General features: G+C 40.6%; 2 protein-coding genes across 4 annotated transcripts; both read right to left on the bottom strand.

Annotated features, from left to right (window-relative positions):
• Positions 1-8989: 8989 nt before the first annotated feature.
• Positions 8990-9781, bottom strand: LOC134286796 (uncharacterized protein K02A2.6-like). The gene has a single exon (XM_062848470.1). The coding sequence runs from the start codon at positions 9779-9781 to the stop codon at positions 8990-8992; it is 792 nt and encodes a 263-aa protein (XP_062704454.1).
• Positions 9782-14754: 4973 nt separating this feature from the next.
• LOC109422889 (uncharacterized) lies at positions 14755-107866 on the bottom strand. Of its 3 annotated transcripts, none has more exons than XM_062853026.1 (10): positions 107738-107866; positions 107091-107422; positions 51058-51195; positions 41299-41465; positions 33334-33532; positions 30372-30408; positions 29889-30309; positions 29123-29824; positions 15358-15591; positions 14755-15290 (listed from the first exon to the last, which is right to left on the bottom strand). In XM_062853026.1, exons 3-10 carry the CDS (start codon positions 51170-51172, stop codon positions 15156-15158), a joined length of 2010 nt encoding a protein of 669 aa, XP_062709010.1. In that variant the 5' UTR covers positions 51173-51195; positions 107091-107422; positions 107738-107866; the 3' UTR covers positions 14755-15155. The 3 variants fall into 3 exon arrangements, with proteins under 3 accessions (XP_062709010.1, XP_062709012.1, XP_062709011.1); XM_062853028.1 differs by having other exon boundaries at positions 107091-107379; positions 107738-107838; XM_062853027.1 differs by having other exon boundaries at positions 107091-107405; positions 107738-107812.
• Positions 107867-111411: the final 3545 nt, after the last annotated feature.

The raw sequence follows: 111411 nt of genomic DNA, 5'->3' as shown, positions 1-111411 counted from the left end.
TGACCCCGATTACTTGGAAAGATGGTGTTGCCGCGCCCACTGTGCGCTAGATATGATTAAGAAATGGGTGAAGCAACTGGCCATTCCCTCGCAATAAATACACATGCAGATATTTGTAGACAATAGGTATTGGCAAACAATTGCTACATCCATCCAACGATTTCTAGCTCTGTCAATTGGAACAGTGTCCAATTGGTATGGAACTAGAGTAGTTTGCCGATTTGTAGTGCTACTATAGATAAAATAGAATTCATCCAGAATAAAGCCGATAGTTTGTCGGTCTGTTGGAGCCAGTTTGCGAGAGAGTAGTATACAGAAATGTAAGAAATCTAAATTGTATAACATTGATAGTGAATTTATTATGAAATATATTTCAGCTTAAAAGTTGTTCAGTCACACAACTCCTGGACTCAGTCACTTGAACTCTCCTAATACTCCAACAGATGGTTTCTTCGGCAAAATTTGATGAGTTAAGGACAAGGTATTTGGAGTACATTGCTCAAAATTTCTAGAGCACCGTTTTTTAGAACCGTTGAACGGATTTGGATTAAAATGCATCACGCTGTTGACAACCACTGAACAATTAGCGTGATGCATTCTCATACAAATCCGTTCAACGGTTCTAAAAAACGGTGCTCTAGAAATTTTGAGCAATGTACTCCAAATACCTTGTCCTTAAGGATTTGCAGTGGATTTACCATTTGATTTGAGAATTTCTCAAAAAGTATACTACAAGCTGGAACTTTTTTCATTTTGGACATATTGTATTCGAATCAAATGGTAATTAAAGACCAACATATTACTCATATTACTGTTTACTCAACATTACTGTTTATCTCGACGGCGTGATGAGTTATATGCTGAAAAATCAAAATATCTGGCGGTGTGAAGTAATGGATCTCAGCGCGCTAGTCATTGGGACAAAACTAGAAGAATATGGGTGGTACTAAACCGAAGATGGGTGTCGTTGTCATTAACCTTTATGAAGGAATATTCATACTATTGATAGCAATAACTTGGCCCTCCGAGCCATTTATCACAAAACGGATTTTCAATAGTGTTTAAGTTCCCCTTGAAGCAGTGAAGATAATGCAATAACATTATCACTAATTCGGGCAGATTTGGCTGATTATTCTGATTCTAACATGATGTGCATTTTCGTGACGTTACAACGCGAGCAGAACTCTGTTTGAAACTAAACGGGCGTTGTAACGTCACGAAATGTAAAAGTCTATTATCCAAAAACAAATCCGAAATTTATATGTTTTATTTCATTGAATTGAAGAACCAACCAATAAATTTCAATGGTAGAAAAAAAAAATCAGAATATCATAAAAATCCGAGCAGATTTTTAGGATGTTGGTAGCGCGGTAGAGAGGGTCGGATTCTAGCGCGTTGTAACGTCACGCTACAAATGCGCATTTTAAACACGTTTTTCTAATGCAAACTAAATGTTCAATAGGTAAAATATATCAGAAATTTTACAAGGAATCCGAATATGAAAAAATATTTTGAGGTTTACAATCGTTTTCATGAGTTATAGTGGAAAATCTGTCTACGAATGCGTCAAAACGTTGTAACGTCACGGTAGAATGTGTCATATACATTCAGCAGGAAACCAGGTAGAGGTCGCTGACTTCGTGGGCGGTTGTGAACGCATGGGGTGTACGCGATTGGAGAAGGCTTGGCACTGAATCAACTTGCTGTTGACCACCCACCAATTTATCTGTATTTCAAGCATGATTCGAAGAACCATGGCAGATGTGGAATTCCACTTGTCCTCCATCGTACAGATCCTTTCAATAATATTGTCTAAAGGAATATCTTTACCGCATCTTCCTTACATACTCGACTTTTGCTCCACGAATTGCACGAATTTTGCTCACGAAAAAAAGTGAAAATGTATTCATTGTATTGCGGATGCAGAATGGAGTACAGTGAATACATTTCCAATGTAAACATTCATGTTTTGAGCAAGAAAACTGCTTTTGATTTTTCAATGATGACGATTATGTCAATGCCGAATCCTTCAACCTTAAACACGCTTGGTATGAGCATGTGTTCATCTACTCTTGTTAGAGGAGTCGACCGCTCTCTGTAAAATGTTACATCATTTCGTAACTTCTGTAAAATGTTACATCATTTATTGACGCTCCCTAATACCTAGCAGTATAGTTTAAATACCACTATTGTCGCAAGCAGTCTACGTTTTCTCGATTCTATTGCCTGGATCGCTTGCCGTTTTATTCCACGTGGCTACCAAAGTTCAGCTTGTCACAAGCACAGTAGCGAATGCCCTTCCTCGTACGCTGACGTGTTATCTAGCCGGATGTTGTAACCAGCAGAATAGCGTCTACGGTTGACCTACACTTCCAGAAGCCGAACTGGTTACTTAATAGACCATCAGCATTCTCGGTGTACTTCAACAGTCTGTTAGTTGAGGCTGGTCCTTTCGAGTCTCTTCTGTATCGAGCAAGCATATTGGCCTATATGTCGACAGGTCTCCGGGTGGTTTTGGTAATACGTACCTTTGGTAATACGATTCCACTTCCAAACCTCTGGTAAGAATTCATCGTCCAGACATTCCTGCACGTCACTTCTGAATATCCCAGGTAACTCTGCAATAGCTACTTTTAAGGCCGAGTTCGGAACTCCGTCTGGACTTGAGGCCTTAACTACGCTTAAAGATTTCGTAATCTCCTTACTTACCTTACCGGTCAGGCTAAAGCGTGAGTGACCTCTGCTGTACATAGTAGCCGTCTCCATTCTACTCGGTCCATAGCTTTGTGTCTCCAGTTCCACACTCTGCGAAGTCCGCATCTTCCATCTAGCTCGTTGTGCACCACGTCTTATTGTACCGGTCGGATGACTCTCGAGAACCATTTTAGTCGGGTTGCTATCCAACATCCTGACTGATGACGCGACCCACCCACCGTAGCCTCCCGATTTTCGCGGTGTGCACGATGGTTGGTTCTCTCAGCAGCTGATGCAGCTCGTGATTCATTCGCCTTTTCTAAGTCTCGTCTTCCATCTGCTTTCCGCCGTAGTTGGTACGCAACGCAACACCTTCCGTTCGAAAACTCCAAGGGCGCGTTGGTCCTCTGCACGAAGGGTCCATGCTTCGTGCCCACAGAGGACTACCGGCCTAAGGGGCTGTCCATAAACCACGTGGTCATATTTTTTGGGACTTTTCAAACCCCCCTCCCCCCCCCCCCCCCCCTCGCGTGGTCATTTGTCCATACAATTTTTTTTATTTGTCCATACAAAATGGTCTTTGGCCGAACCCCCCCTCATGACCACGTGGTTTATGGACAGCCCCTAATCAGCGTTTTGTAGATAGTTAACTTCGTGTGACGGCGAACTTTGATCGATCGTAGAGTTCTGCAAAGTCCAAAGTAAGCTCGATTTCCTGCCACAATGCGTCTCTGAATTTCTCTGCTGGTGTCGTTGTCGGCGGTCACCAGTGAGCCCAAGTACACGAATTCTTCAAGCGCCTCAATTTCATCACCGTCGATATAAATTCGGGGTGGTGGGCCCGGTGATTCTTCCCTGGAGCCCTTTGCCATCGCGTACTTCGTCTTCGACAAATTAATGAGTAATCCGATTCACCTGGCTTCACTCTTCAGTCGGATGTACGTTTCCGCCATCGTCTCAAATTTACGAGCTATAATATCAATATCATCAGTGAAACCAAGTAGCTGAACGGACTTCTTGAAAATCATTACACTCGTGTTTATCCCCTCTCTCCTAATTACATCCTCTAAAGCTATGTTGAGCAGCAAGCACGATGGACCATCACACAGTGGTGGGCCTCCATACAAAAGTCGGACAAAACCTCAAATGTTAACCGAAATTGCTCAAATTCACAGGTTATGATGATTTTAGTTCCCTTAACCTATTTCTGATATGGAACTTTTCATATATTTTGATTTTACTATATTAGGGTGGTTCAAAATTTTGAAATCTGCTGATTATGGAAAGAATGTAAAAATAATCTATAATAAGCTATCACGATGAGCTTTCTGGAACGTAGATATTGATTAACCTTTTAATTTGGGGGTTCTAAAATCATGTATCGGTATTCAAATAAACTATAATTGTGTATTTGTTGCTGTAAGGGTGGTCCAAAATCTTCAAAACTACATAAATCATTAGAAAAAATCGTTTACTTACGTTTTCTTTCAATGGATCAATTCAGATACACACCAATGTTGGCTGACAAGACGTGGTCTATTTTCAGGGACTGCCCATAGACCACGTGACATTTTAGGGCGGGTACGCGGAAGTGTGTTAATTCAATCGTTATGGGGTCAGATAGGCTAATATAGTGAACTACGTAAAATTTGAACTGCTTTTTATCAATCTCATTTCAACAATTTCATATATGTTCTTCCGGGTTTGGATTGTAAGGTACATCGATCTCTGCTATCACTTGTCGAATCAACTGAAACAAGCCTATCTATAAAGAATTGGCAATTCATATTCGCAATATTGAAGGGAGTTTTTGATAAACGATCATCAGAGATCGGTAATCATATTGATGAACAGTAGAGTTCCAGCAAATATTTTCAAAATCTTTATCACTCTGTGTGCCTTTCAGTAGAAATGTGTTTAACGAAACCGCATGAATAACATACAATAAAACTTCAAGTTTTAAAAAAAACAATATAAGGGGTTTCACTAAAGAGCGTCAAATGTTCGTTTTATAGAATTGCGATTAAAATATTCAAAGATTGCCTAGGTGATCGCGACGTTTACGCAAAAAAATATTTAATATAGCGTTTCACGCCGTTTAGTGAATTCCGTTTTATATTTTATAGATGATTGTTGCTCTGAAATGTAGCGATGTGCGTGTAGAAAAGAAGCCCGTAGATGTCGACGAATTTGTGTCACTATATATTGAAACTTCGATAGAAGTTCGTGAAGAGATTGCTTCCAAGGTTGTTGAGCAATTCTAACGATTAAGATGAATCAAAGAATCGACCAGTTTAAGAAAATCAATGAGCAATGGTTTGTAGTTATTTTCACATATTTTTCACGGTGTTTTTGTCTTTCTTTTATTTTGAAAGTTAAAAGAGTTAGTTGTATCTGGTGAACCAACATGTAGGTTGTGTCTAAGTAAATAAAGGCTTATTCATACTTAGTCATCACTCCTTTCCTCTCCAGCTTACTGTTTTTTACAGGAGCACCCACCTTCTTGTAAATTTCTGTCAAAAAAAAAAATATTAAAAAAAAAATAAAAAAAATTAAAGCTGTGGCCATTACATTATCAGAACCCCCCTCCCCCTATGACCATCTGATTTGGTGAAAGTCTCTTACAAGAATGAAAATTACACTAAATTGTTACTATTCTGAAGTCATGAACTATGTTAAGATAAAATTTAAACTTCAAACATTTCCTCCACAACCATGCGGCTCCATTGTGACCTGATAGAAAAAAAAACAAAAAAATTTTCGCGCTTAGCGCAAAAATGCGCAAACAGTGACCTATATAGCCAAAAACTAGACAAAATTGCACGTCAGATCCGGGATGCGGCGTCGTTTTCTGATGTTTCCTAAACAAGTACTGGATCTCTTCAATACGAAGTTTTTCTCCAAAATTTCATAAAAGTCAATATGTTTGCATATTGTAAAAACATTTTAATTTTGTGATTGAATTCCAAACAATCCCTGAAATATAATGGTTTTTCGTACCCAAAAACACTACAAATATTGTCACATTATTCAAGTCTTCCTAACTTATACAACGATTTCATGAAGGAAGCTCATAAAATAAAGACAATAAATACTAATATTGTAGCACATAAAACTTCAACTTTGAAAAAATCTACAAGACCCTATTTTCGGCCAAATGACTTGAAAATTTGGGGTTTTTTTAGTTGAAGTATCTATAATGGAAGAAAAATATTAGAAAAATAAAATATTGAAGTCGATTTTTGAGGTTTTGTCCGGCTTCCGGCCACTGTGCATCACCTTGCCGAAGTCATCTGCGAGATAAGAAGGGACTCCAGACTGCCCCTGATACTCGAGCTAAGCACATCACTCGATCCATCGTCGCCTTGATCAATGGTATCAGTATATTCGGGAGTCCATATTCGTGCATAATATGCAATAGTTGTTCTCGATCGATTGTATCATACGCCGATTTGAAATCGATGAACAAGCGATGTGTGGGCACGTTTTATTCGCGGCATTTCTGCAACACCTGGCGGATGGCGAACATCTGGCCCGTTGTAGCGCGTTCACCCATGAACCCAGCCTGATATCACCCTACGAACTCTCTTGCAATCGGTGATAGACGGCGGCATAAAATTTGACAGAGTATCAGCGCTCAGTAGTGTGATCGCGCGGTAGTTCCCGCAATCCAACTTGTCGCCCTTTTTGTAGATGGGACACACGATACCTTCCATCCATTCCTCCGGTAATACTTCCTCCTCCCAAATCTTGGTAATGACCCAGTGTAGTGCTTTTGTAATCCCCGTAAGTTCCTTATCGGTAAACCTCCTCTCATCGCCAGCCTCAGTCTCCATCGGTTCTTCGAAAGGAACACCAGCACTCGGATCATGATGCGGAAAGAACCCCTTGAGGTTTCTCTCCAGCATCTCTGAAGACTGCTCAGTAGGAACCATCTTACTACGTCTAGTCTTGGCCATCACGACCGTTTTTGCATCACCCCACGGGTTTGTATTGGCACTCGCACAGAGACCATCATTGCGTGTTTTTTTGCTTTCTCTACAAAAAGTAATGTTGATGATGGACTCCGCTCCCTTTCAGTACCAACATTAGCCAGATCGACATCGACCATTGCCCCTGTGCCTCAATCAGGATTTGATCCGGCTATTTAGTGAAACGACTTCCCCATTCCATTACCCAGACATTGAAGTCACCCGCTATTACCGCCGGTCTACGCCCTAATATCAGCACGGTCGTCATACAATCCATCATCTGCGACGCGTGAATTGCTCCTCATTGACCTTGGCGGCCACGACGCCCTCGCAGGATGTATACATCAACTCCCCCGCGGACTGGGTAGTTTTCCGTTGTCCTTATTTCCGTCTTTTCGTCATGCTGGAGATATCCGTTCCTCACAAGATGCACACAATTTTATCAACACATTTATCCATATTTGAGTAAGATGAACTATCGTTCAGAGTATATACTGAACAATATCCAAGTCCTGAGTATGAGGCGAAGCATTAGGTATCAGGTATCATCAGGTCAGCTCCAGAGGTACGTTCTCCTTCATTCGTAAAATTCGAGGCGATGCATGACGATTCATGGAAAGTTATGGATGAACTGTTCAGATTCTGACCCACTATAAGATAACATAATAGTATAGAATTATAGTATCTTGGAATTGATTTCCCCCTAAATGGCGGCATGCCTTGGGTACCTTTACTTGCATGCAAGTTCACAACTTGAATCTTTTACATTACCTCACGTCTCACGAATCACGATACTTCGCCAACCAATATGTAGACCAGGCCCATGCCCCCCCGGGGGGAGGGGGATGTTGCAGGTTTGGTGGTTAAACCCCCCCCCCCTTATCGATGTTTCATATACTGGGCGGCGGGCGCCCCTCCGTCTATTACCGAAATCAAGAAAAAACCCCTCTCTTGCCGCCTTTTCTGTGCACGTGCCTGATGTAGACCATACTTTTTTTATTTCTTATAATGTTTTGGAAGCAAGGATTCAATATATTTGTGAAATTCCGCCGATCATACCAACTGAATGGCGGGTTGATCAGCGGAAACCGATGGGCTCCGCTGGGAGCAACTCACCTATGCGTGTGGCTTCGACGACGGTCTGCAAGAGAAAGAGGCCGAGTGCTGTGCGGCCACACTGTCGTGCCCGAGGTCGTGCCTATCAACTGTCATGCTTCGGAAGCCGAAATGCTTCCGTGCATGATGTCTGTTAGCATCTCCTCCATAGGGTTACCAACACCTCACATCCTCCTTCTTCTCACCTTTAATGAAATTTGTTTGATTTGTATTCTAAACATTGCTTGTTCACGGAAGTATGTCATAATAAAAATTTGGGCAAATTCATTTGTTTAGCTAGACTTGAAAAACAAAAATTTTGAGCACGATTTGCTTTTCCGTGTTGTTTTTGAACCTCGAATTTGTTTTTCCCCTGGGTCCGCGTGGTTTGTTCTATCCATTTTATTAACAGTGGGCTTTGGCGGTTTGACGTTTATTCTCTCTGACATTCGTAAACAAAAAAAAAAATCAGTGTTCGTCTGTCGGGAAGTTTTGGAGCAACATTTGCGAGAGGTTCTGGTGTATCAATTTATTTCAACGGTGAGTTTCCTGGAATTTGTATTATGAATATGCATTCCTTAGTGAGAGCTATATCACTCAAAGCAGAAAACCATAGCTGAGCTTGCTAATTTTATTGCTCATCAAGACCCACATTAGAGTCTTGTTTGCTATTTTGTTTTTTTGCTCAAATTCTTGCTGTCGAAGAAGTTTCCAATTGGATTATATCCTGTTATTTTGCCTTTGGTCTGTCATTTGATAATCCCGTTAGGTTCGTCCTGACATTCTAATAATTATTTAGTTAGCGGCGTCGGTGGTGTAGTGGTAAGCGTGGTTGCCTCTCACCCCAGTCGGTCTAGGTTCAATCCTAGTCGACGCCGTCGGTATTTCTGAGACAAAAATATCTGATCACGCCTTCCCTCGGATAGGAAGTAAAGCCGTAGGTCCCGGCCCATGTGTTGATGGGTTCGATATGTAGGGTGTCAGGTGTGTGTGGATGTCTCCCTGACCGTCCGTGTTTAGGCTTAGTACCAGAAATAGGCGGACGTTAAACTAGAGCTGATACCGAACGGTGTCGGCTCGCCAGAAACAAGAAGAAGAAGAATAATTATTTAGTGTTTATTTTTTGATGGTGTTTATTTTCAGGTAAGTAATGTGTGATAATAACAGTAATATTGTGGATTTGAAGAGTTTTCTCTGGAATTTTTTAGTGGTAAACTTGGTCGATTGTTTCAGCACTGCTCTTCTACTGACTGCACATAGTTGTTCAAATATGCTGGGGCTTTCTTCTCCCGCGATGAACGTTTTGGGATCGACTCTGTCGGTGGCTCGCGCTGAGGGCTTTCCTGTCTCCATTCATACACCTTCTTGGTCTGAGTGACATGACGCTTCAAAATCTGGCCGTCGCTGTTAATTAGAACGAGGTTCCCATTATCTTCCTCCATGACTGTGTATCGCTGCGGCGTGAATCTGGTGTCTCCCTTGCCGCGGTTCGAGCGCTCAACTATAACAGTGTCACCTGGCTTGATGCAACACATCCGGGCACCTCTTCGAGTATCCTCTCGTTGTTTCCCGCGTTCCTTCGCCTCCTTATCCCTCATATTGAGGGCATCATCATCGAAATCAGCCTTCTTGTGGATTAGTAGTGGCAATCGACGTTTAATTTTCCTTCCCAAGAAAACTTCTTCAGGTGGAACACCTGTTACAGCGTGGGCGGCTGCATTATGTGCATCTACGGTTGCGCGTAGTTCATCCTTGAAGCTCGTATTACCACTGATTGCAGCCGACATCGCTCGATTGATCAGCTTCATGGAATTTTCCACCAGGCCGTTTTGCTGGGGAAACAAAGGTGTTGAGAAGATTGTCTGGATGCTCCTTTGAGTACAGTAGGCTACGTATTCCTCCCCGTTAAAAGGAGGTCCATTGTCGGATCGTATACATTTGGGGAATCCTTCTCGTTCGAAAATTTCTTCAAGGACTTTCTTTGTATGTTCAAAGCTTGTCGTCTTCACAGGACGAGCCATGACGTACCTACAGATAAAATATTTCATAAAGTACGTTTATGTAGCTGAAATTGTAGTGACTATAGTATAATACCTTGAACGGTAATCTACGATTACCAGAATGGAGATTCCGCCGAATCTTGCATAAGGCCCGTTAAAATCAAGAGCAATTGTTTCCCACACAGCCTGTGGTGCAAATACTCTTCTCATTGGTGTTGCTTTCTCAGGGCGACCATTCGTGGCACAAATTTGGCACGACTTCACCCAGTCTTCAGCCGCTGCAGCCATCCCGGGCCACCATACACGCTCTCTCAATATGCTTTTCTGCTTCGCCACCATGGGGTGGCCGTCATGGGCCAACTCAAGAGTCTTTTTCCGAAGTGAGGACGGGATTACAGCGCAGCCGTTTTTTACCAGGATACCGTCTTTTACAGAAAGGTCAATAGCGATCGCCTCATATCTTTTCAATTCGGGTAGCCAGTCATTGCATTCCAACGAGTCGATTACTTTTTGTAACTCTTGATCCCGTGATGTAGCCTCCTTTATTTCAAGCTCGGTCAGAAAACCCGTGCAATTGACTTCCAGGCTAGCTATCTCCCACGGACTGTGGAGGTCGTCGAACGGAGCATCGTTGCCAACATACAATCTCGAAGAAGGGTCTGCGATGTTGTCCCGCCCACGTACAAATTCAACATCATAATCGTAAGGGCTTAATCGAAGAGCCCAACCGTCTGCTCTTGTAAGTACTCGCTTTGAGCTTTCGCGAGTCCGATTAAGGATAAACGTTACGCCTTCTGCGTCTGTTCGGAGGGTAAAGTGTCGCCCCAGAAGGAAGAAAGCGAAATGTTCAACAGCCCAAACTGCACTAAGAGCTTCACGCTGATTTTGGGCATATTTCCGCTCCGTAGCCGATAATGCTTTGGAAGCAAAGCTTATGATTCTTGGTGGTTCGCAGTCGCTTTGCTGTACGAGAACAGCACCCAATGCATTTGGAGATGCATCAGTATATAGTATTGTCTTATCGTGTTCTGAGAAATATCCCAAAGTTGTAGTACAGTTTGTAATTTTCTCCTTTACTTCCTCGAACGCTTTCTTTTGATCACGGCCCCACGACCAAGATTTGGCCGAGGATACTTTCCAAAGTGGACTCGTGATGTCGGCAAAGTTCTTAATGTAGGAACTCAGGTATGATGCAAGTCCCAAAAAGCTGCGGAGCTCTGAGACAGAATTGGGCTCTCTGAACTTACGGATGTCCTTAATTTTCGCCTCGTCTACGTGAAATCCTTTGTCATCTAGTTCGTGTCCCAGGAATTTCAGGTGAGATTTTTCGTATTCGCATTTCGATGTATTCAGCGTAAGGTTATTCTCTCGGAGGATTTGCAATACTTTTGCTGTGGTCTTTCGTAGTGCCTCCAGAGAATCGGCGAAAATAAGGATATCATCTATATAGACGATGACATTTTCCACGTTTTCCAGCAATCGACACATTTCGCGCTGGAAAATTTCGGGCGCGCAGTTCACGCCAAACATCAACCGTGTAAACCGGTACATGCCGCCTTCCGTGAGGAACGTAGTCAAGTCTCGCGATTCCTTGGCAAGCTCAAGATGATAGAAGGCGTTACTTAGATCTAGTTTAGTAAAAAACCTAGATCCGTGTAACTTGATCTTAATCTCGTCGAGGAGAGGAAGCCGGAAGTATTCCCGTTTGATTGCTTTATTTGGTGACCGCATGTTCACAACCAACCGGAAGTCGTTCTTGCCCTTCGGTACTGCCGACATTCCGCTGATCCAAGTTGGCGCACCATGTACTCGCTCTATAATGCCACGAGCCTCCATCTCCTCTAAACGATGTCTAGCACCTTCCCGGTAGGCGGCCGGAACGTTGTAATAGGCGTTTCTTTCGGGAGGGACCTGTTTGTCCACGCTAAATTTAACTTTTACTCCCGGCATTTTTGGGAACACACTGGTGTTACACGAGCTTTCGCAATTGTTAACCGCTGCACCTACTTCCAAGAGCCTCATCTGACTAGCCGTTGATCTTCCTAGCAAAGATCGGCGGCCCTCATCAACTACTAGGAACTCTGCAAAAACCGTTGGTTTCGTCATACCCACTACTTCTACCTGTGCTCTAAAGGCATTGCGGACCAACATAGGCTTATTAACCGCATATGCCCGTAGTTCCTGGCTTCGTGGGAGGTTGATTGGGTCCAAATCAATCAGTTTCTTCCGCATCTGATGCTGCAGCATCGTCCAATCGGAACCGCCGATAATGTTCACATCGGCCCCCGAATCGATCATGAAAGTGATTGGGCTGGATGATCCGATGCGGCAGTCTATTAGAACGTCCTTGATAGAAATCGCGTTAATACCCTGTAATGTGATTACTTTGAATAAGGCGTCTGATTTTTAACATAGGTAAGTGAGGGTAAATCTTTATTCAACTCGAAATTTCAAATAACAATTCATCGTACCTGTTGAGAGTTCTCATCCCCAGTCCAATCAGACGAATCTGTCCGTCTTCTTTTTTCTTCCGGAACGTCCTGAACCTGATTTACCCGTCTTTTACGGCAAGCTGCTGCGAAATGGCCAACTTTACCGCAATTGTTGCACGTCTTGTTAGTGGCAGGACATGAGTTTCCACCGTGGGATAGCCGGTTGCATTTGGAGCACCTTGAACGCTTTCCTTGGCCAAACCTCTCCGATCCATGGAACCGTTTGCCGAGTGCTCGAGGTTGTTCCGCTGGTCTGGAACGAGTTAGACTTTTTTCCTTGTAGTTTCGCTGAGTAACGGCGTGGATGGCGTGCATGTTGTCATGTTGCTTATTTTCCTCCTCATAAGATTCGTCTCTGGTAGCACATTGTACGATGTAGTTTGTTTCGTAGCCGAAAGTACGAGCGGTTTTTGCCAGTTCCCTATTACGCATGCCTTTTAGGAGCTGAGTGCGTACGAACCGCTCCTGGTCGTTCGGACTATACCCACACAGCCGTACCTTCTCCGTTAGCCTGGTATGAAAGGCAACAGCAGATTCGTCTTTCGCTTGTTGCATTCCGGTAAAGGCCTCGTGCTCTGATGATATGTCCGTCATAGATTTCAGGTGCGCGTCCACATTTGCTACGAACGTCGAATAGCAGCTGGAGCCGTCTAGATTTGGCTTCAATTTGGCTGCGCGGACGATCGCTTGAAGTTCAGGGCCCATCGACAGGAACAGAATTTTTGGCATGGTGGATTGGATCTGCCACGCTAGACAGTGATACCGCCATCTCAAAATTCTCCAGGAAACGTTGCCACTCTTCCCACAACTTATTGGCTGGTACGTTTCTTGGGAATGGCGGGATGTGTTCCCAACGGATGTTTGCGCTAGGACGATTAGCAGGGTTGTTGTTTTCGACGTTTACACGCCCTTTTTCGTTTGTCGGGATGTTGATGGGGGCATCGCTTGTCACGGGGGTAGGATTGGTCTCATTTAGAGGACGCTGTGGAGCCTGAGTAAGCCGCGTTATTACACCTTCAAGGTATGCAATTCGCTCATGCAAATTTGCTGGATCTGACTGCGAAACCGGTTGAACATCCGGTTCGATGTCGGACGAATTCCCTTCATCAACTGCAAAGGGGGTTGGTGCTGATGCGAAGGATTCAGAACAAGATTCCACCTCATCCGTCTCGATTACTTCAACAGCACCGAGGTCCGTTGAAAACAGCTCATCGGTGTAGAACGAGTCATCATGCCCTGCACCCGTGAGCATGTTGTTGATAGGAGCTCGCACGTATTTTCCGTGGGTAGACATTTTGAATAACAAGATCTACGAATACATAAAACGAACACTAGGGTTAATCTAACGTCACAGGAAATGCGGATTAATTATGTTTACAACATAACCTCATCTGACAGTGTTAATTTCAGCTCTTGGTTCACAGGTTACATTTTGATCCAGTAGGTGTCCCATCCCACTTTCGTACGTCTCTTTCAGGGTTATTGTCTCGAATTTTCGAACTGAGATAGTTTTTACATAGATTTGGCCTCTAGAATGTGTTATCGAATACCCTAAGTCAATATCGCGAGTAAATGTCCCTTTTCACTCTAATTTCTAACTTTTCGGATCCATTTCCAAAACTCGGTGGCCTAGTCAAAATCAATGAGTAAATGTCCCTTTTTACTCCATTGTCTTTATTCAGATTCATTTCCAATTTCGTTGGAGTGAATGTCCCTTTTCACGCCACCTCAAAGTGCTCTGGTTTTCCATCCAATAACGCCATTTTGTGAAGCATTTTGCTGTCTTCCAGATTTTTCAAAGCATCTCGTTTCAGTTTTTCATTCGTTTTTTTCTTACTGTTAGTGAATGTCCCTTTCCACTACTGTTGAGGCAGAATGCATTTCCCAGAAATGCGGTCGTACCGATCCGCGGGAAAGCTCTTTTTTCACGAGGAAACAAAGCGTCTCTCCATTTTTCCCTTCGAGCTTTTTTTTTTTTTTTGTACAGTTAGTGAATGTCCCTTTTCACTACTGTTGAGGCAAAATGCATTTCCCAGAAATGCGGTCGTACCGATCCGCGGGAAAGCTCATTTTCGACGGGAAAAACTTTTCCAGTTTCGCATTATTTGCTTACCATTGTTTTAATGGCAAACCTGGCAGTATCGCCAATGTGAAATTCCGCCGATCATACCAACTGAATGGCGGGTTGATCAGCGGAAACCGATGGGCTCCGCTGGGAGCAACTCACCTATGCGTGTGGCTTCGACGACGGTCTGCAAGAGAAAGAGGCCGAGTGCTGTGCGGCCACACTGTCGTGCCCGAGGTCGTGCCTATCAACTGTCATGCTTCGGAAGCCGAAATGCTTCCGTGCATGATGTCTGTTAGCATCTCCTCCATAGGGTTACCAACACCTCACAATATTCAATTTACTTGTGACTCTCAAATACATCAATGAATTTTAAATGACATAACATCGAAATCAAAATAAATTGGGACAACACCGCAATGAAATCACAACCGACCGACTTTTTATCACTGTTTATTTGCATATTGTATTAGCGTGTATACGAAAACAACAAAATAATATCGTTAATTGGCACTGTTGCTTTAGGCACTTCAAGCGTTCCGAAATTTTACAAATTGCTTTTGTCTATCCAATATAAAATGAAGTTCTTAAAACGAATGCTATTATCGTTTAGATTTCTTCAGCGGTTTGTTAGGTTTATCCAAAAGAGATTAAAACTGACAATGGCACATTTTTCCGTCGTTGTATTCCAAACACAAAATGTTAACGTTGACTTGTTAATCGGTTTTAAGTAAACAGGGTCAGCTGCTCCAAAGAGGCGCAGGCGATGAGCGGGCACCTTGGGGGCTCTAGTTGCTGCGATACCACGAAAATAAAGCTCGACGCTCAACATTTTACATTACATAATGCTGCAGGGCATGGCACAGCACAGCGGCAGACAAACGGGCACAACGGCTGCTCCGGACTTGGATGTGGTCTTGGATTTGCTCTCCGCTTCGTACATGTACTTTCCGCTTGCCTTGGCGTACTCTCCCTGGGAAATGTACATAGTTTTCAAATTAAGACTAAACCAACGAACGCTGCCGAAATACTGCGCTTACCTGAGCTCGCCACGCGGCAGCTTCGCTTTCCTTCTTGGCAAACATCTCGTGCCCCGGGGGATAGTACACTGGCGGGCCGGCAACGTTCTTCGAGGAAATGGGCACGTTTTTGCTATCAACCGGTTCCTCCACCACGGTTACCTTCGGCGGGGACGCTTCGCGGAGCTTTTTCGGACCGGTGCCGTTTGCGGAGGAGTGAGTGGTGTGCTTTGACATGTACGTAATTTGTCCGTTCTGGAAATAGAAACAAGCAGCAGGTTGAAGTGCATTTGAATGTTGAAGGGTAGTGACTAGTGAGGATTTAGCGGCTAGGATGGAGAACGATTGTGTGGATGAAACGATTGTGTGCATGACGGTCTTGAAAGTCACTATTCATGCATAAAATAATCAATTTATGTTTTATGTTTTAACATAAATAATTAAAATTCAGCACATTGAAATGTCTGAAACAGTCATGGAGCTTTTTTTCGAATGTGAAACAGTTGAAATTAAACGGAAATTATTTTTAGAACATTATCAACAAGAAGCTTGGAAATAAGGCAAGGCCCTTTCATCTCCACGGGTTCGGAGGGGTCATATATTATGATCCGAGCGCTGTTCAAAAACTACATAGACTCAATTTTGGCAATCTCAGACAGTACCCAAGCAACACACATGTTATAATAGAGTTACGACAGCGCAAGTTTTGGTTGTATAGAAGTTTATTTTGCGTAATTCTAACATTGTGTTGAAATAACGTAAAATAAACTTCTATACAACCAAAACTTGCGCTGTCGTATCTTTTATATAACATGTGTGTTACTTGGGTACTCTTTTCGAACAGTACTTGAGCAAAATGAAAAATAAAACTAATTTTAGCATCCAGAAAAAAGTTTGTGGGAGCCCCTAAAATGTGGGGGCCCGGGGCCCTGCCAACCCCCAGCCCCCCCTTAGATCCGACTCTGTTCCCAAGAAATGACTTTCCACAGTTTGCCCAGACATGCTTCCCATACTTTCGAAGGAATGCTTCCAAAATTGTCTAGAGGCATTTTAAAAAGGCTCTTTGACTTCCTAACAAAAGGCTTCAACATTCGGGAAGTTATTGTAATGCATTAGTTTGAACATAAAAATAAATAACTGGTAGATATTATTGAGAGTCCCCTGAAAAGCTTTGGAAGAATTTCTGGAAGAATGTTCAGACGGGTTTGTATTGATATCTTTACATGAGTAAACCTTAGAAGAATTTTTAGAGACGTCCTCAAGGAAATATCAGGTGGGATGTGGGAGAGACTTCTGAAAGAATCCTTTGTACAAACACCAGAGAAATCCTCTGAGCAATTCCTAGAAAAAAAAATCTGAAGGAGTTTTCTTAGGAATAGCAATAGCAATCTAAAAATGGTGTTCTCTATCTTTGGAGCCATTTTTGAAGATTGTTTTCAAATCGTAATGCGAAAATGTTCTGAAGGAATACTGAAAGAGCTTCTGGATAAATTCTTGTAGTGTTTTCTGGAGGAATTATTAATGAAAATTTTAAATGGCATCCTAGAACGAATTTGAGAACAATGGCTAGAGAGTAGAGACGCTTTTCTAGTATCTCGATTCAGCGTTGCCAGACGAAGGTGAGCTCGATGTGGCCTCTCTAGAAGATTGCTGGAGTGCGTGGTCAAAGCAGCCATCAATAATGCAATCGAGAGCACCATCGAGTATGTGTAGCAGGCAGTGAAGAGAATTGTCAGACAAAAGAGGCACAAAACAAGCAACAAAGAAGGTGCGACGATTACTCTTTATCCCTACTGGTAACAGATAATGACATGATCTCGAAAGTTTTTGTTGCAGACAAAACGGAAGCTGAATTTGTTGCGTACTTTTCAACTCGTGAATAATCAATTATTGCTAACCCAAAGTCGAAACTATTTGATGATAGAGCTTCACCAGAGTTGCAGTGTTTACCGATGGGTTTGTTTGTCGCAACAAATACAGGTTGCGACATTGTCATTATTGTTGCGCGATGGTTGAATTTTGATTCACTGGTAGCAGGTCGAATTATTTTTTAATTGTCGTGAGCTTCGGGCTTTATCTATTTACCGATGACTTATAGGTATGACTCCAGTGTAATTTTGTTTTTGAGCTATAGCGATTCAGAGTTGTCCTTTTTTTTATTTCCAACAGCAACTCTAAACACTACTTATGAAATTACTTGACCTCAATGGAAATTAAAACTGTATACAATTTGTGACTGCGTGTTAAATTTCCAGATTTGTTGTATAGTAATCAGCAAACGTTTTCTAATACTGTAGATGCAGGTAGATTGCACGTCATATTCAATATGTATTAGCATGTTTATGCTTGCTTTGCCTTCACTACAATTCAACCAGCAATCATTTATATTTGTATTTGGCCTCATTGTGGCATCTCCTACGCGTCCATTTGGATGAAGTTCTGAATCCTCTCTGGAGCCACCATGATGAATATCTTCAAATTTACTGATCTTTACGGTAGGGTGGGGCTTATTTTGAAAAATCTATAGAGTAAGGTTGAGAATGCAATTTCTGTAAAAAAAAACCAAAGTTACGCCAAATGTCTTTTTAGTTTTGAGTTACAACACTTTCTGTATGTGTGCGTCTTATTCGAACTTTGAGGCACTGGGGCAAAAGTTCAAATCTAGTGTTTGTGAAATTTCGCTAACTGTAGCACACTATTTTGACACTTTGGTAATAGAAAGGAGTTATTTAAGGATGGCGCAAAAAAGTAAGTGAAATTTATGTTATATGTCAAAACTACGATACTTTTTCTAGACCAAATCTGTGATTTTTGAATCTTCTAGGGCGAAATTCGAAGATATTCAAAACGGTGGATTAAAAGAGCATTCAAAATTCATCCAAGTTGACGCGTGGGGAATCTCCCAATGAGGCCAAATATCGAATAGTAGCGAAGGCAAAGCGAGCCAAAATGCATGTGCTCATATTAAATATGTTTACAAATCCATCGTTACTCTAGTCTTACATGTTATAACGTGAGCCATATTTACAATGACAACAATGTTTCTGCCTAAACCTTTAATTTGAGATGCATGGTGTCTTTGAGGGCCCATATAGCCGAGGCGGTAAACGCACGGGTATTCAGCATGACCATGCTGAGGGTGACGGGTTCGATTCCCGGTCGGTCCAGGATCTTTTCGTAAAAGGAAATTTCCTTGACTTCCTTGGGCATAGAGTATCTTCGTGCCTGCCACACGATATACACATGCAAAATGGTCATTGGCAGAGGAAGCTCTCAGTAAAAAACTGTGGAAGTGCTCATTGAACACTAAGCTGAGAAGCAGGCTTTGTCCCAGTGAGGACGTTATGCCAAGAAGAGAGAGAGAGAGAGGTGTCTTTGAGAAAGTTTTTTCTTATTGTTTGACCTTAACCCTCATCTTTGTGAAACTAGGGTAATCCCTCTAGTTTCGCTGATCCAAACATCTGTTTTTCAACAGTTACAAATACGTCAAAATGTACTACAAAGTTGTAGAAGAAATACTGTGGAGCAAGTTTGTCGAAGAAACCATAATTCTACACAGACAAAAATAATGAGATTTACACGTCATGTAAACTTCAATTTAATAATGTAAACTTAGTGTTATGATGGTTTACATGATATATTATGTAAAGTTGTGTTATATGTCGTGTAAACACACAGAGTCATGCTGAATTACGAGCGATTCCAAGCAACAGCATCAAAATTAAGGAAATTTTTTAATTCATGATTTTCTATTGAACTGAAACTTTGCACAGTTTTTAAGTTCCATCTAAATCGTCATTTTCCGATATCAAATTTTTATTTTGAATCACGACTAACTTTTCAAAAGGGTGTATGTGAAAATGGTTCAAAAATATTCAAAAATTATTATTATTAGCTTTATTAGGGAGATTTTCAGCCCGAGGCTGGTTCATCTCCACTATTCAAAAATCTGCACAGCCAAAATGGTTCGTTCGATTGCAATAAATTTTTCAGCAAAGTTAGATAACTAAATGGTGATTCCTAAGAAAATATACACTGTGAAAAAACATCTTTTTTAACATTAAAAAATATCATTTTTGTCACAAAAACTCAAATATCTCAAAACCCTATCTTTTTACCAACGTATTTTTTTTAGGGAAGACGGTCCATTGTATTAGCAATCTACCATAAAAATTTGGTGATGGTAAACTAATAAACAAAAAAGTTATAACATTTCAAACATTTCACAATTTTCACATTTGGTAAATATTTTTTTCTGTGTAAATTATTTCGATCAGAAATCGCAGTTAGATGCAGATTTTATTGTTCAGCAAAGTTAGATAACTAAATGGTGATTCCTAAGAAAAAACTGTGAAAAAAAATCTTTTTTTAACATTAAAAAATATCATTTTTGTCACAAAAACTCAAATATCTCAAAACCCTATCTTCTTACCAATGTAATTTTTTAGGGAAAACGGTCCATTGTATTAGCAATCTACCATAAAAATTTGGTGATGATAAACTAATAAACAAAAAAGTTATGACAATTCAAACATTCCACAATTTTCACATTTAGTAATAATTTTTTTTAGTGTAAATTATTTCGGCCGGAAAGCGCAGTTTGATGCTGATTTTATTGTTAATGGCCTTGCGTGAGTAAAACAATCTGTTTTTATTATGTATTATGTATATTATATGTACAGTACTGTTCCGATTTTATCACGCCCTCCGCGCATTAGTCGTTTATTGATTAATTTGCTGTTACATTTGAGGACAAGTGTTTTCCCTCTTTTTCAAGATGAATGTTGAAAGTGTGTTTTGCAACGTTAAAAATATTGAAATGGGTATAAATGTTGAAGTATATTTCAAAGCATTTTTGAAAAGAGGCGTGATTAAATTGTTTAAACAGATGTCGCTGATGGTACGGTGGCATGACTCTCTGCACTTAGCACTTCTGGCAATTTCTCAGTTGTTGTCGTTTTCGAACTTCCTGTGCCCTGCTTTACCGATGATATACAGATGGCTCGTTTGTCAAAGTCTAGACGGTAGGACGTGCAAATGCGTAAATTTGTATTCAATTTGGGCATAACCAGTCTCTTTCAGTTTATCTATGAGATTTCGTAACTCTTTTGAACATTTTTTTTCACAAGCGGTCTACAAGAGAGCGTTGAGTTGAAGACCTTTGAGAAAGCGACTGTTCATGTTGTTCGTTAGATTATAATAAACAAAATCACTTATTAGTTTTAACTGACTAGTTTGGTGTTGTTTGCTTGGACGAAGAAAAAATTTACTATAAAATTTTTAATATCCATAGCGGTGGTTTTTTTTTGCTTTTTCGTGAGCATTTTCATGGTATGTATACTGTAAGGTGGCCCACACTTATATGAAAAACAAAAATTTCGAAAAATGCCAAGTCTTACCTTCTAAATCAGTTGTTTTGGAGTCCCAGAAGCTACGTTCAAAATTTGAGCAAAATCGGTTGAGCCTAAGGGGGCGCTCAAAACGCTTGAAGTTTGTATGGGAAAACTTGGCCAAATGTATGCAGAAATTTTAAGTTTTCGAATTTTGCCGCCAGGTGGCGCTGTAAGCGTTCAATAATCAAACCCTTTGGTCTTATTGTAGGTGACTATATGCCAAACAACTTTGTCGAAGACCGCAAAGTGATCCAACTTCTGTGAAAAAAGTTATACAATTGGTAAAGTGAGGATAAACTTTATTGTTGTTTTTCCAATACATGTAAAAGAATAATATCAATAATGAAATCTCACTACTTTGCCTCACTTTGCCTAGGGTATAACTTTTTTCACAGGCGTCGGATCACTTTGCGGTCTTCGACAAAGTTGTTTGGCATATAGTCACCTACAATAATACCAAAGGGTTTGATTATTGAACGCTTACAGCGCCACCTAGCGGCAAAATTAGAAAACTTAAAATTTCTACAAACATTTGGCCAAGTTTTCCCATATAAACTTCAAGCGTTTTGAGCGCCCCCTTAGGCTCAACCGATTTTACTCAAATTTTGAACGTAGCTTCTGGGAGTCCAAAACAACTTATTTAGGAGGTAAGACTTAGCATTTTTCGAAATTTTTGTTTTTCATATAAGTGTGGGCCACCCTAGTATACAGACAAACAAACGTAACACTGACGAAATTTTCATTGACCACGCCTTTAACGATCATTTTGAATCTTGGTTGTGGCTTTCATAACCAGAAGAGTGCCCATCGTTTTTCTTTGCGTTTGACGTTTCACACTAGCGCCTTCTGATGACGATATTGCACAACGCAGTGTTTCGTGAAACATTTCCACCAGGTGGTGGTAGTGTGAACTGGGCGATGGATTTTCACGAAAATTGTTCTAGGCGTTTTGTCTGTTTGTCTGTGGTATGTACCTCTCATGCATTTGTTGTTGTTGAAGTTACTCGCATTTTTCCGATCATAAAGTCTGTTCTCTAAGGGCCGATTTCTTCACCTCGGCTTAACCCGTAAGCCAGGCTTACCCATATAGTTAAACCTGGCTTAACGCCTAAGCCAGGGTGAAGAAATCGACCCTAAGAGGTATTTTTTTGCAGATCAACTAGACGTATACGCGTATATATAAAACTTTTATTATGCAGCTTTCGTGTTCAAAATAAGTTTAATTCCATTTTTCTTATGATCAACAGCTTTTCAACACTATCAAGGGATTTTTTCACCAGTCACGTACAATAAAAAGTATGACAATCTCAATATTTTTGATCACAACACTGGATCGCGTGTAAGGTTCAAATAGATACTATAGTAATTATAAATAATCAAACAAAAATATCATGAAAACAACTTGTTTAATTCATGCGGTAGCCTTTACAATAAAATCAGCATCAAAATATAGTTCTCGAAATAATTTACACAGAAAAAAAATTTTTTTTTGTTACTAAATGTAAAAATTGTGAAATGTTTGAAATGTCATAACTTTTTTGTTTATCAGTTTACCATCACCAAAATTTTATGGTAGATAGCTGATATAATAGGCTATTTTCCCTAAAAAATTGACGTTGGTAAAAAGATAGGGTTCTGAGATATTTGAGTTTTTGTGACAAAGATCATATTTTTTTTATACAAAAAAAGAAATTTTTTTCAGTGTATATTTTCTAAGGAATCATCATTTAGTTATCTAACTTTGCTGAAAAATTCATAACAATCGAACAATCCGTTTTTGCTGTACAGCTTTTAGAATATTTTTGAACTATTTTCGCATACACCCTTTTGAAAAGTTAGTCGTGAGTGAATATGAAGGTTTGATATCGAAAAATGGCGATTTAGATGAAATTGAAAAACTGTGCAAAGTTTCAGATATTTTTGAAATGGTCGCTCAGGATCGACTGACATGACTCCGTGGAATTCCTCACATGACATAAAATGGAAGTTTACATGATATTTTATGGCTTTTACATGATATGTCATGTAAATTTCTGTGATATCCCACGCTCCAATCATGTGCATCATATGTCACAGAATTTTACACTCTTTTTTCGATCTGTGTATCTTCTATGATTCTTAACTAATATTTTTTTTAGAATTATGTTAGGGTGATCCCTGAAATTCAGATTACAAACACTTTTAATTCATTCGTTTCTCTTGGAAACTTTGTTCTGAGAACTTTTAAAACTATAAACGACCCATTTTTTTTTCGAAAAAAGCTCAATGTTCTATCCTCATGGTTAAGAAGTTATTAGTTTTTTTTTCTCCAAAAAAATACTTTTTTTATGTCACACCTTAAAAAGGAGCAATCTTTTGATTGCATTGAAAAGATTGCACTCTGTTCTATTCATGGTGAAAAACTGTAAGTATTATTTTTGTTGAAACTTTTTATTGAATTTTGAAAATGTGATATTTTGTAAGGAAAAGCAGTTGTAGCTCCTAAAATCGATGGAATACAAATTTGAAGTCTCTGACAAAATTATGAGTTTTGAGTGCTCTAAAGGTGCTCCAAACAAAGTATTGCGAAAAAATCAACACATAAAATTATTTATCTATATTTATAAAAATGAATTTCTGTCTGTTCGTCTGACCCTTATGGATTCGAAAACTACAGGACCAATCGGTGTGAAATTTTGTATGTGGGTAGTTTTGGGGCCAGGGAAGTTTCTTAGCTTGGTGCGGGACCTCTCCGGATAGAGACGAACCAGCCAAGGGCTGAAAGTCTCTTCAATAAAGACAAATCAATCAATCAACCTCTCCGGTCTCTGGAACGGGGAGCTCCCATACAGATGAATTTGTGTGGGACGTCCCTATGGAGCTGTATATCAAAAACACACTAGGCAGGCAGTACGACGTATGCCAGGACAGCTAATATTGAATAAAAAACGATTTTCACATGAAAAACGAAACAATTTTAGCAAATTCAACTCGTTTTTGTAAAGTAGATCGAAGTGGCATGGCAAATAGTTTAATACCAAGCTTGTGAATCGTTTTGTACCTCAGATGATGAAATCAACTTTGTTGGCGCTAAAGCCTAGGCTTCTGATCCAGGATATAAAGAGGAAATACCTTTTTCCCTTCCCAAGAGAAAAAAGATCAATGGAGGGACATTAACTTTCTTAGTCTGGTTACTCTCAACGTCTATATTTCAAAACTACACTCAGTTGCAAAAAAAAGCCGAGTTGAATTATTCTTCCAAAATCCGTCATGTTCAATCTGCTGCAACTTTGTCAATTATCAATATTTTTGGCTGAAAATTTTACCACTTCATCATCAATATATTGATAATGTATAGACAATATTTCAAATTGATACAAATTATATATTTTGAGTTATAACAACTTATATGAAAAAAACCATTTTTGGACATACTTTTTTTCAAAAATCCGTATTTCAGTGAAAAATTTAAGTAGCTTCATAAAAATTTCACTGCAGCGTCAGTAAATATAGGAAATGTTGTGGTCAAAATTTGAAATGATTTCATCAAGCGGTTTGAGCCACAGAAATCGTCAAAGTTGAAGTACCACTGTGGGTGCCTACAGTTTTCACTCCATATTGACCACGCTGAAACATCGGTGCAGAAAAAAAGCCGAGGTTAATTCGTTCCATTAATGTTTAGATCTAAGTTTTAATAAACAATCCATATTATATGACATATTTTTATAAATTTTCGTGTGGTTTGCTAGTTGTTCATGACATTCTGCACGTAACACATAGTGCGTTACGCGTTACACGTAATGCGTTACAAACATACATATGTTAGTGAATATATACAAGTAGTTTGTATAATTTACAAATTTTAGCAACTGTAAAAAATAATTGTTAGTAAACAAGTTTTGGGGTAGAATTTAGAACTACAAAGTATGATATAGAAAGGCATGTAACATCACTTGTTTGCTTATGTTAAGGTTTAAACAGTAGCCAAAATTTGTAAATTATACAAACTACTTGTATATTCACTAATATACGTATGTTTGTAACGCATTACGTGTAACTCGTAACGCACTATGTGTTACGAGTAGAATGTCATAAACAACTAGCAAACCACACGAAAATTTATAAAAATATGGCATATAAGGGGCCATCCATTTAGTACGTCACGGTCCTAGGGGGGAGGGGGGGGGTTTGTGAAAATGTGACAAGCAATGTATTAGGTATTGGAAAAACCCGTACGCAGGGGGGAGGGGGGGTCGAAAATTCCCAATTTTAGCGTGACGTACTTAATGGATGCTCCCTAATATGGATTGTTTTTTAAAGCTTAGATCTAAATATTAATGGAACGAATTGACTTCGGCTTTTTTTCTGCACCGATGTTTCAACGTGGTCAATATGGAGTGAAAACTGTAGGCACCCACAGTGGTATTTCAACTTTGACGATTTCTGTGGCCCAAACCGCTTGATGAAAACATTTCAAATTTTGACCACAATATATCCTATACTTACTGACGCTGCAGTGAAATTTTTATGAAGCTACTTAAATTTTCCTCTGAAATACGGATTTTTGAAAAAAGGATGTCCAAAAATGTTTTTTTTTAATACAAGTTGTTATAACTCAAAATATATGATTTCTATCAATATGAAATTTTGACCATACATTATCAATATATTGATGATGAAGTGGTAAAATTTTCAGCCAAAAATATTGATAATTGCCAAAGTTGCAGCAGATTGAACGTGGCGCATTTTAGGAGAAAAAATCGCCTCGGCTTTTTTTTGCTACTGAGTATATATATGGAGTGGTTGGAAAGAGACATCCCCGTTCTATGATCTTATTGAATAATGAACTTCTGACTTGATGTCTACATAAATTATTACAATGCTGCACAGTAGGCCTGGCCATTTTAATGCTTGTAATACATTTCCGATATACTGCAAGCATTAATAATGAGAAGCAAAAACGATGGAACTAGTCATTTTCCAGGATTCCTCCCATGAATGGCTGTGTATGTATAAACTAGACTAGACCAGATTAGACTATACTAGACGTGACTACAAGTATGGCATCGTACACAAACTACGTAACGCCTAAAGGGGGAGGAAGTAGTCTAGGGCAGCCTTACGGTCTATACAAAAAAATTAAGGTTTTCATACAAAAAGCGTTTCAAGGTGGAGGGAGGGGGTCTGAAGTGGTCGATTATAACGTTGCATAATTTGTGTACCATGTGTATTAGTTTGGGTCATCGGAACCGTTTTCTCAGATCAAAGCTTTTTTGGTTCCGTTTCGGGTCCTGAGTATCTGTGCAAATTTTGAGCACGATCGGTTGCGTCTACACTTTGCGCATTGCAATTGAAATTTGTATGGGCTTATGTATGGGAAAACATACTTTTTTGCATTTTTGTCATAAGTTGAAAAAGTTTGTCTGATACTTTTTAACCGATAAACTTCAAACGCGATGTGCAAAACGTAGACATAACCAAACGTGGTCAAATTTTGCATACTTATTTGGGTCCTGAAATGGGATCAAAAAAGCTTTGATCTGATGGGATACCATTGAATTTTTCATTTTTCCATATAAACGATGACCCACTCACTCTAATGTGTATACCTGCTGTATAATAGAAGCTAAAAGAGGTAATTCAGTTGTATAGTGCTGGTCGATGTATTAGAATTGACCAAATGTAAGCAGTCAATCATGAAGCTGAACAAAACCATTTAGAGGTTTCAATTCGATTATTCAGAGTCGCGTTCCAAAACTTCTCAAATATAAATCTGGCGATTATAGTACTGTATAAAGCTGATATTTTGGCATTTCCTCAAACCTACTAGTTCATCTCGGGATCTACACTTTATTTCCCTTCCGAGTGTATGTCGAGAGTGTGCTTCTACCCCAGGTATTCGGCGTGAAACTCACGTGCTTTAACCATAACACCAGGTCCACTTAAGGACAATCGTCTTATAATCCCGCTTCAACAATGTATCAAAACTTCAGACGCACAAATCTCAAAAAGCAAGCTTTAAACAATAGTGCATTCCATTATTCTGTTCTTACTCACTTGTAATAAGCTTAAAATAAGAAGTTAGAATACGCTGGTTTTGTTTACGAAGAGATTGTCTGCTCGAAATCGTGAGTACAGGGGATAGACAAAATGATCGGGACAGGCAAAATTTTAACTTTTCAAAAAGTGTTCAACTAGCTGTAACTTCTCGAAAAGTGCATCAAATATTCTCAAATTTTTACTGTAAGTTCATCAACTAGATGTGTATCAGTGGTCCAAAATAAGAAAAGATCGGGCACTCTGGAAAACATTTGACCTAACTTAATATTTTTAACACAGAAGAAAATTACAACGATTAGATTATTTTTCTAATAAAACATCAAATTTTCCAAAATATCAACATCGCTTCAAAATTCAAGATGCAAATTATAGTTTCCTATATTTCCCTCTAATTGACTTATATATAAACGTGTTTTGAAGGAAAGTAACAACATAGCCACCAATAAATTGGAAAAGTAATAGAATGCATATTAAAAATAGACCAATTTACTAAAAAATCGTAAATAAAATAAAATTGCTATAGGGTGGGTGTACCAATTATGGCACTACCTAAGGAAAGCTATTTATACAAAAATAACGAGAAGACCAACGAATGTCATCAATAAGCTAAAAGACAGCTTAGTTTCCTTGCTTTACAAGAAAATATAGAAACAGAGTCAAAACTACATTTAGTATTGATTACAGCGTGTGCCAATGATAGGAACCCTGTACCAGTTATGGATACATTTTTTAACTTCGGTTCCTTTTCGCACTATTTGCATGCATTCCTTATGAGGTTAGCCATAACTGGTACACTATGGCGAAAAAGGGTGCAAGGAAGCCGAAATTTCAAGGAAAATTATTTATTTCTACCATGATTTGAGGAAAATGTGGAGTTTAAATGAGTGCGACTATCTTTTGTAAACGTGGTCTGTTGTTCATAATTTTTTTCTTGTTGATTAACATCGTTAAAGGGTGAAAATCAACTATGGCGAATAATTGGTACTATAACCATAATTGGTACAGTCACCCTAATTTTGTCTCTTGTTGAAAATTTCAAATTACCTAATTCAAATGTTTTCCAGAGTTCATTTTATAAGTCATAAATGGTCAAAATTTCACTTCAATCGGTTTATTGAATCCGAGGATATAACAGCTTAAAGTTGGCTTTCGGATAATTTTACCTTTTTCTAGAATCTTTATAACTTCGTGGAGAATGGCCCGATCTTTTCCTAATTTGAACCACTGATGCACAACTAGTTGATGAACTCATGGTAAAAATTTGAGAATATTTGATGCACTTTTCGAAAAGTTACAGGTAGTTGAACATTTTTTGAAAAGTGAAAATTTTGCTTGTCCCGATCATTTTGTCTATCCCCTGTAGGTGCCAAAATCGGCCATTGTGGCAGCCATTTTGGGATTCCAACAAGTCTGTCCTTAAACCAACTATGGTTAGTTAATACAGGTCGGTCTCGGTTATCCGGAGTCGGGTTTCGGTGCTCACCAAAACGACACCTCGTGAATGGAATGATATAAGAAGCTGAAATTTTGACTGATCACTAATCAAAGTTGGCTTGACAAAATGTCAAAATTTCAGCTTTAGGGAGCATCCATTAAGTACGTCACGCGTCGTACGGGTTTTACCTATACCTAGACCTATACCTAGACCTATACCTAATATTTACATTGCTTGTCACACTTTCACAAACCCCTCCTCCCCCTATGACCGTGACGAACTTAATGGATGGCCCCTTATAGAGAATTCCGTTCCGCTGATATATGTTTGAGAAGCATCAGAACCTGACTCCGGATAATCGAGTCCGACCTGTAATCAGTCAAAATTTCATCTTTGAACTGTATTGTTTTCGCCACATATTTTTTTGGGAAATCTTTAGAACGCGACTCTGGATATTAGGGTATTGGTTCCCTTATTAAGCATGTGGCTCCCATTTTCATCCTACGAAAAACAAAGGATTGAAGCACTGTTTGATTTGTTTCTTATTTTTGTATTTTTTTTTTGTTAGAAGTGAGCACCCATGAAAACAAAAAGAACGTTACCAATCGGTGCCGCAATCGCTTGTTTTCGAATGGGATGAATGTGGGGGCGTGAGATTACTGATGGCACACATACCCTAGATTCCGGCCTATAGTGTTTTAAATGTCAGTTCCAGAATCATTGTGCAGTTGTCTCGTTTAATGCTGTCTTGAAGCTATGCAAACTTGTTGATTACTGATCAAAATGATAGGTAACAATGTACATTGCAATCAAAGTTCAGCATTGGGAGATTGGAAAAAAAATTGGTATGTTTTCCACAATGCCACCTTTTCACAATCAGTCACTGTCATATGGAATAGGAATAACAAGGATAACTCACCTCTCCCAGTGTGGCCATCAGATCTTCCACCCGCTTCGGAGGATTTCCATCGATTTCGTTCTGAGGGATACCGTCGGTCGGGAATGGCTGCAGCAGTGGTTCTCGTTCCTCCGGGGGAGGATAAATGTTCCGGGTGGCGTTGGTGGTGGTCGAACTGTACTTGTACGTCACCGTCGTTGGGTGGTGTGGTTCCCTCGGGTAGCTTCCGCTGCGGTCCGGATAGTCACTGTACGGGACCGGAGATCCGTAGCGGTTGTTGGCTGTATTGGTCCGTTCTTCTCGGTAGATGTAGGTGTTCGGTCCTGGTGGATACGATGGGTGATCTCCACCGGGGGGACCAGCGATAGCTTTGAAGTTGGTTGGATGTGGTCCGGGACCGGTTGGATGTTCAGGATAGTAGTTGGTAGTTGAGTGTTTGGTATCCTTCTTGTAGTAGATCGTTTTGGCGGTGTTAGGAGGCAGCTGATGATCTAGCATTGTTGGTACTGGATACTCCTGGACGTTGTTGGATGTGTTGATGGTTTCATTTTTTACCAAGATGGTTTTGGAGCTTGGGTTGACATGATGGGTTGGCGACAAATCACGTTCAGGATAACCAGCTGGCACTGCTGTGTTCGATGTCTGGTGCAACGATTCGTTTCGGTAAGACAACGTCTGATTCAACTCACTGTCCGGAGGGAGTTCGTATGTGTAGGTGCGTACCTAAAAGCATGGGCAATTCTCAATGGGTTGACACGATGAAAAGTAGAATTTCTCCAATACATACAGTGGTGGTCACCTTCGTGTTTGGCCTTGGCAGAATTCCTTCAGACAAGGGAATATTGGCCAGTGCCTTGGATGCCGGAGCCGTGTCCACGCTGACCGTTTCGTTGTAGTGGACGTTCCGCGGAGCAAGGTCCGAGTTGGGCGAAACTGTTCTCGTTTCGGTGTAATACTGTTCGGATCGGACGGGTGTCACCGTGCGGGAGCGGTTTATGCCTCCGTAGATTCCGCTGCTGTCGGAACTGTAGGAGACGTTCTTCACGGTGGATGAGGCATTCTCGTAGGACGGGCTTCGCTGGCGGGATCGAGATTGGCGGACCTCATAGCTTCCCGGGGAGTCGAAAACAAGCTCCCGAGATACAGGTTGCTTACCACCGGACGATGAGTATGTTGTTGTGGTTTTGATGATTTTTGAGCCTGGCTCACTGGAAGTACATAGTAAAGTGTTAAAAATTACCAATTGAAACAGTGCGCTTTGGGATCTTACTTCAATCCAGAATCAACTCGATGTAGACTTCGTTGGCCTGAAATATACAAGGTTTGGATACAAAACATTCAAGGTATGTATAAACAAAATCATAAGTCAAAATGATATTCACGATAATACGTAATATTCCACTATTAGGTAACGTCCATAAAATCTTCTTTTTCTTGGTGTATCGTCCCCAATAGGTCAAATCCTGCTTCTCAGCTTAGAGTTCTATAAGCATTTTCACAGTTATTAACTGGGAGCTTCATCTGCCAGTGACTCTTTTGCATGTGTGTGTATATCGAAAGGCACAAAGATACTCTATGCCCGAGGAAGTTAAGGAAATTTCGTTTACGAAAGTTTCTAGCTCGACAAGGAAGCGAACCCATCATCATCAATATTGACAAGCCGAATACTTGCGTGTTTACCGCTACGGCCATAAATTAGGTCACCTTAGCTTAGTTGATAGAAGCACGGGTTTTACAATTAAGCAGTCTTGAGTTTGAATCCCATTATTACGTGATTACTTTTCCTCAAATTTATTTCCCAGTTTATCAATTTTTCAGCATAATTTCTAATGACAAGTGCTGCATTATGATAAGAACATTTAAGCGTAATTTGAAAAAAAAAACTTCAATTGTTTGGGTCAACCAACAAATCCAACATCTGTGTTTCGAGATTTGTTGATTTTTTTCGGTGAAAAAAGACTTTCCAAATCGTTTTGGCATAACGTTTCGGCCTACTTCATTCAGCCATCATCAGATCTGTGAACATTTATTGAGTCAAGTTAGTACAATTTTCCTTCTTGGTCTACAATTTGAAATTACCACCCACTTACACAAAACGTTTGTTCTCCACCACTGTGGCCTATCAACTAACCCTAAATCCTATTTCTATGTATATTATTTCGTCAGATTACGTCATGCGGTTCGTCTCGGCTGTGTGCGCTTCGGCAACGTTCGTATTTTGCACACTAGTCCGTTGTACGCTGCGTCTATACCACCACACTCGCGCTGTAGGTTTACAGTGGTGTTATTCCCTAGCAGTTTTATATGGAAGGCCTCCGCGATAGTTCTGCTCTCCTGGTTGTCAATTCTTTCCAGGATCTCGGTTTTTTGGAAGTCGAAATCGTGTCCTTCTTCAATGTGGTGTTGTCCTAGTCCTGTTTTCGCTTCCTTCTTCCTTATGTTATTTCTATGCTCGTTTAGCCGCGTCTCTAACATTCTACCTGTTTGTCCTACGTAAATCTTTCCATCGTCTGATCCGCATGGTACTGCATATACTACATTTTTTGTCTTTTCTTTCGGGATTGGGTCCTTAAGTTTACTAAATATTGTCTGTTTTATTTTGTTACGTGGTTGGTAGGCTAATGTAATGTCGTGTTTGTTTAGGATTTTCGATAGCTTTTCGCTCAGACATGGAATGTAGGGTGTAGAAACATATTTCTTGTCTTGTGTTTGTCTTTCTTCGTGTCTTAAGGTATTATAGTGTCTGTCTGTTCTTTGTTTTAACAATTTGTTAATGAACCAATTTGGGTAGTGGTTTTTTACTAAAATTTGTTTGACTGTCATAACACAAAACAATTATGACAGTCAAACAAATTTTAGTAAAAAACCACTACCCAAATTGGTTCATTAACAAATTGTTAAAACAAAGAACAGACAGACACTATAATACCTTAAGACACGAAGAAAGACAAACACAAGACAAGAAATATGTTTCTACACCCTACATTCCATGTCTGAGCGAAAAGCTATCGAAAATCCTAAACAAACACGACATTACATTAGCCTACCAACCACGTAACAAAATAAAACAGACAATATTCAGTAAACTTAAGGACCCAATCCCGAAAGAAAAGACAAAAAATGTAGTATATGCAGTACCATGCGGATCAGACGATGGAAAGATTTACGTAGGACAAACAGGTAGAATGTTAGAGACGCGGCTAAACGAGCATAGAAATAACATAAGGAAGAAGGAAGCGAAAACAGGACTAGGACAACACCACATTGAAGAAGGACACGATTTCGACTTCCAAAAAACCGAGATCCTGGAAAGAATTGACAACCAGGAGAGCAGAACTATCGCGGAGGCCTTCCATATAAAACTGCTAGGGAATAACACCACTGTAAACCTACAGCGCGAGTGTGGTGGTATAGACGCAGCGTACAACGGACTAGTGTGCAAAATACGAACGTTGCCGAAGCGCACACAGCCGAGACGAACCGCATGACGTAATCTGACGAAATAATATACATAGAAATAGGATTTAGGGTTAGTTGATAGGCCACAGTGGTGGAGAACAAACGTTTTGTGTAAGTGGGTGGTAATTTCAAATTGTAGACCAAGAAGGAAAATTGTACTAACTTGACTCAATAAATGTTCACAGATCTGATGATGGCTGAATGAAGTAGGCCGAAACGTTATGCCAAAACGATTTGGAAAGTCTTTTTTCACCGAAAAAAATCAACAAATCTCGAAACATAAAATTCAACGGTGACGAAAAAACCCCACAAATCCAACATCTATCAAATGGTGTTTTTCTGTCGTCTCACTTAATTTTTTAAGGGTCCCGGCAAATCTTAACTTTTTCCGATGAATCATCCAACCTGTCGCATGTCCAAGAGAGAACACCCGTGTAGGATTAGTATATCTACTTTCTTGCACGATATTCACTGAATGAACTACTACGTGTCGCTGTCTTCGTGAACTGCTCACAGACCGTCTAGCTGAGCACGGCGGTGGCGTGGGACTATATTTAGAACTCGGTTGACATTGTACCACTTTTTCGAATCCATCCCTCCCCGATTTCGCTGATTAATCATCCGTTTGAGTGTTGGCAAAAAAGAGGAAAAACACCATCTCACTGTCACGTCACAGTCGAGTCTGAGTCAATTAAACGGAAAAAAGCGTCGTTGTTTCGAGGAAGATAAATAATTTTTTTTTTCGTAAAAGGGAAATCATCGTTAAAACTTACTTCGATCCAACGAAGAATCTCGCTCCCGTTCCAGATCGTTCAGCAGAGTGTCGAGTTGATTAATGTTGCGCTGGTATACCTCGCTGACGCCCTCCGTGCCTGGCTTGGGGGCCCCTCCGGCAAATGCTCCACCGGCGCCGCCGCCACCTGTGGTGCTACTGCTTTTGTATTCATACTTTGCCGTTTTGTATACCTTGTTCTAATGGGGGCCGATGCAGTGAGCAGGAGCGTGTTGCAATCCAAAAAATTCAATCCCCATTCGTGGGCGTAGGTGCAACGGATCATGAAATGAGAGCAGAACATTATTTGAATGCAGTGTAGTGATGAAGAGCACTACAGTTGTAGCGGACTACTAGGTCGAGATCAAGTGAAATGCAATTCGTGCCGTTTGGCGTTTTTGGTGTGATTCTCAAATATGTATGACGTTGCATTTGTATCGAAATCTGGCCTTGCCTCTCTTTTAGCTACATTCTAATGAAAAAAGGCGGGATATAGGGTGCCCAAGTATATTAAGAGTTTCTCTAGGGTTTTAGTGGGTCGCAGGTCTTCAGGGATGCTTCGTTGTCAGGAGGGGTTTGGACGTTTCAGAGGTTTCCAGGGGCGTATCAAGGTGTTTGAAAGAACCTTAGACGTGTTTCAGGGGGTCACATGGGGCTTACAGGTTCTGCAGGGAATTTTGGGAGCTTGAGGGGATTTGATGGGATTTCAGTAGCATTTTCGAGCATTTTAGTGAGTATCAGAAATGTTTGTGGTGTTTTAAGGGGACTACAGGGGTTTTATGGGGTCTCAGAAGGTTATAGAGGGTTTCATAGAAGTTTCAGGGTGTATTAAGATGCGGCTTTGGAAGCTTCCAGGAATGCTCTTGAAATGCACTCTGAACTCTAAAACTACCTAAAGTGCTCTTAAATCCCCCTTTAGCTTCTACCTTTTATGTTCCACACTTTCAAGAAACCCACTTGGCCTCTTCTCAAACCCACTGGAGCAAAACCAGCGCATTTGGTCCCCCAGTTCCGATATCGTGCACGTTTGTTATGCACTAGCACTACAGGCAGCGTACACCTCTTTGGTACTGGACAGGGGTGGGGTAACAGATGCACTCTCGTTACGCGCATATTAAAATAGGGCGGAATTAAAATAGGGTGAAATTAAAAGGTACAGAACTGATTACACTCATTTGAAGAGGAAACTGAGTTCTCGACAAGAGGTCTTGCTTCTGGGTATTTAAGATGGGACCAAGGAGGTTTCCAGGAAGATCCCAGAAAGCCCAAAAAGGCAATTTCGGAAGGTTTTAGGAGCGTTTGATAGAATTTTAGGGGTATTCCAAGGGGGTGTTATCAGAAAGCCGGCTCCAGAGGCACGATATCCTCCATTTATGACATTTGTGCCACTATCCAAGGGATTTCAGGGGTTTTAATGGGATTATGGAGGTTTCAGAAGTATATCAAGGCATTTCATGAGCGCTGCCAGGGGTTTATATGGTCGTTTCAGCGGGGTCCAGGAACCTTTTAATGGTTTTTCATTGGGCTTCGGTGGCATTTCAAATGGATTACGGGGATTTCAAGGGCGTTTCAATGGGATTATGAACGGCATTTAAAGACATATTGCGGGAAGGTATCGTATGTCCCATCTACAAAAGGGCGACAAGTTGGATTGCGGGAACTACCGCGCGGTCACACTACTGCGAGCTGCCTACAAAGTACTCTCTCAAGTTTTATGCCGCCGTCTATCACCGATTGCAAGAGAGTTCGTGGGTTAACGCGCTCAACGGACCAAATGTTCGCCATCCGCCAGGTGTTGCAGAAATGCCGCGAATACAACGTGCCCACACATCACTTGTTCATCGATTTCAAATCGGCGTATGATACAATCCATATCGAGAACAGCTATGGCAGATTATGCACGAATACGGATTTCCGGATAAACTGAAATGATTGATCAAGGCGACGATGGATCGAGTGATGTGCGTAGTTCGAGTATCAGGGACACTCTCGAGTCCCTTCGAATCTCGCCGAAGGTTACGGCAAGGTGATGGTCTTTCGTACTTGCTGTTCAACATTGCTTTAGAGACGTGGTCACCAAAGTGCGGCCCGCGGGCCGCACGTGATGTCCAGTTCTATATGTTGCCGTAGATTTTCTTGCAATATTTGTTATGGAAACTGTTCTACTCCCGAAATAATCAAGAATAACGTGTTGAATGATTCACAAATCGCTCCAGGTGTTGCAATACGAGCAGTTGAAAAAATGGGCGTGAGGATCACTGCTTTAGAGGGTGTAATTAGGAGAGCGGGGATAAACACGAGTGGAATGATTTTCACGAAGTCCGTTCAGCTGCTTGGTTTCGCTCGTAAATTTGAGACGATGGCGGAAACGTACATCAGACTAAAGAGTGAAGCCAGGCGAATCGGATTAGTCATTAATGTGTCGAAGACAAAGAACATGATGGCAAAGGGCTCCGCAGAACTCTATGATCGAATAAAGTTCGCCGTAACACGAAGCTAACCATCTATAAACGCAGATTAGACCGGTCGACCTCTATGGGCACGAAACATGGACCCTACGTGCAGAGGACCAACGCGCCCTTGGGGTTTTCGAACGGAAGGTGTTGCGCACCATCTACGGCGGAGTGCAGAAGGAAGACGGGACTTGGAGAAGGCGAATGAACCACGAGCTGCATCAGCTGCTAAGAGAACCATACGCGAAAATCGGGAGGCTACGATGGGCGGGTCAGGTCATCAGGATGTCGGATAGCAACCCGACTAAAATGGTTCTCGAGAGTCATCCAACCGGTACAAGAAGACGTGGAGCGCAGCGAGCTAGATGGGTCGACCAAGTGGAGGACGATCTGCGGACCCTTCGCAGAGTGCGGAACTGGAGACAAACAGCCATGGACCGAGTGGAATGGAGGCGGCTACTATGTACAGCAGAGGCCACCCCGGCCTGATCGGTACGGTACGGGACGTCTCAAGAAGCTTCAAGGTTTGTTTTCTTAAGGGATCTCAGGAGTTTTTGGGGCTTTCAGGGGTATTTGAAAGGGATTTTTCAGGAGCGTTTCAATAGTATGAAGCACCCCAGAGACTCCCTCTGATCCCCCGGAAACCGCACGGGACCCCCTTAAACGTCCCTGAGATCTCTGGGTAGTCGCTGAGACACCCTTAACCTTTTGGTGACGGAATTTTCAGCTTTCTGAATGCTTCCTCGCTGGTCTGAAACCTTCGTGAAACCATTTGGTTCCGCTTGAAAAAACCCCTGAGATCTTATTCACTGATTCGTGCCCGATACCCCCTGAGACACCCTGGAAGGCCCCTGAGGTCCCTGAACCGCCCGGAGACTCGCCCGGAGTCCCGCTGGAGCCGCTCTAAAACCACCTGGAACCCGATAAACATTTTTGAGATCCCCTGAAACCTTGAGGTACCTCCTGAGTTTCCCTGAAAAGTTCCTAAACCTCCTGGTAAGCCCCTGAAAACTTCTGAAGCCACTGGAACCGCCCCTGAGCTCCAGGTCCCTTTTAAGACCACCGAAGCACCCCTGAGACATTATTATTATTATTGTTATTATTATTGTCTTTATTAATGAGGTTTTCAACCCTTAGTTGGTTCGCCTTAAAACCCCTGAGACATTCTGGTATACCCTGAAACCCCTGAAACCTGCAAGTACCTCCTGAAACCCCCGTGTACCATATAAGAAACTCCTGCGACCTCCTGGTACGTCCATGAGGCTACTTGAAGTTCTCCAGAGACCCTCTGATTCACCCCTGAGGTCTACAGGTGCTCCTGAGATCAACATTAACCATTCAGAATGCACGCTGTTGTGTTAAGTACAACATCACTTAAAACCCTAGCTAGTCGTAAGCAGTGCGAGCGTGGTGAAAAGAATAATAGAAGTAGTCGATCCTATCATTTTCCAGGATTATTTCAATGAATGGCTGTGTATGTATAGACTAGACTAGATTAGAATAAACATAGAAAGATTTATCCAGTAACAATTTTATACATTAAAAAAAAAATAATGGTTACTATGGCAACGGTGCCGGAGGGGCATTTAAAACGAGAACAAAAGTTTGCAAGGTGGTTTAGGGGCCGTTCATTTTTGTTTTAGGGGTATCCACGTACTTATTACTGAATTGTGTATTTCTTTCTTTTTTTTAAATTAGAACAGCAGTACGAGTTAAGTGTTAATCTCGTTAGAAAAAAAAACCGAATTCAATAATCAGAATTAAGTGCGCAGTGCGTTTGAAAATATGTGTTAGGGTTTTATGGGGTTTGAAGAGGAACCAATCTGATGAGGTAGAGATACACAAAATATGTTGACGATCCATACAAACAATTTTAAGCAAGCAGTGACCATACGATGGAATTGCTGGAAGCATATTTGAAAAAGTTTCAAGGAAGTGGTTCATCAGACACTGAAACTTTTGAATAGTTGGAGATCACCTTAGAATATTCTATATGGTGCGTTACGACGTGAGCTCAACCACATTCAATTTTGACACAACTGCTTTCCTGCTTAAAGTAATCAGGCAATGGAACCTCCATTAAGGCTACGAGTCGGAATGACCTAAATTACACTAAAACCTCTTTTTATGCATGTTATTTTTATGCACTTTTAATTTATGCACCTTTTTTATGTCCTGAATAAAAAGAGGGAAAGCTACTCAGAGCAGTGTTTGGACGAAAAAGTGATCAGTGAACCACTCGGCAGTTTTTCTTCCCTTCTGTTGGTTCTGTTTCAATTACCAAGCGGTGTATGTTCTCTCGTCGAGTCGCATGGTTCACGAAGGAACACAAAGAGGATACTCCGATATAAAGCTGCGGCGATGAGCCTGCATCGCTAAGTGTAACACTTACCGATGATCGCTCATCGTTGGCTTGGGGCAACTGTGAATAATCGTTATTTTCATAAGTATTTAATGCGTTTTCGCTTTAAAAACGTGAAATACTATTTAATTTAACTGTATTCATGACGTTGCAGGTTGTGTAGTCACAATAAAAAAAGAATTATGGCAATAAAATATTCTTACCGAATGCATCGCTTTCATTAGCGTCCTCGAGCATCTTCTCTCTTGATTGCGCTCTCGTATCGAACCGGACAAGAGAATGAACAGCATTTCTGGGAGCGTTCCCGAGCATGTTGGTTCATGAAATGTTACATTCGCGAATGTATCACTTGCTGAGCATGGACCATTCAGTGGTTCGCGATAAAAATCCACACACTGACTCAGAGCCAATATTGTGCATAAGAATATTTCATAATGACTGGAACTATTGCAACGGCGGCCAAGGGGTGTTTATAGAGGAGAGCAAAGGAAAGTTACAGGTTCGTTTTTGGGTGTTTCTGAAGGTCTCATGTGCGTTACATGGGGTCCGAGTGGGTCTTAAGGGGGTTTTGGAGTAATTTCAGGAAGTCTCAGAGTATTTTAGACTGGTTTCAGAAGCGTATTTAGGGGTTTTGGTTTAAGGGGGATTTTTTGAGGCATTTCAGATTGTTTCAGACCATTTTCGGCGTGATTAAGAGGCGTTACGAAAGCGTTACGGATGAGTTTCGGGGGGTTTGGAGCCTCTCAGGTGCGTTACATGGGGTCCAAGGGGGTTTAAGGGGGATTTTGGAGGCATTTCAGAATGTTTCAGACCATTTTCGGCTTAATGAAGAGGCGTTACGAAAGCGTTACGGAGGAGTTTCAGGGGCGTTGGGGCCTCTCAGGTGCGTTACATGGGGTCTGAGGGGGTTTAAGGGAGATTTTGGAGGCATTTCAGAATGTTTCAGACCATTTTCGGCGTAAGAGGCGTTACGAAAGCAGTACGGAGGAGTTTTCGGAGGGTTTAGGGCCTCTCAGGTGCGTTACAAGGGGTCCGAGGGGGTTTAAGGGGGATTTCGGAGGCATTTCAGGACGTTTCAAAGCCTCTTCGGTGGGATTCAGAGGCGTTCCGGAAGCGTTACGGAGGAGTTTTCGTGGGGTTTGGAGCTTCTCAGGTGCGTTACATGGGGTCCAAGGGGGTTTAAGGGGGATTTTGTAGGCATTTCAAGACGTTTCAGAGCATTTTCGGGAGATTCAGGAGCGTTACGAAAGCGTTACGGAGAAGGGGTTTCGAAGCCTCGCAGGTTCGTTACATGGGGTCCCCGGAGAGTTTAAGGGGATTTTTGAGGCATTTTAAGAAGTTTCAGAGCAGACTCTTGCAACGCCCTTTAAAGGCTCCTGAGATCCCTTGAAATGCCCCTAATGCCCCTTGGAACCCCCCTGAAACCCACTTAATACTATTGAAATACCCCAGAATTCCCCGTAATCCCATGAAAACACCAAAAAATCTTGACAGAACATCCTCAGTAGGCTCCTCAAATCCCCCGAAACAACCTCTTAAAACGCCCCTGAAGCCCCTTGGAACCCCCTTTTTGGGCTCTCTGGGAACTTTCTGGAAACCACCTTAGCCCCATCTTAACTGCCCAAGAGCAAGACCTGTTCTCGCGAACCAGATTCTCTAATTAAAGCCCTAGTTAAAGCCTTAACTTAATTTATGCATAAATTTCCCTCTTTTTATGCCTTTTTTAATTTATGCACATTTTTAATTTATGCAGTCCCAGCCATGTGCATAAAAAGAAGTTCTAGTGTATTACCTCATTGGATTTCAAGTTTGCAAAGCAGTTTAAAAAGAACGAATAGCTATAGCCCATAAGAGATTCAAGGATGGTCATGCAGGAGTTCCAGAGGGCTTTCATGAGGCTTCTTAACAATCAGATGAGCCGCACAGTGTTTTCACGGCGAGTTTTACAGGCGTTTCAAGGCGTTTCAGTCAGTTCCTAGAGGTCTCACAGCGTTTCAGGACGTTTCAGAAGGGGATTAGTGGGATAGTGCGCTCCGGATCAGTTTCATACGGCCTTAAGGAGAATTTCAGACCTCTTAGGTTAGCTCCATGAGGATTTTGAGGGATATTTTAAAGAGTGCCAATCCCAAATAACAAGTTGATGGCCAATAAGTCCTCTAGCGGTTTTCAAAACAATAATTAAACCTAATACCTTTTAGTTCGATTATATGATGGTTCTAAAAACCCTTCTAGTCTAGTTGACTGTAAAATGTTACTTGAGAATGTGTTTCAATGCGTGTCAAGGCGTTTCAGAGCGTTTCAGAAGGATTCAGAACAGTTTTAGGGGACTGCACGGGCTCTCGGGTCAGTTTCATGAGGTTTTTTTTAGGGGTTTGCTTTCAAGGTGTTTCAGAAGGTTACAGAGGGGTTTCATGGAGTTTTCACAAACTCTTGGATTAGTTCCATGGGGATTTTGGGAAGGATTTCAGAAGCATGTCAAGGTGGGGTGCCTTTCTGATGAATATCATGAGACTGAGGGGGTTTCAGAGGCGTATCAAAGTATTTCAAGACGTTTTCGGACGTGGCGGAAGGATTTCAAGACGTTCAGACTGATTACGCTTGTAGATCCGATGACTTTTACTCAAGGGGATTCTCAAAGATTCTCGAACAGACATTGAACGTACCATTTGACAGCATTTAGTTGCATGACGCTGTGCTAGCATGAGTGTCATTTAACAGATAAGTTAGGCATTTGATCCGAAGATAGTTGTTAGGGTACTTTAAATAGTCCCAACCCCCGCCCGTCTCTCAGCCCTAAACACCCCTAATTCCACTCTCTGTCTCTTTCCCGAAAACTATTCTTATCCGTAATCTCCACTCTCAGTGGCCTAGGACATTTACGAATTTGTTCGGCTTACTTTATGCCTCTTAACATAACCATCGCAAAGTCTTTCTCAACTTTCCGTATACTAACAAAAATCCTTGAAGAGAAATCGTTGACTGCAGCTACACCCATGTGATACTAAAGCGTGAGAATTTCCCTACCATAAAGCATCATCCGATCAAGTTTGAGAACCACTACCAACGTATAAATTGCATATCCATGTATAGCACACACATCCTTCGTAACAGGTTGTATCTCCCTGTAGCAACCTCCCCCACAGCTACTCACCGATTGGAAGCTGGGACTGACGGAGCGCTCCCGGGCCACGGTAGTGACATTGGCCGGTTGCAGATATTGCACTTCACGGGTTGTGGTCGAGTAGCCCCCGGCGAGGGGCTGTCCCAGTGAGCTGCCGGGGCGGGATACACTGGCCTGCAGGTCTTCCAGGAGGTTATCTGCAAACGGGAACGGGTAAATAATGGTAGAAGCATAAATTGAAACCTGACGTCTCTAACTCTACATAGTGGGAGGGCAAATAAAGCGGCACAAGAGTCGCACCGCCCCCAGTCCATGGGTCTGTATAGTTAGTTACACACCGACCGACCGACCGAACGACCGACACAGACTCTCATACATGCAGATGGGAAAGAAAACATTAGTTCAAGTGGAAGTTTTTCCTACCATGGCAGCATGGCAGGTACCAGAAATGAAGCCATATTTGTTCTACTCGGAAACGAATGAATGGCTATTCCGGCTCGACTGTTGCATCCATTCATTCATTGCCGGGCCGGGTTCTGTTCTGACGGTAACGACGCCAATGAGAATGAAAGGAGCTTGAGCGATGATGAAAGAAGCTGACTGTTTAGGCTTTTGCTGTTTCTGCTATAGGAGAAAACAATTCCTTGCATATTCGCATTTGTGCAGAATGGAATGTTTTTGCTTCACGGTGGGTGAATGAGTAGCTGCTGTTTGCGAGAAATGTGCTATACAATCGATTAGGAAAAGGACTGAGAAAACAACTTCAGTAACATCGAGTTATTTTGAGCTGAACTAATATTATAAAGGCCGTGTCATACTTTTTTTTAAGAAATTAGAAGGAAAACGGTAATTGGTATCTTTGGATGAGAACTCAAAGGAACTTAAATGAGCTTAAAAAGGAAGTTCAAGCCGGACTGATATCAGATTTTAGAATTATCTGTTTTTGGAGATGGTCACCTGTTTCCGGAGTTATTTTTGGAATTGAAATAGGTGATTTTGAATATGATAACAACTAGTATTTCCTCCCAGTATGCTGAGGAATGCTCTTCGAAGGTGGTCGGAGTAACGTCAATTTTAAGATGTTGGGATTCTTCTTGGGGTTCTGGAGAAATTGTTTTCAGCATTCTACGAGAATCCCAGAGAAAATCAATTCTCAGGATTCTGGAGCAGTAGCTCACAAACTCCTGGGAGAATCTCTATCAGACTTTTAGGAGATATTCTTGTAGCTGTAGGAAACAGGGAAACCCATAACAAGATTATTTGAAGATTCCTTTGGGATTTTGATGTAATAATTCCAAGTATTCGAGAGGAAGCTCTTCCAGAACTCAATCCTTCTCAGGTTTCTAGGGGAGTCCCTTTGAAGATTCTGAGGGAATATCTCGTAGTGTAGCGGACCTGGTGTGATAGTTAGAACACTTGACTATCACGCCGAGGACCTGGGATCGAATCCCTCTCCCGAAAAACTCGCAAAATGTGAGTTCTTCCTTCGAAAGGGAAGTAAAGCGCGGGTCCCGAGATGAACTAGCCTAGGGCTAAAAATCTCGTTAATACAGAAAAAAAAAGAATATCTCTTAGGATTATGCGGTAATTTGTCTGTTTTATGTGGGAATACATCCAAAGGATTCCATCCAGGATTTTATGTCTGTTTTATGTGGGAATACATCCAAAGGATTCCATCCAGGATTTTAGAGCAGTTCTGGGAGAATTCCTGTAAGGAATCTGAAGGAATCCCAATCAGCATTCTGCGGATATCTCTTCAAAAATACTGTGAAAATTGCATCTCTCAGAATTTTGTAATAATATATCTCGGTATTCTTGGGCATCCCCTCCCAGAGGGTTCTGAAAGAATCTTTATCATGACTCTGGAGGAATCATTCAGTGGGAGTCCCTCTCAGGATTCTGGAATAATTCCTTTTAGGATTCTGGAACAATCTTTCTCCGGATTCTGGATAAATCCGTCTGAGGATTTTGGGTTTATTAATTTTGGAGAATCCCGAAGGAAAGCTTTTCTCAAAATTTTAAGGCAATATAGGCGATCTAGGATTCTGAGAGAATCCTTCTCCGGATTCTGAGAAAATCCGTCTCAGAGATCTGGAGTTATCCCTCTCAGAGTTCTAGAGAAGTTCAAGGAGAATTCCAAGAAACCTCTTACATAATTGTAGAAGAATTCCTCTCAGGATTCTAGATGAATTTATCTCAAGAATGTGAAAGAACCCCTCTTGTGACCCCTTTCATGATTTTGAGTGTGTCCCTATCAGGGTTCTGGAGAATTCCTTGCAGTACTGCAGGAGAATGCCTCTCATGATTTTGGGGGAATCAATCTCAAGATTCTACGAGAATCTAGCTAAGGGTTCTGGGATAATCCATCTTAGGATTCTGGAACAATTTCTCTCTGGATTCTTGAAGAATCCGTTTGAAGATTCTGGGGATATCCATTTCAGCATTTTGGGTGAATCCCAAGGATAATATTCTCTCTGTGGGAATCTATCACAGGATTCTGGGAGAATCCCTCTCAGGATTCTGGGGAAATCCCTTAGGATTTTGAGAGAATTTCTTCCTGGATTCTGCGAGAATTCGTCTGAAATTCTGGAGTAATCTCTCTCAAGATTCTAAGTGTTGGGGAAACAGTAAAATGATACGCCGAATCTTGTAAGCGACAGCTACAAGCTGAAAGTGGGAATTTATTACTGAATGAAAACACGTCATAGGAGGGCATATCTTTCAATTTCAGTACACATATATCAAATTCATTCAATGCTCCCGAACATAATTCGACTCAACTAACAGTTTTGGGCTACGAATATAGAAATAATTTAGTAATTGTACTTTAGCTGGTATTAAATGCTTACTTCTTGTTTGGTAATGAGTTATTATGATCCCTACGAACCGCGTCGGGTTGAGTAAAAAAGAGGTTAGATCTATCTGGATTTGATGATCTATGCTTAGGACCTACGAATACAACACATAGGTTTAATTTCATAAAAACCACCCGAATTTTAGCTTCGACGGGCACACCTGCAATTAATATTCATTAAGCCCAATTTTTGCACCGATGTACACGTAAAATCAATAGATTAAAGTGAATTTTCTGCTCTTCTAGATACCGCATTAACGTTGCATCACACATCTAGGTACTTTTTCTTCTATCAATACCATGACGTTTCAAGTATCGATCGCCTGTTTCGTCAATGGTTTTTCGCTCTGGCGGGATTGCCAGTTTCGCAACACCAATACAATACACAATACTGGAAAATTCAGTCTTCTCTTTTTTAGGAAAATGTCTCACAGGATTCTGGTGTAATCATTTTCAGTATTCTGTAGTCAGTAGTCTGCGGGAATTCATCTAAGTATTATATTGCAAAACCTCTCAGAACTCGTAGGAATTCAAGGGTTCTGGAGGAATCACTTCTAAGATTCTAGGAAAATTCTGGGAGGTTTGGCTTTATTCTTCACAAGATTCAGGAATACCATCTCTTGATTCCCCTCAGGATTTTGCGGAAACCTTTCTCACTATTCAGAAGCACTTCTCTCGGACTTCTTGGAGAATCATACTTAGCTTTCTAAATAATTGCTTTCAGATTCTAAGAGGGCAATCCCACTCAGGATTGTGGGAAAATTAGGTTCACAGGGTTCTGCGGAAATTAATATCAGGATTCTGGGTGAATACTTCTTAGAATTCATTGTATACAAATGTCAATAGAAATATTCCCGGAAAAAAAAATCCTTGGAAGCATTCTTAAAGGTCTACTCGTAAAAGCCTTAAATATATCTTTGAAGAAACTCTAAATCCATGCAAGAATTGCTGAAGAAAGTCCCTAGATATATTCTTGAAGAATTACCTAGAGGTATTTTAATTATGAATGCCGTGAAAAAGTGCTGGACTTCACCTGAATTAATTCCTGGGTAAATCGCAGGAATATATTCAAAATGGAAAGTTTAGAGGAAATTAGTAAGAAATTTCTAAAAGAGATTCCTGGTGCATTTCTAAAAGAAATGCAGGGAGGAATCCCTTGGTGAAACCTGTAAGAGTCTTCCCTGGATGAATTCCTGGAGAAATTTCTGAAGAATTCGTGGAAGAATTATTGAAAAAATTCATGATGGAATCCCAGAGTGTACTAAAAACATACTAGAGGGATTCCAGAAAAAAATCGCTGGAAAGTCCTTAAAGAAATTGCTGGAGAAATCCCATCACAAATTTCGGAAGACGTTACCCAAGGTTAAGTCCTAAAATAGTCATTGAAGGAAACCCTTGACCCATTATAGAGGGAATTTTTGAAAGTTTTGTGGAACAGTCCCTGAGGACTTTTCCAAAGAAACGCCCTCAAAACATCCATGAAAAAAAAATCCTAGACGAATATCTGGAGAAGTGAAATGAATCTCTGGATATATTTCTGAAAGAATGGAAGGACGAACTTCTGGAGGAATTTTTTTGCAGGAGCTGCAGAGGGTATTATTTAAGGAATTCATGTATGGATTTACGAATGAACTTCTAAAGGAATTCTTGGAGAAAATTGTGAGAGAATTCCTGGATGACTTCTTGGAAAATTGACTGGCTTCTGCAAGCATCTCTCCAAAATTATCTTAAAGTATTCCAATACAAATCTCCGAAGAAAATCCTCTAGAAATCCTTGAAGTAATTTGAAAAAGTCTTCAGGTATTCCTGCAGGCATCCCTGGAGAATTTCTTGGGTGCATCTCTGGAAAAGACGATGAAAAGATTTCTGGAATATCTTATCGAACCCCTAAACAAATTTTTGAAGAGGTCTAGCGAGGAATTTCGAAAGAATCACTAGGGGAATTCCTGGAAGAATTCCCGGAGCAATCCCTGAAGGAATTTCTGGGAGATCCCTGGACGAGTACGTGGAGGAATTTCTGAAGCAATTCATGGAGAATTCTGTGAAATAAAACCTGGTGGAATTCTTGGAGGAATCCTTGGAGGAGTTCTTGGAGGAATCCCTGGGAGAGAATTTTTTTGATGAATTTTTATAGGAATCCTCGGAAGAATGCGTGTGGGAACCCCTGGACAAATTTCTGGGAAAAATCCTGGAAGAATTCCTCCTGAAGAAATCACTTGGGAATTCTTGGAGGAAGTCCTGGAGGAACTCCTGGAGCAATCCCTGGATAAATACCTGTAAGAAATTCCTGGAGGAATATTTGAAGCAATTTATAAGGAAATCTTTGGAGGAATTCCTGAAGGAATTGCTGGAGAAATTCTTAAAAAGGGGGAAATTCTTAAAGGAATGAAGGAATTCCTGTTGAAATCGCTGGAGAAAGCCCTGAAGGAGTCTCTAAAGGAATTCGTAGAGAAATTCCTGATAGAATTCATGGAGAAATTCGGAGAATACCTGAATGAATGCCTGGAGGAATTCTTGGAGGAGGTTCTAAAAAAAATCCTGACGGACTCCCTGGAGGAATCCCAGCAGAAATCCTTGGAGGAATCTCTATAGGAATGCCTGGAAGAATTCCTTGAGGAGCTCTGGGAGAAACTTCTGGAGAAATCCCAAGAGGAATCCCTATAGCATTAACCAGTATAACTCCTAAAGCAATCTCTGAAGGAATGCCTGGAGGAATCCCTGGAGGAATTCCTGGAAGAATCCTTGGAGTGATTCCTGGTACAATTCTTGGAAGAATCCTTGGAGGAATCCCTGGAGCAATTCCTGGAGCAATTTCTTGGAACAATTCTTGGAGGAATCCCTGGAGGGATTTCTGAACGAATGCCTGGAGAAATGCCTGAAGGAATTTGTGAAGAAATATCTAGACAATCTTCTGGAGGAATCGTTGGAGGAATTCCCAGAGGAGTCTCTAGAGCAATTCCTGCAGGAATTCCCGGTGGAATCCTTGGGGGAATCTCTGAAGGAATCCCTGGAGCAATTCCTGGAACAATTCTTAGAGGAACCCCTGGAGGGGTTTTTGAACGAATGCCTGGAGGTATTTCTGAAGAAATGCTTGTAGGAATTCCTGAAAAATCTCTAGAGGAACTTATGGAGGAATCACTTGAGAAGTTCCTGGATAAATGTTTAGAGAAATCCCCGGAGATATCTCTGGAGGAATCCCTGCAGGAATTCCTGGTGGAATCTTTGAAGGAATCCCTGAAGGAATCCCTGGAGGAATCCCTGGAGAAATTTCTGGAGGAATTCTTGAATCGAAGGAACCCCAGGATCGAAGGAACCCGTGGAGGAATTCCTAGAAGAATCCCTGAATAAATTCCTGGAGTAATTCCTTGAGCAATTCCTGGAGAAGTCCCTGGTGGAATCCCAGGACGAAATCCAGGAGGAATTCCTAAAGTAATTGCAATAGGATTTTCTAAAGAAATTTCAAAGGGAAGTTTTTATTAAGAATCCCCAGGATGGTTCCTGGAAGCAATCTTAAAAGGGGAAACTCTTAACAATTCCTGTAGGAATTCCTGAAAGAACTCCAGGAGGAATTCCCAAGAAGGGTTCCTGGAAGAATCCTTGGAGGAATTTTTAAAATAGTTCCTGAAAGAATCCTAGACAAATTTCCCGAGTTCCCCATTCTTGAAGGAATCCTTGGACATAGTCTTGGAGGAATACCTGGAGAGTTTCCTGAAGAAATCTCAGGAGGAAACCCGGAGGCAGGGATGCCATATATTCAGATTTATCTGTATTATACAGATTTTTGAGCAGCCACACATATTTTGTTTTATATGAAATACAGATTTTTGAGCTAGAGGGTATATTTTAATTTTGAATAGAATACAGATTTTTCTCCCAAATTTTGTATAGGATACATATTTTTGAAAATAGTTATACAGATTTTTCAAAAAATCATCTGGCATCTCTAATCGGAATTCCTGAAAGAATTTCTGCAAGAATTCCTGGAAAAAAAACTGAGGGAGTTGATGTCTGCTGTATTTTCTGAACAAATTATTGACTCTTTCAATAATTAGATTAGATTGGAATTAGATTAGATGAACTTTTAAAGCATTTTTTGTAAGAAAAATGATGGCATTTCCAGAGCATTTTGTGAATAAACTATGATAAATTTTTCTGAAATAATTCCTGGAAGAAATTCCTCCTTAAACTCTATGAATAATGGAAAATATGGAGGAAGCCATGAACAAATCTCTGAAGGAATACATGCAGAAATAACTTGAAAAAGCTCTGGTGAAATTCCTTTGGGAATCCCTGGAGAAATTCTCGAAAAATAGCACCGGAACAATCACTAGAGGAACCTCCGAAAGAATGTCTGGGAAATCTCTAGAGGAATTCTTGAAGAAATCTCTGGAGGAAACCATGATTAGGTCTTTGAAGGAAGCTATTCCTGGAATTCTTTGAATCTCCCTTGCGGAAGTATCTTTAACTTTCCGAAAAAAACGTTGGAGGAATTTCTGAAGAATTTCATGAAACAAACCCTGAAACAATCGTAACCCTGCTAGGAATGGGTGACAAAACGTCGAATGCCAAAACATCGAAGTGACAAAACGTCGCAAGTGTGTAAGTGTTCGCAGTTCAGTGTGATTTTTTTTCTGAGATTTTGAAAATCAATGACTCATTTTGCACTCTATGATGCTTCAGACCCGAGTTGAAATCATCAGCTAAGTACAGAATATTGTGTGGATACTTAGAATTTTTGTGCTAATACCTGTGAATACCGGATGAATTGCGGAGAAGGAAGACTATTTTAGCCAAAACCCCCTATTAGGCAGAAATTCGGTTCTGAATGAGGAAGGCATTCCCTCCCACCCCTTACGTCTGAATGGAAAGTACCACCAAACCAGACGACCTTGAAGGAACAATGCATCCAATGATCGCCATCGCCACCCAAAAGGTGCCAGATATCCGGCCGACGATAGCTAGAGATCGCCATGTTGCCATCGTAGCCACGCTGAAGGAAGTTGTGACGTAATGCTGAAAATTTGTAGAAGGTGCCATTGACAGCGTGCTATTCGCAGTGTTGAATTTGAACGCGAACAATTTGCGTTGAACTTCAAATACGACACACTGCGATTAAACATATTTGAACTTTGTTCAGTTCAAAATACCAATGAACAAATAGCAAGAACTACACCGTGTCCAATAATTTCTCATACAAAATACAAATTTAGAAAATATAATTTTATTTCACATGTGTGATTCATATTTTTAAAATGAATGCATGTATTGAAGGGCCACATAATACTTTAAATAATGCATACAGTTTAGAATAAATTTATTTCCCATTAGTTTTTATAAGCTTAGTAGTACACTTCCGTTTTCTGAAATCTGTTGTCTCCGGCACGCAAGAAAAATGTTCGAAAAGTTTTTCATTCTAGGGTAGCTAAATAGAGTCCATAAGGTTAAATTAAGTGTTGTTATCCCAAGTATTGTACCAAATGGATAAACTAAGGATAAAACAATACAATTTTAGTGATGATATATTAAGAAATTTGCATGTATGCTCAACTTGGGCTGATTTTCTTGAAAATGACCGTTATATTAAATATAAACATCATTGAACGTAAATTTTGGACAAAATTTACCACAATAGGGATTCAAGCGTGTTTTAGAAGTGAGAATGGTGTGAATCAACACGATAAGATGCAGCCATGCTTCCTTAACACATCAAATCTCATTAAAACAGGTAAATGGACATTTTTGTTTAATTTACGTTTTATTTGGTACCCACCCTGGTACCTGGTAAACTGAAGTGGTCATTTTTCTGCCATTTTTTCAGCAATTCTAGCAATCTTAGCCTGATTCGATTCAGAAACTCATCCTCTATCGAGAGGGGGAACCGGTTCAGTCACCGTGGATTGCGGAAAATCCGGATTTTGGTGCAAAATGTCCCACTTTATTGTGGCGCATATTTTCACGCAACAACGCATGCATGCAGTTGCGTCACAAAGTCCTAGGGCAGAACCTTGGTCAGGACGCACATGGATGACACATCCAAGCTCAGTTCATTTTTGGCTCGCGTTTAGTTCAAATGCAACACTGGATGCCAGTAGAAGGGGCCCGAAGAAGTAAGGAAAGGATTAACACAGGTAAGAGTACCGATTGAGAACGTGGGAAAGTGTTGCACTTAACGTGACGTGACGTGAGTTGTTTTTTTTATGACTGACAGTGCAAATATTCCCTATCCGCTAAGAAATGGTCAAGAAACATGCCGACCCTGAGATGATGTTTCAGGGAGTCTCAGGAAGGCTCCCCTCTGAACTAGTTGGAAGATACAAGTGAAAGAATGGGTTTCCTTTAAAAGAATAAAGAACGCCCTATTTGCTTATATTACTCGTTTTCGACGTTTTGGCACTCGGCCTTTTGGCATCCGACGTTTTGTCTTTCGTCGTTTTGTCCCTAAACCGATTTTTGTAGGCTTAATCATGGTTGTCAAATTGTGTGCGGAAATCAACACTGGAGACCCGAAATTCCACGATGTCGGCCCAAAATTAAAGATGGCGGCTTTTAATAGTTTTAGGCTCTAAAACCATGCAATACGTGATATAATTAAACCATGCAATACGGGTAGAATGGTATGTATGTACCTACATGTAGTAAGAATCAAGGGAAGTTGCAGATGCAAACAATTTGACCAAGTTGTGAGCTCAATGACTGCTAAACAATATACTGAAACTTTCATATATGTATTTTAGACACGATGCTTCAAGAACCCATGGGTTTAACTTGTAAAAAAATATCATATAAATTTCCAGAATTTTTTTATAAAATGTTTATTAGACAGAAAATTTAAAGCATCTGGTACGCTGTTGTAGTCTTTCTGCATCCTCAGTACCGGCAGTCCACATAGGAGCTCGCTTTAGACTTTTCCCCCACATTCATCCATCAAAACTCACCTAAATTACTGTCGAATTCGGTCGTGTGCGTTCCAGGCGAAAGTGGTCTGGATGGGGTAAGTGTTCGAACCACGTTCGAGTGATATTCCTCTCGCCTCTCCCGGGTGGTCGTCATGATTCAGCTGCGTCGATTGTGTTCTGTAAAATACCAAAAGAAAAAAAAAAACAATATGTCATGTCCGAGATCAAGATGGATTGAAGCGAATTTGAAGCGTTCATCGGTGCCTAGGCGCAAGGTGTATCTTAAGAATTGTTTACACTGGCGGATATCGCTTTCCTGTTCGCCTTTTCTACAGGATGGCCATCATTTTCGCGTTGTTTTTAGAAAACTTTGGATCCCATCAAGATGGTTTGTTCTCTGGCAAATGGGAAGATCCACTTGATGAATGAGAATCGTTTTAAAAGTTGTTTTTATTCTTCTTGAGCGATTTTCAATGAGTGGGCGCAACGAATGAGAAAACAACGCTGCGCTGATTGGATACTGTTGGTTCTGAATGATGTCATGTGATTTACTATTGAAACGGCTCTGAGATGGACCTGATGGGGCAATAACGCCTACCGTATGGTGATGATCCGCGGAAGAAAAGTATCTGGTTGAATTTCATTGAATACATTTGTTTGTAAGCATCTTTTTCGTTGGAGCAATGAGTTGAGATCTGATGATCAATGCAAAATATAGACCAGGAAGAGCATATTGCAAGAAAAAGTTCTAAGAATGCAGTGGTTGATTCTTTTCAATTTTTCTTCATTTCGTCAATACCACACGATATACGGATCCATAAATCTTAAATGAGTCATTCGTCAACAGTTGACGACATCCACTTCCGGATGGGATGCGTCTCTGAGTACAGTTTAATAACCTTACTCAACAGGCAAGGTTATGTGCAATAAAATCCACATCGTCAGACCGTCAAAGATTTGTGCACCAGGAACAAACACGCCGATTGCAGTGGATAATCCCCCGAAGCATGAAGCTCGAAACGTAACCAAAGTTCACAGGTATGCTATATATTCAGCGTCACTTGCAGCGTTGCGGTTGGGGAAAAGTGGGACGAAATGACACATTGATCATTTTATGTTTCTTTAAATAAGAAAAACAGATAAAAAAGATATGAGAAGAAGAGCATCTCTGCTTCATATACCAATTTACTCGTTTATAAAACGTTATACACTTTGAACCAACATATTCTTGGCTGCATCCAACCCCGCAATCCCCACATACAGGGTGTGGCAGGAAAAAATGCGAAAAGTTCAAGGTACTATTACACGCTAAATATGGGATATATATGAATATTTTTTCATGACAGTGTATCAGTCAATGTCTATATTCTAGCACTGAAAAATAAAAATGAACATATTTGATGTTTAACATGTGATAATATAGGCCTAATAAGTGGAGATCAATAAACTGCGCGCCCAATGGTCATGAAACAAAATGACTATAACAGTAACAAAATTAGCTCAAATTCGATGAACAACCAGATCGCACTGGTCCAGAGTCATGTAGTTTCACATACCAGATGAAATAAGTACATATATTTGATGATATTGTAGAGAAAATCAAAAAGTTTGATTTATCAGATGCGAAATTAAGCGACCTGTGTGATTTTCTGCGGTTTGAAAATTCTGGTTGTCTTCATCTTCAGGCGCCGCCCTGTAAAGGTTAGTGACCAAAATGGGAAATTTTTTAATTAACTTTTCAGAAAAATAGCCTATTATAGATCATGGAACGTTGAAACATAGATTGGTTAATGTCAAATGGACGAAAATGAGGTTTAAAGTTGAAAAACACTTTCGCATTTTTTCCTGCCGCATACTGTATCCAGTGTGACTGGACCTGCGTTGTTGCCCAGAAAAGCCGTAAACATCACATACCTACTCGAGTTGACCATGAGAGGACCATACTTGACAGGGCCTCTCCATAAATGGGCGAATCTCCGTTCAATCACTCTTCTCGAGTCATAGTCAAGGTGACGAGACCGAGAGCACCGGAAAAAAAATGGTTGAACAAACGAACTAAAAACTGACGGTGGTGGCGGCTGTTCGGCTTGAGTAATGCTGGAAGCATGAATCACTTAATTGAATCTTCAGTGGTTTAAAATCCGTATTGGATACATTGAGGCGAGTTGTTGGACTTTCCTCAGCCTTGATGAAACAAAGTAATGTTGGATTGTACAGATATTGCGTATCATCGAATTGAACACACTGACACTAAAATTGGTGGTTAAATGGTTTAAAACATTGAATTCTCTTTCACAACAACCGTGGGAAGTATGAATACCTACTACTATGAAATCTTTAATAAAATACTTGAAATACAGGAAATTTGTATTTCGTGAAGTGACCACAATACCTATAGCAACCTTTTTGTTTTATTGCTTGAATACAATTTCGTATACATGAGAATAGCTTTCTAGAATAGTTTCAAATAGTTTCAATACTTTAAAATATTCACAAAATTACGGTTAAAACATAAAATTAGTAATTTTGGTTTTGACATTATACATATTCATAAACTTTTTGTTTTATTAGTTTTATTAGTGGGCTTCGTGGCCGTGCGGTTAGCGGCGGCAGTCGTCTAGGCGTATCGTAAGCCTCGGAGTGTGGGTTCGGTTCCCGCTCCAGTCGGTGGAAACTTTTCGTCAAACGAAAAATTCATCACTGGGCCACTGAGTATTCTGTGTGTTGTCTGTTGTCTAGTGTAAGTAATGTGTTCAGCCTCTGGCTGAAGACGGTGTGAATTGTCTTCTTTATTCAATCACGTGTACATAAGAATAATTTTTCAAAACTATTTTGGAAAGCATGAAGTCTAACAACTTCGAAATTATCACAAAATTTCAAATATTGCATTTTTCATTCGTTGATAGATTTTCGAGCAAATCTTCAAAAAGGAAACATAAATATTCACACGTCAGATTGCATGGCATTTAGCAGCTGAACGAACCATGTATTTTTTTTTATCTGTATTAACGAGATTTTTAGCCTTAGGCTAGTTCATCTCGGGACCCACGCTTTATTTCCCTTCCGAAGGAAGAACTCACATTTTGCGAGTTTGTCGGGAGTGGGATTCGATCCCAGGTCCTCGGCGTGATAGTCAAGTGTTCTAACCATTACACCAGGTCCGCTCCCCAACCATGTATTCATTGCACCAACCGAGAGAGTGCGTTCAATGCTGTTTTTGTTAGCGGTGGCAAAACTCAATCTAGAGGGTTGTGACAATGTTTTGGTGGAACAACATTTTCCGCATGTGAGTTTATTACAGGGTAAAATCCGCAATAATGCTGAAAATATGTATTTCTTTATGAACAGGTTAGGAACTTTTTATGAATTCCTTTGAGTTTTTCCGGTGATTTTCACGTAATTTTTTTTTCAATTTCTTCGATTGTGCATTGGTATTCAGTTTCGACAAAATATTTTAATTCGTATATGTATTCCTGGGAAAATTACATTATTGATTCTTTGGTTTTAAACTTCTTTGGCAATTCCTTGGTGAGTTTCTTCAGTAATGTCTGTGAAATTTGTTCGTTAATTCCTTTGAGAGTTTCCTCGGAAACAAATTTGGAAATTTTTGCAGCAGTTTCTTCGGAACTTCTTCGATAAATACTTTGGAAATTTGTTTTGCAAGTTTGTTTTTGAGAATTTCTGGTAGCTCTATTGAAATTTGTATCGCAGTTTCTTCGGCAACTTTTTTGGAAAAAAAATGTTAATTCATTCGAAGTTTGTCCAGCAATTCCTTTGGAATTCCTCCAGTTATTCCTTCATAAATGTCTATGCTACTTTCTTTGGAAATTTATTTTCTTATCTTGAATTATCTTTTAATTGTCCTAAAAAAGGATATTTTGGCAATTTCTCTAAAAATTTATCCTACCATTTACTTGGAAAGTTCTGAGGCAATCATTTTAGGAACTCCTTCCACATTTACTTCGGAATATGGGAATTCTGCCATTTCTTCACAAATATTTGGAAATTCCCAGTTGGAAATACTTTCCAACCATTTACTAAGTAATTTTAAAATATTGCGTTTTCCAAAAGAATAGCTAAAGGAGTTTGAAAATGGAAATAACGATTCAATTCAATTCAACATAATTCTCGAAATAATCATCGAAGAAATTACCAAAAACTATTTGAGAAATTTCCTACGAAATCTCAAAAAAAAGTTGTTAAAATTGGCTGAGAATTTTCCGAAAGAATTTACAGCTCCTTTGGAAAAAAAATCAAAAAATGCAAAAGGAATTTCATTAAGAATTGCCGAAGCAGTTCTTAAAGTATGCGATAGCATTTACAAAAGAAATTGCCAAACGAGTTTATAACCAAAGAATAGAAAAATACTTCAAGTGAGTTTCCAGAAATTTTCAAAAAAAAACCACATAGAAATTTTCGCAGAAATTCTCAAATGATAGTGAAAGAAATTTTTTGAAGAAACTTTTGAAGTGATTGCCTGCTAAATTTCCAAACTTATTGCTTGAAGATTTTCCAAAGATAATGCCAGGAAGGAACTTACAATACAATTTCCAAACAAATTGTAGGAGAATTTATCAATAAAAAATTAACAAAAATATCTCAAAAAAGCCGGATTTTTTGTTCAAACGAAGTTCAAAAATAATTACAGAGGAAATTGCCAAAGAATTTGCTGAAGGATTTTAAAAAGGAAGTGACGAAGAAGGTCTCCAGATAATAACAAAAGAAATTTCTAAAAGAATTGCCTGTAAAATTTTTGGAGTAAGTTTCCAGAGAACTGTCGAAGATATTACCGCAGGAATATCTGAAAGCATTAAGGTACACCGGGGCAAGTTGAAACGGGCGGGGCAAGATGAAACAGCGGGTTAACATGACGTTTTCTAATGATGATAAACAGTTTGATTTCCATAACGCATAGTTTTTGATTCAAACAATCTTTTAAAAAAGATAAATTATCAAATTGTATTGAAATCTGTTTCAAAACTTCGTGTTTCATCTTGCCCTACCCATTTCAACTTGCCCCGGTGTACCTTTTTGAAAAAAAATCACGTTAAAATTGTTGAAAAAAATCTCTTCGGCATTACAGAACATATTCACAAGAAATCACAGAAGGAATTTAGAATGACATTGAAAAACAAATTCGCGAAAGAAACTAGCGACTTGGTAATGACAAACCATCCTTCAAAATAAATAGCTTTCTCCATGTTTTTAATCACTGTCATACATCAGGCATCTTGTTTATTTTCCATTCTTTGAAAGGAGACTCAAATTACAACTTTTTTCCTTTGTTCTCATTAACATGTATATTAACATCAAGCTATCTACACACTTGTCACCGTTTGAATAAAGCATAATTTTAGAAGTATAACGTCTTTAATTTTTGAACCAAAGGAGAGAAACGTTTCTGAACGTTTCAAAGCGTTTCAGGGGGTTTCACAAGGCTTTCAGGGGTCTTTATAAGATCTCCGGTGAGCTTCACGATACTTTCAGAGACGTTTGAAAGCGTTTCGGGACGTTTGAGTAGTGGTTTAAGGGGCTTCAGAAGCTCTGAAGTGAATTTCATGTGAGTTTCAGAGGCGTTTCAAGGCGTTTCAATGTGTTTCAGAGAGCTTCATGGGGGTTCCAGAGACATTTAAAACCGTTTCAAGGCGTTTGAATGCGTTTCAGAGCGTTTCAGGAGGTTTCAGAGGAGTTCAAGAGTGCTTGAGAGGCTCTTAGGTAAATTTCACGGAGGATCCATGGGAGTTTTAGGGGCGTTCCAAAACATTTCTAAATATTTCAAGGCGTTTCGAATCGTTTCAGGGCGTTTCAGGAGGTTTCATGGGAATTTAAGATAGCTTCAGAGGCTCGCAGGTGAATTTCACGGAGGTTTCATGGGGGTTTGGAGGAGTTTCGAAGCGTTTAAGACATGGTTTAAGAGCATATGTCGCCTCAGCATACGCGCAGAATCTCGAGACCGCGTTGCCAGACGAGGGCGAGCTCGATGAGGCCCCTCTAGTGGACTGCTGGAGTACAGTGAAAGCAGCCATCAATGACGCAGGGATAAAGACGGAGGCCTCTTGACGGACGGACGTGAGGTGATCGAAAGGTGGAAGTAGCACTTCGATCGGCACCTGAACGACTTGGAGAACGTAGGCACGTCCCGAGCAAAGGCGGATAACTAAGTGATATCACTTTGATAATAAACTTTGTTATCGGTGTTATCACTTTGTTATTTTTGTTATGATATTCTCCAATTTATGATAATCAGATGATTACAAATTTAGTTATCAATAATTTTTGTCTATCGCGCTAGCAAAGCAAAGCAAAGCAAAGCAAAGATAACCGTACACATCGTAGTTGCTACTCCGTGATTGACCAGAACAATCGAAGTAGCACAGAGAGCCAATGAATGTGAAAGCTTGGGACTAGCTAACCATTCTCAATGTGCACAATTCGAGAGTTCAGCTATTTAAAGTCAATAACGGCGCTGGCCACGTCCTTACGGTCATCAGGAAAGGGAAGGAATGTTAGTTCAACAACCGTTGCTACTAGAAACCGTGGAATCCACAGCATCCCCACAGTTGTCACGGGAAGGAATGGTGGTTAGTAGGGTAGGGTAAGGTGTGGATCTAGGAGCCACCTCTGTTAGGTGATATGATCCACTAGTTATATGGAAATACACGTCGCGGTCTTCATCACGATTATGATTTATTTGATCACGATGACCACTGATCCCGGATTTCGTGCTCGCGTTTCCATCGCCCTACCGTGGAAACCGACTGATCTACGATTATTGTAGCGCGATTCTGAACCCGGATTTTTCACTCGCACTTCCATCGCCCTACCGAGAAAACCGACTGACCAACGAATATTGTAGCGCGATTCTGAACCCGGATTTTTCACTCGCACTTCCATCGCCCTATCGAGAAAACCGACTGACCAACGAATATTGTAGCGCGATTCTGATCCCGGATTTTTCACTCGCACTTCCATCGCCCTATCGAGAAAACCGACTGACCAACGAATATTGTAGCGCGATTCTGAACCCGGATTTTTCACTAGCACTTCCATCGCCCTATCGAGAAAACCGACCTCAATAATTTTGGTCTATCGCGATAACATAAAAATACTAAATGATAACAAAATATGTAATCAGCTTCCAAACACACATTTCAAAGCTTTCTCAAAACTAAGGGTCTGCTGGACCTCGAATCTAAAAATAGATTCCGCTTTTCATCTTCAATACGACTGCAGTACGAAAGCGTAGCCTTCAACCACTCTCCCTCTCACTGAGTTCCGTTGGTATAGGGGCTATCGGCTGTGCCTGATAATCACTCGATCAGAGTTCGAGACCCACTGGGTGCAATAGTTGAAAACATGGGTTATAATTATAAGAAACTTTTTTCTACTGCTGATCATGTCGGTAAAGTAGATTTTTTACTATTTTGGTCGATAAAATAGCTCGGAATAATAACTAAATGATAACAAAACCTGTTATCAATCAGCTGTATTTTTTCATGTTGATAACTAAATGTAATATTGAATAAAATATCGTATAACACAATTAGTTATCAACTTGAACTCAATGATAACATAACTTCTTATCATTTTGGTATTCGTGGAGTAAATTTGAGTTATCATTTTTGTTATGTTGGCTCTTAATTCAACCTAAATGATAACAAACTCAATTATCAAACGAATGATAACCAGGTAACAGAACTTGTTATCATTTTGTTATCCGCCTTTGCTCGGGACGGGAGCCCACGGCAACGGAGGGAACGACGACGACGCTAGTGCAACGGAGGACGGAAATGAACCAACTCCCACGCAGAGGAAGATAAGGATGTCATTCACCAGCTCAAAACCAACAAAGCAGCTGAACTATAGATAGGACCAGCAAAGTTGGTTACCTGCCTGCATCGGCTGATAGTCAGGATCTGGGAAACCGAACAGCTACCGAAGGAGTGGAAGGGAGGTGTAATCTGGCCCATTCACAAGAAAGTCGACCATTTGGAATGTGAGAACTTCAGGGCGATCACTATTTTGAATGCTGCCTACAAAGTGCTATCCCATATCATCTTCCGTCGTCTGTCACCTAAAACAAATGAGTTCGTGGGAAGTTATCAAGCCGGCTTCATCGACGACCGGTCGACAACGGACCAAATCTTTACCATACGGCAAATCCTCCAGAAAAACCGTAAATACCAGGTCCCAACGCATCACTTGTTCATCGACTTCGAGCGGCATACTACAGTATCGACCGCACAAAGCTATGGAGAATCGTGGACGAAAATGGCTTTGCTGGGAAGCTGACTAGATTGATTAAAGCAAAGATGGACGGTGTGCAAAACTGCGTAAGGGTTTCGGGTGAACTATCCAGTTCATTCGAATCTTGACGGGGACTACGACAAGGTGATGGACTTTCCTGCCTACTATTCAACATCGCTCTGGAAGGTGTGATGCGACGAGCCGGGCTCAACAGCCGGGAAACGATTTTCACAAAATCCGGTCAATTTGTGTGCTTTGCGGACGACATGGACATTATTGCCAGAACATTTGGAACGGTGGCAGAGCTGTACACCCGCCTGTAACGCAAAGCACCAAAGGTCGGACTGCCTCAAAAATAAAGTACATGCTGGTAGGCGGAACCGAACACGACCGGATACGTCTGGGTAGTAATGTTACGATAGACGGGGATACTTTCGAGGTGGTGGAGGAATTCGTCTACCTCGGATCCTTACTGACAGCTGACAACAACGTGAGTCGTGAAATTCTGAGGCGCATCATCAGCGGAAGTCGGGCCTACTACGGGCTCCAGAAGAAACTGCGGTCGAAAAAGATTTACCCACGCACCAAATACACCATGTACAAAACGCTAATAAGACCGGTGGTCTTCTACGGACACGAGCCATGGACCATGCTCGAGGAGGACCTGCAAGCACTCGGAATTTTCGAGGCCCATGTGCTGAGGACGATCTCCGGCGGTGGGCAGGAGAACGGTGCACTTTACGGCGAACCCAGCATCCAGAAGGTGGCCAAAGCAGGAAGGATACGGTAGGCAGGGCACGTTGCAAGAATGCCGGACAAAAACCCTGCAAAGCTTGTGTTTGCAACTGAGCCTGCTGGCAAAAGAAGGCGTGGAGCGCAGAGAGCACGATTTTTCGATCTGCTAAAGTCAGCCTACACGGAGACAAAACTCGTACACGACTTATCTATCACTATAACCCAGGCCTGCCCAACCTTTTACAGTCGCGGGCCACAAGTGACACTCCATACCAGTTGTCGGGCCAGAAATTGAAATTGTTAAAAAAAAAAAATCTGAGCTTTGCTGTTCAAGGTAATGGCTTCAACTCGAAATTATTTATTTCTAAAGATGAGAAATAAACTATTGTTTCAACACTTTTGAGTTTCTAACGGAACATCGATACTTACTAAATATATGAAAATTCTTGCAGAACATTGAAGTTCGTGTCAATATTAAGAAATGCAATGGCATTCATAATGCAGGATTCTACGCTGGATTTTAATAATGTTTCGATGTATTTTGTATCAGAGTTTGCTAAAATCTCACGACAAAAATAGAATCTTTGAGTGCTCGAGAATTTGGATTTGTTATTGTTATTTATTTATTTCTAAAGTAACTCGATGTCCTCGCTGAAATATTTTTTTTTGTTTTTTTTTCTAAAATAGTTCTCAAAAGTTTACAAAACTTTCAAGTTGACATAATCAGATACTTCGTCGCAATCTGTAAATTAAAATTAAGTGTTTAAACATTTATACACTTTAATTAATCGTAATACACTCTAAAATATCGATTTATGTATATTTTTATTTCACTTGAAAAACGAAAATATTTAAAAATACCTATCACTGCTTTGGCCGAATTGTATTACTGTATTGTATTGTATTATTGGTACCGTCCACCTCCGTTGGTTTGAATAGCACTTCATTTAAACCAACGGGGCTTATTTTTTTAATTTGAACTTCTAGCAACCCTGTGGGCATCGAAAAACACACTGGTGGTAACCCTTTTTGCTGTTTTGTTTTGACTCTGCGTTCCGTTTCACCCCGTTCCATCAGCAAAATGACGTTTGAACGATGTGCAGATTAGAGGGGGTCAAATTAAAAAGTGTTCAGATTAGATGAGGTCAAACAAACGGGGGTAGACGGTATTTACCATCATTGGTGCCGCGGGCCACACAAAATGCCCTCGCGGGCCGGATCCGGCCCGCGGGCCGTACGTTGGGCAGCCCTGCTATAACCAAACAAGTCAGTTCACTATTCTGCTAATGTCAACCTAAAAAAAACAACATTGCTCAGGTCGATAATCTGTATGAAACTGGTCCTTGATGAACAAAGCGGCTTCTTGACTGAAGTTTGCTGCAACTACAACGGGTTTGTAATTTCGTGAGCCTGAGCAGGAGCATTCTCTTCTGACAACAAAAAATAACAAACTGACCGCACCGCATCAGGAAGTGCGTGTTTCGCACTTTACTTTAGCTAAAGACACATAAACCGGCAACATGGATACACGACGAGATGCCAGCGAAGATGCCATAAAAGGCCTGCAAATCAACCATAAACGCGCGGGCAAATATAAGATCAGTGTCAAAGCCTCAGCCTGAGTCGAAGAAGATCTTTCAATCACAGCGTAGGCATAAAACAGAAACACACTGCGGCGTTGAAATGATCCGATATTGTTCATTCGGAATTGGCATTTTAGGATCAGCACGACCTGTGGTCGTCGTCGTCGTCATCGGGTCGGAATCATACTCCTCCATCATCATTAAATGCGCCTGTGTGTGGTGCTTCCGCTGTGAATAGCAAATTTCAACATTAGCATTTTCTGCGAAATACACATGTCACGTAGCCTTAAAAATAATAACTTGTTTCCATCGTCAGCCAGCAACGCGTTCAGTCAAAGGCGGGTGGGGAAGAGTAGGTATCATTCAGATCAGTCAGCAGTAGTGGCGGTAGTTCCGAGATCCGCCAACGCGCTTTATGGCCTTTTGCTGTGGCACTGTGGGCCATTCATCCGATGCGTTGTTTGCCTGTTTGGCTGCGGAGTTTACCGTCATCGTCGAAGACTAATCGAGGTGAAGAGCTGTACGGTATGAGGTTAATAAGTTGAATGGTTGTTGTGGGGTTCTGACTGGAAGAATGTGATGCCGACGCCGCCGCCGCAGAGACAAGTTGCCTTTTACGAGATCGGGGGTGGAAGTGAGTTTGGTGATGTCACGGTTGATTATTGGTGGTGACGTCAGTTTGGGAGGATCATTCATTAGCAATGATCTTGGTTGAGAATGAAATGTGCAACGTAACAAATTGAATATTGAGTACCATCTGCATTTTTGATGTCTATATTGGCAATGATCTAGAAGTGCTAATTTTTTTTTTTTTAAATAAATTGTTTGATTTTACAATGGACCACATTTAGTAACAATTCAATGGGATGAAAAAAGTTTGATACGCTTTGGAACTTGTTATAAAAATCTCTAAAATTACTCTTAGAAGCCCCAAGGAACCCCGGTTCACCCTCCCCCCTAACCCTTTTGAAACTCCCATAAAAATTTAAAATGAAAACATAACAAAATGTTCAATTATGGCTACCGAAGTGATCCGTTCAACAATAGCGAGAATTGGTCTACATTAGAATGATATAGCTTAGGAAAGCGTTCAAATTTTGGGTTCCAGATTTGTAATGTTCTACTTTCTATTAGAACATGGAAATTAAGGGAAGTATACCATCACAATAGATGTATCTGTTGGAAATCTCAATAGGAAATACGTCTATTGTTCGGTTTATCTACCGCATGATGAGCCATCCCCTACGGGTGCTTTCAAGTCATCGCATACTGAACTTCAAAAGGCCTTCCGCTAATTGTTGGTAGTGATGCTAATGCTCACCGTATAATCTGGGGCAGCTCAGACATCATTTTGAGAGGATCCAGTTTGATAAAATACTTAAGTAGTACAGATCTTGGATTACTTAACATAGGCAACCGCCCAACCTTCATGTTATCTGCTAGAGAGGAAGTGTTAGACATAACGCTTTTCTCTAGCAGAATTAGTCACGAGCTGATCAATTAGCATGTGTCAGATGAAGAATCTTTATCTGACCATCTACATCTTGTTTGAACATGTGAATGTTAGTTCGCAAACTTTGCGTTTCAGGAACCCCCGGTCAACCAACTGGGAACTTTTTACCGATTTGGTTGCAGCCAAATTTCATGGATACTCACCATTGACACTCTAAGTGATTTAGATGATGCCGTTGATACTACAATGGCCTTCATCATGGAAGCTTTAGAAGAAGCTTGCCCTCTGCGGTCTGTGAAGACCACAAGAGGAACCCCTTGGTGGAACACTGATCTGGCGAAGCTCAGGAAACATTGTAGAAAGAGTTGGAACAGACGACGTTCTGCTGGATCGGAGGCTTTCAGGTCGGCTCGCAAGGCCTACCAGAATGCTCTTTAGTCTGCTGAACGATCCGGCTGGAAAAAACCTTTGTACAAATGCTTCCAGTCTGACTGAAGCCAAATGGTGATTTCACCCTCCTCTGGTTTAAAAGTTTTGGAATGTTTATTCAATACACACTTCCCCGGATGTGTAGATATTACATCTTCGGATGAACCTGATGTCTTTTCTTGTAGTTATGATGCTTTAGCTTTGGCTGGGAGTATCATAACTTTAGAATCGATTGAATGGACACTTAATAGCTAAGCTTCTTTCAAATCACCTGGGGCAGATGGGATTTATCATATTTTGCTTCAGAAGGGATTTGATCATTTCAAACATGTTTTGAAACAAATACTTGTTTGCATTTTTTCTACAGTGTATATTCCTAAATCCTGGCGGGATATTACTGTAAAATTTATTCCCAAAGTGGGTCGTGTGAAGAAGCAAAGAGTTTCAGACCTATCAGTTTGAACACTTTTCTTCTGAAATGCTTGGAACACATTGTCGATTATCACACCCGTGATGTTCATCTGGCCAATGTGCTTCTTCATGTGAACCAATTGCTTACCAATCTGGAAAGTCCACTGTGACTCCTTTACACATGGTTCTTTACGATATCGAAAAGGCATTCGCTCAAAAGCAATCCTGCTTGGGTGTTTTCTTAGATAACGTGCCTCTGGGGCTGTCCATAAACCACATGATCATTTTTTCCTGAATTTTAGAAAACGTACGTTAGAGTCATTCTTGATTCCAAGCTTTCCTGGACACCTCATGTTGAATTCAAAATCAAGAAAGCTTGTATGGCCTTCGGAAAATGCCGGCATACCTTTGGTGCAGCTTGGGGTCTAAAACCGAAGTATATCAAACCGATTTACAGAACTGTGGTTCGACCACTACCCAAGCAGCACACAAGTCACAGAGGAGTGTCGACAACGCAGGTTTTTGGTTGTACAGGAGCTACATTCATGTAATTTCAACTCAAAGGCAGAATAACTTCAAAATGACTCGTGTCCAACCAAAAACCTGCGCTGTCGACACTCCTTTGTGGCTTGTGTGCTGCTTGGGTATTGGCCTATGGATGTCTTGTGTGGTGGCAAAAGGGCGAAGTGAGTCAATCAAAATTAGGCCATCTCCAAAGGACGTGCTTAATGGCGATGTCTGAAGCTTTCTCTTCAACTCCCACGGCAGCACTCGAAGTTCTCTTTGACGTTGCCCCACTACACATTCATCTCAAACAAGAAGCACTTTCTTGCACTTACCGCCTATGGGTTCTCGGTTTACTAGAGGAAACTCCTGTGAACCGCAGTCCAACACACACCTCGTTGTTTCCACTTTTGGTGAATTGGGACAAAATTGTCCTTGCTCCAAGTGATTTTACAATTGCTTGTAATTTCCCATATAGAACATTTTCCACGAAATTCCCTTCCCGGGAAGAGTGGACATCTGGATATCTGGAAAGAAGTATTTCAGACGGCATCGTATGTTACACTGATGGCTCCCTTCTCGAAGGTCGAGCAGGTGCTGGTGTTTATTCTGGTGAGCTAAGGCTATATCAGTCTTAAATACTCACTTGGTAGACACTGCACCGTTTTCCAGGCCGAAATCTTTGCTCTTATGTGCGGAGTGCAATCAGCACTTCAGCAGCACGTAATGGGCAAAGTAATATACTTCTGTTCAGATAGCCAGGCTGCTATTAAAGCACTTGCGTCGGCCAACTCCAGGTCGAAGATAGTTATCGCTTATCGAACTTAAATCGAGGAGCTGAATTCAGCAAACGCTGTTCAACTTGTTTGGGTGCCTGGTCATTCTTCCATCGCTGGAAATGAATGGACTGGTGAGTTAGCTCGCACTGGAGCATCACATGACTTCATTGGCCCTGAGCCAGCTATTCCGATATCGAAGTGTTGGGTAAAGCTTCAGATTCATACCTGGGCTGCTACTCAACACAGACAATACTGGAATAGTTTGGAGTCATGTCGTCCAACCAAATTGTATTGTACTGAGGCATCTCCAAGGGTGGCAAAGTATCTTATAAATCTGTCAAAGCAGAATTGCAGCATTCTGGTCAAAGCGTTGACTGGCCACTGCCGACTCAGCTATCACATGGCGAATATTCAGCAAGCTGATTCATTTGCATGTGATAGTTGTGAATCCGATTATGGAACTTCGTATAATTTGATATGTAACTGTCCAGTTTTTGCGAAACTGCGTTTCCGAGTATTCGGAAAACACTTATTAACCTTTGCTGTACTAACATACTTTTTGGCACATCATTTTTACCTTCAATTTGCTCTAACTTAGTCAAATCTTAACCGATTTTAATTCTCTTGGCTCGGTTGGATCAGGATTTTTCCCTAGTTTTGACGATCCAAGGATGGATTGGATTGGCCAAGTGGTTCCGGAGATATTCCGGATTCCGTTGGGGTAATAGATTATCTTGGACCAGAGAACTCTAGAATTTGTCATCAGCTTGATGGTTTTCGCATTATTTTTAGGCTATTTATCCTACAAAAACTCGGTAAAATGTTTCGACAATATCCGCAAGCATTCATGAACTCTCTGGGAACCACCTGGCCATGTTACAGATTCCACGCCCCCAGGGAAGTGGCCAATTACCGACCTGAGCCAAACCCTAACGTGCGACCTATCAAACTTCATGAATTTTCGGTGCCAGCTCGTTGGTGATCATAACAAAGATGACCCTTTTTTGTGGAACCACTTGGTCATGTTCCGGACTGAAGGCCACGCCCCCGGGGAAGTGGCCAATTACAGACCTGAGCCAAACCCTAACGTGCGACCTATCAAACTTCATGAATTTTCGGTGCCAGCTCGTTGGTAATCATTACAAGGATGACCCTTCTTTGTGCAACCACTTGGCCATGTTCCGGACTGAAGGCCACGCCCTCGGGGAAGTGGCCAATTACAAACCTGAGCCAAACCCTAACGTGCGACCTATCAAACTTCATGAATTTTCAGTGCCAGGTCGTTGGTGACCATTACAAGGATGACTTTTCTTTGTGGATCAATTTGGCCATGTTCCGAACTAGAGGCCATGCCCCCGGGGAAGTGGCCACTTACCGACATGAAACAAACCCTTGCATGCGACCTATCAAAGTTCTTGAATTTTCAGTACCAGCTCTTTGGTGACCATTACAAAGTTGACCTTTTTTGGTGGAACCATTTGGCCATATTTCTGACTAGAGGCCATGCCCCCAGGGAAGTGGCTACTAACCGACCTGAGCCAAACTTCATGAATTTTCAGTGCCAGCTCGTTGGTGATTGTTACAAGGATGACTTTTCTTTTCGGAACCACTTGACCATGTTCCGGACTAGGGGACATGCCTTCAGGGAAGTGGCCATTCACCTACATGACACAAACCCTAGTATGCGACCTAACAAACTTCTAGAAATTTCAGCGCCAGCTTGTCGGTGACTATTACAAGTACAACTTTTCTATGTGAAACCACTTGGCCATGTTCCTGAAGTTTCTTTAGGAATTCTTTTGGATGTTCTTTCAGATATTCCACTGGGGTTCGTTCCCGAAATCCTCTGAAATTTCTTTCAAAAATTTCACTGGAAACCTCTTCAGTAATTCCTTTGGATGCTGCTCCTGGAATTTCTCTGGAGGTTCTTTTAGTAATTCTTCTGGAAGTTCCTTCAAGAATTACTGAAGAACTTCCAGAGGATTTCCTAAAGAGATTTCCAGTGAAATTCCTGAAGGAACTTCCAGAGAAATCTAGAGGAATTCCTAAAGAAATTTCATGGTCAATTCCTGAAGGGGCTTTCAGTGAAATACAAGCAGGAACATCCGAAGAAACTCCCTGAAGAGTTTATGAAGGAATTCTCAGAGGAATACCCGATGAAAACTCCAGAGGAATTCCCGAAGGAAATTCAAGAGGAAATTCAAGAAAAATTCCCGAAGAAATATCCAGATAAATTCCCAAAGATAACTCAAGAGAAATTCTCGTAGGAAATTCCATAGGAGTTCCCGAAGGAAATTCCAGAGGAATTCCTGTAGGAAACTCCAGAGGAATTCCTGTAGGAAATTCCGGAGGAATTCCTGTAGGAAATTCCAGAGGAATTCCCGAAGGAAATTCCAGAGGAATTCCCGAAGGAAATTCCAGAGGAATTCCCGAAGGAAATTCCAGAGGAATTCCCGAAGGACATTCCAGAGGAATTCCCGAAGGACATTCCAGAGGAATTCCCGAAGGACATTCCAGAGGAATTCCCGAAGGACATTCCAGAGGAATTCCCGAAGGACATTCCAGAGGAATTCCCGAAGGACATTCCAGAGGAATTCCCGAAGGACATTCCAGAGGAATTCCCGAAGGACATTCCAGAGGAATTCCCGAAGGACATTCCAGAGGAATTCCCGAAGGACATTCCAGAGGAATTCCCGAAGGACATTCCAGAGGAATTCCCGAAGGACATTCCAGAGGAATTCCCGAAGGACATTCCAGAGGAATTCCCGAAGGACATTCCAGAGGAATTCCCGAAGGACATTCCAGAGGAATTCCCGAAGGACATTCCAGAGGAATTCCCGAAGGACATTCCAGAGGAATTCCCGAAGGACATTCCAGAGGAATTCCCGAAGGACATTCCAGAGGAATTCCCGAAGGACATTCCAGAGGAATTCCCGAAGGACATTCCAGAGGAATTCCCGAAGGACATTCCAGAGGAATTCCCGAAGGACATTCCAGAGGAATTCCCGAAGGACATTCCAGAGGAATTCCCGAAGGACATTCCAGAGGAATTCCCGAAGGACATTCCAGAGGAATTCCCGAAGGACATTCCAGAGGAATTCCCGAAGGACATTCCAGAGGAATTCCCGAAGGACATTCCAGAGGAATTCCCGAAGGACATTCCAGAGGAATTCCCGAAGGACATTCCAGAGGAATTCCCGAAGGACATTCCAGAGGAATTCCCGAAGGACATTCCAGAGGAATTCCCGAAGGACATTCCAGAGGAATTCCCGAAGGACATTCCAGAGGAATTCCCGAAGGACATTCCAGAGGAATTCCCGAAGGACATTCCAGAGGAATTCCCGAAGGACATTCCAGAGGAATTCCCGAAGGACATTCCAGAGGCATTCCCGAAGGACATTCCAGAGGCATTCCCGAAGGACATTCCAGAGGAATTCCCGAAGGACATTCCAGAGGAATTCCCGAAGGACATTCCAGAGGAATTCCCGAAGGACATTCCAGAGGAATTCCCGAAGGACATTCCAGAGGAATTCCCGAAGGACATTCCAGAGGAATTCCCGAAGGACATTCCAGAGGAATTCCCGAAGGACATTCCAGAGGAATTCCCGAAGGACATTCCAGAGGAATTCCCGAAGGACATTCCAGAGGAATTCCCGAAGGACATTCCAGAGGAATTCCCGAAGGACATTCCAGAGGAATTCCCGAAGGACATTCCAGAGGAATTCCCGAAGGACATTCCAGAGGAATTCCCGAAGGACATTCCAGAGGAATTCCCGAAGGACATTCCAGAGGAATTCCCGAAGGACATTCCAGAGGAATTCCCGAAGGACATTCCAGAGGAATTCCCGAAGGACATTCCAGAGGAATTCCCGAAGGACATTCCAGAGGAATTCCCGAAGGACATTCCAGAGGAATTCCCGAAGGACATTCCAGAGGAATTCCCGAAGGACATTCCAGAGGAATTCCCGAAGGACATTCCAGAGGAATTCCCGAAGGACATTCCAGAGGAATTCCCGAAGGACATTCCAGAGGAATTCCCGAAGGACATTCCAGAGGAATTCCCGAAGGACATTCCAGAGGAATTCCCGAAGGACATTCCAGAGGAATTCCCGAAGGACATTCCAGAGGAATTCCCGAAGGACATTCCAGAGGAATTCCCGAAGGACATTCCAGAGGAATTCCCGAAGGACATTCCAGAGGAATTCCCGAAGGACATTCCAGAGGAATTCCCGAAGGACATTCCAGAGGAATTCCCGAAGGACATTCCAGAGGAATTCCCGAAGGACATTCCAGAGGAATTCCCGAAGGACATTCCAGAGGAATTCCCGAAGGACATTCCAGAGGAATTCCCGAAGGACATTCCAGAGGAATTCCCGAAGGACATTCCAGAGGAATTCCCGAAGGACATTCCAGAGGAATTCCCGAAGGACATTCCAGAGGAATTCCCGAAGGACATTCCAGAGGAATTCCCGAAGGACATTCCAGAGGAATTCCCGAAGGACATTCCAGAGGAATTCCCGAAGGACATTCCAGAGGAATTCCCGAAGGACATTCCAGAGGAATTCCCGAAGGACATTCCAGAGGAATTCCCGAAGGAAATTCCAGAGGAATTCCTTACGGACATTCCAGAGGAATTCCTTACGGACATTCCAGAGGAATTCCCTACGGACATTCCAGAGGAATTCCCGAAGGAAATTCCAGAGGAATTCCCGAAGGAAATTCCAGAGGAATTCCCGAAGGAAATTCCAGAGGAATTCCCGAAGGAAATTCCAGAGGAATTCCCGAAGGAAATTCCAGAGGAATTCCCGAAGGAAATTCCAGAGGAATTCCCGAAGGACATTCCAGAGGAATTCCCGAAGGACATTCCAGAGGAATTCCCGAAGGAAATTCCAGAGGAATTCCCGAAGGAAATTCCAGAGGAATTCCCGAAGGAAATTCCAGAGGAATTCCTTACGGACATTCCAGAGGAATTCCCTACGGACATTCCAGAGGAATTCCCGAAGGAAATTCCAGAGGAATTCCCGAAGGAAATTCCAGAGGAATTCCCGAAGGAAATTCCAGAGGAATTCCCGAAGGAAATTCCAGAGGAATTCCCGAAGGAAATTCCAGAGGAATTCCCGAAGGAAATTCCAGAGGAATTCCCGAAGGAAATTCCAGAGGAATTCCCGAAGGAAATTCCAGAGGAATTCCCGAAGGAAATTCCAGAGGAATTCCCGAAGGAAATTCCAGAGGAATTCCCGAAGGAAATTCAAGAGGAATTCCCGAAGGAAATTCCAGAGGAATTCCCGTAGGAAATTCCAGAGGAATTCCCGTAGGAAATTCCAGAGGAATTCCCGTAGGAAATTCCAGAAGAATTCCCGTAGGAAATTCCAAAGAAATTCCCGTAGGAAATTCCAAAGCAATTCCCGTAGGAAATTCCAAAGCAATTCCCGTAGGAAATTCCACAGCAATTCCCGTAGGAAATTCCGAAGGAATTCCCGTAAGAAATTCCAAAGGAATTCCTTTAGGAAATATCAAAGGAATTCCCGTAGGAAATTCCAAAAGAATTTCGGTAGGAAATTCCAAAAGCATTCCCGTAGGAAATTCCAAAAGAATTCTCGTAGGAAATTCCAAAGAAATTTCCTTCGGGAATTCCTCTGGAACTTCCTTCGGGAATTCCTCTGGAATTTCTTTCGGGAATTCCTCTGGAGTTTCCTTCGGGAATTCCTCTGGAATTTCCTTCGGGAATTCCTCTGGAATTTCCTTCGGGAATTCCTCTGGAATTTCCTTCGGGAATTCCTCTGGAATTTCCTTCGGGAATTCCTCTGGAATTTCCTTCGGGAATTCCTCTGGAATTTCCTTCGGGAATTCCTCTGGAATTTCCTTCGGGAATTCCTCTGGAATTTCCTTCGGGAATTCCTCTGGAATTTCCTTCGGGAATTCCTCTGGAATTTCCTTCGGGAATTCCTCTGGAATTTCCTTCGGGAATTCCTCTGGAATTTCCTTCGGGAATTCCTCTGGAATTTCCTTCGGGAATTCCTCTGGAATTTCCTTCGGGAATTCCTCTGGAATTTCCTTCGGGAATTCCTCTGGAATTTCCTTCGGGAATTCCTCTGGAATTTCCTTCGGGAATTCCTCTGGAATTTCCTTCGGGAATTCCTCTGGAATTTCCTTCGGGAATTCCTCTGGAATTTCCTTCGGGAATTCCTCTGGAATTTCCTTCGGGAATTCCTCTGGAATTTCCTTCGGGAATTCCTCTGGAATTTCCTTCGGGAATTCCTCTGGAATTTCCTTCAGGAATTCCTCTGGAATTTCCTTCGGGAATTCCTCTGGAATTTCCTTCGGGAATTCCTCTGGAATTTCCTTCGGGAATTCCTCTGGAATTTCCTTCGGGAATTCCTCTGGAATTTCCTTCGGGAATTCCTCTGGAATTTCCTTCGGGAATTCCTCTGGAATTTCCTTCGAGAATTCCTCTGGAATTTCCTTCGGGAATTCCTCTGGAATTTCCTTCGGGAATTCCTCTGGAATTTCCTTCGGGAATTCCTCTGGAATTTCCTTCGGGAATTCCTCTGGAATTTCCTTCGGGAATTCCTCTGGAATTTCCTTCGGGAATTTCTCTGGAATTTCCTTCGGGAATTCCTCTGGAATTTCCTTCGGGAATTCCTCTGGAATTTCCTTCGGGAATTCCTCTGGAATTTCCTTCGGGAATTCCTCTGGAATTTCCTTCGGGAATTCCTCTGGAATTTCCTTCGGGAATTCCTCTGGAATTTCCTTCGGGAATTCCTCTGGAATTTCCTTCGGGAATTCCTCTGGAATTTCCTTCGGGAATTCCTCTGGAATTTCCTTCGGGAATTCCTCTGGAATTTCCTTCGGGAATTCCTCTGGAATTTCCTTCGGGAATTCCTCTGGAATTTCCTTCGGGAATTCCTCTGGAATTTCCTTCGGGAATTCCTCTGGAACTTCCTTCGGGAATTCCTCTGGAATTTCCTTCGGGAATTCCTCTGGAATTTCCTTCGGGAATTCCTCTGGAATTTCCTTCGGGAATTCCTCTGGAATTTCCTTCGGGAATTCCTCTGGAATTTCCTTCGGGAATTCCTCTGGAATTTCCTTCGGGAATTCCTCTGGAATTTCCTTCGGGAATTCCTCTGGAATTTCCTTCGGGAATTCCTCTGGAATTTCCTTCGGGAATTCCTCTGGAATTTCCTTCGGGAATTCCTCTGGAATTTCCTTCGGGTATTCCTCTGGAATTTCCTTCGGGAATTCCTCTGGAATTTCCTTCGGGAATTCCTCTGGAATGTCCTTCGGGAATTCCTCTGGAATTTCCTTCGGGAATTCCTCTGGAATTTCCTTCGGGAATTCCTCTGGAATTTCCTTCGGGAATTCCTCTGGAATTGCCTTCGGGAATTCCTCTGGAATTGCCTTCGGGAATTTCTGGAATTTCTTTCGGGAATTCCTCTGGAATTTCCTTCGGGAATTCCTCTGGAATTTCCTTTGGGAATTCCTCTGGAATTTTCTTCGGGAATTCCTCTGGAATGTCCGAATGGAATTTTCTTCGGGAATTCCTCTGGAATGTCCGTAGGGAATTCCTCTGGAATTTCCTTCGGGAACTCCTATGGAATTTCCTACAGGAATTCCTCTGGAGTTTTCTTCGGGAATTTATCTGGATATTTCTTAGGGAATTCTTCTTGAATTTTCTCTTGAATTTCCTTCGGGAATTCCACTGGAGTTTTCTTCGGGATTTTTTTTTGAGAATTCCTTTATAAACTCTTCAGGGAGTTTCTTCGGGAGTTCTCCTAGATTTTCTTTTCTTTGAAAGTTCCTTCAGGAATTCTTCAGGAAGTTTCTACGGATGCTCCTTCTTGTATTTCACTGAAAACCCCTTCAGGAATTGATCATGAAATTTCTTCAGGAATTCCTCAAGATTTCTCTGGAAATTCCTTCAGGAATTTCACTGGAAGTCTCTTCAGGAATTCCCCTGGAAGTTCTTCAGTAGTTCTTGAAGGAACTTCCAGAAGAATTACTAAAAGAACCTCCAGAGAAATTCCAGGAGCAGCATCCAAAGGAATTACTGAAGAGGCTTCCAGTGAAATTTTTGAAAGAAATTTCAGAGGATTTCGGGAACGAACCCCAGTGGAATATCTGGAGGAACATCCAAAAGAATTCCTAAAGGAACTTCAGGAACATGGCCAAGTGGTTTCACATAGAAAAGTTGTACTTGTAATAGTCACCGACAAGCTGGCGCTGAAATTTCTAGAAGTTTGTTAGGTCGCATACTAGGGTTTGTTTCATGTTGGTGAATGGCCACTTCCCTGAAGGCATGTCCCCTAGTCCGGAACATGGTCAAGTGGTTCCGAAAAGAAAAGTCATCCTTGTAACAATCACCAACGAGCTGGCACTGAAAATTCATGAAGTTTGGCTCAGGTCGGTTAGTAGCCACTTCCCTGGGGGCATGGCCTCTAGTCAGAAATATGGCCAAATGGTTCCACCAAAAAAGGTCAACTTTGTAATGGTCACCAAAGAGCTGGTACTGAAAATTCAAGAACTTTGATAGGTCGCATGCAAGGGTTTGTTTCATGTCGGTAAGTGGCCACTTCCCCGGGGGCATGGCCTCTAGTTCGGAACATGGCCAAATTGATCCACAAAGAAAAGTCATCCTTGTAATGGTCACCAACGACCTGGCACTGAAAATTCATGAAGTTTGGTAGGTCGCACGTTAGGGTTTGGCTCAGGTTCGTAATTGGCCACTTCCCCGAGGGCGTGGCCTTCAGTCCGGAACATGGCCAAGTGGTTGCACAAAGAAGGGTCATCCTTGTAATGATTACCAACGAGCTGGCACCGAAAATTCATGAAGTTTGATAGGTCGCACGTTAGGGTTTGGCTCAGGTCTGTAATTGGCCACTTCCCCGGGGGCGTGGCCTTCAGTCCGGAACATGACCAAGTGGTTGCACAAAAAAGGGTCATCTTTGTTATGATCACCAACGAGCTGGCACCGAAAATTCATGAAGTTTGATAGGTCGCACGTTAGGGTTTGGCTCAGGTCGGTAATTGGCCACTTCCCTGGGGGCGTGGAATCTGTAACATGGCCAGGTGGTTCCCAGAGAGTTCATGAATGCTTGCGGATATTGTCGAAACATTTTACCGAGTTTTTGTAGGATAAATAGCCTAGAAATAATGCGAAAACCATCAAGCTGATGACAAATTCTAGAGTTCTCTGGTCCAAGATAATCTATTACCCCAACGGAATCCGGAATATCTCCGGAACCACTTGGCCAATCCAATCCATCCTTGGATCGTCAAAACTAGGGAAAAATCCTGATCCAACCGAGCCAAGAGAATTAAAATCGCTTAAGATTTGACTAAGTTAGAGCAAATTGAAGGTAAAAATGATGTGCCAAAAAGTATGTTAGTACAGCAAAGGTTAAGTGAAACTGACTTCAGAGACCTGAATATTCAGGATATTCTGTTGTTCTTAACCCGCTGTGGTAAAGAACTATAGGCTCTCTTTCGCTTTATGCGTTATTACAGTGCCCTTCTCAGGGCGCTGTTTGAACCCATTGTAGTACACTTATGCGTTAGTATCCTCTTCCGGGGTATTTTTCCTATTTCCCTACCTGTCCTTATCCCCATCCTTATCCTTATTTCCTTCCTTTTCCCTCAGGAAGATGATGAAATAGGCTATTATTTTGACGATGGCACAAATATCCCAAATGGAGGATAACGTGCCTTTGGAGCCGGCCTTCTGATACATGATATATATGCGGAGCCTCAAAGGCCGTCAGTGATCTGTTAGGGGAAATTCAATGGTCTCATAGTGTTTAAGCGCATCCAAAGGCTTTCAGGTGGTTTTAGGGGAACATCAGAAGATTAAAATGAGGTTTGATATGCGAGTTATCATTCTGACATGTGCCTTAACCCTTCTGCAATGCCCCTGGCATTTCAAACGCTCCTTAAACAGCTTGAAATCTGATCGGAAAACCCTCTTGAGCCCCCTAGAGCCATTCATCAACGCCACTGTAACCCCCGCTCTCCTGAATTACCTGGGAACCCCCTTGGGCCTAACTCAAACCTTAAGGAACGAACTTACCCGAGTAGAAGAAAAATCAAATCAATATCATTATTAGTTATCACTCAGTATTCAGTACAGTGCTCAAGATCATAATTAGCTATTGGTTTGTTTGACATAGGAGATAAAAGATCAAAAATAATATCAAAAATTAGTATGTGAAAGAACATAATGATATCTCATTTAGATATAATAAGATCAAACTAATATCTGAGCAGATCTGGGCTGTATAACATCAAACCAATATCAAAAATGATCTGACAGATGGATTACAGTAAAAAACCCATGACCTTGTGTTTTATGAGCAGTGACATTACCACTGCACTACGATTTATATCTGAAAATATAAGGTAACAAGAGCATCAAGTTCTACGTTTTCCAAGGTGTTTGCGATTAATAGTAGTTTAGTTTGGTAGTAGTATTGGTTTGGTCGTGTCATGTTGTAGATGAGTGTGTGAAAGAACTAATTTTGATCTTGAATAGTAGTTTTCAGATCTTATAATTTTCGGATGTTATGGATGAATGTGTGAAAGAACTGTTTGAGCAGTAATTTTCAGATCTTTCGATTTCTGGATGTTGCGGATGGAAATGTGAAGAGTTTTTTTTTGATCTTAAGCAGAATTTTTAAAATTTTCCAATGATAAATGTTTGGTCGCAGAATATTAATACAGTTTGAACCCAAAATTTGCAAACTGAAGCTAGAATGACACTCTTTGACCAATGCCAAATATTGACAGTTAAATTTTGACCAAGGTGTACAGGGCAAACAAAAATATTTGTCACTCTCGAAAAACGAATAGGGACAAATAGAGCCAAACAGTTTGCCAAAATGAATCTGACAACAAGTGGCGTTTGGGCAAAACGTGTACGAGAACCTTGAAGCGATAGTATGGAAAATAAAAATGAATTAAAGCTCAATGGAGAATTGCATATATTCCTAAACTGAAAGAGAGCTTTTTTCTAGATGATTCCACATTTTATGCCTGCTCTGCTACGACTTGTTCCAAAGGTAGTGATCCAAACTTCAAAAACGACATATGTAGAAACATGTTTGGTTTATTTTGCGCCCAAAATAAGCCTAATTTCGACCAATAGGGCGCAATCAGTGAAGTACTAGATTGTGGTAATGAGCTGAATTTTCGTATAATGAGAAAGTAAATTCTCCATTTCTGTAATGACATGAAACAAAAAGCTTGGCTATCATGATTCCTTGCCTAATTTAATGCTGATTGTGCAAAATTTAGAGTTTCTGTGTCATAGTTTGCACCATTTCTTGGATGGCAGTAGTTGGTTCATTAGGATCGGGGGGCATCCATAATGCGTTTTTTTAATGAAAACTCTAACTTGTTTGTTTGGGTCGCTTCCCTGTTCCCCTGAAGCGTTACGTAATTTATTAATTCCCTATCCCCTGAAGTGTTACATAATTTGGGGATGGTGCATAATGAAAATAAACGCGAAAATTAGTTTTCATGCACAACGTTGGGAAATTTCGACATTTATACAACGGGTTGCACAAGGCTTTCTGAAGATCAAATTAAGTACTAATTTTGAAATCATATCACGATGAGATATTAAGCAGATAATTGGCAACTTTTTGTCATATTAAGATATGACATAAAAATTTGATCGTTTTGAGATATGATTATGATATTCACGTCTACCCGGGATCGCCCAGGATGGAGTTCTTTCAATTTGGCCCTCTGCACCACTATGGATGGAATACAGGACTGAAAGTAGTAGTAAGTGCTTCTTTAACTTAACGTTATCAGAAAAACACCTGGCACCACAAGAGTGATGAAACCTCCTCCCAGATAGATCACCGACATTCTTAGGGCGTCCTGAATAGATTTGAGCTCCTCCTGCGTTCTGAACAATGACGTTGATTACATTAGTTGTCGTAAATTCAAGCGCAATTATCCAGTTTAAAGAATAACAGTGTTGAGTGTGTATCCCACTACACCACGACTAAAAAATAGGATTAATTTTTGAAAATAAAATGACAATGTTTTGAAAAAATAAGTGAACCTAAATGAAAAACATGTTTCACAGCATAACTACGAGAAAGGTGGATCTCCACAGTGCAGTTGATCCATTTCGAGCTCAATCTAACACAAACAATCAACATTCGCTCCAATGAAATCACCCCATCTTCGCGTCATCCTCGTTCGCATTTACTGCACCATCCGTAAATCACACAGCAGACTCACCAACGTCACCCGCAGAGCATTCCCGGTTCAACCATTATGACCAATATTTTGATTCTAATTTTAACCTTCGGGATTCGGTAAATTTTCACAATTACCCGTGCTGCACCGACAGGTCCGGTCCGATTCGGTCGAGTCGTTCTTGACTTTTCGAACAATTTCGAACCATATGGGTGAAAAGTCGGTAAGTGTAACGCACGCACGAGATCATTTCCTATCGCCGTTCGCTGTCGAGCTGCGGCGCGCGGTGGTGGCGGCGGTCGATGGATGGATACATGGTCGTCAACATTGCGCTGTACACAACAGATTGACACGGTTTGAACGAGCGGTGACCGAACATGTGCACTGGACTTGTCCGTATGATGCTGCTTGTGTTTGTAGAACGGGTTTGGCTTGTTGTCTTATGCTTTTTAACTGAAGGAATTGGGGAGCCTGGTCGTAATAGTATTTACTGGTACATTTAGTGCATATTAAACATAATACTAAAAATTAGATAATAATGCCGAAGTGACGTTTTTACACCTCAATAGTGTTACCGATATTGACTAGTATCCCAACACTTCCGTACCACACTGGATGAATTCGTGAGCTTACATACTACGATGCTCGCCTGTATCGATCCAACGTGTTTGAATGTTTACTCAGGCCGCGGCAACACATCCAAATATGCGATCGCTACCGCGCACGGTGTGTTGAAACAGGATTATTATCGCACTTTCATGAACCTAAAATATTTTTTCGTTATAAGTTAGCCTTAGCTGTATATATTAAGATTCTGGAGGTTAAAAAATCTTTCATCGGGAAAAATTAAAATAAATTCGATTTTAGTAGTTTACCACTTTTCCCATATGATATGGTATTACGCAAATCTGATGAACCTAAACTCCGCTAGAAAAAGTCCCCATTTCTATTAATAAATTTGAAACCATTTAGAGAGAAACGAATGATAAAGTCTTGACAACGAGTTTAAATTTGTTTGGCGTTCGTTTCATGTGTCCAGCCCACTACAGTCTGCCGAAAGTCATAAATCATAAAAGTCTACATTTCTTCCATTTAATGGAGCTAAACTAATACTTCCCATTAGTGCGACTCATACATTTGAGGAAGCGCCATACACCTGTGACTCATACCATTTGCAGCACATACCCTTCATATGCTAATTTGCCTGTAATGGCGGGTATTTGTTGCACATAATTTGCATGTGAATCGACATCCACATGGACATTTGCCAAAAAGTATTAGTCGACTATACTGAGCGTGCATGACTCAATTGTAAAAGTTCTGCCTCTAACTGTTGAGGACTTTTGTCCATAGAAAATCTTAAAATTGTCAAAAACCTTTTTTCCTTGTTACTTCTAAAATGATACCTTTAGGGTTAAGTGGGCTGTGGAGTCTCAAATAACATAAAGTTGACGTAAAATACATAAGATTGGCGTTGTTATATTATGTTAATGCATTCAACATTTTGTTTAAAATAAGGCACACTGGGCCAAGGGGGTGATACACAAATTATGTCACGCAAAAATCGACCTTTTTCAACCTTTTTTATTTAATGAGACTTTTTGGTCTTGATAAAAACTTCATGCATTTTAATGGTTTAAATGTTATGACTGCATAACATAAAGTTTCTTTTTCCCAAGTAAAATCCCTTCATTTTTGCAAAGTGAGTTTGACAACAGATTCAGTATGGGGAGAAATGTCACTTGTCCATGCAGAGCGTGATAAAAACGAATTAAAAAGTCACCCGTGCACTCGATACCTTCCAACCATATTCTATGTGTTATATCTATTTAGCAATCTAAATCTATCCAATGATTCCAAAATGAAGCATAAAGTAACTAATAAAAGTTCTTAATAAGTTGTATTGAAACCTAAAATAGAGTCAATCTTGCCTCACTTTACACATCTCTGTTGTTGTTGTTTTTTTGAAATCTATTTTATGACATTCTCAGAACATTGATGTCTTTTTAACCCTCCTTTGGCAATAGGGTCATTTTTGACCCAAACCGTACACTACGTCAGCGAGCTGCTGCCAACGTGATGCAAAAGGAAGGTTCATATTGTCCTACATTTTCAATTTTCATTTTAGATTTTCATCTGTAGATTAAGTTAAATTTGATCTCAGCATAAACAACAATGGACATATCTAAAACTAAGTAAAAAAGAAAATAGAGTTAAGGACTGTTCCTTTTAATTGCACTACGATTTTGCATTCTTTGAAAGATATTTCAACCTCAACTGTTAGGTCATCTTCAGTGTCTCGTACTCAATCCGATATTCTGTTTACGTACATGTATTCCGCTAACATGCCCAGATTTATCATTATCAAATCTAAAACTGTTTCAATCATACATTGATTGATTTTACAATAAAAAAGTGATTACATATGCTTTCCTTAAAGTACGTGTATCAAAGGCATGTGCCGAAAGAGTAATCAAAAGCTATTCTCTAAGGGCTGATTTCTTCACCTCTGATTAATCGGTAAACCAAGCTTACCCATATTCTTAAACCTGGGTTAACGCTTAAGCCAGGGTGAAAAAATCGTGTCTATGTGTCCGGCATGCAAACAAAAGTATTCATAGGATGAATTTTCACTTGTTAGTAAAACATCGAGCTCTGCAAAATCAGAGCACAATATACATAAAAGTTCTTATTATATTCGAAGAGTTATAAGTATTTCTGCTAAACTAGCTCAAAACAAGTTATTTTACAGTTAACCTGAATGTTAAAAAATACACGTGATTAAGTCACCATATTTGTTTAATGATTTCCCAATCGAAGCATCTTTCCTGGCCGTGTGGTCGTCGTTTAGGTGCTTCGTTACATGATTTGGCATGCAAAGTATGTGCAACTAATACCCACCATTACAGGCAAATTAGCACATGAAGAGTATGTGCTGCAAATGGTATAAGTCACAGGTGTATGGCGCTTCTACAAATGTATGAGTCGCACTAATGGGAAGTATTAGTTTACCTTCATTAAATGGAAAAATGTAGACTTTTATGATTTATGACTTTCGGCAGACTGTAGTGGGCTGGACACATGAAACGAACGCCAAACAAATTTAAACTCGTTGTCAAGACTTTATCATTCGTTTCTCTCTAAATGGTTTCAAATTTATTAATAGAAATGGGGACTTTTTCTAGCGGAGTTTAGGTTCATCAGATTTGCGTAATACCATATCATATGGGAAAAGTGGTAAACTACTAAAATCGAATTTATTTTAATTTTCCCCGATGAAAGATTTTTTAACCTCCAGAATCTTAATATATACAGCTAGAGCTAAGGCGCTGTCCATAAACTACGTAGACTCAGTTTTGGCAATCTCAGAACCCCCCCTCCCCCCTCGTAGACTTTTGTCCATACAAAATTTTAGAAATTTGTATGGACCGTAGACTTTGGCCAGACCCCCCCGTCCCCCCTCTGAGTCTACGTAGTTTATGGACAGGCCCTAACTTATAACGAAAAAATATTTTAGGTTCATGAAAGTGCGATAATAATCCTGTTTCAACACACCGTGCCGCGCGATCGTTGTATGGGTACAAGACACAACGCGAAGCATATGTTTGCCGTTCAGTGCGCGAGATGTTTGTTTATGTTTCGATCATTTCTACCGTGAGTCAGTGACCAGGCTTTGAAAGTGTGGATTGTACAGTGGTCACATGGAAAATGCGTCCAATAAGCATAACTCTGGTTTAATACGTTTAATTCAAGCTTAAATTCACCAAACCCGACAGCCCTACGCCAAGCAACCGGCGATACAAACGTAGCGGTATCCCTATAACCTCCCTGAAGAAGACCCAAACCAAGGGTCGAAACGTCGGATGAAATAGTATCACCCCGCTTATAATTTATCCGGACCGAAAAGCCAACCATAGAGGGATAACTCGTTTAATTAGATTTATTTCTAACAAAACGCTTTCTTTGGTAATGGTTCGTCCATAAACTAAGCAGACTATAAACCAATTTTCAAAATTTTGCTATGAACAAAAGTTAAAGAGCGGGATGATATCACTCTGAATTCAAAAACGATTTGTGCATAGTGCACTCTTCTTTCGGAGACGGGTGGAAGCACGCGTCAAAGACACGACATACATAACGTCCCTGCTGGCTGGCGTGTTCTTCGCATATTCCGCAAATGTAGACATTCCATTCCGAGAGTCGATGTTCACCCGCGCGATTCGAAGTTTTTGTTTTGGCAATCTTTTACTAGATGTGTTTTGTGCCATACTATACTCCCACACACAGCCATTGGAATTTGATTGGGAGAATGTCGAACTGCTCAAAAATGCAAATTTCAACGACTTCTCGGTTCTCTACGATGATGACGTATCTGACTGTGATGTCAGCATGGTGGGTATGGAAATAAGGAAATCGGTTTGTTTTGGCAGCAGCGATACGAAATGGGATATGGTTGGCTTTATGCTGCTGTGCGGAAATTGAATCATGATGTAAATATGCCATAAACCAAGATGGTTTTCTACAATATCCGATTTTCTTTGTTCGTTTGTGAGGGAAGTATTTAAATTCAAGGAAATTTGTGGATACTCCAAAGAAGCCGGAAATTCGATTGCATTTATCACTTTTGTGCTAAGGTGCTTGTTTGAGAATGCTCTTTTAGAATACTATTCTATGCTGAATTATCCCCATTACATTGATTTTTTTCAACGACAAAACAGAGAAGTGTCCATATAGCTACAACTGTAAAGGCGTTAGTATGTTTAACATCGTCATAATAAAATGACGGGTTCGATTCACGGGGTGGTCCAGGAACTTTTAGTAAATGAATTTTGCTTAATTTCAGTGGACAATGAGTATTTTCATTCTTGTTACACGATAATACTCAATCTGCAATAGGCCATTGGCAGAGGAAGTTCATAGATAATAACTGTGGAAGTGTTCGAAGAACACGAATTTGAGAGGCAGGATTTACTCCAATGCGGACGTTACATCAATATGAAGAAGAAGATGGAGAAGCAGAAGAAAATAAATAAAGGGAATACGAAGAAGACGATGAACGTGAAGAAAGAGAAGCAGAAGAAGAAGAAGACGTAGGGCATTTTTGGTGAGGGATTTACCAATAAATTCTTCCTAAAAATATTCCAAAGTTCAAACCTTTCCATTACAAACTTATGTAAAGGTTCATCAATAATTTCTTGCTTTTATTTGCTTTTTATTGAAAATTTACCAGAAAACTTTCATTCACCATGCATTCACCTCCTATATCACATTTTTTTCAGGGCAGATTTTTCAACTGTAGATATACCAATAATATCCTAGTGGAATTAATCGAGATTTTGTACGATCATTCCATCAGAAATTGCTTAAAAAAAACTGGTCAATAATGCTCATAGGTGTTGCATTTGGAACTGCAAAGTATGTTTAGCTATTTTTCAGACGTGTTTATGTGCCAGAAAAAATATTCGATAATCACTAAGCATTTTATTACATATATTAGATACATAGAAAGAATCCATGTTTAACATTTAAAAGGAAAGCCTTGAACCCTTGGAAGATTTATAAGACAATTGACAGAAATAACTTTTGTATAAATCCCTTGAAGCACAAAAGCATCCAGAAACACCCCAAAACTTCACTGAAACGCCATGCAATTCCTTGAAGTCTTGAAATTTATCTGAAATTTCCCATGAGAGTCCCGAAAAGTTTTCTTATACAGCTCTCTAAACCCCTAAAAATTCCACAAACCACCCGAAGCGCCTCGTAAAACCTCTTGATTCCTCTCTGATATCCACCCGAAACTTTCAAGAGTGCATCCTGAAAGCCGCCAACATCTTCGGCATCATCTCCCAAATACCATTGAAACAACAATCTCTGGGAACGCCTTGAAACCCTTCTGAAACTACCATGAAAACCATAAACTACTCTCTAACTCTACTGAAACAAACTGAAACGCCTTGAAACACTTTAAAATTGATTTGAAACCTTAAGAAATCAACTGCATTCCCCTGAAATGCCACGAAACATCTCTTAGGCCATCAGAAACACACGTATACCTCTGTTTACTGTCCCTTCAAAGCTCTGAAACCTTTCTGAAATTTCCTGAAAAACAGTGAAATATCTTAAAACTCCCCATGAAAGCCCTTGAAGCCCCTAGAAACCATCGGAAAATCTTCTGAAACCCTTTGAAATCCCTCTGAAACCCCCATATGAGGAAATCCCTGACTCTCCCTGGAACTCCATGGGGACCTATGAAGCTCCTTGAAAACCCACGAAGAGATTGGAAAGCCTTGAAACGCCACACACATCTTTTAAACTTCATTGACTTCCTCGTAAACTCTCACTAAACTCCCTTGAAGCCCACTGAGACCCCCGGGAACTCTGCTGAAGCATGCTAAACTAAAACGTCTTGAAACGCATTGAACGCTCTTGTAAGTGTCTTTTGAACTCTTCTGAAACCCCCTGAAATACCTGAACCTCTTCCAAAAGCCTAGTGCTCCACGAACCCCCGGAAAGTTCACATTGAAGCTACTGAAGCCTCCTGAATGTCATTGAAACTCCATCATAGCTTTTTTAAATCCCCAAAAGCTTATTCAAATGTCTTGAAATCCCTCTCGGACTTCCAGTAGCTCTTCTGAAAGACTTTGGCTCCCTGATCCTTGATCCCTACCTACCTACCAAAAACCCTTCTAACATCATCTGGAGCGTCTGGATATCTTTCTGAAACTCCCTGAAAGCATTCTCGAATACCGTCGTTGGAGGTGAGAATGGGTAAAACAGTCCTTTGATCACTGGAATGTTTTCTTTGGTAATGTATGTACAAATGATGAAAAAATATTTGGAGTTCATCAATGTTCCTTAAAACCCAAGTGTATGCAGATTAGCCAATTCTCATCCTTTCGAGGCGGTGAGAATATGCCAAGGGAACCGAATCTGTTCCGCATTGTTTGTAGTCAATAAAGTTCTGGCCCACGTTGATATTGCTTACCTACCAATAATTTAATATACGATGTGGAGCGGATCTGGTTGGATGGTTGGACCACTTGACTATCACGCCGAGGACCTGGGATCGAATCCCACTCCCGACAAACTCACAAAATGTGAGTTCTTCCTTCGGAAGGGAAGTAAAACGTGGGTTCCGAGATGAACTAGCCTAGGGCTAAAAATCTCGTTAATACAGATAAAAAAAATATACGATGGCTATGAGATTGAAACTCTAAAAAGTATCAATTCACCTAAAAGTATGATATTTCACGGTAAAGGCTGGGTATGCTGCGCAATTCAGATCCCATTGTGATCCACTAGCCTCTGCCTAGCAACTCCTATCCCTACCTCCACGCGGTACCGGCCGGAAACTATGAGCAACCTTAGGGAAGATCGGGTAACCAACCCCGGTGGGACCTTTGGTCGTAGGCTGACAGGGAAGGGGGGGTTTGCTTCGGCAAACCTGAGCGTCTGATCTCCAGGAGGAGCGGCTCACAACAGCGTCTGATCCCCATGTTAGGGGTGGCTGATCTACGACCGAGTGCCAGGGAAGGACTCTAAGCTCAACTGTGCACTATGGTCCTCCGGAAAGTAGGGGGTTGGTGTCAGGCCCTACGAGCCAGCCGTAAAAACCCATTGTAACGGAAAATCAGCAACAGAATAATACGAACCGAGACCAACGACAACGACCCCAGCGAACAAAAAGGACTTGCGATTGGAAACTCGGTACGTGGAACTGCCGATCTCTCAACTTCATTGGGAGCACCCGCATACTCGCCGATCTACTGAAGGACCGCGGGTTCGGCATCGTAGCGCTGCAGGAGGTGTGTTGGACAGGATCCATGGTGCGAACGTTTAGAGGTAATCATACCATCTGCCAGAGCTGCGGCAACACACGCGAGCTGGGAACAGCTTTCATCGTGATGGGTGATATGCAGAGGCGCGTGATCGGTTGGTGGCCGATCGACGAAAGAATGTGCAGGTTGAGGATCAAGGGCCGATTCTTCAACTTCAGCATAATAAACGTGCACAGCCCACACTCCGGAAGTATTGATGATGACAAGGACGCATTTTACGCGCAGCTCGAACGCAAGTACGACCGCTGCCCAAGCCACGACGTCAAGATCATCATAGGAGATTTGAACGCTCAGGTAGGCCAGGAGGAGGAATTCAGACCGACGATTGGTAAGTTTAGCGCCCACCAGCAAACGAACGAAAACGGCCTACGACTCATTGATTTCGCCGCCTCCAAAAATATGGCCATACGTAGCACCTTTTTCCAACACAGCCTCCCTTATCGTTACACCTGGAGATCATCACAGCAGACGGAATCTCAAATCGACCACGTTCTGATTGACGGACGGCACTTCTCCGACATTATCGACGTCAGGACCTATCGTGGCGCCAACATCGACTCCGACCACGATCTGTTGATGGTCAAACTGCGCCCAAAACTCTCCGTCATCAACAATGTACGGTACCGGCGACCGCCACGGTACAACCTAGAGCGACTGAAGCAACCGGATGTCGCCTCAGCATACGCGCAGAATCTCGAAGCCGCGTTGCCAGACGAGGGCGAGCTCGATGAGGCCCCTCTAGAGGACTGCTGGAGTACAGTGAAAGCAGCCATCAACGACGCAGCCGAGAGCACCATCGGGTACGTGGAACGGAATCGACGGAACGAATGGTTCGACGAAGAGTGCAGAACGGTTTTGGAGGAGAAGAAAGCAGCGAGGGCGGTAATGCTGCAGCAAGGGACTCGACAGAACGTGGAACGTTACAAACAGAAGCGGAAACAGCAGACTCGCCTCTTTCGGGAGAAAAAGCGCCGCCTGGAAGAAGCGGAGTGTGAAGAAATGGAACTGCTTTGCCGTTCCCAAGAAACACGGAAGTTCTATCAGAAACTCAACGCATCCCGCAACGGCTTCGTGCCGCGAGCCGAAATATGCAGGGATAAAGACGGAGGCCTCTTGACGGACGGACGTGAGGTGATCGAAAGGTGGAAGCAGCACTTCGATCAGCACCTGAACGGCGTGGAGAGCGTAGGCACAGGAGCCCACGGCAACGGAGGAAATGACGACGCCAATGCAGCGGAGGACGGAAATGAACCAACTCCCACGCTGAGGGAAGTTAAGGATGCCATTCACCAGCTCAAAACCAACAAAGCAGCTGGTAAGGATGGTATCGCAGCTGGTAAGGATGGTATCGGTCAGGATCTGGGAAACCGAACAGCTACCGGAGGAGTGGAAGGAAGGGGTAATCTGCCCCATTCACAAGAAAGGCGACCATTTGGAATGTGAGAACTTCAGGGCGATCACTATTTTGAATGCTGCCTACAAAGTGCTATCCCAGATCATCTTCCGTCGTCTGTCACCTAAAACAAATGAGTTCGTGGGAAGTTATCAAGCCGGCTTCATCGACGGCCGGTCGACAACGGACCAGATCTTTACCGTACGGCAAATCCTCCAGAAATGCCGTGAATACCAGGTCCCAACGCACCACCTGTTCAACGACTTCAAAGCGGCATACGATAGTATCGATCGCGCAGAGCTATGGAGAATCATGGACGAAAACGGCTTTCCTGGGAAGCTGACTAGACTGATTAAAGCAACGATGGACGGTGTGCAAAACTGCGTAAGGGTTTCGGGTGAACTATCCAGTTCATTCGTTTCTCGCCGGGGACTGCGACAAGGTGACGGACTCTCATGTCTACTCTTCAACATCGCGCTGGAAGGTGTGATGCGACGAGCCGGGCTCAACAGCCGGGGAACGATTTTCACAAAATCCGGTCAATTTGTGTGTTTTGCGGACGACATGGACATTATCGCTAGAACATTTGGAACGGTGGCAGAACTGTACACCCGCCTGAAACGCGAAGCAGCAAAGGTCGGACTGGTGGTGAATGCCTCAAAAACAAAGTACATGCTGGTAGGCGGAACCGAACACGACCGGATCCGTCTGGGTAGTAATGTTACGATAGACGGGGATACTTTCGAGGTGGTGGAGGAATTCGTCTACCTCGGATCCTTACTGACGGCTGACAACAACGTGAGCCGTGAAATTCGGAGGCGCATCATCAGCGGAAGTCGGGCCTACTACGGGCTCCAGAAGAAACTGCGGTCGAAAAAGATTCACCCACGCACCAAATGCACCATGTACAAAACGTTAATAAGACCGGTAATCCTCTACGGGCACGAGACATGGACCATGCTCGAGGAGGACCTACAAGCACTCGGAGTTTTCGAGCGACGCGTGCTAAGAACGATCTTCGGCGGTGTGCAGGAGAACGGTGTGTGGCGGAGAAGAATGAACCACGAGCTCACTGCACTTTACGGCGAACCCAGCATCCAGAAGGTGGCCAAAGCCGGAAGGATACGGTGGGCAGGGCATGTTGCAAGAATGCCGGACAACAACCCTGCAAAGCTGGTGTTTGCAACTGATCCGGTTGGCACAAGAAGGCGTGGAGCGCAGAGAGCACGATGGGCGGACCAGGTGGAGTGTGACTTGGCGAGCATTGGGCGTGACCGAGGATGGAGAGCGGCAGCCACAAACCGAGTATTGTGGCGTACTATTGTTGATTATGTCTTGTCTTAATGATGTGGAACAAATAAATGTATGTATGTATGTATGATATTTCATCGAGCCTTAAAAGTGGCATTTTTAAAGGCACACTGAAAATTATCGACACGCCTTGTCCATGTTCTTTTACACGTTAATGTATCGTTTAAAACAGCAAACTATATTAACGTGTAATTCTTTTGAATCAGATGTTGAATATTTTAGGCTCTAAGCCACTGTCTTTCACACATGATTTGATCGTGTTTGTCAGTGTGTTTATGTATCGACAATGGAAATGGTTCGTCTACTACTTAAGGTACATTACCGAATTCGCCCGCGTTGAGTATGTCTTAGCATGCTTTATTTTTTGGAGATCAGGAATTCGCAGCAGGGTGCCTGCTACTGATATACTAAGAAAATTGACATTTATGATGCCAAACTAACGTGTTTTACACATGATTTCGAAAAGTATTTCTATGACAGGTTTGACACGTTAAATTCAGATGTTTTCCAAATGGTTAAAATCCATGTTTGAAACATGTGATTCGAACGTGCAGAATATTTTCAGTGCACGACAGCACATTTAAAATCTAAGATATTTTGATGTTTCTCTACCTTCCTTAAACTCCTTTGCAAGTTGCAACATCGAAATCCATTTTCCATTCCAAACTGATTATATTAAGACAAAAGATCACTTTGTGCACCTTTAGCCCATTACCTTAAGGCGAAACATCAAGAAATCCCATTGCAATTTTGCATACAAACTTTAGAGATTTTTTTCTCTGGTTTCAATGAAAAGGCTGCCATTTTTGTTTTTTTTTTTACAATTGCAACGGAAGTTTTTACGGAGTCCTCATCAATCATCTCTGATACCAGGAATTTCTTCAGTATTTTAGCCAAGAACTAGGCCAAGAATGATTTTTCCGGTAGAGTTCATACGAGTTTTTTTTTCAGGTTTTCAGCACATTTGTAAGTGATAGAAAAAAAAATACTATAACACTACATATTATTTCATAAATAGAATCAAAGTACAGGGGATGGCCAAAATGTTTGGGATAGGCAACTTCTTTTCTCCCACAAAAAAAAAAAAACAACATGCAGTAACTTTTCATAGAATGCATCAAAAAATCTCAAATTTTGACCGTTTGTCAACCTATTATATATGCATAATTGGTACAAATTTGGGCTCGATTGATTAAGATTTCGCAAAGTTAGAACCGTTTGGATAAACACTATTTTTTAGACAACTCATTTTTGAGCTGTCATATCTCGAAAACCAGTGAACCGAATTGAATGAATTTTTTAAAGTTTATCAACAATATATTGATGCTTAACACGACGTTATAAAATGTAATATTTTCTCACGGCGAATTAAGTTATACCGGGTTGAAATTTTTATCCATATAGAGGAAAATAAGTCAAATTTACAATACTACACAAAAATTACTAAATGTGTTCTTCCGTCAATTTAAATAGGCTCTAATATATCTGATTAGAGATAACTTGAGATCAGAAGTGGAAAATTTTTGGATATCAACACTAAAATTTATTGACATTGATGTAAAAAATTACATTTTTTCGAGAAAAATCCAAAAAGTGTCAATACATGATAACTTTTTTCAACGTTTAAAAAGTACCTATGTTTTAATAGCTTGTGAAGCATTTACATATTGTTAGTGTACGTTCAAAATTTCATTCAATTCGGTTCACTGGTTTCCGAGATATGACAGCTCAAAAATGAGTTGTCTAAAAAATAGTGTTTTACCCGAACGGTTCTAACTTTGCGAAATATTAATCAATCGAGCCCAAATTTGTACCAATGATGCACATATAGTAGGTTGACAAACAGTCAAAATTTGAGATTTTTTGATGCGCTCCATGAAAAGTTATAGCATGTTGAACTTTTTGTGAGAGAAAAAAAAGTTGCCTATCCCAAACATTTTGGCCATCCCCTGTATGTATACATCAATAAACGTTTCGTCACATTCATTGTAGGCTAAAAAAAATCACTTTTGTCATTAAGTTCAGTTTGGGTCATGGAATGGGGCAAAATGTGAGCAGTGTTGGTAGAAACTCAAATTCTCAAATCTCATGGTTGAGTTGATTCACGCGCGGTTCTTGATTCGCCAAACTCACCGCCGAAAAAATCATGCATGAGTTGACTCGTGATTTTACTCATTCTTTAATTTCTTGGTAGTCTTATTATTTACAACGAAGTTTTTAGGATTGTATGACAGAAAAAGATGAAACCTTGCATACAAGAACAAAGATAGGGCCCATATAGCCGAGGCGGTAAACGCACGGGTGTTCAGCATGACCATGCTGAGGGTGACGGGTTCGATTCCCGGTCGGTCCAGGATCTTTTCGTAAAGGAAATTTCCTTGACTTCCTTGGGCATAGAGTGAAATGGTCATTGGCAGAATAAGCTCTCAGTTAATAACTGTGGAAGTGCTCATAGAACACTAAGCTGAGAAGCAGGATTTGTCCCAGTGAGGACGTTACGCCAAGAAAAAGAAAAGAAGAACAATAACAAAGATTGTCGTTTAAATTGATTTGGATTCGTTTTACAAGCAAATGAGATTTCGGCGCTTGACTCGTGAGAGCGAGATTTTGCATGAAAATCTCGAGCGTGAGAAAATGATTCAGAATCGCCCGCGAGTTTGCTCACGCAGGAGCGGTTCATGAGTGAGCTTTGAGTGTGAGTTTACCAACACTGAATGTGAGCAGCGATGGAGGTTTGATAATTCAATATAGCATTTTCAGCTCAAACCATGAATCGCGTGGACACGACCTTTTTTAATTCAAATGCAATAGGAAGCAATCAGTGAAGTACTAGATTGAAAGTAGTGAGCTGGATTTTTGTATGGTGAGATGATCAATTCTCCGTTTCTACAAAGAAATGCTGCAAACAGCGTGGGTTATATGATTTCTTGCCTAATTTGATGCTGTTTGAGCAAAACTTTGGGTAACTGTGTTGTTGTATTGTTTATTTCTTGCAAATTCAACAACACAGTTACCCAAAGTTTTGCTCAAACAGCATCAAATTAGGCAAGAAATCATATAACCCACGCTGTTTGCAGCAGTTCTTTGCAGAAACGGAGAATTGATCATCTCATTATACAAAAATCCAGCTCACTACTTTCAATCTAGTACTTCACTGATTGCTTCCTATTCTGAACACGTATGAGCTCCTTCCGGATTTTTTTTTTATGTTTTTGGTTTTGCAATATACTTCACCTAGCTTGAAGCTTTGAAAATGTGGAGCGGACCTGGTGCGATGGTTAGAACACTTGACTATCACGCCGAGGACCTGGATCGAATCCCACTCCCTACAAACTCGTGAGTTCTTCCTTCGGAAGGGAAGTAAAGCTTGGGTCCCGAGATGAACTAGCCTAGGGATAAAAATCTCGTTAAGGTGAATATATAACGAAGCCACCCCTCGAATTTTCAAGAGCACAAATCTGAAGAACCAAATGATGGATTGTGATGAAAAGTTGATCGATTGGTCACCACCAGCGGGTGACCAATCGATCAACTTTTCAGCGTGGTGAGACATTTGGTTCTTCAGATTTGTGCTCTTGAAAATTCGAGGGATGGTTTCGTTATATATTCACCTTAATACAGATAAAAAATAGCTTTGAAAAAGGCGAATAAAAAACCCATTTTTTATTCTTAAAAGCATTATAACTAGAAAAACCTTCGTTAGATTAAAATGATGCCTTCAAAAATGTTTGGTTGTATGGTATACATACATATATGTCGCCAAGTTTCATCTCCATCATTGCGCCTCGATTCCTTTCCATTTCTATAAAACAGTACCATAGAAAGAAACGATGGGAGCAAATGCGTGTTGCCCACAGTGTGGCATTTTTATTATTCACGTTTATTGTTCTCATCGACAATGAACATTTTACTCTTTGGGCAGTATCCAGACTTACCCATGTTGTAGATTTAAGAAGAAATACCTGAATGCTTGGAGGAACTCTTGTGTTTATGTTTTGGTGGACTTCCAGGAGAAACCATTGAAAGAATTCTTCGGGAATTTCAGGAGGTATCCGTAGAACTGTGGAATAAGTCCAATGATGGGAATCCTCAGAGAGCTCCAAGGAGAAACTTTCGCTACAGAGAAGAGTTTACAGAAGGCATCCCTAGAAATTCCTCGTGAGAAATTCCTGATAAATATCTTGGTGGAATTTGTTACGAAACTTAAGGAGAAACCCATTGAGGAATTCTGAAAGGAGAACACATTTTACTGATCTGCAGAGTGAGAGTATGTGGTGGGAAATTTTCTCTAGTGTTCATTGCATATTAAACCATAAAATTGATAAAGTGCAACTCTGAATACTATAACCCAACTCCCAAAAATTCTTTTAGGGGTTCTTGGAGAAGCAGAGATTCTCATTGCAATTATTCTACCTTGATTATAGACTGTTTCAGAAAATATAAATACACTGACGATTAACTGCCATTTCAATTTGAGCACAATATCCAAAAAAGTGTCTCCTAGCTCTTATAGTAAACATGCTAATGAAGCAAATAATACCAATTTTGTTAATGTTTCTGATAAAAGTTAAAAAATAGGGCTCTGTAAACTAGATGATTAAAATTTGAAGTTGCACAAAGTGGTCAAAAAATTTAGCATAGTAGAAAAGAAAAAAATCTCACAGATAAAATATTTAATTTCCAAACACAATAAAAAATACTGTATCGATAATAACAGATATTTCTCGATTGGTAAGAGTAACGAATGTGTTAATTACTGCTTACTGCACTTATTTCTATGGTATGACAAACTTTGCCCTCTGAAGGATTGAATGAGCTGAAAAATAAGTTTGTTTAGATTGAATGCGTTCAGGAAAGCTAAGAATCTGTGTGGGTAGTTCTTATGTTCCGTAGAAAATCTTAAAAAATAAGAAACTTGATCTCCAAAAATATATTGTGGAAATGCCTTTATCGATTTTTCACAAATTTTGATCAAGGCATTCCTTAGACAAGTTGTTGAGAAAGCGAATATGATAAACATTTAGATAATTTTTGGTATCTAGTGATAAATAATGTTGAACAAGATACCACATTGCCCGCATCATGGTGCTCGTGTTCGTCGTTATTCCGAATTCGGAAATGCTAGTATCCAAGAGATTGTTTTTCAGTGCGTCGGGTATTATCGCTTATGTATTTTTTCGGATTCTTCGATGGACGATCGGAGAATCAGCGAGTGGTGTGAACGAGTACACATTTTATATGGTTTGGACCGTTTGCATGCTGAGACCAAAGCCAAACATAGAAAACCAGCTGGTCAGGATTACCCGGTGAGTTCGTTCCTTATTACTTTTTATATTTGAACATGACATATATGGGGATTTCGGAGGGGTAGCCTAAGGAAGTTAAATGAACTGGTTTCCGGGCAAATGTTCGTGGGGTGGCCAGACTTTGTCACGAGATAACAATTATCATGTTGTTTTCCGAAGGTCTCCAGTGAATTTAGCTTATCCTGCTACAACAAACCATCAGGTAGATCATTCCGTTCCGGTATGACTCTGCAGCCATAGGTAATCCTTGCGCTGATGGTGGGTACACAATCATCATCATCATCATCATAATCATCTAGTGATAAATAATGTTGAAACCATTAAAAAACACCTTTGTGCAAATGCAAATTTGAAAAACAAATAAGTTATTTGTTAGAGAACTCGACTGTTCTTTAAAATATCAAGACAATTGAAAGGAAATATAAAAATATGGAGAACAATATGCTATACTCTGAAAGAAGTTGGTAAAAAACATTAGAACAGTTCATTTAATTTAACCCTCTAATACCCAAATTTTTTATGTTGATCTAAATATCATTTTTCGTCATCTAAAATCGATTTAAACAGGTTTTGGAAGATGATTCTTTTTGATTCTCGATTTCGTGAATTTCAGTTTTTCATTTTTCTAATTTTTATTTTTGAACATCCCCACTTTTTCATATATTTCCTGGAAGCCAATTTGGGGAACGTATTTTTTCAGATGAAAACATTTTGAGATTTTATGATTATTGTTGAAATATTATTATTTTAAATTTTTTTCACAGAAAATTTTATTTTCCGTGTAATTTTAAGGAAAATAATTTTAGAGTGTATTCGATTCCCTTAAATTATTAAACAAGGATAGAATGATTTAGGAAAAATTTAAAATATGTTAATTGTAGCGATTCAATACAAAATAAACAATGACTTTTAAAAGGTGACTAAAACATCAATTTTTCAATGATTTTTAAAAAATGTAAATACGCTTTAAAATACAGCAAAAACCATTTTGAGATAAACAGAACAGTCCTTAACATCAGCCAAAAATATTTTTTTTTTTTATCTTTATTATCGAGACTTTCAGCCCCAGGTCAGCCAAAAATATAAAAAAATTGATTTTCCACGAAACAAAAATTACAAAAATGCTCAAACTATTAAAGGCGGGATTGGGTATTAGAGGGTTAATAAACAAAGTGTATTTATAATTTCTGAAGCAGTCTATACATTTTCAGAATATCTTCCATTAGCAAACCCATCCTAACACCTATGGTCCGCACCAAATCTCCAGTCCAGTGAGTATTCGCACCCAAGTCCATACACAACCGTCAGGCACTAAGTACTGCACTGTCAACAGATCGTAGATCTTTGCCACCGTGTATACAAGCAAAGCCAACGACAGAAGCAAATAATAACACCAGTCGGGCGGCCCTGATTTGCTCGAGCGCAGCTCACATGCTGATTAAGCAATTATACCGTTGATCTGTTAGGTGGATGCACTGCAAGGTATTAACTGGGACTATATTTTGTAGTCGATACATTACACAATCTTCCTGCTTTTATGGAACTGTGGTGAATAATATTTGAAGGAATAGTGTGTTAGTACTTGCCAATTTACAACATTTCTTGGCATAATTCCTGAATTTTTATTTTGTTCGTCATTTTATCAACGACTTCTTCTACCGTGCATGGGACAGCTATGCACTTTAAGCAGCTTGGCAAGAGACAGTAACGTAAAACTGTTCAGAAATGCGTGGGCATATTTCTTGTTTACAGCGCGCGAGGAGTGACCGTGTACGGATTATTCACACGTGAGTTTGAATATAGGTACTGCTGGCTGACAGTAAGGTGTTATGAAATCATCGGTTGAAATATATTCGTCTTTGTTACCGGTAAGTTACTTTGGTTGCTTTCATTGAAAGTTGTTTTGAGTGCGCATGTTTCTTAAAACATATTACTTTTAAGCGTAGGTATTATGATTTTGTAACACTTATTTGAAGAAAAATTAATCTACAATATCACTGGCAAACAATTTCTGAGACTAATGTGGCGCTCGTGTTGGATTTATGATAGCTACTACCAACCACTCCAGCGTGCACAGTAGCGAAGACCGAAGAGCAACCGCTGTTCTGAATTGTTTACATTGCTCTTGATTGCTTTATTGATTAGTGTCGGCATGTTACATTCATTCACAGACGCAGCTAAATTTACGAGATAATGCACATTCTGAGCACGTTCCTTGAAAGTGACGTAACCTTGATCTCGAGTTACCCGGCCGAAATGTGCGAAAGTATTTTCATAACACTCCGAAACAATATTATTCGTTTCGGATCATCATCCCACGAGTTGGCAATAAATTGGCCATTGGTGCCGCATCCACATCCACAACGACAACACCCCAGCCGATTTTAATGTTCGTATCGTACGTGTATCGAGTAGGTATATGCCGCAGTCGGCGGCGGCCAAGAGACCTTCGCGCCAACCCGCCAACACACTTTGCTCACAGTAGAAGTCGTCTCCGAGCCAAGCCTGATGGCGACGCGCGATGTAAAATTCCCTTCTCGAGGTGGGTTTAGGATTGCCAAGCCTAGACGCCGTCCGCGTTCGTCCGACGCCGTGTCATTCCGCATCTCCCCCAGCATCTTGAGACCGCTTACGTTGCGGTGTGTGGCAATAATAGGAACTGCAAATAATAACCAACACACGACGACGATGACGACGACGCCACCGCTGCCAGTTAGCCACACTGCTAACCCATATTGGAACTGCGCCTATACGGGCATGAGATAAAACGCGGCCGGTTCTTGGCCAGCTCTAGCCAGGTCGACCCACACGGACTAGATCTCCTCTCGGTAATGTGTGCTCTACTGTCGGTCGAGCAATAGTGCCACACATAGCAGTTTCTCTCAAGTGGTGAACCCACTTGATGACCCACTCGCGATGTAAAGTACTAAATTGATTATTATTGTTCGCTATCGGTTGCAAATGAGGGGAAGTATGCAGGGACGAGATGAAATCGGAACCAAATGGAATGTTATTGGATGGTTGCTCAACCGAGAGGGCATTAGAAGATAAAATGTGGCCCTTAAACTGTTCCGATTTTCAGGATGGATAAACTCTCAAGAAAAAAAAAAAAAACGAATTGTGAAACGACTTTTTGACGTGAGAAAACCGTTAAAGTGTACTGCTTTAGAAAATCGATCTGAAAGTTTATCAGTTCGTTCTAAGGTATGTTTCGTTACGCAATAACATCGGTTTTGCTGGTTTACTTCTTCATGGAATTTTATAATACACTCGAAGTTGCGAAAGAGTGAAAAAAAGACACGGACACCGTCTTCAGCCAGAGCTCTGCAGAGGCTGTACAGACTGAATGAAACTTAACACTAGACAACGGACACACGGATCATGCAGTGGATACGAAGAAAAAACTGTTCTCACGAAAAGTTTCATCGCCCGGAGTGGGAATCGAACCCTCGCCCCACAGCATCGTGCGATTGGAAGCTTGGTGACCCTAACCGCACGGCTACGAGGCTCCACAGTAGTATCAATAAATGTAAATTCTATCAGCATTTCTCCGTAACTTCGATGGTGTGAAAAAAAGCAGTAGGGTGACTTAACCTTTCAGTACTCGCGCCAACACCCATACATTCTGAAATATCTAAGGATCCTGATTGTTTAGAGGAGGACTGCCTTTGGCAAAGTTGTTGTAAATTTCATGGGCTACTTGATGCTGACAAAGTTGATTCGCAATACGTCCACTAGGCGGCGCTAGTGAGCAATATCATGTTATATCTTATATCTCAGGATCCTGATGACTTAGAAAGATGGTGTCTTCGGCAAAGTTGTTTGGTAAGTCAACGGCTTACAGATTATTGGCCGTTTAATTGGAAATTCCACCACTAGGCGGCGCTAGTGAGCAAATAAACTTTATATTCTATGTATCTCGGGATCCTGATTACTTAGAAAGATGGTGTCTTTGACAAAGTTATTTGGTAGGTCAAGGACTTACGGATGATTCGCAGTTTAATTTGAAATTTCACCAGTTTAATTTGTTAAGTGCATTTGGTTGATGGGTCGTTGAAATCAATATTTCGCCAGTAAGTGGTGCTAATGAGTATGCAAATTTTATATCTCATATATCTCCGAGTCTGATTACCTGGGAAGTTGATATCTTTGGCAAGGATGATTGGTAGATCAAGGGCTTTCAGTTGATTGACCATTTGATTCGTGCTTCTGCCACCAGAAAACGCAAGTTGTAAATTTGCAAAAGCATGAACATGTTATTGTTCATCTAGAAAAAAATAAACGAGCTTTTAGTTTTTATACTTCCGAAAGTTTTCAAAATTTAAAAATTACACAACTAGTTGATTATAATTTGTTTAAATTTGCACTTGATTGATTAATTTTACATGAAGTTAAAGCGCTTAGTAAAATGTTCAATATCTGACCGTCGTATTTCAATATACTCTATCTTAAGGTTGTCAATGTCACGGGATAAGTACATCCATCCTTTATCCATCAAACAACAATGTCGAAGACATCATCTTTCTAAGTATTCAGGATCTTGAGATATATGCGGTATAAAATGGGAATGCTCACTAGTACCACCTGGATGTAAAATTGCACGTCATATTTGTCTTCATCAGTTAGTGTTTGATCTACTAAACAACTTTTCAGAAGACACCATCTTTCTAAGTAATCAGGGTCCTGAGACACATGAGTTATAAAATTTGAATACCCCTAGCGCCACCTAGATGTGAAGTTTCAAATCATACGGCTCTCCATCAGTTAGTGTTCGATCTACTGAACAACTTTGCTGAAGACATAATCTTTCTAAGTAATCAGGATCTCGAGATATATGAGTTATAAAATGTCAATGCCCACTAGCGCCACCTAGATGTGGAGTTTCAAACCAAACGGCTCTCCATCAGTTAGTGTTTAACCAACCAAACAACTTTGCCGAAGACACCATCTTTCTAAGTACTCAGGATCCTGAGTTATATGGGATATAACAATTAGGCGCTGTCCATAAACTACGTAGACTCAATTTTGGCAATATGAGACCCCCCCTCTCCCCCCTCGTAGACTTTCGTCCATACAAAATTTTCGAAATTTGTATGGACCGGAGACTTTGGCCAGACCCCCCCGTCCCCCCCTCTGAGTCTACGTAGTTTATGGACAGGCCCTTACATGCTCACTAGCAGTTCGTTCTGATTTGATCCGTTAAATTTATCGCAATCGGCAGTATAATAACAGTAGATGGCGTAGATGTTGCATTTTATTTTCTGTATATATAATGCGGTGCCGCCTGCGCACGATCAATTGGACCTTATGCGCATCACGCTAGTCCACGGAAAAAAAATGGACAGCGCAAGGTGTGGTGTGTAATGTATTCTTTTTGCTGGTTAATAATACAGGGTATTAAATCCAGTCGGGGAAGGGATCGTTATATTTTCTTCTCGTTTCAGAGAGCGAGCAATGGCGCTTAAACCTAGGCTTTCGAGCCAGGACATAAGGGGTTAATACCATAAATACCTTTGTCCCATCCCAGGAAGGAGAGGAGCCCCAACGGAGTGACATTAACTTTCTTAGCAACATCACTCCCAACGTTTTTGCTTCACATTTATTACACATACGATACGAAGCGGCTGACGAGATGTCGCCGTTTCATAGTTCTGTTCAATTGTATTCAATAACGCTGCACAGTAGGCCTGGCCGCTTCAATACTTGTAATACATCTCCGATGCCTTGCAAGTATTGATAATGACAAGAAAAATGGTAGAAGTAGTCGATTCTATCATTTTCCAGGATTCTTTCAATGAATGGCTATGTATGTGTAGACTAGACTAGACTAGACTAGGCCCTTACATGCTCACTAGCGCCGCCTATCGGTTGAAATCTGAATTTCTCAGATCACCTCGCGAAAGCCCTTGATATCCCAAGTAACTTTGCCGAAGACACCATATTTCTAGATCATTTAGATTTTGAAATACACTAATTCACATTCAACTGTCTATCTTACTTAAATATAGTACGTTCTTCATATTGCGATTTTCAATTTTCCGCATTATAAGGAGTTATACTGTTTTCAAAAAAAGTCTTATAATATTCCAAATAAGATTCCTGTAGAATACATTTGGGGTTGACATCGATAGAAAAGATGGTTTCAAAGTAATAGTCGATAATTCTCATGTGTTGTACAAAGTACAACAGCGCGATTAACGGAAGGTTAAAAACGGTTCTCGCGAAAAGGTCGGTGATGAGAGGTTATTCGCAAAAAAGCGTGCTTAGATGAGGGGGATTTAAGATGTAGAGCCTTTTCAGGTTTCCTTGGGTTGCAAAATGGTAAGTCGATAGACTGGAAGAAGACACATTCCACGCGTTACGTTTTGCACGAGAATCCAACATTTGCTTCCAAAAATTTCTATATTGTTGAATACATTCTAATCAGCATATCAAACGATTAGCTTTGAATAGAAGATTCATTTTATGCCTTGGGGGGAATTGGGAATTGGACTTTTGTACTTCGACAGCAATAAAGAAATACAGCGTAACGGGACACCAAAAATTACGAATTTTAACCGAACGCCACTTTTGTGCTACTTTCTAGACGCAGTTTTCAAAATTTCAGGTAAATACTATTCGGAGAATATAAGGCCGTTACAAAAATTTATTTCACTTTTTGTCCCACCACTCTTTGACTGGTCGAGGGGGGATTAAAATAATAAAGCATTTAATTTGAAAAGTATTAAAAACTCATCGGATTTGTTAAAGAATTTTGGGCAAGACCCAAAATTTTGATAAATATTTTTTTATCTTCCCCCTCAAAATGCAAAATCCAGCCAAAAATTTTTGAAGGGGGGGGGGGGGAGACAAAAAGTCAAAATTTGTATCAGTCTAAGTAATTATCTTCATTTTGATGCAAAAAAAATCAAAACCGACAGCAAGAGCCCGGAAATATCGTTCAATAAAGTTCAAAATCACGGTGTAGAAGTGCGTGGAATGTGTCAGAAGCGTCCATAATAGCTCTTGTCATCACAATACCTCGTGCTTCCATGGATCAGTCGATAACATTGAGTCCAGAGTTTGGAATTTTATCGCGAACCACTGAACGGTCTATACTCAGCTTGTGCTACACTCGCGAATGTAGCAGTTCGTGAAGCAACATGCTCGGGAACGCTTCCCGAAATACTACTCATTCTCTTTCCCGGTTCTATACGAGAGGATACTCGGCCACGTTAATGAAAGCGAAGCATTCGGCAACAATGTTTTTTGCCAGAATAGTGTTCTAACTCTTGATTTTTATGGCAACGCAACCTGCCACATCATTGATACAATTAAATTAATTGGTATGTTACGTTTTGAGAGCTAAAATAAATATATAAATATTGATAAAAATAAATAAATGATAAAAATAACGTATGTTCACAGTTGTTCCAAGCCAACGATGAGAGAGCTTCAGCAAGTGTTATACTTAGTGATGATCGCTCCTCGTCGCAGCTTTTGTATATCGGAGCATCTTCTTTGTATTCCTTCGTGAACCATGCAACTCGACGAGAGAACAAATTCGCGCGAAACAGAACCAACAGAAGGGAAGAAAAACTGCCGAGTGGTTATCACTTCGGCGTCCAAGCACTGACATTGACCGACAGCTAAGAGATGTGTGCTTAGTTGTTAGAACATCATGGCTGGCCAATGTTGTCCTGACTTGAGCTAGATTGAGGAGGTACGTACAAGAAAATAAATTCCCGATAAAATGGGGCATATGGTAATCTTTCATCTAATATGTACTCACATTTGCTTCCGGGCTATTTCAACATATAATTACTCAAATTTGGCACGATGAACAAGAAATTTTATCGAGACTTTGTGTATTGAGTCTTTACTTTAATTGACAACATTTTATAAAATATAAATCAAAGTGTCGTTGAACATAAGATGGATCAATTTTAGGATGAGAGCAGTATAATAATCTATAAGCTTTCAACTGATTTCTACAGAACTTGGCGTCATACATAACATGATGTCATCGACTAAAAGTTTTGTGTCACCCACCAATATGGTGTAAAAAGGCCTGCCATTTATTATGTAAAGCCATTGTGTATTCTCAGAGATTGCTGTTAAGAGCTTTTTTTTTAGTGCATTTCTTTTGTAGTTCTCCTAGGGAGTTCACTAGGGGTTCCTCCAGAGATTTTTCCGAAAGTTTTCTTGATGACTTTTACTTGAATTCTCACTGATGCTTCTTTAGGCAAGCATTTAGGTTTTTTTTTTTTCTAGGAATTCCCCAAGGATAGTTTTTTTTTTCAGAAATTTCTACAAGAACTCATTTAGGAGGTCCTTCAAAGATTTCTTCAGGCGGTTCTCCAAGAGTTCCTTCAAGAAGGCTTCGGATCAGGGGCGTTTAATTTCGTTTCAATGATACACTTTCATGCAACATTTGAATGAGTCACTGTATCTGTTTGACACACTATACGAGTCTTTCTTTTCAATTCGGAAAACGTTCTCATTCATCGTAGCACTCGGTAGTCTCTCTTCGGGTTGGCGTTGCGTGCTTCACTCAGCAGAACAGTAGTGCCTCACTCTTGCGCGTTAGTCTCTCAATGGTTACGGGCGCCGGTTAATTGGATTTAAGCGGTCGAACTTGTGTTCCTTTTTCATAAAGCATAATGATCGTTCTGTTGGTGTGCACCACTATTTGAAAAATTGTTTAAAATAGTGTTTTTAGCACATTGAAATTTTTCAATGACCCACAATTGAAACGAAAATTCAAAGTGTTTCACTGCAATTTTCAAACACACTTGTTTCAGTAGCAATAATGAACGAGCGTGTTGCAGTGTGAGTTATGAAGCATCGCAGCAGTCTCGTCGCATGGGAAACGATTTGCTACAGCTTTCGTGCGTCATGTTTTCCTTTCGAAATTGCACGTCCCTGCTTCCGATGATTCTTTCAGAAAAATGCTACAAAAATTCCTTCATGGATTAATTTAGATAATTTTTCAAGGATTTCTTCAGGAATGTTTTAAAATTTCCTTCAGTAATTTCTCCACGTATTCTTCCGATAATCCTTCAAGGAATCCTACGGCAATTCTTCCACGATTTCGAACGATTTACAAGACTTCAGGGAAATCTCCAGAATTTCTTCGAAGAGTTCCTTCAATGATTCCTTCAGGAATGCCTATAAGGATTTGTTGAAAAAAGTTGAAAAAGTTCTTTAAGAACTCGTTAAACGATTTTTCCAAAGAATTCAACTAAAATTTTCCTCCTGCAGAGATTTCTCCAAGAAATTTTCAAAAAAAAAAAAAAAAATAGACGGGTATGAGAACTGTTTCGGCTTTTGCAGTTGATGACAATAGCAAAAACCAATTTTCCTCAATTTCCGATAGTTTCAATTTATTTCAAACCTTGTTCAAGTGAATCGAAACCAAAGTTGGGTGAATCCGCAACTATTCTTTCTTGAATATCTTCAGAATCAGGGATATCTCCAAGCGATTAATTCAGCTACAGGCTGGTTCACCTCTTAGTATATTCAAGGATTCTTTAAATACATCACCATAGGACCTTTGAATATATTCAAGTATTCAATCAAATATTTATCAACAAAAAAAAATCAAAAACACCTCCAAAAATTTCTCCATGGATGCCCTCGGAAATTTCACCATTCCTTTCAGAATTTATTTCTCTGAGTTTGCAAAAAATACTCCAAAGATTCATTCCAATATTCCTGCATTTTTTAGGGGTTTCTTCTAAGCAACCTTATGGGAAACGCTGCATAAGGGAGAATTCTTCACCAGGAAATTCTTCAAAAATTCATTCGAGAATTTGCCTAAGGATTCATACAAAAAAATCTCCAAGGATTTCTTCTGGAGTTCCTTAAATGATTCTGCAGGTTTCTCCGAATGAAATCTTAAAATAATAATCGAACTCCCCTCAGGGAATTTCAGAAACTTGTCCAAGGATTCCTTCTGAGATTTCATCATTTATATTTCACTTTATATTGATTACTCTAAAAATCCCTCCAGCAATCGCTTTGAAATCTTTTTCGAGTATTATTTCAAGAGCTTTTCAAAGGATTTCCTCAGAAATGTCTCCACGGAATCTTCCAGAAATTATCGCAATGACAATTTTTTGGAACCCTTTAAGAAATTCTTTCAAAGATTTCTTCAGGCATTACTACATGTTTTCCTACATGGATTCCTTTAGAAATACCCTCATAGATTTTTTTTTTTAATTTCACCAAATATTATCTAAGTAATTTCTCAAGTATTTCTTCGAAACATCCTCCACTGTTTCTGCCGGGATTCCTCCAAGGATTCCCAAAGATTCCTTTAGAAATTTCTGCAAGGATTGCTAAGGAATTTCTTCAAAGATTCCTTCAGGAAATCTTTAACAAATTCCATCAAGAATAACATCAGTTTTTTTCAGTTTTTCTTTCAGGTATTTCTTATATCATTCGGTTAAGGTTATAATACTTTTACGATTTTTTCCAAAGGCTCCTTCATGAGTTCCTCCAACGTTTCGTTCAGAAATTGCTTCAACAATTTACTAAGAAATTTCCTAAAAATTCTTACAGAAATTCCTCCAAGAACTTCATCAATAATTCAATATAAAATCGTTCAGAAGTTACTTCAAGGATTTCTTTGAATGAACATTTCTACAAAGATTTATTCCCGAAGTCTTCCTAGAGTTACTCCCGTCAACTTTTCCAAAGGTTTTAAGGGTTTCTCCAAAAATTCATCCGGTGGTATGCGGTCAAGTTTCCCTGGAGGAATTCTTAGAGGAATTAATGGAGAAATTCAGGAAGAGATTCCTAACAAAATCCCAGAAAGACTTTCTCGAGGAATCTTTGAACAAATCCAGGAGTAATCTCTTAAGAAAATCCGGAACGGATCCCAAAAGAAACTTCAGGGGAAATCGATGGAAAAATCCCGGAAAAAAACTGGAAGGAATCTATACCAGTTATGAAAAAAAAAAACAATACAGGAATCTTTGAAGGTATTCTTGGCGAAAACCAAACGGACAACCAAAACCAAAAAATTCTGAAGAAATATTGCTATAAATCCCTAATAGAATCCCGATAGAAATCAGCAAATGAATCCCTGCACAAATCGAGGAGGCATTCTGAATCTCGGAAGAAATACCAGAAATAATTCCGAAAATAGTACCGAGAGAAATCTTAAAGAGAATCCCGCGAGAAACCAAAAATTCGGAAATAATCCTGGCAGAAATCTTAAAAGAAACTCCGGGAAGAATCCTTGAAAGAAACTCGGAATTGATCTTGGATGAATCTCTAAAGGAAACCTGGGAAAAATAAATGGAGAATTCCAGATGGAATCCCGGAAGAATCCCTGAAGGAACCTAAAAAATACCTCTGATGGAATTCCGGGAGACAATCCACGCGAAATCTCGGAAATAATCCGTGGAAGAGTCCGGAAGGAGTTGCGGAAGGATTCATTGAAAAACCATTTGGAGGAATTCTCAATGGACAGAGTCTATGGCAGAATCGCAAAGGTATCCTTGAAAGAGTCCCGAAAAGAAATCTCTAAAGGAAAATGGATTCCTCCAAGTATTTTTCCGAAGATTCCTCCAAGAATTGCTTCAGAAATTGCATCAAAGATTTCTTCGAATACTGCTCCAATGATTTATTCTCCTCAGGGTAGAATTTCTGCAGAGATTGTTAGGGGTTCCTTCGAAAATTCTTTGAAGAATTTATCTTTTTTTATGGAAGTCGAAAAAATATCCCTAAAGGAACCCGACAGAAATCAGTGAATCAGCCGGGGCCCGTCGCGTAGAGGTTACACGTTTGCTTCATTAGCAGATGGTCATGGGTTCGATCCCAGCCCCGGTACTTTCGTCAGTTGCTCTTTCCCCCTGAGAACAGTTGACACTGACCCTCTTCTGAGCCCATGGCTCAAATGAACCCGGATACTTGGACATCGGCGAACGGCAACTCATAATGGACCCCCAATCGGACTGGAAACAGGAACAACCAACAGCCACACATCAACATCCTTGTGCTCATCATTCTACCATGACAGGGTAGAAAGTGAAAGCAGCGCAACGGCAACCTGTTCAATATAGTACAATTAAAATGGAATACATTTAGGCGCTGTACAAAGTGTATGTACAACTTCCAATTGGAATCGCTCACGCAGTGCCCTAGTGGACAATAGAACTGTAAATTAGGTTAAGTGATTGAAGGAATCAATGAAGGAATTCGGGCAGGAGTTTCCAACGGAATTGATAAAGAAAGCAAATTGGAGCACTACAAACGCATATTATTAATATAACACATTGTAGTGGAACACTACAAATACTTAATAAAATAGGACAGCACATATGGACATATACAACACAGAACATATATTTTGCCCTGTTACCCTAGTGTATAACAATTTTTGAACCAAGGATGACGAGGCTTTTTAATTATTGTTGGTCCATCAGTCAATCCTCTATTATGTATTATTTTTTTCTGGCTGATAACCTTTTTGTTCACAGCGTTAGTTGCTCGTAGCTTGAGATTTGTCAAGGAAATTCCAATCCAAAGAGGCAGCTGAATCTCGTTTTAATATCAGATGTCTACACTTTAACTTCCCTGTTAGGGAAGGGCCTGCACATGTCTTCTAGTTAATCATGGCCCGAAAGAACCTGAATGTATTCCATCCAAATTAGATCTCATGATGCTCTATTACAAATGTGAGTTTAATTTGGGACAATGTTTACAAGTTAAAATGGGACATGTAACACAAAAATTAAACTTGTAACAAATTCCAGAAAGAATTCCTGCAGGAATGCTTGACAGAATCTCGAAAGGAATCCAAGTGGAAATCGCTGCCAAAACTTTGGAAAAAAATCCAAAAGAAATTCATATAAGAATTTTGGAAGATATCAATCCCGGGAAGACAGGAATTCCAGGAGGAATATCTGAATACATGCGTGGAGGAATCTTTGATGGACTTCCTTGAGGATCCTATAGCGGGACAAATCCCTAATGGAATTCCGTGAGAAATCAGCACTACAAACAATCCAGCGAAAATCTCTAAATGAATCCCGGAAGGAATGTCTGAAAGAATTCCGGAAAAATTTGTGGACGAAATCCCTAAACGAATCCAGTGAGAAATGTGCGACACAGTGCGCAAAAAAGTGCTTACCTTGACAGTTGCAAATTTATGATCTGAAATGTGATGTTTAAATCGAAATTGCAAGAAAACGATAAGAAGTAGAAGTTTCATGTCGAAGAACGAATTGTAGAGTGGAACAGAGGCCACAACTTTGCCTAAGAAAGAATTTTAATTTATTACGCATGTTTTAAAGATAATTGACAAAAACAAATTGAAACTCACTACTTTTGAGCTATTTGCTCTAGAAAACTTAATTATTTAACAAAACTAATCGATTCAAAGATGCTATTTGACAAAAAATTCAATAATCTTTCGAATAAGGGTAAAAAAACTGCGTTAAGTTTGACCATTTTCAAGTTATAGCCAGTTAAGGCAATAAGAGTCAAAAACATGGGAAGTTCAATAACTACGTAACGGTTGAGATTTGACCATATGTTATATACATAGGAGTCGCGCATCCTAACATAACAACGATTGATATAAATACGATATGCATAATAAACGTTTAGTTTTATTTGTCATTCTTTTCAAACGTCATCTGTTAAGACTTTACCTATCCTACTTATGCCAAACGTCCACATGCTCAATGTCTATGCCTAATGCGTTATACTCTCATGGATTTGCTTGAATGTTAAAAAAATCATCCATTTAGGCGTTGTCTCCTGTACTATTTTAAATATGCATTTACTTTTGCCCATACAGTTCAATACACCGCCATGTTATTACAAGACGATTATTTCAATTTTCACCACCCTAGGAAGACAAAAATATGCCCACACTCACCTTTTAGCAGTTTTCCCAGAAAGTGTTGTTCGATGTCCGCTTGACTGTTGTTATTGTTGCTCGCGTTGAACGTGACCGTGCCTCTCTGGTTCTTCGTGTCCGAGAAATAAGCTGCGACGATATTTTTAGCTTTCTGTGTATAATTTTTTCAGCACTTCATAACTTTTTTTTTGTCTTCACTTTTCGCACACAACCAGATCACAGATCATTTGCAAACCGATATACAGCGCGAAGCAAAGAGGATCTCGCTATCGGCAAACACCAACTACAGGATGAGACCGGGTTGTAACTGTGGGTGACAACAAGCGGGTCCAGCTATATGGAATTGGGAGCTAAGTAACGAAAAAAAAAAAATACACAAGTGTCAGCGCCTTTGCGAATCTCCGCGAAACCACAAAACCGGATCGAATGTTTCGATTCGATGGAGAGATTGTTTCACTTCGGTGACAGTTTTCGCTGCTTGTAGGATTGCCGATCGAATCGAAAATCGCGTTCCGGTGAATGAAAAGTCGCAAAAAAAAATCACTTGAACGATGAAAATGGTTATCACGGTTTTTTCATCAACTGTGTATCAATCGTGATTGATTATTTTTTTGTGTGAAAGGTGAAGGGAGAGTTAAGGTAAGCACGCGTGATCTAAGAGCTACCACAAATGGGGTGCACGAAGGGAAGAAAGTAACTGATCGGGACCGCGATCGACCGTTGCCGCGAATGATTGAAATAAAACTGAAAGCAAGAATGAACATCGGTACCGAAAAATGCCCAAGCTTCGTCGGTGGACGCACGCAGTAACACCTACATAGGCAACGACGATGAGGCCCTGCAGCCGGTACCGCGATGTGTCGCGGTTGGCTGTCGCGGGGTTCAACACAACAAGACTTAAGTACCTACACGCGCATCGCGAGTCGTCGCTACTACTAACGGGCGCTGATCGCCAACGCTTAGTCGCGGTTGATCATGCGCGAGTGTGTTATGGTTGGGATGCTCATAAAGCTAGATCATTTTTACTTTGGTTGAAACATGAAATATAGTTCGAGACATATAAAACTATTGTCAATCGATTTTTAAGTACTATTTTAAGCTTCTCCTCCTGAAGCTTTAGGAAGCGCGCATAAACGACTTAGCATTTTTTTAACCAAGTTTTAACTCCCCCTAGCCTTTATGGACGCTCCCTTAGCGAAAAAAAAAACAAACCTTACAAATGGTCTCGTTTGCAACGAACTGATCATCACCAGACCCGCAGCAATACAACCACGCAGCCCGGCACACATGTGTGAACAAACTAATTAGAATTAAGAACGCGAGTAGGTATTGATCACGATCGCAAGTTGCAAGCTGCGATATTTGTGTGTTCATTTCTCGCTTCATTCAGAGTCAAAGCTCTGCTGATCACAGCGATCGCATTCAGTGATACAGTGCCGAGATAATTGATGTGCGTGTACACACTTAAAATATGTCACTGAGACTTGCGCAATAAATCACTGATAAATATCAGTAGATGAGAAATGAAATAAAATGAACTTAAATAATAACTGAAAAGCTTTGTAAGGTTTTTACTTTCATGAACTGTTTTTTCAACCACTGAAAGCCTAGTACATACAATAATCCCAATGAAACCTTGATAAAGGATTGTTTATTATTTATTTAGTTTATTAAAGAGGCTCTAAACTTTACCGTTTATTTACCTCTGTCTTGGATAAGGATCAGAACAAAAAATCGATGGAAAGCAGGTCGAATGAACAAAACAAAAATGTAGCAGACCATGTTGCCAGCAAGCGTGTCTTGGTAATAAAAACATCTTTGTTGAGGATCCATAATGACCCATAATGATAAGATTATTTTTTGCATTTCAGTCACAAACATTTTTTTAGCTAATTCATGCTATTTTTGTTCAAATACTGTTCTTTCAAATTATGTAAACGTTGATTGATTTGTCTTTATTAAAGAGACTTTCAGCCCTTGGCTGGTTCGTCTCTATAGATATGTAAACGTGATAAATTTTGGCATTTTGATTTTTTTTTTTGAGAATTTTTCCTTTTTCAATTCATATGCTGTTCTTAACAATTTTGTTGCTGAAGTATTAATTGGGCATTTTTTTTATTATCGTACAAATTAGGCTGTTCAGATCGTTATTAAAGAGCACACTTTCTTGTAGCAGGCCGTAGCACACAGCTCAAAAACTAAAAAGATTTATTTATATCATTAATATTATGTGGTTTAGGCAAGGATTTAGATAACTATTAACTTACAATAGTGGTGATTACTCGTGGTTCTTTCGACCTGACAAATCTCCGTTTGCCTTCGGTAAAGTTAGAGCCTGTGCGTAATAAATTCTATATTTTAGGGTATACAAATGATGTATAATTACTTACGAGTTCAAATGAATATCTTTTCACCCAATTAGATAAACTCTCCCTATTAATATCAGCAAATTCAACTTTTACTTTTAGCTATCCAATTTCACAACCTTTCTATCTTCTACGTTTTCTGTTTTGTTCTCTTCTTAATTCAACCCAAAGTCAATCTATTTGTCATCATGACATTTCTTCTTAAGGTCGACCTGTCAGCATGCCCACCGGTGATTTGCCCAGTGGTGATGGTAACATAGGCCGAAGGGTCTCAGATTTTCATGAATATATGAACAAAAAACCCTAATTAATCCACCTAGTGGTGATGGTGCCTTTCTCGTGCTTTTAAGTATCCTTTCAACAAAACTCAAGCGACATGTTGATGACATTGACATAAATACAAAATAAAAACTGCTTGCTAAATCAACTCAATATGGATACATTTTATATTAGCATTACATCCAATATTCAGAAAATATAAGACAACGATCCAAAATTCAAACCAAACAAGTGTCATGAAGCCGCAAAATTTTGAAACGTCATTTTAGATTTTTCGGTCATTATTTTTTGACTCCGGGTATCTACCCCAACTAAACTAAACGCCATCTTGAACATAGAGACACCACCTTGGATGTTCTGGTATTCATTTTTGGACTCCGTACCTAAAATTACATGAAATAATCGCCGTATTGAATTTTGGCATGTCGTCTATGATTTTCTGGTGACCAGTTTTGGACGAAGACCGGCATTCTTCCCCATTCCAATTATAGTCATATTACAGACCTTGTGAAACAGTGCACAGCTTGGGTTTTCTGATCACAGATTTTGAATTCTGGACATGTTTCCATACAACACATGCCCATAATGCAAGAATTCAAAATTCTCAAAAAAAGGCGCTAACTTGAATACGGGGCATTATCTTGAACTTTGGACCGCTATCTTGGATACTCTGGTGGACTCCGAACATATTTCCCATACCAAATACACTTATTTTACATAGTTTTAGAGCTCAAAATTCATTTAAACAGCCGCCATCTTCTGTTCAAGGATGACACGATCAAATTCTTATTTTTCCATTCAACGTTGACCCATCCTGCTATAAATTTACACCTTAGGAATCTGAAATGGTGCGATGTGATGAAACCTATTCGTCACTGTTGTTCATGCCGAATGTTTATCAGGCCATTAAACAAAGCCACGATTTGATTTTTCACATGAACGTTGGTTCTGCTACACAACAGCTAGTCTTATGTGATCTAAAGCTATTTTCTTGTTAACCGTTTATTGGATAATCAAAAAATCTGCGATCTGATGTGTCGTAGGCAGGGATGCCAGATGATTTTTTTTAAAAATCTGTATCGCAATTTTCAAAAATCTGTATCCCATACAAAATTTGGGTGAAAAATCTGTATCCCATACAGAAAAAAAATAACAAATCTAGCTCAAAAATCTGTATTTCATATTAAATGAAATCTGTACGGATGCTCAAAAATCTGTATAATACAGATTAATCTGTATATATGGCATCCCTGGTCGTATGTATGGGTTTGGTTCATTTTTATATATGGCAATTTTCGGTGGGATACCCGGATCTGATTCCATGACACTAACGGTTGTCCCAAATCTGGTCTGAGATAATTTTATTGCCAATTGGGTTTTTAAATTAAGAAAAATTTAATGATTTTTTATTTTTAAACGAAAGAGCACCTTTTTCTGAGCCGCTATGATTTTTTTCAGATTTTTAGAACTTTATTTTGGTATCTAAAATCAATTTCAAAGAGATTTTTTGAAATCACCTTTTGACAGCTGGGCAACTGCTTGACAGCTCCACTCAGTACAAAATGCGACGAGGGGTGATTCGACAAATCGGTCCCATACAAATTTCAAATTGATTTTTAAATAGGTTTCCAGGCACCAAAATTGATGAAAATTTGGATTTCGGCTCAGTTTGGTATGCAGATTCAGAATATGGA

The sequence above is a fragment of the Aedes albopictus genome, chromosome 2 (genome assembly GCF_035046485.1).
Source record: "Aedes albopictus strain Foshan chromosome 2, AalbF5, whole genome shotgun sequence".
NCBI lineage: Eukaryota > Metazoa > Arthropoda > Insecta > Diptera > Culicidae > Aedes > Aedes albopictus.
This window is presented reverse-complemented; position numbering and strand designations above follow the sequence as displayed.

What these genes read in the sequence shown, in the direction of transcription:
- LOC109422889 (XM_062853026.1), bottom strand. Translation starts at nt 51,172, where the DNA reads ATGACGACCACCCGGGAGAGGCGAGAGGAATATCACTCGAACGTGGTT. An exon ending in AGATTCTTCGTTGGATCGAA is followed by an intron (nt 30,409 to 33,333) that starts GTAAGTTTTAAC and finishes TGTATATTTCAG; the next exon opens with GCCAACGAAGTCTACATCGA. An exon ending in TGATGGCCACACTGGGAGAG is followed by an intron (nt 15,592 to 29,122) that starts GTGAGTTATCCT and finishes TTCTATTTCCAG; the next exon opens with AACGGACAAATTACGTACAT.
- LOC134286796 (XM_062848470.1), bottom strand. Translation starts at nt 9,781, where the DNA reads ATGGCTCGTCCTGTGAAGACGACAAGCTTTGAACATACAAAGAAAGTC.